The sequence below is a fragment of the Aythya fuligula genome, chromosome 3, assembly GCF_009819795.1.
Source record: "Aythya fuligula isolate bAytFul2 chromosome 3, bAytFul2.pri, whole genome shotgun sequence".
Taxonomy (NCBI): domain Eukaryota; kingdom Metazoa; phylum Chordata; class Aves; order Anseriformes; family Anatidae; genus Aythya; species Aythya fuligula.
In genome coordinates, this window is record NC_045561.1 from 43,121,600 (window position 1) to 43,265,778 (window position 144,179).

Consider the following 144,179-nt stretch of genomic DNA (forward strand, 5'->3'; position numbering starts at 1 on the left):
GTCCCAAGCATGCATTCTTGTTGCTGACTTCCAGAGAAAAGCACTGCAACTCTAGTAAAGTCATTTAAGGACATTTTAAACCTAAAAAGCCAGAGTCGTTGAACCATTTTGATTCATTTCAAGGATGCCAGCTGTTTTGTGCTATCAATGACTTTCAGCCTTTCAAAAAGACAATCTGCAAGTCTGGGATTGTATGGTCAGAAGCCCACCTCTTTCAGTGTTGTCTGGGTGGGGCTCTCTTCCACTCATAGGGAATGTTCTTTCTCCTCTCCTCCATCACACATATGCGAAGCCTGTGCATATTTATTACTTCAGTGCAGCCTCACTGTTCCTGCTACACCAAAGATTTTTTATTTAAAACATTACCACTTGGTTCTTTGGCAAATCTTCAGCTAGGTTGAAGTGGCACAGCTCCTTTATGATCAATGTGCTGGTTACATGGCAGTTTAGGATGGGCAGACACACAAAGTCAAAGTGAAAAATTCAAAGCATGTATTTTAATTGCAGCAGTAACACAAACTGTTTACAAAACAACTGCAGAGTGAGCACAAACAGTCAGTATCTTCCAGTTAAAGACATTTGGCATGATGTTTAATAAATGAAGCCTGTTAGGAGCCAGAAGGATTGGTCCAGTTGTGCATAATGTGCTCTTTATCAGAAAAAAAACAAAACAAAACAACAACAACAACAACAAAAAACAACAAACCACCTTCTGTATCTTTACTTGCAGTACTTTGACCACCCCCCCTCCCCACAAGAAAAAAAAAAAAAAAAAGAAAAAGGGGGTAAATAGTGCATTGGAATTTAGTTATCCAACAAAACAGGCACCATATGTGTCATTTCTCCCCATGTATTCATGTATGGGGCTGTGTCTGGACAGATGTGATTTCTCTACTAAAACCAGAAGCCTAAGACCACATGCCTAATTCTCTGGAAGATTCTTGTCTCCACATACCTCCATTAAAGAATCAATCTAGCTAGAGATGCAGCCAGGAACATACTCTGAACACCTCAAAAACCCACTATAGGTTATCTTTGTAACATTCTAGAAGAAATCAGGTGAAATTATAGTTTCTACATATAATGGCCTATAACTGCTATAAATGTATCCCAGGTGAAACCAAGATGTAGCCAACTGAGACTGCCCCTAGAAAGCACTTGGTTGTCACAGTTTGTTCCCTGACACATCAAATTAATTTAGTCAGCCAGATTTAGGGTAACACCATACTATTCATGGAACTCATACTAACATTATTGTTGTACTTTAGACTCCAGATGGCTTACATTTTTATTGTGTTTGCCAGAACTAATCCAATGCTTACAAACAATCAAATGTGGTTATATAAATGATCATATAAATGATTAATTGGGTTATTAATGTTTTTATATTAAAAGTGTAAGTAGTACAAAATGATGTTTGTCAGCTACATACTCAAACCGCAACAGCAGAATAGCCATACAAGTTCTGTAGAGCAATTACAACCCATGTATTCCCACAATCACAGGTCATGTCAGCTCACTGCTGCAGTGGACACTTAGCCAACACCCTCTAAATCTGTTTTTTGGAGTGGATCCCACAAGCAAACTCTTGGATGCAGCACTTGGGACAGCGAGCTAGTCTGCAAGACTGTGTGAATGTCTCAGAGCTTCTGCCCATTTGCCCTTACCATGCTAATTTTCTTCTCTGTGACTCAGTTAAGGTATTGGATCTTTTTGCTTTGAATTCTCTTAAATGAAACACTACAGCAGTGGATCCGTACAGCATGGACAACTTCATCTTCTTTAGCACAGACACAAATGTGATGCACAACCCAGCAAACATGGTACCTGACTGATTTCCTGCTGCTGGGGGATGACAGGTATTCTTGAAGGGTCTGACAGTGCAGGGAAGAGAATCACACGGGGAAAGCAGCCTGCACTGAAAAAGCACCTGCCCTTGGGGTGACTCAGAAAGGAAGCACTGCCCTCACTAGCCCCTGGGCCTGGCTTCCACAGTCCTAGCAATAGCAGCTATCACAGTTGCCAACACAGGAACTCAGTGAGGACTGAACACGTCTGAACTGAACTGGAAGAAGGAGAAACACCCAAACAGAAACACTGTTCCCGACATTACTGGCCAAGTACGGTCTGGGGACCCTGGGTAACCACTGATGTTTGTTTTTGGGAAGAGGCTGGGTTTACCTTCATACAGAGCTTTCAGTCAAGCCAACTTCCTGACTGTGAACAAGCAAGTCTGATGACGGTAGTTTTAAATTGCCTATAAAGCAGTTCACTGGAAATGTCCAGGAGCCCACAAACCAAAAAAAGGTTCGAGAATCCTGTTCTGCTTTATCTTGGTAGGTTTGCTGTTGACAAGCAGAGCAGGAATCTCTGCAGGAATCCCCAGGAGATCAGGCATCCAGAAGGGGATGTGCAGTGGCAAATGCCTGGGACTCACTGCAATGGATGATTTATTTTCTTTTCTTTTCCTTTTTTTTTTTTTTTTTTTTTTTTTAATACTTGAAGGTAACTAATGAATCTAAGCCATGGTGAGGGGGCAAAGCAGTGTTGTACTAGCCCAGCCAGACACTGACAGCAGTCTAACAGCCATGAGAAGTTTGAAGGCATTCTCATTTCACTATGAGGTAAATTCAACTGGGTGCCACTGTCATCCCTCACCACCTCAGACACCAGGGTAGGCCCTTGGCCAGTGCACCTGGCAGTAAGACTCATGAATCCTGCTTTAAGCTCCTTCCCATACCACTTGCAGATGCCCAAAACTAAACCAGCCTAAAAAAGAAAACTTTCTGTTGGCTCTCCATCTCAATCCAACTTGGGACATCAAAGGAATGCCAGTGCCAGCACAGGGCAGAGGACAGGTGGGACAGGTGGGTATTACCAGTTGACTTCAACTTCTGTGGAGACGTAGCCACAAACATGTCTGAGAAGTAAGTGACAGATGCTGGGCAGTGAGTTACGTCTTGAACTTAACCAAAGAAGCTGCAAAGTACTAGCACAGGCAGGGCCTACAGCAAACGTGCCCTACCTAGTCACCATCTCTGACAGGACAGCCAGAGCCAGTTACCAGAATGAAAACACAACGCTCAAAGGTGTTCACCTTTGGGACATGGAGATCAATGGTCGTAAAACACAGAAGGATCCTTGCTGAAAGCAGTCCCTGAAGCCCAAGAGAGATCACAGCAAATGGCGTAGCTGCTGTGCCCAGCGTCCCCAGCAATATGAGGGCTTCGGCGATGTGTTACAGCACCGCTAATAGAGGGACCCCAGCAAAATTTGCTCTGAGGAAGCATAAACAGAGCAGTTCTAACGAGGCTCCTGCAATGTTAGCAACATATTTGTGCAGGGACTGCCAGTGTTTTCCAAGCAATTGCAGGTGCCTGATCTTAATGCTAGCAAGCGCTCCTTTTTGTCTGTACTGTAGCCAGGACTTGTGAGCGTGAGAGAGATTGAATGCTTTGTAATGAAGGTATATTGTAACATTTCTCTCCAGGTGGCACTTTGTTAACAACAATTAGATCCTGATTGATCTTTGAAGGGCTAATTCTTATGTGGTTTGCAAGGGTCCTACAAGGAGCAAGTGTTGAGTGGGGGCACTTTAAAAGTATTAGTGAGAAAAAAAAAGAAGAATAGTGCCATAAGAAATTTGCAATACAATGCCCGAGCCTCCTTTGCACCCCATAGTAATTTGTTCTTATTCCTGTTATTATCCCCTCGGGCACTAATGGTCACTTTATTAATTAGTTGAAAATTGCATTCTAGGTCAAATGGCAGCTTTTTTCCCCTCCCATTGTTGCAAATTGCTAGTGGTATGGCCCAGTAAATGGCAGTGTTACTGCAAAATGGGAAAGATCCTTTGCTTTTCAAGATAAAGCCCACGGACCAGCTGCACTTTCCATGACATTTCTAAGCAGAGCATTTCCCCAGGCCTGCTTTTAAGCGGTTAGAAATTAAACAGAACTCACTGTCATTGTTAAGATTTCTAATCATAGGCTGCTACTGTATTTGCTCTCCCTCTCCTCACCCTCCCCCCCCCGTTTTAATTCTAGCTGAGCCTGTTTTCTAAGGTGCATCTCTGCAGCGCTTGGCCCCATTTTTCAGGAAAGCAGGCAGTGTGTTTAGGTGCCTTCGTTTATGGTGCTCTAATGGAAATGCTTTAGAGACATCTGCTTCAGCAGGAGAGGACAGATGCTCAGTGGTTTCTGAGAAATAAGGTCCTCTCTACGGCATCTGAAGTTAGAGACTAAAAAATTCAAAATCACTCTTGAAAACATTTGCTGGCTTCTGAATGCAGAAATAGACCAAACCATGGTTTCAGAAAACAAAATTGGAAATTACAGATTTTGTGCAAGCTTTTCAGAAAGAAAACTCCTACTGAGGACAATAGGTGTTTAGCCTTTAAACCAGAGGATCAGCCCACCAGAAGTGAACATCAAAGCAGTCTATTTTCCATTAACTACTTTCTGCAGCCTACTGTGCTGGATGCAATCTGTCATGCGAGTTTGTAGTCCAGCAGTCAAGAAACCTATCAGAAGTCAGGTCTGGGCTAATTTCCCAGCACTGTCACCCTAACACATCTAAGAGGATGTGGTGAATCTGAAGTCAGTTGTGCAAGACATCTACAATAAAATATAACCCTTAATTCCTATTTTTCAAGTAATTATGGCCTCATATCCTCTTAATCCTCTTTTGTAAAGTTACCTACAAATTGATTTATTACCTTTTCTGGTGGACCCAATATAAAACCTACAGAATTCATGAAAAAAAAAAAAAAAAAAAAAAGCAACCAAACAAACAAAAAGCATCCTCCCTCTGGCCTTTCAGTGATTTGATTGAAGTTATAAAGAAGACTGAGGAAACTCTTTATGGGAGGAAGATGCTACAAATTTTGTTATAGAAACTTCACACGTTACCCTCACATACCTAGAATTATAACCATTTGAAGATTGACATTATTCCTTTTTGAAGGATATACCATATCCAGCACATTGAAAGGCAAATGCATCTCAACACCCAGCATGATAGGGCTGGACACTCATCCTCTCAAAAACTAAATGGGGGCTGGCACCAGCTGTAGCCCCTAGTTAGCATTACACGGCACAGTTAACAACCCCTTGAATCACTGCACTCTGGGAGCACAAGCAACAGAAGAGGAACATTTTTTTTTTTTTTTTTTGGTCTTTCAGAGCTTAATTTCTAAAACAACAAGCTATCAGCCTTGCTGGTTTGGGCTCTCTCTACAGACAGATGGGAGTGTTCATCACAGAGAGGGAGGGAGGGAGGGAGAGGATGGAGGATTGATCAAGCAATAACATGTTAGAGGAAACAAATGCACAATCACAAATTTGGCATTTCTTTCCTACTCCCAACAAGCAAGTATTAGGACACACAAGCTGGCTCCAACTAGCACTTAACTTTTTCCTTTTTTTAAATGCTATTTATTAAACTTGCTTGAAGCAAGATTTTCTTACAGAACTATTTGCTGTCAGGAGTTAATACAGTAATCACTAATGCAAAGGAATAAAAGTCTGTTCTCAAAGTAAAAGGCAGGTTATTAACTACTTCCATTTGATTACTTCAGGAAATCATTCAAAATGTAACCTTTACGTAAAGCATAAATCAGTCACTGTCTAGACTTGCAGAGGTCATGTGAAGTTGCAACATGAATGCAGAGTTAATAAAAAAGAAAAAATTGTATTAAGTGTTTTGCAACCACAATGGAAGTACAGTATGCCCTAGGTTTGTTAACTGTTTTTAAAAAACAGAACTTTTGTTCTAGATGCACTGACCACCATCTTAATGCTCTGTACTGTTGGGTAGCACCTGTGTAACTGCTCTCTGTCTTTTCTTTGGAAATGCAGTACCACAAGTGGATTTTGTGGAACCTCCCCTATTTGCTGCTTCATGCAGTCTGTTCTCTGCACAAGGAAGGTAGAGGAGAAATTATAAAACACCTACAAAATAAAGGCTTTCTCAAAGACAAAAGTATTGTAATTTGCCCGAAGATGGTTAAGATTCTGAGTCAGCCTTATCACTGTATTCAGTAAGCAACACATTTAAAACTGGTGATCTTTCACATGCGTATTACACTAGCATGCCTCAAACCTGAATAAACTTTACACAAATTGAAAACCCTCCAGCAGAATGTAGATTAGAAGGACAAAGCATCTGATGGGTAATTACACCAGAGGGCAAAGATGATTATCAAAAAGCAGCATGTTACATGTTTGCATCCTTTTAGATGAGCTACATCTTCATTGCAACTGAAAATTAAGGAATTCTCAGAAAATAAATACAGAGCCTGCTGGACTTTGTTTGCTATTAGCAAACAAACCGTCCCTTGACTAGAGTAAAGATGTATCTGATAAAGGTAACTCCTGAATAGTTACCTTGAGATAAATTTTCCATATGCCAGAAATGTTTCTCACACAAGCTTCTTGTTCACAAGCTCCTCATCACAGTTCTAAAAATTATGATTGTTTTCACTGAACAATGACATTTTGAGCTTTCTATGGCATATTTAAAAATCACATCTGAGGTCAGAGCAGTTCTTATAGTACAGCTTTGGTCTTTAATAAAAGTCCAAAGGTCAACTGCATAGTTGGGTACTGAATGTTTAAGACTGAGTGCATCATACTCTGTTTAAAAGCCTCCAGTTATCAAGCATTGTCAGATGCATTATATCTAGGATTGGTTTACACATCTAGTATTTTGCGTGTGTTCCGTCATGAAGGATATTAATACACTTGAAATACCAATGTATTTCAGACTAAAGTTCATGCCTAGAGTAAGCATATTGCCTTTGAATACGTTGTCTTTTATCTTGTAACCAGTAGTAATAATAGGGCATTCAGTAAGTGATTTAATTACCAACCACAGCAGAATAAGAAGTACCAGCACAAAGATAAAAGCCTAAAAATATAAAAAGTTGTATGTTTCCATCTTACTCTCTTCTTTGTTTCCCTAGATGGTGTGTTTTTCAGGTTTGTGAATGTAGCAGATTAACAAATCAAATCCTTTACCTCTGTGGGACTAGTGAGAAGTACTTCAAAATGTAATCAGTGCAGAGAGTCTGTTGAGGATGCTTATTAACGAAACAATTTTGATATCAAATATGAACACCTAGTGCAGAATGCAACACCATGTGACTAGAATTCTGCAGTCAGCACAGTTCTTTGTCCCCAGTCTCCACTCCTAGTTGTAGTAAATTGAGACGTGGGAGACAGATCTTATTTCAAATGTATTAGAGAATTTTCAGTTGTGCACTACCATAACTCCTACTCATTGCAAGATCAGGGCCAGTACTTGGCTTCGATTCCTAACCTGAATCACCAGATTTTTTTTTTCCTCTCTTTCTCTCTCTCTCTATATATATATACACACACACACACAAAATATTTATTTTCACAGTTGGCACAAGTGAAAAACAACAAAAAAGAAAACCAACATCAAACCATTAGTCTTTTTGGGGCCTTTTTTTTTTTTTTTAACACTGTCCAGTTACTACAGTACCTACAGCCAAGCTTTCTGACCACTTGTTCTGTCTGGGTCTTGAATCCCACTGTCACGGAGCAGCACGTGTGGGCTGCTCCACAAGGGAAGGCAAAACAGCAGCTGCCAGTGCCAGTGCCGGCAGGGCAGTGGCATCACTGGTGAGGGTGCAGTCCCACAGTACCTGAACAAGAGCAGGGCAAGTCTGATGATGGTAACCACATTCGCACATGTAATCACATGTTCTTGTCCATAATTACTGTACAAGACCACGGTGATGAGGCACGTTGATGTCTTGGGGAAACCAGGAAGTAAAATGTCTGCCTGTTGGTCACTACAGTTGAGTCACAGCTGACTGGTGTTAATCAAATTACCCATGTTAATCAGTATTCCCTGAATCTTCTTTCAGAAGAGCAGCTAATAAACACACAATTCAAGTGAACATTTGATGAGGGTCAGCTACACTTCACATGGGCTGAAGAAGACAGTAAGCAATATAGCCAAACAAGAAATAAAAATTGCTTTCCTTGCATTTTCTTTCCTTCACAAAAAATAGATTTGTTCACTTCAAATCCATACCAGTTCCCCCCCCCCCCCCTTTTTTTAAAAAACAAAACAAAACAAAAAAACTAATTCAAAGTATCCCTGCAGTCCATGTATTAAGGAGACACTATTAGATTGGAAGCTTTAAGGATATTTCCTTGTATACGACAGCCTTCTACAGTCTATAAGCTTTACAGTACTCTAACCAATCTAAAGTTCAGTGAGGAAAATTAGCACCTCTGTGTTTCAGCTTCCTGCTTCTACTTTGATTCCTGATGGGAAAAAATCTTTTGGCTTGGAAAAAAATAATAATAATAGCTTCTACTTATGGTCTAACCTTAAGAGGAAAAAAAAACCAACCAACAAACTCACAGAGAAACTAACAGTTCTTCAGTGGCCAGGATAATTATTACCAGCAATTCACAATATACCACAACAAGCACAGCAAAACTCCTACTCTAGCTGTATTTAATTTTGTTTATTGAGGCCAACAGAAATCTTTCCCCATATCAGAACCTGAAGGAGGAATTACTAGCAAATTCTGGCACATGGTCACATTGTTTTTAAATACACCATTATAAAAATGAGATTCCTGAAAGTAAAGAACTTCTGTAAAATTCAGACCACATCATTCAAAAGGTTTTGTGGAAAGAAAAAAAAAAAAAAGGAAAAAAATGGGAAAAAAAGGCAGTACAATTACAGTCAGTTACAAATCAAGAGAAAAAGGAAGTGGGAATATCCCTATCACAACCAGATCCCTACAATGTATATCAGACACTGCATCGTGTAAAAATAGCGTCTGCTCACATTTTTCATTGAGTTAGAAATTCTGTGTTGCTGCCAATTTATTTGTTTAGATAGACTGTTGCTACATGCAGGGTATGAAAGAATATATTTACTGCGTTACAAACAGAGAAAGGAAATAATACAAGGAAATAATAGTATCAAGTTACATACATCTGACAATACTATTCACTTTAACACAACACGTATACTAAATTGGAACTAAATTCCACTGACAGTTGGCTCAAAGGAATTACCTGCACAAGGCCTAAGAAATACATCAACTGAGCAATAATGGATTAAAACCAGCAGAGTTTACATTAGTAATCACTATACCATAAGGATAAATCTAAGTTGTGAAATAGCTATAGTACTGCTTATGAAAATAGATTTCAAAATGAGAGCTAAGTTTTCTCTTTGGAACATAAAAATAGCATGTTTTCCACATGCTAAACACTTCTGAAGACATTTGAGCATAATTATGTACTATTCTAAAATCACACATTTCAGAAGTATTAAGAAAGTCTGTGTGATGTGTAAGACTAGTGAAAATTAACAGGAGATACCTGATTGCCCTACCTCTACTCTGTCTGTCCATTTACTTGTATCTCTCAGGACTATCTAGTATAGAGTGAAATCATGTCTCCACAAACATCTGTAAAAAAGGTATCAAAGTTGTCAACAGAGAAAAAATTACACATGTGCTTCAAGTAGCTGTCACTTATAAAAACATGAGTGCATTCAACTTGTCTGTTAGCTTTCTCTTAATTTAGAATTTCTGCCAAAATCACACTGGCCAGAGGCTCACACTTCCACTTTTATTTTGAGGCTATCTAAAGATAGGTTTAAGGACTAACATAAGCCTTAAATGTTTCAAAAATTACTCATTGCATACGGAGGAGAATTCTAGGTATTCTAAAAGAGGACTATGTATTTGACTCAGCTCTGAAAAGCCCCAAAAGAACAGGACAGCTGCAGCAGTTTTATACATATAAACTGATTTTAAAACTAATCTGGAGTGTTTCAGCAGTGCTTTTGCCCTTTTCTCTTTTTCTGAGACTGAGGACCTATGAAAGTAAGCCAGTATGACTTTTTTTTTCCCCCCCCAAGACCGGGCAATTTCATCCTCATATAGCATAAAGGTTTCACAGAAGAGGCATAACAGTTTTGCCAATAGAACTAGGTAAATTAATTAAATTTGTGCAGCCTTTTAACACCTAGGATTGGCTTCTGTTTTTAGGCATGATTTTTTTATTACAAATTTTTTAATCATCGTATAACTCTGTCAAAAACATTTTTATGAAGTGCTCCAAACAATACTGTATGAAGCCTAAAATACATAAGAATTGTTTTGCTACATTTTGTAATTTACTTCAGTAAGCAATAGTCTAGAAAAACAATGTATACAAAGTAAAACCTAACTGAAAATGATGCATGATAAAATTCTGATTAGAGCCTTCCCACCACCACTATTTAAAGTTTTTGGGATCTTCAGCATACAGCCTTTCATAAAAACGTATCTTGTTCTCTTATCCATTTTCATTCACTTCCAGTAATAAGTAGGGTCATCTGGGCGACCTAAAAGACAAACAGTTGTGAGGAGCCAAATAAGACACCAACAACAGCACTGAAAAAAGTCTAATAACAAAAAACAAACAAACAAACAAACAGTGAAAAGCTACAGTACTCAAACTGCTCATGAAAGACACAAATTAATGAAACGTGCCTGAAAGGCAAGAAATACTTTTCATTACATTTTTCAGTCTTGGTAACATTTTCAGTCTTGTTTTCAGAGTGTTTCCAAAAGTATATCTTCAGATTTATAGGTGTCTCTGAAAAACCTGTCCTAATTGTTAGACGTTTCTGAGCGTATGTTTTACTATCTGAGCAAGACTGTGGACCACATTTATTGTGGATCTTTATTTATATGACTGAAGATGCAGACAGGCATCTACCACAATTTTATAAAGTTTGGAGCCCCTTGTTCCTCTTTCAGAAAAAATAATTTCCTCTGGTTTTCTGTTTGTATTTCTTCTCTTAGTTGTGAATTTCCTTAGATAGTTCAATGGAATTTAGAGACAAAAACAGGCATTAGACAATTTCAATCCAGAAAGAAGGCACAGAATATTTCTTTTACAGTAACACAACAGTAATCTAGAAATTAGATTCATCTAGAAATCTAGTATCTGGATCTAGTAGATAGAAATAGATATCTACTATAGAAATCCAGTATCTGAAGACTGGCTGTCAACAAACCCACAGATTAACAAATCAGGAAAACAGATTATTTAGTCCATTTTACAAACATTTTGCTTAAAAGGCGTTTGTTCTAGTCTACCAATCATTTGGCTTGAGGAAATAAATTCAGGTAACTATTGTAAACTTCTCCGAAACCACCCAAAAAAGAAATAGTAGATAGAAATCTAGAAAGGCTAGAAATACTACACATTCTGCAGTATGTGAAGTATTGTTATTTTGATAAGATACACATTTCTGGTGTAATCTACCTTAAAAAGAAGTTAGGGTCTGATGCAGGGTAAGATTTTGTGGTCTTTATTATGTAGGTGATTAAAGTATCATAATGATGCATTCCAGGTTCAGTGATTTATATACTAACTATCCTGGTCAGCATTTGTGCTCTGAACCTTCTGTTATGCAAATCTTAATGCAAGCATTATTGCATCTGCTACTCTCTGTCAGTAAGGGTCATGAGATAGTTTTCAGATATAGATCTAATTTTCAAAATGTTTATAAAAATAATAAACATGGCAGTAAAACAGAAGTATGACACTGAAATATAGTTTTTATATCAGTAAAATCTAGAATGATGATCTTGAGAACTATTAACAAGATACTCAATGTTATTCAAAACAAAAAAAGAAAAATTAGCTGAGACATGATAAACATTAACATCATGGTTCTGAGTACCTACAAAGTTTTGTTCTCGTTCAACACCATTGACATTGGTGAAAGTCCTTCAAGTAAAATAATTTCCAGGTCTGGAATGTAAAGAAACTTAAGGAAGTGTTCTTACTGAGAAAAGCTTACATGTCAAAAACAAAAATCTGTCACAATTCCACATAAGGTATTTTAATGCAATTTCAAATGGTTTGGGTTGTAGTGGTATTAAATTGTGAAATATACTTATTTTCTGAATGCTATGTCAAAGAACAAGGCAATTAGAAAACCTGTAATTTTTGACTCAACTTATGCAAGGATCAGGTCAAAACGTCATATGCACTGGGTACACTAAAGAGTTTGCTGATTCTTACAGAGATTGAAAACTAGGGAAGTGGAAAACTTCTAAAAGCTGACTCTTATGAAAAGCTGCAAACTGTATCAGATTTAAAAACATGCTCTTAACATTTTGATGCCTTTTTTTTTCTGCTGCTCAATCTTTTTTGCGAGTGGGAACAGGACATCAGGCTTTCATTTTCCTTTCATCATATACTTCCTATACAAAAGAGAAGAGAGTTTTTTACATAACTTAACCTATCGAAAATGCTGAAGTACAAAACTGAAGATAGGGTGATTCCAAAGCACATAAACAGAGGAAATCCCATCAGTTCCATAAACATCCACTTGAGCCAGGCCAATTAAAAAATCACTACAAACCCAAGAAAAGAATGAAATTGTTGAAGATTACATAGATGGATACAATTTTCAATTAGGCTGTTGAGATGCAGATCAGTAACGAGCTAACTACAGTTTTAAGTGTCACCCACTTTCTATGTGACTTAAGTGTTGACATTTTTTTTTCCTGATACAATTTTTACACTTCATGATTTAAAATGGGATTTGTACATAACTGCCTATTTTTTTTTTCTTAATGACAGCGATTAAGCAAAGTACCTCTGATTGTTTTAACTGAATGGATATGCAAATGAAAGACATGAGAAGGATATTGTGAACTCATAAAAAAAAAAAACAACAAAACAGAACAGTTTCTTAAAAAACATAAGTAGTGTGTTTTTCATGCTGTAATGCATGAAGAGGGGTTTTTGTTGTACCAATTTATCAATATGATCTGACAATGCTGTTAAAAACTGTATGTGCTCTGTTCTATGTTCCTTTAGTATTATATTAACTTTATTTCAAATTAATTAATTTTATAATTAAGTTTGTTACTGAAATTGAATCAAAGTGAAGCCTACCTATTTTTTAACAAAGAATTATAAAGATAAGTCTTTGAATTAGAATTTCGGGAAAGTGAAAAGAAGACTAGTTCTCCTAAGTATTATTTATTGCAGAAGTAAAGCATGACAAGACTCAGATTCTTTCTCTCCTCAGCAATGATGTGGTTCATCCCGCACATTCAACTGAGACAGAACTGCTTAACTAAAGGAGCCAAAAGCAACAGCAGCTTTTGGCTCTAGCAGAAAAGCACTGCATTTTACAGGAAGGTCATTTTGTTTCATTGGCAGGTGATATTTACAATCAGTGATGTCATGTTTCAAACTTTTCAACAGGTTTCAGTAACAATGGTACAACCCTTAAAATTAAGATATAATCTACACAAGACACAAACCACAATTCAGCATAGACATTCCACATGATTCATGGTGTGCAAAGTCTTATAACATAGAAAAGTATAACAAAAGTGTGCAAAACTTGTAGTTTAAGTCTTAAAACTTATAGTCAGGAATATATAATGATGTGGTAAATATACTTCAGAACATCCAGTGTCAATAGCACAAAATAACGTAGGTACACTTAGATGCTACTCTGCTTCAGTTGGTACCTTTAACTTAAATTTTAGTGATTTTGGTCTCATTGTAAGCTTAGACTCAACATGACAAGGAATTAATTAACACCCTAAATAGCCTCAGCTTTGAGTCATTTCCTTTGCAGTCATATGGTTCAGTTACTCTCTAAAGTTTGTAAGAAGAAATTTTCATAGACATAATGATCCCAACAATAACTATCCCACCATCTCAGTTTGCTAGGTCATCACATTTATTCTTTACCGAGGAGGAAGGTGGAATCTTCGCCTCCGGTCTGGATGTCCCATTCTATGTTCTCTACCTGGAGGAAGCAGGAGAAGAATTAAATACTGTTAATTAACATTAAAACAGGAAAACAAGCACTTATTTGGACAGTCTGCAAGAACAAATATGTATTTATGTTTTGAAAAAAAAGCATGTTCCTCTCCAGTTGGTATGTAATCATGGACAGTATTTTGAGATGTTGAAGGCTAAAGCACATGATGGAATTGCTCTTCTTTTTACATGGTTCCATCAGACAGAGTTCTGGTGTTTACCTTACCACAGGCAGATCAGAAAAGCTATAGTCTTGCTAAGTCCCTTGTCTATTTCTAATGTATTAGAGTATTGTCAATTTTAACCATTCATACAGCTATTTCAAGTGGTCCTATAGACACTATCTTTACTATGTCTTTCTCCTGTCTTCAGCTCACTTTTGTGCTTTTCCAGACAGGTTTTCAAATACAAGTATGACAATCATTACTCAGATTACTGATATGTTTAAATAAAGTTATAGAAGTATATGACAATACACAGATAAGCTTAGACTTTCTTTTGTCTATCTTCTGTATATTGATTTATACCTAGGTAGTAATTTGTATTATAAGAGAAATAAATGTTTATCAGTTGGACTGCTGAAGAGAGCGACAGAGATACATGGCAATAGTGATTTCCATAGTTCTTAGTGCTCAGTTTATTTTCAGCTATTTACAGAATGAGGTGACAGTGGGATTCAAGACAATATGAGTGGTCTTAACTGCTAATTAATAAAGTTTTATCTAGCAACAGCTAGCACGTGATGGGCTGTTTTAGCCATGAACCTAGAATTTAGACAGTCATTCTTTGTTACAAACATCTCTGGTACCTCAGGGAATACTTTTAAATGCAAAGCACAGAGACTAGCAAGATCTGCAAAGCCAAAATTTTAGACATTTTACTGCTTAATAACAGAAGCCTAACCTTAGCTTTAAGTTAGATACCTAGAACCTGTTTAACAAGCATCATAATATTCAGGCACTCAACAGGATATACAAAACTCAGCACACTCATTGGGAAGTCTTCTAAATTAACAGACAAGAAACACTGTGGATAAAACTTCTACCTCTCTGAAAGGCTTTGGTGTCCTGCTCTGTTACTTGGATGCAATCTCTCAATTTGTGACACATGGCCAATAAATTTATTAAGAGAATGATTGTTTTAAAAAAAAGGGCAAAACAAACAAAAAATACAAGCTGAATTCCTTTCTCTCAAAAACAAAAAAGGTAGAGAATTAAATGCTAATTACAACAGATTAAAGGTTAGCATTCAGCACAAAATGAGATAGCTAAATGTGATTCTTTTTCTGCTTGAAGGTATTGAAATCATCATTTCAAAGAAATACTGCTGCTTCTTCGGTTTATACTTTCTGGTTGGAGGCATACTTTCCTCCACTGTTGAAGCTGAGCCATTGCCACAAAGTTCTTAAACGTTAACTGGTAAGAGTAAGCAAGGAATGCCTAATCACTGGGTACTTTTCTGACAGAAGGTATGGGTCCCATGGTTACTGTTCCATTAATTTTTAAGGCATTTTATCCAGTGATTTTTATATGCAACAGCAGCAACTATAGCAGTATAGCATGGGAAGATAAGGGATAGAATTGATAGGTATCAGTAATATTACTAGGAAGTTTTATCACAAGCTATCATGGAACACACTGTCTACTTTTTTGGTCCCTTTTCTTTTTTTCCCTCCTCTCTGTGGTAAGAGGTACACATACTAGAGACAACAGCTACATAATGAAGCAAACCAAATACCTGTTTTAATACTAGCAAACTTATGAAAAAGGGAATTCTCTCAAAATGTCAAAAATCTTGGCAAGTCAGTTTAAAAGGAGCTCTAAAAACACTGCAGGATTCTTTTGTAATGACAAATATATTTTTCTAATAGATCTATTTTATTTACAGCAGAGATATTTAACTGCATTTATGGCATCACGTTTTAAGAGTGTCCTGAGGGTAGTAAATAAGGCTTAATTTTGCCTGTGTAGAGTATGCAATATTTTAATAATGGAATTGAACCATGTTTATAACACAGTTCAGTGCAGTTACTGTGGAACATATTTCATGGAATTCATCTAGTGGTGAGATCTCTGGAGGTGATCAGAGTGCCTACAAAAGTGATTCCTGGATTTTTGAGATGGTCACAATAACAGTGATAAGTTCTGTTTTTTGCTTACAGTGAACATGAACACTGTATTTTAGTATTGACAACCTACATCAAACAATTTTATCTGTGAATCAAACGACAGTATCTCACTCTCAAGCATACAACAAAAGCAGCTGAAACACATTCAAGACTTTACTGTATTTATTGATTCAATTAGTGTGGAGTGTTAATAAATCTCCTTTGAAAACTTCATTTAGCAACACAGAAGAAATTTAGGCTCTGAAGACTTCACAAAACAATGTGTCTTTCTTAGACACTTCTCTTCCTTTGGGTTATTTTCTCTAATCTATGTGTATATGCTTTAATTTGTAATAATGAGGAAGTAAAACTGCATTAATATGAGCTCAGTGGTGTTATTCACAGTGATGCTTCATTGAAGCATCTGTTCTGTTCAAGAAGTGAGAACGGTGAATGACTCAAGATTAATTTTTGTCAAGACAAAACAGGACTTCATTTCTATTATCTAAGCAATAACCTTGAAGCTGAGACCCTGATATAGAAAATCACTTAAAATGTGTTTAAATTTATTCCCATGCTTAAGTGTTTTATTGAAGTACGAACTAAGATTTGCAACCAAAGACTTTAAACAGACATTTCAGTGCAGCTGTGCTGATTTGTTTTAGACCTGTTACAGCTTTAAACATCATTCAGCTGAGACCAAGCATGGAAAGTTGAAATACCGCAAAGATTTCTTCAGAACATTGTGAGTAAATAAAAACTTCAGAAAATAGTGCTACTCTCCACCTTATACAGTTAGTTTCTGCTGATGGTACTACACAACTCTAACTGATAAAAGGTTTGTAACTGAATGCTGCCAGCACAGGGTAACTACATGCATACAAACACAAACTGCATAAAGAGACAGCTGTTACATTGCTGATAGAGGTAATTCCAAATACAAACAAAGTTTTTACCTTGTGGTTGAGGACTTCTCCAGAGGAACCCCCTCATCTGATTATGATATGGAGGAACAAAAGAACTTCTGTGTGCTTGTTGGAACCTGGGATTAAATTCTCTTTGCTGTGCTCCTGAAAAACAGTATTTACTAGCCAACTTTGTATATAAGATTAAATGAAGAATAAAGGAGAGCATATTCTTTTTTGGGAAACAACATTTCTTAGATTTATGCCAAAATACTTATGCTCAATTATTATTTTTCCAAACTGCAGTCAGCCTAATAAGTATGGTTCTTGTCCTCATTTCCATCTATGCACATCATGATTACAAGCTGTTAACAAGTGTATTTAGAAACCAGATCAAAATTTTATGACACAGATTTTGAGACAGCAGTCATTAAAACGAAACAGAAATCTGTCCAAATTGGAATCACAAATCATAATTAAAATGGTTAAGTACTGCTCTCAAGCATTAGCAGAGACTAACAAGATTTGGTATCATAAATCACCAACAGATATGAATGTCCAGCACCAGTATGGTGTAGTATCAGATCAGAAATAGACAGAAGTGTTGTTGCAAGATGCAGAGTACTGAACTAGAAGAAAATCATTCTGTCTGTTGCAATTTGCTCAATTAATTTTGAAGGGGTAATTTTTATTCTCACTGACATCATACTTGATCAGGTATTTAGCAGGCAATAAACATAATTCCAGCATAAACACTCCATCACATGATGTTCAGCTAATTCAACCATAATGCAATCATCTGCTCATGGCTGAACCAGATCAAATTTGTAGTGTTAGGTGATTCTGTCATGCATAGATTGATTACTATTGAAAGCAGAACCACACCTCCACCAGTAGACACTGAAACTGTAGAGCAACAACATATACAAATAAGAAGGTCCACAGTTTATCTATCACTTATACAATTAAAAAACTATCAAAAAACCCCTTCCCTTCTCTAAAAAAGAAAACAAAAAAAAGTACTCAAGTTTATAAAGTGAAGTTGACATACAAAGGGATACTAGAGGTTCTTCGTGTTCTGTACAAATATTATCAAAAGCTGAGGACATACTTTTGCTTAATAGAAAAGACTAGCAGATTATGCCCACAGTCTTATCTGCATTTCAATAATATACACATTCTATTTAGTAACAACATTTTAAATAGTAATAATCGCATTTTAAGATCTAATAATTACAGAATGATTAATTCAGTGTGATCGAAGTCTCAAAAGCCTCAACAATCAAGTTGATCTGTGAATGATGCTGAAAACACTTTAGATGTTTTTCACTGAGAGTCAGGCAGATCAGTTGGGAAAACTAATGTCCTTAGTAAACCAAGCCATATGGCTGGAAATAAATAAGCAAGGTCTTAGGCAAAAACCCTTCTCCACGTTGCCCAAGAGCTTGCCTTTGTTTTGAACTGTATCAGTCAATCTTCAATGCCTCACTCAGACCTAAGACTATCATAGCTAAAATAGCTCCCCTGGGGGAAAGGAAGAAAAGACTGAGTCATTCAATTATTCCTATAAAAATAACTTTAGTCACTGAGTAAATAGCAGTGGTTTCTGTTACTGAATAATATTTTATTTACTGCATATATCTCACTAGCTATGTAGCTAGATGAAAATATTTTATCCAAACTTGGGTAATCAAATTCATATGAATTCCAAAAAGCAGGAGATATTTTCTTAAATCCCTTCTTCAGTTTCTTGGAGAAAGACCTTATGATTTATTTAGTTGGACATGCTTCCTAAGTAAACACTGCTGCAGTTAAAGAATGATTGAGCTTATCAATAGTATATTGAGAAAATTAACAATGCCAACCTGCAACAAATCCCCTCCCTCTTGGTCTGCTCTGTATTGTCCTTTTCTTCGCCATGCAAGCCTTGCAAATGAGTGACTTCAGGTTCTGGAAGGGTGTATACAAAGACTCCTGCAGACAACAGGGTTAACATTAATGACTGTTCTGCTTTTCTCTCATCAGGTACAGCACAAATCAATCACAGATCTAACAACCAGAATAATTTTCTAAGTGCACACTCATACATGCACAAGGTCATGTACCAGGTCTTCTAATTCACATTTTTCAGGAAAGAAAATTAAAACATTTCATATTGAAAAAGTGGACTCTTGGAGAGGTGAGTAGGGCTACAGAAAGAATGCTTTTTCCTCTCTTGGTGAAGTTTGTTTTCTCCTCTGCTCACATCTGTAGATTTCTTTCTTCCCTATTTTATTACCTTGCATCTGCAAATATACCTAACTAGACTTGGTTAGGTCTATCAACACAATACCTCAGGCAGAGATAATTAAAGGCTCCACATGAAGACTGATGAACTGGTGGAAAAAAATCACCAGTAAAGAAATCAAAGCATTTCATGCATTACAAACAAAACCTAACACAACAGTAACACATCAGCCCTAACTCCAGACAGTTGTTTCCACATAAAATATAATCTAGTCTAAAGAGATATGAAGGAATTAAATAAGTGTTTACCTTGTGAGATGAAAAGTTATGCTGTCCAAAGGACATGCTGAAACTATTTGAAGACCCAATACTAAGAGATGCAAGAGATCTTTAACTTTTACTGGTTTCAGGAAGCATTAAAGAAGTGTCTTAGAAGCGTTAAATCTTAGAATCTTTCATGTGCCCAATACAAATCAATAAGCAAAGAAAAGTTGTGCAGATTGAAAAGAATTACAAAAAGGCAGATTATTCAGTATCATAATTTATTTTCATAAAGCTGAGCTGATTTTTATGAGGATGATAATCCCTTTTTGCAACAAACATGGTGGCTGGGGAGCAGCAAGAATGGGAGAGGGATTACAGGATAAGGTAAAAAGCCAATAGGTGTCAAGACTGGAGCAACTAAAGAGGTTTCTTAAGCAGAGGTAAGAGTCTGAATCCCTGGACCCCCTTGTGAATTTTCCTAGCATATTTTTTGTGCTCTTTAGAGATGGAGCCTCAAACACAGCCCAGAGATGTTTTTTCCCCCCACACAGACTGAGTACAGTCTGCAAAGAACTCCCACTAATGGGAAAATCCTTTCACTGTATTCTTGGGAGAATAAATCCAGAATGTGTTTATGAAGGTTGGATGAAAGACATGATCAAAAAAGGACAAAATATATCACTTAAGATGACCCTGTTAGGTAATTTGTTTTTAATTAAAAAAAAAAAAAAAAAAAAAGAAAAGTGATCACAACCATACTCCATTAGTGAGAAGCACAATAAAAAGACTAATGAAGTGATAATATCATTGTCTCAATGCTTTATGAGGCTATTATATCCAATTTTCTGTGTGAATAAACAAACTAATATGATTACTGTTATGAAAAACAGAGAACTAGCATAATAAGAACTTGGTATATTTAAAAAAACAGGATGGCTATTCATTATTATCAGAAGCTTTCTATTTTTTTATTTTATTTTATTTTTAACAATTTCTAAGGCTAGATAGAATTACACAAAAAATGTCACAAATATATTAACTGCATTTAATTTTATTTTTTTTTTTGGTACAAGAATCTCTATTAAGCAAATGCTACAATGCTCAACATTGTTTGTACACATGTGAGTATTTCTGAAAACTACAGTAGAAATACAGTCTTGGTTAAAAGTTATTAATTATATTTAAACCATCATAATCAAAACAACACCAATTCTGAGATCTCCTGAACTCCCTGAAGTAATCTAACTGTCCAGATCTAATGTACATAGAGAAACCCTAGCAGTCAGTAAACAACCAGAGAACAACAAAAGAAGTAAGTTTTTCCTCTTACTTATCTTTCCAATAACAAAACACCCGCATTGAATAAGTTTTTTTTTTTTTTTTTTCCCCTTTTCCCCCCCCCTCCTCTGCATACAATGCTGTAGCTATCATCAGGTTAGATTTATGGTGCTCAAGGATAGATTGCTAACAAACAAGTGCTGAAAGATCTTGGCTTCCAGCAGTACATTTAGCTCTGCCAGGAACTACGGACCAATTTTATTTATTAAGTTTAATTTATAATAATAGGAACAACCAATCATATGCACTTGTTGCCTTGCCAGTGTCCCTAACTAAACTGGCATCTCTTGGCAATTCTCCCCAAACCAGATTCTTGCCTCTCAAACTGATAAGCTGCAAAGCTGTTTTATTAGTCTGGGAACACTCTCTGCCATATATGTACCATAAAACTGTACCTAAAAAATAAAAGTTATTTAAACTACTCTAAAATTTAATGGGGCTAGACTATTTTTTCTCCATCATGGAACAGTTTATCTAGGGTTTGTTTAAACTAGAGCATCACGCCTTTTAAAAACCTAACTTAGATATTCTAGTTGATTAAGTCAACCTCCAGCTCTGTTCTAGGGATCTAAGCATATTTCTTTATCTCCCTTCAAAAACATGCTAAAATATAACTTCAACATTAGGATTTTCAAATGTTAGATATGTTAGCTAGCACGCTTTAGCTAAGAATGTCTCAGCCAATATCAATTTTATTCAGATTTATGTATTTTAAAACTAAATAATCTGAATTCTTCTCAAATGGAAAGACGTAACAGTTTCATACAGGTTTATGTAGTTTTCCATTTATTCTTCAGACCCTCCACTGTTCTGCAAAAGTTCTACATGAAAAACTGGATGAACCACTGGAACAATCTAAAAACTAGTGAAATCAACGACTGATCAGTGGGAACCACAACGTTTGGATAGAGGCTACAGTCCTAATCATACAATTGACTCCGTATGGAAAGGATTATCATCCTCCTGCTGAAAAAGAAATATATTCCACCCACCCACGTGTTCCACTCATCACTCCAGTTCAGGATGTAATCTAATTAGATACAAAATTGGAAAAGCAAACTAATTATACCACAACTGATATTAAATGTACGAGGTTAATATTACTGAAAAACAAAATCTTTTCTCTGTAATAATTTTTTTTTGAGCCTCAAGTGAGGCTTAAAAGACAGTGTGTAAAGACAGGTAAAAACACTTTAAAGGTAAATCTTTCAGGAATTATTAAATGATATGGATTTTCCAGTTCTGCAATGAAAACAGAGATACAAATTTAAGGTCTTAAGAGCTATCTACACATGCTAATAAAGACCTTCCCAAGCTCCCCTCCACATACTCTGTACTAGTGGGACATGAGCCAGTTCTCATCTAAGGCTTCACTGGTACACTAATGCAGCACGGCACCTGGTCAGGTGGATCCCATGTCTGATCATGGCCACCTTAATGCATCACATATGGCCCGTACCCTGCAAGACTGCTGCTACCTGTCTGCTTTTACCAGTGTAGGCCTGTTTTAAATCCTACCAGTTTTAGGTAACATAGCATGCAAATGCAAATTGTCCAAAACCCCAGCTTCTGAAAAACGGAATTGAGTGTTAAGTACTTAAAGGCACAGGAAATTACTTGGTGGGATTCTATTAAAAATATCTAGATATATACATATGCCTTCCTCTGATCTCCAGTTCCTCATGGAGTTCATCAAATCTTCACCTCATATTTTAAGTTCCCTTAAGTACCTTTGAAGCTATTACTCTTAAATCATACCTACATGTAGTATGCTTCTTTAAAATACATTCATATGATTTTGCATAAACTCTTATAAATAAATAAAAAAAAAATCTCATTAGTATCTCGGTATTAGAAAACTGTTACAGTAATTTTCATTTTTTGAGATTGACAACTATTTTGATACTCCCTTGTATTGTTTTCTGAGATTTGGAAACAAAAATAAAGGCAAATTTATAGCTTCCAGCGTAGTACCAATATTTCTATCTTTTTATGTTGTTTGGTGAGAAGGATGAAACAGGAAAAATTAAGAGAGGAAAGATACAAAGGAAGGATACAAAGAAAGTAACAACATTAAGATTTATGTATATAAATATGGACAAATACCTTTTTTCAAAAAAAAAATACAGATCTATCTAAGAGAATGTAGTTACTCACATTGCCTTCCAAAAGCTCCTCTACAGAGCAACTTCGGTGTGACCGCTGGTATTTTTCTTGAAAAAGTTTTCCATCAAACACTTTCCAAGGCATCAAGTCATCCATTCTGAATGGAAAGCCACAGGCACTATTGGCCATAAGCAACGTTGTAAGGCCACGAATAAAGACAGCACCAAGATGTACAGCTCTGGAGTCCACTTCCATAAGCTGTTAGCATTAGAAGAAGAGCAAAGAAATAGACTTAAAAAAATCAGGGAATATAAGCAATTTTAACATGACATAACCATGCAAACAGGAGAGCAAATGATAAATAGCCCCCAAACTGTGACAACGATGGTTTCCTATTGCACAGTAGAATTCAAAGGATACTGTATCTAGTTTTATTAAATAAAGTGAAAGAAGTTTGAGATAACAAATACAGCATCATACTTTATTTATTTCTTTTTTAATTAAAGACAGATACATTGAAAATGAAAACCGAAAGACAAAAGAAATAACTATTCTCTATAGCATTTCTCAAACATTAGCAGTTTCCCAGAAGGAATTCTGTTAATGGAATGCAAAGGCATGTGCTGGGAGTATAAAAAAGTGATTTGAACAGTGATCTGTTGCCCTTCTCCAGCTTGATCAACTGGTATATGTCACAGCACTTAGAGATCATTTAAATTATAAAATTTGACAGGATGAAGTTTATTGTGCTCAGGCTTCAGAAATACTTTAAATGTTTTAAAATTTCCTCTGAGTGCAGACTGAAAGCCAAGTTATTTCTCCTCAACATGGATGTCTCTAGAAGAAATACAGGAATGGTATGACAGCATACAGAAAAACACAAAATGAGAAACTCAAAGAGACAATTAAAACTTTTGGCCAAAATAAACTTGATGGGTGAATTTGAAATCCTGTTGGGACAGAGTATAGCAAACTGTAAAAAGTCTTGAATCTAGTAAGTGGAAAACTGGGATTTTTATGTATTTTATAGGCTGTACAGGCTCCTCAGTGGGGAATGCCTTTTCTACAGTCTGTACCATAGCAGTCTGTCAGGACAGGAGGGATTCACAACAATGTGGCCATCGATACAGTAATCCACAGCAGCTGTTGTACCCCTAGAGCACAGTTTTCCTTCAGTGCAAGTTCTACCAGGAACAGAACAGCATCCATAACAGCCCAGAACAGAAAGCACAAAGAGGTGGCTCAAATTTGTCTCACCCGTGGTTCCTGAGGAGCTGTGAGAGGTTTGTCTGAAACGCATTGGGTTGGCTCACCATTACCAACCAAAATATCATCTTAAAACTGAAAAGGTTCCCAAGAGACTTACAGGTATGCACACACACTATCACTGCCCTACATACACATATAAACAAAAAGATCATAGCATACAACACAAAATATGGTACTAAAATAGATCAGAACCACATCCCTGGCACCCAAAGTCCACATAACAAAACCAGAAAACCTTTGCTAACAACACAAAGCCACAAAACATGTTATGAAAGAGCCAAACAGTAAATAGTTTGGAAGAATATAGCTAGAACCTGGTCAAAGACAGAAGCTTTCTATATTATTCAATAAGCTGAAGTCAGTTAAAACACAGACAAGGGGCAGTACAGTTCTGTTAAGCCACCTTGAAGAGAGATGCACCTTTATTAGCTGGTTTGTTTATATTTTTTTCCTACAGTGAAGAAGCAAAAGAGGACTCAGAGGTCCATACAGACAAAAGATACCAGGCAGGGTGTTCTGAGCCCTGCTTATCCAGAACCCTCTTGGAAGAACAGCTGCCTCCAGTGATTTCTGCAGAGACATCGAGCTGACCAGCAGGACACTGGTCCACGGTGACACCCAGTACCTGCAATTCACCCGAGAAAACTGCAGACAATCATGGACAATCAGACAAAGGCAGAAAACAGGAGCTAATTTGAGCAGTCATTTAGAAAATGAAAGGCCCATCCTTCACCTACTGTGATACTTCATACTTCAGTAAGGAAGACCTTCTTCTCCTCCCCCATTACTCACTTTAAAATAAAAGCATTTTCAGGATGGGAGGCTGAAACTCATTTTCAGGCTGTGAATTTCAGGAAGTTACTGCCTCCAGCTGTTAGTAATCATCTTCCCAGCTGAGACCAGTAACTACATGCACACTTAAAACTCTCTTGCTCTGGCAAGTAAAGCAGGTTTCTGCAAAGTACTTTGCAGAAATCTGCAATGCTGAAAGGTACTTAAAAAAAGGAATGTGGTTAAGTGAACCAGTATTATTTGTACTAAAGTAGACTGTAAAAGTGCACGCAGACAGTTATTAGGTTGCAGCTGAGAGATGCTTAAATCACACCGACTCAGTCATTTCTGATCACCTGGCCAAATCTCAAGACCTTCAGAAACAAGTTCATGTCAGTCCATGCTTTCAGATAGAAGCTGTTTGGTTTGTGACTGAAGTGAGACTTTATGAGTGCAAATCCAGTGAGGGAGAGCTGCTGGGAATCTTCACAACTCCCTTTTTTATAAACTAATCCAGGCAGGGAGTTCCTTCAGGATGTATGGACCCTGGTCTCCTTTGCAATGCAGCAATAAATTGAACTTCAAATAACTTCAATAAAATGCTTTGACAAATACTAAATAAGTACAAAATAAAGGTTAATTTTTTTTCTGTTTAAGCTATATGGAAAATGGATGTATCAGGCTAAAATTAGCAGCAGAGTCCAAGAACAACAGTTGCACGCTAATCAGCTGAATCAAATTTGGCCAAATTTGTGTTGGTATGACTCATACCACCAATATTCGCTTTAATATAGATACTATAGATATTTATTTTTTATTCCCTGGCACACAAATCTGTATCTTCTGTCATTGGATTATCATTAAGTACTGATAACATCAAAAAAAATAATTGCTGAAAACACACTTTCCAAGACTAGCAAAAGCAGGTATATAAGCTGCTGAAAAGAAAATAGTAAATGCAGCAAGAAATTTCTCGTCTTCTAATTTAACATCTGTGTACTGGATGCCTATTAATTCATACCTTTTAACATTTATTAATGAAGATCTGCTCTTACTGTCCATTTTAATCCCACTGGTACCGAGGATGTAAAACAGCTGTTAGGACAGATTACCAGTACTATACATAGATGCTGGATGCCATCTGGACCACAAATCTTTAAGATAAAGATTTCAAATCTTTATTTTATTGTGTTCTGGAAGCTGTAAGCATACACCCAACACAAGTATGTGATTAACCCAACTTTCTTCAGTTATGTTATTCAAATTAATGCAAAACAAATGCATAGATACTTGCAGAACAAGTGTCTAAACAGGAACCTGAAAAAAAAATTGCTTTTGATGGTGACGCACAAAATCATCAAATACAGAAAGGGACTTTGAAGTCCCAGTTTGATTGCCATCTCAAGCTGGAGATCAGTGTAGTACTGCCATTGCTACCAGTTGTTCCTTCTGCCTAAGTGAGTATGAAGCCTGAGCTACCAACACAACCCCAGCTGTACTCTCCAACTACAGCTGAGGCACACAGGTTAAAAAGATAAAAGAAAGTTGCTGGTGACAGCTTTTACAGGTAGTGTTTCACTGTCCAAGGACATCAATCCAGAACTCTTCTTAAACACTAATGTAATGGAAGGACAGGGACGAAGGGAAGGCTTGATTTTTTTTTCATAGAAATCAATATTGGCAAGACTGTGTCAAAAGCTATCAACAGTGATTTCTTTATTTTAATGAGACAGGAAATACATTCACTAAAGGGTAGTTTCTATTTTCTATGTCTGGCAACGAAAAACAAAGAAAATGAAAGCACAGCGAGTCTATAACAATGAGCTCGTGCACATGGCAAACCACAGACTTGCTTTGCCATGGGAATGCTCACAACTGCTTGGTGTCTGCAATGCAAAGACGTCACGATGAGGATAAGTGGAAAATTCCAAAAGAAAAGAAGCCTTGCCTTCCAGGGCATTACACCCTAGAGATTAGTTCTTATTGGAAACTGTGTCTGCTCTTTTTCCTATTTTTATAAACTCAGGACCCCAGTGAATCATGTGAGATACACCCCTGTGATCCTGCTGCTGCTGCTGCTTCTACCACCAGCTGATGACACTTGCACGAGGGAGCCCGGGGGTGCGTGAGAACTGCTCCTCCTGCACCAGCTGCCTCTGCTGTGCTCCTGCTGCTGCTCCTGCCACTCAGGGCTGGGGAGACAAAGATTGCTCTTCCAATTTGCACACGTGAAGACTGAGGAGACCACTCCAAGGTCACAGTCCTCTCATAACAGTGCATCAGAGGTTACTGATACCATGCTTTACAAGGCCTGAGACGAACCGGTAACCCAATTTGAAAAGAGACAGAGAAATGTGGTAACCACATCACTAATGTCAACATTTGTTACAACAATTTGAGAAACATCTTTGCTAGAAGAGCCATTGTCAGGGACTGATCTCACACCATGCTTTTTTCTGCTCTGCACAGTACTTCAGCTTATGGACCACAAGCTTGGGCTATCTCTGTGCTTGCGTGCATCCCCACTGACCACAGAGAGAGGCTCTGCATGCAGGAACCATTTGCTCACAGGAACAGTTTGCAAATCTAGACCAAAACACATTTTCAGGATGTAAAAATACCTTTGTGCTTTAAGGAAGAATTTTTAGCCCCCTGAGTCTTCTTTGTGGATTCACAAATTACTTCTTTGAGAGAGGTATGAACTTGTATGTGCTTCAAAAGCTGCACTTTTGTATGGTAGGAGTATGGCAAAAACAATCAACCAACCAACCTTGCAGTTCTTTCCTCTGGAATGGTAAAACTCTGAAGATTTTTGAGGGTTCACATTCTGTTAAAAGAATGAATAGGCTCTACCACACTTAAAAGGTAAGGGTAAGTCTCTGAATATGCCTAAGGTCAGAAGAAACAAATGAAGGCCAGAAGCATAACCAGTGGCAAAGCTATCTCATTATCTTCATTTCTAGAAAACAGGAACAATATAGAGATGGTAATAACTTCACATTTATTTACTTTACACTTCATCTGTACCTCAATGCTCCACATACTACATTTCATTTAAGAACTGGTTCCTTTAGTAAGATTTTTAATAACATTCTGGGGACATACATTCATTATATATATATATATAAAAAATATTGAATCTTGGGTTAAAGTTTTTCTTGCACATTTTTCCCTAATCTGTTGCCTTCTTTCTGTGGTTATTTGAATATAGAAGATACGAATATGATTAACATTTTAAAATGTAGATTTTAAAATATGATTTAAAATGGCATACTTCTTTTTCTTTTAGTTTTCCTCAAAAGAATATTTGTTTCTGTTATAAAAAGGAAAACATAGCACTCAAGGACAGGTTAGTACTCACTAATTTCTGCTTAAAATTAATCAATTGAAGAATTATAATTAAAAATCAATGTAACTTGATCCAAGCAATAAACCACTAGAATTCAAATGATGGTGATCAAAATATAAGTACTTTCCTAGTTTAACCACTTCTTTTTAAGCCCACTTGAACTCAGTCAGTATATTATCAGTATATTATTTCATTTATTATTGCTCTCAAACCCACCTGTGTCTTAAAAGATCAAATATTTAACCATAGGCAGTTTATGTTTGAGCAATAAAGGCAGCAGGTAGATCCTATCTCAGGAACCTGTCATTAAACCAGAAAGGCCTAGCTTTGCCTGGGAGAGGCAAGGCATGCTGTGGTACAAACATGAACTGATGAACTGTCAACTGATGACCACCTCACTGGAGCTGGATTTGTTACAATGGAAGAATCGCCGAGGAAATTTTTTCAGCCTAAAGACAAGGGTCCTTGCTTGAATTCCAGATTTTGCCTTCGGCCCTTGGCATAAATTCCCAGTGCAAGTTGTCCAAAGATAGTATAAATCCCATGCATGGGAACGATATGCTCTGCTCTTAAGCAAAAATAAGCTAAATTGGTGCAACAGTGGTGATTTTAAGGAGTGTTACCCTAGACAGAGAGGCTGGCAAAACTGTGTTTACTTTGCATCAGTCAGCTTTGTGCAATAGGTGGCTGGAAGTGTAGCACTTCACCTGCTTCCTTCACCTGTCAAACTGAGGGAAGAGGGAAGTGCCGGTATTTTGAAAACAAGATTAAGGTTTATTCTGATAAAAGATTATGGCTTAAGTTAAGCTCTTCCTGCTTAAACAAGGTGGGTGCAAAGGAAAAGGGAGGCTGGAAAGAGGAGCAGATCCTGTGAGGGCCTCTGCTGCAAGAGAAACTAGCAAAACCAGTTCTTAAACACTTCTAAGTCTTCACAGTAAATATTGAGCAGTAAACAACCCAATTATTTGGTGTTTATACCTTGAAGAAGGTTTATTTACCAAGTTTTATCAGTAGTTTGATGTAAAGTGATACACTGTTGTTTACAGGAGGCCAAAAACTTCAATGAAGTCAACCTAAACAAAGCTGCAAAATGGCCTTTACCTTTAAGCATCAGATGTAATAATACCAAAAATACTACTGCTAACCAGTCTACAACCAGATAAAAATCTCCCTTGGTTGCAGAAAGGCTGCTTTTTAATTACCTGTTTCATTTTCAAAAATACCTGTCTTTATCAGAGCTCTGAAGTCCTATCTGCAGCATGGCCTACTTTAACTCAGATTTCTATAATGAGGAATAGTACAGTAGCTAAGAAGCTGAGCCCTTTCAAGTTATTCATACAGATATGTCATGGACAGTGCAATAGTACTTGTAGAAAAAAATTAGAATAGCAACACTTTCCTTAATTTAATTACAACTATACAATTGCTAGACTCTGATCTAATGATTACACAGCTAATAGCAGTCTGTAATACGTGTGACATTCACAGAGCATTCAGATAAACTCTGAGTTACAGCCATCAGGCTAACCAACTGATTAACTGCGACCCTGCCAGCAGCCACATCCTTTCCACAGAAATGGATTCACTGGGATTTTAACTTTAAATATGCATTTGTGTTTTTAGTGACTTATCTTTGAACTTCTTCACCTTTCTCTCATACAGATAACATGGGATTTATTAAGTAGCAAAATGTATTTATTTGTTTGGGACTTTGAAAACTCCCATGTTCATTTATTTTTTTTCTTCTTCTTCATATGCTAGTTAAAAATTGTGGAATTGTGAGAAGGATCACTTGTTCCACATGCCTTACAACAAATGAAGTTTGCCCCCATGGGAGGCAAGCTGCTGACGGGATCCTGGTACACCTGCACCAGAAACCAATGGTCTCTCTGAACCTCAGAAAATCTGCAGTGATGTGCTTCTCTCAGAGACTCCTCCATCCCTATCATACACTCCTGAAAATAGCCAACATATTCAAAAGTTATTAGGAGACCATTACTAGAGACAACAAACTTAAAGAACTGTACAAAAGGACGCCTTCCTTTCTTAGTTCCAGCAACTTCCCAACGTAAGCCTCCAAAGCCCAAGTTTTCCACTTCCTTACTTTCTGACCCTCACTCTATATTTCTGTATTCTACTCTGTGCTGACTAGCTCCTTTAACAAAACCTTTTAAATTAGGGGCTTCATTTACCATCACCTGCCTCTTAACCATACTCGCAATCTAAAAACCTCATCCATTTCTTACCCCAGGCCCTTCCCCTTTGTTTAATCATAGGACTGGTCAATCAAAAAAAGTTTAGAAGTAAAAAATCTGCCACCAACACAGCTGCCCAGCAGAACATACTTGGCTACCTTTGCCACAGCTGCAGACTACATTGGCAAATGCTAACTGGTTTGGTATACAACTCTTCCATGTGCCACAGTCTGGTGTCCTCTCCTGTGGGCTTTTTTCTTAGTGTACTGTGAAACTATTGCTGTGGATTTAGACATCATTGCAACTACATGTACAAAGAAATTTTGATAGGTGGGAGTTTACTGTTAAAACTGCCTAAGGCTTATTAGCCAAGCTAGAACTTATTTTCTCCCTGGAGTCAAAGCAGATGTTCAAGACCTATTTGTCTCAATGTATGACCAATCCCCCTCTAATTTTTGAGTATATACTTTTTAGGAGCCTGATCTGTTTCTGATCAACAGAAAGACTGGTGAACTTCAGCACAATTTAGATCAGGCATTAATTACTTGGTATATCTGAGGCTTTGCACCTTCCAAGAAAGCTTATGACAGCTGTTACTAATGTCACATCTGGTATAAATGAAACTGCCAGTGAACCAAGATGGTTTGTACAGGGAATTCCAGGAGAACAAACACTGTTTGCCAGCACAATAAAGTGTTTTTCTATTTCCCCCTCTGCCCCCCCTCTAATTTCTTTGTATTGTAAAGCAGCTGTAGCACAGGATTAGTTGATACTAAAGTTCACCTTTGGAAGTGATAGGGTCCAAGGTAAACAGTTCTGGCTAACGGATTTTCCAGGTGTTGAGTCCATAGGTTGAGGAAGAAAAGAGCAGGTCTACTCTATTTCAGGACTACCTTCAGGTCCAAGACAAATCAAACCATGGATCAATACAACAGTATCTCAGATGACCTGTGAAAGGACCTGTATCCTATATGCAATAAGTAAGCAGAAAGCTATTGCTACATAGGAAAAGATCCTTAGGCATGCATTAACTGCCCTTGCTAAAACCAATACATATATTATTTCTTATTGTGCAGGGAACTGAATGTTGCTTGTTTTGAATGCATCAAATGAATATATAGTGGCATAATTGAATGTAATATACCTTTTTAGTTAATATGCATATGCTTTCTACTAGTGCTGGTGTTACTCTAGACATTCTGGTTAGATTTCTGATCAATTAAATAAATCTCCCCATAAATTGTATTTAGCTTGCTCATACCTACAAATTTTATTTGGAGGTAACAAAACCACGTTTATAGATCTGGCATTATTTTCTCTGGGTTTTGTTTTCTCACTTAAAATAACAGAATAAAGCTGTCTTAGCAAGTGGTGATATCATGAGGTGCTAAGATACAACACTGGTAAGGAATGTTATAATGTATACTTCAATCTTTCTCTTAAAATAGCTCCACTTTTTTATAAAACGTTCCTTCAACCACATCTCAACTATTGTTCAGTTAGTGTCAAGTGAAATTGTCATGAAAGAAATGTCAAATTAAGGTAAATGGGAGGAGAATATATGTGCAACATCACTCCAATATTACTGTTAAGAACATAGTAAAAAAAAAACAAAGCACCTTTGTAGAGCACTTCTGGTTTTTCAACTACTGTTATTGAAATTATTGGTTGCTTGAGTATTACAAGTAAAAACTAGAAAAGGAAAAAAAAAATAACAATTTGACCAAAGTCATACAGGAAGCAAGAGATAGGAATAAGACTGTGTCTTGACTTTTAACCCCTGGACAATGATGATGTCAATCAAGAATAGACTTGAAAAGAAAGAGAACAAATCGGTTCTTGGTTAGCCTTGCTGTTTCTGATCTCTTCAAGGTGAACATCTCTACCATAGCCATTTGAAAAATTCCAGTACATCCTATGAAGCCCTGTAACCGCATGCCGAAAGGCTTGTTTCATCTTCTCTCCCCATCCACCTACATGTGGCTCATTAGATCATTTCAGAAAATCGTTTTTTGCTTCTCCCAAGTTACACTTAGCCATCTGCTTCTCCAGGGCAAGGCCAGGCAGATGCGCAGCCTGCATTCCTGCCCAGGCGTGACAGGGACACGCAGGCAGGTGCAGGCAGCCCGAAGCAGATGACAGGCAGGTGCACGGGTGCCACCGCTTCCTGATGGCATGCTCCCTTCCCTCCCCAGCTTCAGCCCCTGCCCGTCACCTGCCCTACGGGGAGTCAGGTCAGCCCTTAGATGCAACGGAGAGCAACCCCACCTCTGCCATGCAAACACCAGCTCCAGCCCGCAGGTACCACTTCTTCCTTCTAACACAGCATGCAAGGAAGTTTAAACTATTTGTCTTATGAGTAGACCAAGACAAACCTAGCAGGAAAGAATCAGTTGATACCAGAAATTAATATTTCCTGCTCTGTAGTAACTTCTTTCTTTTTTTGAAAGCTGACAGTTTGCTTAATCAATATTTGTGAGATCTTATTATTCCCACAAGCAAAAATTACACTTCATCTTCTGCAGTATTACTGAGCATGGATTAAAAAGTAACAGTAATTTCAGTTGAAATGCCAGATTACCTTTTACCTTAAGGTAACCTTTATGCTATATAAAGCTTGAAAGCAGTTTACAGCCAAAACTCTGCTTCTATTTCCTTACTGTTGAAACCTTGCTAATAAGCTACATGACAGTTAAGGGGAAAAATAAAAAAAATAAATAAAAAAAAAAGGCATAGCAAGCCCATGCGATTATGGAAAAAAATGCAAGATCTCTTCCACAAAAAGAAATATAAATCCTCTGGTTTAAGGCACTTGCTCAACGATTTTCTCCATAAGAAAAGGGCATCCAACTAATTTTATTTATTTATTTATTTATTTTCAGAAGGTAGAAGAGCTGATCTGGTCATGCTGGGGTTTGTATCCGTGCCACTGACACATAACTGAATTCACACAGTTATGTGAATTTTGATACTCGAGATTATGTCAAACGTAAAAAATGTTCAAGGAAGCACACTCTACAAATACTAATGACCATATCCAACTTGCACTCTACAAATACTAATGACTATATCCAACTTGGTAAAGAAGAAAATGGTTGGGGAGCAGGAGAAAACAGCAATCTTGTCTGGAAGTTGAATATGGCAACCTAAAGTTTTTTTTTTGTATGTTTATGAATCAACACCAGCAAAGAAAGGTAGAGATAGCTGTCTGTACAACAGGACCAAGAGAACTTGGATTTCTTCAGAACTTCAAGGGATGATTCTGAAAATACCAACAGATCTACATATTGGACTTGCAAAAAATACTACAAACAGTGAGTAAATTGAGCTCCTGAGATATAATTCTGTTTGCACAGATGTTTAACCTGTGCAAGTTCACAATTCTCTTACTGAGTGTTAAGTATTAGAGCCATACCCACCACTTCACATTTACTAGAGAAAATAAAAAGGTCCTGCAGTGCAAAGGCAGCACGCTGAAGCAGGCATGCAGGCCCAAGAGACCAAATACAGTTAACAGGAAAAAAAATAGAGTATGCAAGCCTGAATACATTCAGACTTAATATATAGATTTAATATAAGCAGGATTCCCAGTGTGAAACTGGTTACTCTCTGAACTTGTTTAGTGGAATGTGAAAGGTTTTCAACAATTTCAGCACAATCAAATCAGGTACTCTCTTGCTGTCTTCATTTGATGCAACTTGCTTTTGATTAACCATGTACATGCTTAAAAACCAAACTAATTTAACTACTTGAAGACTTGAACTCCAGTTATTTGGACTGATTTACTTAAGATTTTGTTGAGGCAATGAGAAAAAGTTTTATTTCTGCAGTTGAACAGGGACTTAACCACTCTCAGCTTGAAATCACATCCTATACTACTGTGCTTCTGTTCCAGATTAGCCCAGAACACTGAGAAAACCTAAGGGCTGCAGAATATGAGAGAATGGGCTCTGAAGCAATGATAGTAAAACACCTCAGCCCACCCTTGCTCCCACCTGACCAGTTACAATCTCACCAATCATCTTAAAAACAGTATTGTCGGATGCAAGTTCTGTGGGAATATGAAGCCCTGATTCAGTAAAGAATTTGGGAATGCATTAAAATTCCTCTTTAGTTAATACCAAAAATATATCATGAAAGCAGATCCTAAGAGAGTTTTAGCTAGGAGACCTTTGCAATATTCTTACTCGTATTTTATGTTTTCCTTAATTCAATTAGACTGCAAGTAAATATTTATTATAGGAAACAGTCACACAGGTACAGTAAACATACACAGAAATGGATTTATTTCTCCTGGAGAAATTTTTATTTTATTTTTAAACAATTGTGTTTTGAAAAATGTAGATTGCTTACAAAAGCTGTTTGGAGTCTGTCTGAACAGTATCACATCTAATGGTGTTGACAAATGTAGCCTGGTTTGCCAAATAGGTCAAAGACAAATTCTGGAATATTCAGAGTCAGGGTATTATTTATGCTTTTCTGTTTGGATGGCAGAGGAGAACAAAAATACTGAGTTAAAAATACAGAATAGATTTAGCAATATTCTTCTGAAGTATGAGTTATCCTAACTAAGATACTTGCATGTTACTCTAAAACATACTAATTTATTTGCATGAATGTGGCTAAGTATCCCTAGGAAAACACTTGAGAAAAAAATTAACTTGTGTAATATTGATATCAAACCATTACCAAGGTAATTCTCCTTCTATTGCACCATACAACAGAAAATATTACAACCTTCTACACAACTGCAATTATTGCTAAAGCTATTTCTGCCTGTCAAACTAGTTTGCTGAGATTTTATTTTCCTCACATTATTCCAACATCTAATGAAGTAATGCTTGTTAGTGTGTTATTGGTTTTTTTTTTTTTTTTTTTTTTTGTGTGTAAGTCTATTTGCAATCAAATTGCATAGACTCTCTAGAACTTATCATTTAAGACTTAAAATGATTGTCCGCATTTCATATCAGTAATATTTTTCAATTAACTGAATGCACTTGAAAAATTGAAGATATACATTTCAGGCTTGACTTTTTTATATTTCATACACAGCAAAAGAGATTCTTTTATGAGCAACACAAAAAGATGTAACTAGTCCAAAGTAGATATTATGGCATAACTGGGTATGTTATGGCGAAGCTATAAAGAGCTTGCAAATGCCATAAATACTAGCAGTAAGTGACGCGTATATCCATTATGCATCTGCTACTAACTTTTTCTTCATGCATTATGACATACATTTCATTTTTAAAAGCATTTACAGAACCTAAGTTTCATCTACCAATTTCCAGGCATGGTCTTTAACCAAATTTTCCAAACTGATCTTTGGCTGTGACTTTCAGAAATATGTGATTCACAACTTTCCACCTCTAATACCAGTGTTTACATATTTGAAGAAATCCTAGAAGAAACGTATTACTTCTGTTTGTAACTCACTGTGGCCTCTCCCATTTGGACAGTGTTCTATATGCATTACAGGTGAAAGATGATCTATAATTGCACTTGTAAACAACCATGGGTAGCACAATGTAAGGAACAACACTGCAAGCACGACTGCTGGTGCCTCTTTCTCTCTACAATGGCTGCAGAGTTAGACTGATGGCTCTCTGGGCTTTCTGCCAAAACAGCACACCAGATTAAAATAGAAAGAAGGGAAATAGGCAACCTGGGGTCCAAAACTTAATTCTGACCTTATGTATAAGCTCTATGGGAGGCTTGGGCAAAGCAGAATGTTAATATACCATAAAAGGGGTGTACAAGGAAACTAGATAAAAAATAAAAAGAGAAAAAGAATTTACAAAAGCCCTTGTCTGTCACGTGCACATTTCAGTATTTTGAAACCATTGATCTTGAAAAATAACCAAATCTTCTCATACAAATATTAAGCAGTTACTTTCTGCAACTGGCATCGTGTATTTCAGTTATATGTCCACAGGCCACTTTCTTTCAGCATGAGATAAACTATATTTTTATGGCTTTAACCCATTTTATTCAAACCACAGACATTTGTTAATGAATTTGTGGGCTTATGGATCTCATTAACTATGAAATATGGATCGTATATCAGAAAGCAGATTTGGAATTGAAGGCTGAAAAGATCACCACATGAGAACAGGCTCTATTTACATTTTCTCTCATGTTAACAGTAGAAGTTGTTTTCTTCTACTCAAACATATTTGCTAATGGACTCTTGTGCAGAAACAGAGCAAAACTACTTAGACCAAATCAGTGTTCTTCACAGAATTGTTTATACGGAGTAAATATTAATACAGAATTATTACTTAAAATGTAGAAACAAGTCCAAGATTGCAAATAAGCAAACATTTTCATAAATATCTGTAGATGCTGACTAAGTTTAATGTTAACTTATTTGAAACTTTATTAAGTTATTCCTAGATATCTTGTTTAACTTTTCAGAGGAGAAGAAAAAGTATGACAAGTACTCTGTTCTTCTGTTTTTCTACTATGAGGCTCGTGTATTTATTAACTGTGTACTAGTGTACTTGTTATAGTGTAATTATTATATTTGGGTCCTCTACTGATTTTAAACATAGAAATTTAAACTATTAAACATCTATCGATAATATGTTTCATACTTATTAAAATAAAGTTATCATCATAATTCAGTTTTGCAGATCTACAAAATAAACATAGAAATGTGTAAAAACATTTTAACTATTCTGAAGTGAATTCTGAAAAAGACTTGCTTAAATTGCAATTCTCAGAATGCTTGCTTTATTGATCTGTATTTATCATCAAAATATTTGTATAAAATATTCTATTAGATTTGTCTCCTGCCCTTCCAAGAGAAACTTCAGAGGATATAACGGAGTTCATCTACACACCACTTTTCAGAAACACAGAAATGAGAAACAGACCATTTTTTACATTTCCAGTCAAGTGAGATTCACCTCATATAGATATTAAAGTCAATCCTACCACAAAATTACAGGTGGTTTAGATATGAAAGAGAGAAGCTTTTTTTACGGCAATACACTCAACATGACATTCTCTCATGATATAACTTGAAAATTCAGGAGATACGCATCAAACTGCCAAAGAGCAACTATTTTCCACTTGGAGATCCAAGTCATCAAAACACAGGAAGGTAGATTAATTCAACTGTAACAAGGGAAAGTTTTCAAACTGTTATTCACCTATTCACATCCTCAGAATAGACACAGGCCAAAATCTTTCCTCATTATTCTCTTTATAGGGATTTATTCTGGCTTGAACATTTACCAAAGGCACCACTATGAATTTCAACAGAAAGCACTAGGAAGTGCTTTATGAATGACAAGAAATAGCCTGATACAAATATTTCAGCTGCATTGCGTGAATCTTTTGTTGTTTTTTAGCACAGCAGAATACATTAGTGCATGAAGTGCTGATATAAACAGCAGAGTGATTTAACTTTTGAAAGTTAAACCTGCCAATATCAACCATAACTCAATCCCAACATTATACTGTCTGCTTTGGTAGAGTGCATGATACAGCATAACACCAACTTCATGTTTCATGTACTTTTATGCCAGCAGTGGATGAACAGACAATACTTGATCTTCCACAAGCTTTGTAAGTTACAAAATTTTGTGAACAAGGTTCAATTAGCAGAATGACTGCTGATAAGTACATGGTTGGATGCAATACTAAGCATCTCAAACTCAGATTTATAATTCCATAGAACTACAACATGAATGAATGAACAAAGACTTCCAAATCAAAGTGAATAAACTTCCAAGCACTTTACATAATTTAGATTTACATAAATTTATGTAATAGCACCTGTAGGCGCATCTATAACCAATTGTTTCAATACTTCCTAATTACGCTTGGCTGCCTTTATGCTTTTACTGAATGACTGCCATGTCAGACTTGATAAAATAATGATATGCTCAACATTAAGTGCAACATTATGTGTAATAACGTCTTCAAGACAGAAATAAATCCTACATTTTTGCTGTTTCTGTATTGCCTTCATTTCATTGCTTCCTTTTTGTTACACAGATCTAACACTGATTGTCTAGAGAACAAATGTGTGATAAATTTGGAGGGAAAAAAAAGTATGTCAGACTGAGTCAAATAATGAAACTGGAATCACTTAATTTTTTGGGTTTATTTTTGGTCCCCATGCACTAGAAACCAAGAGACAGTAACAGGAGTGTTTGGTTACCTTAGCATTAACGAAAAGGACTTTTAAAACTCTAACATGGCCTGTTCAAAGAAACAGAGAATTCCCTGGAAATATAAACAAGATTTTCAGAGAGAAGATAGACCTTCCAACCATTTTTAACTCTTCCTTTTTTTTTTTTTTTTTAAGTAAGCCCACAACTCAAATATCCATTGACACATGCAGTCTGTTTTGTACACTGCTAATAATTCACATGCAATCTGAAGTTATGACTTTGAAAATCCTCTTGCATAATCAGGTATACAAGAAAAACTAGTTAGATGACTCCATTTCAATAACTATCTAAGAACCTGCTTTTCCACATGTGAATTTATGAAAATAGGAAAGGGAGAAAACAAATTTGCAAAGTGTATAATTTTTTTAAAAGAACTCTTGAATAATTGACAGTCATGAAATTTAGATCTTAACTGAGATTTCCTACCTGCATCCCTCAAGTCTCATGACTACACAGCTCATGGAAGAGAACACGCTGATCCTCTACAATCACTGTACAGAAAAACACTGGTACAAAGTAGATTTCCTTAACCACTGTCAGTATCTTCAAACTTATTTTCAAAACTTACTACAGCTTGGTCCCAGATCTAAAAGCAGATTCTAGAAGCCCTTGTAAATATTAGGTAATCTTCTCTTTCTGCCTTTATCAATACAGCACTATTACTAACGTATCACAAGAAGATCTTTACTTAATTGACCGCTCATATACATGTATAAAGTCTCTACCTCTCTAGCTGATTTCATAAGCATCCATGATTACATAATTCATATGGTTTCTGCGGTCTTAACTTTTAATTCCCTGCTACACATTAATAAAAAAGAAGTAATAAATAAATACATTATCCTACTGTAAGACTGCACTGGAAAAGTTTGATCCACAAATCAGAAGATCCAAGTGATTAGACTAGACCACACCAACATGGGAAACAAACAAACAAACAAACAAACAAGCAAAACACAGAATAGCTCTCTCTGCAATCCAATATTCTACAGAGTGATTCAATAGGTCTTCACTATAGTGGGCCACATTAGGTAAGAAGGCATTTTTTCTAGCTGGATTTATGTTCAGCCACACAAAGTAGTGCCAAGCTTTATTAAATGTAGTGATTTTCAAACAACAGATGTCCTGAAACTCTGTCCTCCTCAGGAAAAAGGAATGAAGCAATGTATCAATATGGGATTGACCATTAAAAAATTTCCATCAGCTAGAAATCCAGAAACCAAGTCAGGAAGAAAACTGAGACTAATTCACTCACCCTAGGATCCCAACCACTAGAGAATGTCCCTTCTATCGTTTTTTCTACATGATTAACAAATATAAATATTCAAATTAGCTGTACGACATTAAAAGCCTACTATTTTCTGCAATGCTCAATTCCCATATTAAAAAAAAAATAAAATAAAGCAGAATTCTCCCCCAATATTTATTCCTGAGTTACAATGAACATTTCATGTTACTCAATTATTCCAATCAATACCTGCAAACGTTCCAGCTGAGATGCTGACTTTCCTCTGAGGCAGAGAACGAGTGCCACAAATGCATTTAAGTCTTCCAGAGATAGGCTATGGACCTAAAACAGAGATGAAAGTAACATGTTATTTGAAGGCTCTGAAGAGAAACTGCTAAAATTGGCCCCTCTTTTTCTCAAACATGTCAAACATTTCTCAAGCACATCAAGACATTGATTTAAATCAATGACCTCATGGAGTTATGACAATCCTGAATGTACTGTCTAGGAAAAGACATTCACATAGAACAAAAAACTTTCACAATTTGAATGAAATGCATAGCTAACCATACCCATGTATAGCGTATCTACATGATTTCCACACATCAAACAAAATGCACACCCTTTACATGTTCCCTTCTCCTATTCCCCTGAAGTTCCTTAATAACAGGAATTTTCTTCATAGCCATAATGCTGAGCATAGTAAAAAACAATCAAACAAAAACAAATAAACAAAACAATAATAGCAACAAAAATTACTCTATAACCAAGTCTCAAAATAAAAACCACCTCAATAAGCCACAGATCTGATGACCATTAGGATTTATTTTAAATGCTTACATAGTTACCTGTTGAAAACTTAAAAAAAAAAAATCTAAACTATTTTAATTACCTTTTTAAGTTAAATTTCAAGTTTTTAAAACATACCTGGATTCTTTCACTAGGTTACATAGTGATGTGAGAAAAACTCAAAACTCTAAGAAAAATGCATCTAAAATGCTTAAGTGAGAAAACATGAAGGAAAATTCTAAATTATTGTAACAGTTCACTCAAATTCTACCAGAAAAGGGAGAATATGGTACATTTACTGATGTGAAGAAGTATTCTGGGATTTTGTAGATGCACATGGTTAACCTCAGAGGAAAGACAGTGCCTCTAGAGCAGCTGGCTGTCTAATTCTGATCATCTGCTTCCTCTGTAAGAACGGTAAATTATACTTGTGCAACAAGACAAAATACAAGTGTTGAGACTACAAAGAGGACTAAGTGAGATCCACAAGGCATTGAAGTTCAGTATCAACTGGAACTTGAGGGAAGGTATCTCTTGCAAAAGTGACGAAGTGTGTAATGTGTAATTACAGTACAGCTAAAAGGCTGCCTACAACTCTGCTTTGTCTGTCTTTTAACAGCTTGATTTTCAGGGAATGTTGTGCATATCCTACTTCAATCTCTTATGAGCTTCTATTAAGGCTATCATTAATTATGAAGTAAGGAAAAAAAAAAAGAATGAAGGAGAGAAAATACAAATATTGATGTAAATGAACAGGAAAAAAACAAACAACAAACAAACACAAAACAATACTAAGAAGCCATCTATGATTACTTCATTCATTTATTTGCTTAAGAGTAGTCTTCAAGATATAAATTACTCAGCCACTATTGAGAGTTGTTGTATTTTGCTTTTCTCATCAGGCCTTGTTGCTTATCCCATAGTAAAATACTTTCCTCTCTATGAAGTTATTAAAACTTGCATAGTGTAAGGGATGTCTTAGAAATTTTAAGTTTCCAATTGCTCCTTGGTATTCATTAACTCCACCTGGCTGCTGAGATCTGATAATGGCCCTACTTCACCCTGTATTTCAAGTCAGTTGTCATCTTTGTGTAGATGGCAACACATCTGCAAATTTTATCCATTGCAGCAACAGAAAAAGTGATTTATATTTACAGAGCAATTCTCAATACTTGCACAATTTTGTCTTAAGAAAAGTAAGTCAAAGTCTTTTTGCAAATACAACAGGAAAAAAAATGTCCCCAGGAGAGTAGGCCAATAAAAATGTTTACCAATGTCAAAGCATTTCTTTAGAGAAATACTTCATTCAGTATCCCAACTCAGTCAGTTATCATGCTTGCATTGTCAGATTTCTTCAAAAAATGTAGGAGCTTAAAATGTTGTTTCTGTCTCCCCTTTCTTTGGTGGCTCTACAGTTTTATCTCTGAAGTGATTCACTCCTTTCACCATTTTTAAAGACATTTAAATGTCTTTTTTATTGTCATTTTTTCACTATTTTTCTTTTCAATTAGAGTATATTTGAAAAGTACCCTCATTGAAAAAATTACACTTTAAATCATGCTTTATATGCTGTTATGGCATACACTTTGAGGAAGCCTGGTTGGTCAGTATGCTGGTTCCTCCAAAAAAAAAAAAAAAAAAAGTTTCAGGTTGGTTTAAATGATATCTAACAAAATCGTTGAGAAGTTTCTCCCTTGAGACAAAAAGTTGGGAAATTTCTCCCTCATATGACTTAACAGAAATGATGGTAGCGTACCTCAAATGGAAGCCTAATATTAACTTAAATCCCTTGGATTTAACAATCTCCTTTAACTCTTTAATAAAAATTCAAGAATGAAGTGTAAAGACAAGAATTAGGCCACAGCTAGACAAGCATTGTTTTCTCAGCTACAAAAACAAATGGAGGCAGCATTGTCAGCTCAAAGCATGGCTTCTGACACTTATTCTTGCTCATCCTTTCAAAAACACACCATGAAAACAAATGGACAACATCAGAGAACAACAACAACAACAACAAAAAAAAAGAGTTAAAAACAACTAAGCAATGAAAAACATTTTGATCCAAATCAATTTGCTAGTCTGGTTCACAGGGTAGATTGTATTTATGCTTCTCTGAGGGCAGAAGAGAATCAGGAAAATGGAACAGGTGTTGAGAAACTGGTACTGCCATGAAAAACCTTCCATCAAGCTAAGCCCTTTTAACATGATCTCTCAGCTAGTCTTCTTGCTGAAATTACAAGCTGCAAAGCTGCTTTTCCTCTTTGTTTTCAATGTTAGCCACTGGATAATAAATTCTGAAGATCATATTCCTAAACAGGTTTTTTTTTTTTTTTTTTTTCCATTTTATTAATATGCTGTGATTAATCCATACATCTGTAGGATGTTGAGTAACATGATGTTACTCAACTTCTTAATGCCACTAAAGAAACCTTTCTCAAATAATTTGGTAATCATGCTACAAAGGGGTACATAGAGTAGCATGATAAATGAATGCAACAGTGAAAACATATCCAAATACAAAAAAAACACGTAAAGTATGTTTTTAAAGCTAAGTATACAATTCTTATCTTGTTGAATTGAAACTGTAAGGCATGAAATGTTGTTTCTTGACTTTGATCTTCAAAAAACTTTCCATTAATATTTTGCTACGCAAAGATTAAAGAAAAAAGGAGCTATATGGATCATTTGTATAATTCCCATACATACTGCCTCAATGCGTCATCTAAGTTTAAGCAAACATATACGAAGGAAAAAGAACAGAAAAGCCATGGAGATCCTGTTTTCATGCATCATACAACACTATAATTGTCATTGAGGCAAGTGAAGTATGAAAAAGCAAAACAAGAGACGAAACACAGTTCAGTGTAAGTAAAAGTGCAACAAAGCTTATCAGATTAGATAAAGACATTCTAATTTTCTCATCCTCAGAGAGGAAAATCTACTTGTGAGATCACCATTTGAAGGGTGGCAAGTACAGGCAACATATTAAATACCTAGGAGAAATATAAATAATAAAGTGTTATTGCATTTAATCTTGCATTCCTTTTCATTACAATTAAGGTAGTCTGCAGGCTGCCAAGCATTTGGAATTATAGCAAAACTACTACCTAATGACCCCCTATTACTCAGACTTTAATGAGAAGAACCATGTCCTCAATTCTGGCTTGAAATGGAATAGATTGACAAAGTAGTGTGAAAAAATAGTGAGAGCTGACTAAATATTTATACTGCCTGTTTGCCCAGCCTGCATAGTCACCTGAGAGGATGTTTCCTTTTGATGACACTAAGGAAACACTAAGAAAAGCTCTAATTTGCAAACGGGTCCCCAAAAGGGTGGGAAATCCCTCAGTTTACACTCTGTCTGTTAAACTGCCCAAGGGGTTTTGTCATGGGCATGTGAGAGTTATTATGAACTACTAAAAAAAAAAGTGTTTCTTAAACAGGATGATGCATGTTAAATGAAGTAATTAAAATACTGTAATGCAGTACTATTATATTTGACCAACTATGCCTACAGTAAAGATTATGAGAAAAATTGACTGTAGGCCAACAAAAAAGAGTTTACCAGTCAATCACACCTATAAGGGATGACAGCTGAAGAAAGAGTAACTGTCCCAGTTACCTGCAGCATTAGATAGGCCAGCAAGCAGCAGAATCCTGCAACAGGTGCTTCTAGAGCTTGGAGCTCTTCCATCAAATCCTGAAGATGAAAGCATGCCAGAAATGTACTGTACCGTTGCTTTTCCACTTCAGGTCCCTTGGCAAACCACAGTGTTTTCAAATTAGGTGTTCCACCTACAAAAGAAATCCATTATTTTATCTTGGCAGCATCAAGATAAAACATGCCTTCCTAAGTAAAATTTGAAAGGAAACAACTGATCTGCTCTTGGCACTTGCAAGGACCACAGAGCGACAGTAAAATGAATTTGACACAACTTGGCATTTGAAAGAAACACAAAATATTAAGGCCTCTAATTTAAACAAATTGTATCAAATACAGCAACATGTAAGCAGAGTGGGCTGAATTCAACTGTTACAACAACACATACAACCTCCAGACAACAGACATTTAGCGTTTGCAAGAACAATGTTTCCCTGGAAGGGTGTGCTTTTCCTTGGTGACCCAGAGCTTTAAATGAGGTAAGTTTCACAATGAAAAAATGATTCATAGGATACAACCACATCTTTCTTCTCTCTCCTAGCAACAGTGCATCAGATCCCCTCAGGGTGCTAGAATTGCTTTTCTCACAGCCACCTGCTTTAGGGAACAAACTGGCCACCTACACCATTTGCTGGCATGCACTCTCCACATAACGCTGGTGGCATGATTCTTCTGCACTAGGTTCACTAGAAAGTTTGGGGAAGAAAAAAAAATCAAGGCTATCTGGCACCTTATGCTCTCTAGTCTACTGTATGAAACATGACAACAAACACATGCAAAAGAGCAGTCATCGTTTATGTATATGTTTTCAGGCTTTTCTATAGTACCATTCACTACAGTGTCTAAATGCTTAATATTTATTCCATGTTGCCATCTCCCAACTTGTGACGTGTGAACTAATGTAAAATTTGCTCCCCATTTAAATTACATTTAGTCCATTATCAAAATAAACACCAATGCATGTGAAATAACAGACCAGCTAACTGGTTATGCCTAAGAATCCCAATTAAAGACAGAGCCCTACCATAAAACACTGTTGCTGCTTCTGTAGTTAAATAAAAAGGTGTGAATTTTAAATGTGGACCAATTAAGCTGCATTTGGTAACACCTTTTTTTTTTTTTTTTTTTTTTTGGGGGGGGGACATGCAGCAGCTGTAGTCCAGTTAGGAACACTTGGTGATAATAAATGGTTAAAGTGACAAGGTGCTGAATCTTACATAGATGCTGTTTATTTAGCCAAGAAAACTCATTAACCAAATGGCATTAATTCTTCAGAGAGGGTGAAACTAGAAAGTTCTCGGTATTTTCTTTCTTCATCTCCCTGGTGTACGTTTGTCGTACTATTTTTAAGACCAACTTTCTGTTCAAAAGTTTTAACTTATGTAAAGAGCTATCATTGCACAATCCATAAGTTTCTAACTTTACTTGTAAACATATGTATTACATAAAAAATACCAACAGCTTGATTTGGGTTAGAAATGCGGTTTGCAGTATCACAAACACTGTCAGCGACAGGACCAGTTTAGACAGCACCATCAGAGACTCAGACTGCTGTTTTTGATAGTGATAATTGTTGCATTGAGAAAGAAAAGATAAAATAATAATAATAACAATAACAACAACAACAACAATAATAATCATAATAAAGAACAGCACAGTGGCTTCAAGAAGAAGTAGATGTGCAATGATAACATGCATAAAACTAAAACAAAGCCAACTTTCCCAATCAAGGCTAACCAACTGTAAGGAGCGAGATAATTTTTAGGTAGGTAAACTCAAAGAGTTTCGATGGCTTCTGCTTTCCCAAAGGTTCACATTCAGCCACATATGGAGAAAGACTCTAAGAATCAGTTAAAGTAAAGTACTCTTTCCATCTGTACTTTTAAAAAATGAATTGCATCCAAGGGTATACCTAATAATAGAAATTTTTCTTCCTTCAGAGTAAAACCATGAACTACATCAATAATCAAGGCTACATATCTATATTGAGAGAGCTCAACAAAAAATTCAAGACATCTTTTCCATAAACAGTTCGTTATACTTTCAGAAGTGACATCAACTTGCGCCTGGGAAAAAGAGGTACTGATGAATTATGAGTTATTTACTCTGGGGAAGAAAACTTGACACTACCTCCTTTTGGAACATACCTGCCAAAAACATTATTTTTATGAAGGGGTCTCAATGCATTCAAGAAATAATTAAATCCATGTCATAACCAAGAGAGAGAGAGAGACATTTATTAACCGTCAGATGAAAGATCAGTAAAAATGAACAAATATTTTGAAGTTTAATGACTTTCCCATGACCAAATGTACAGCCAACAACAGACCTAAATTCATACACAGCAGACCCCCCAAAACAGTCTTCTGCTCTAGTTACAACCTCACTACATACTTTACAGCAATTAGAAAACATTTCTGAAAGAGATAAATTTACTTGTAAAGGAATGAGAAATATTTTGCTTACTGAACACATCTAAATATTTACTAAATTAACTTAAAAAATGACAATAACAACAAACCTGAAAATCAAAAGGGAGTGAAGCAGAACAAACCATGCTTAAAAGTATAACAGATACATCTTTACAGTAAAGATTAGTCAGGAGAAAATTATCTATCCTATTTGGGTCATAGGAACCATAAGGTGCTATGTGCACGTGAAAGTTGTGGAAGGCATTAACAATATGGTATCATTGAACTTTGGGCTTATACAGAGGTGACTCCTCACATTCATACCAACTTATGTCATCATTCTGTATATGGATATAAATGTATATTATTTACTGTTCAAGTCTGTTTGAAGTAATAACTATTGAAATTATTGAAACATTCAGAATATTAAAACATTCAGAAGACGGTAATTGGAACTTGAGCATACTCACGACACACTCCTTTAAGATGTAATGATTAGAAGACTGAAAGTATATCCAGACTCCTGAAGTATAAAGTAGTCTACATGCACAACCAGCTAAAATATCCTATGTTTTCAAAAATAAAATGGAATGCAGAATTCATACTTTCCCAGTAAAGATTTTTAAATCTCCTGTTCCATAACAAACTGAACACACATCGAATAGATCAGCTACATTCACAAGATATGGATGTTAAACAGTAATGTCTTAGATCTCTGACCTTCTAATAAAATTCATTTCTCAGAGACAAATTTTGTTTTTGTTTTATCAATTTAAGTAGTGTTTTGTCAATGTGTGGGAAACATCACAACCACATTTACTCAAATGAAAGGAAACATTCCAGAAGGGAGATAGACAGAGGATATGAACAAGCGCAGATGATAATTCAGAGGATTATCTCTCTAGAGAAATACATACACATAATAAACACTGTACTTTAAACATATTTTAAACTGCCAGCTTACAGCCTTTAGGATTCAATGTTTCATTAAAAAACCTTACATTCTTACATGTGATACATTACCTGCAAGCTTTTTAGATGTTCAGTTAACAGTTCTGCTGTTTTATAAACAAAAAAAACATATTTATCGTGGGAATTTCTTTAAGACCAATATGAAATTTATACTTAGTGATATACATTACAGTTCAAAATTAATATCGAATAATACTTGTTCAGACTTTTTAATCTAAATCAAACACAACAGAGTCAAGATTTCACATATATTCTCAGCATATTACTAAACAATGAACTACTGAAGTACTTGTGATGATGAGGCTATTGTTTTTTCTCAAAAAGATGAAACAAGGAACTTTCCCACTTTGACTGCACCTGTAATTTTTCGAATAGTTTCTATTAAGGTTTCTTTCCTTTTTTTTTTTTTTTTTTTTTTTGAGTAACCTGATCTTGATTGACAGCTTTGAACTCCAACTTCTTTTAACTTCTTTAAGTGCACTCTAAATACAATCCCTGTCTGAAAAATGTGATGCGCTGTTGAGAACCTTATTTGGTGAATTAGAAAGTCATGCTGTGGAAAATAAAAGATGCATGAGCGAATGTAAGGCATACAAATATGGACTGCAAAAATTTTAGAAAAATATTTGTTCGCTGAAGGAATGACAACAGAGCACTAAAAATAAACACCAGAAGTCCTCCTCCCCTTTTTTAATAGTTTGCTAGAACAGTCTTTCATTGCTGATTTAGTAAAGATTATGTCTCCGAAGATGCTGTTTTTACAAACTCCTGATATGCAGTTGTTGCACACAAACATAGTAATTTGAAATCCTATTTACTGTCAACATGAAAGTGGATTCTGCGTGTAGTATGTTGCAGGGCAGTCGAAACAGAGCACTTTCCTCTCCAGGAAAGGAGGAAGGCACTATACTATCTGGGAAAGAAAATTTCACAACAATGAATACAGTATATCTGCCATGCAAACAGAAATGTAACGACATAGGTATCATTTATACTTTGTTGAGTTTTTGTTTGTTTTTAAAAATGCATGCTCCCACACCATTACATGCTGAAATAAAACAGTTCTACAGGACAGACAAATCAACTTTTACTGTGCATATTCATATCCATTTGGAAAATTTCACAGCAATTTCATGCTATCATCAAGTCAATTAGATAATCACTCTTCTAATAGCATATCAGTGCTACTGGACAGTGAAACTACTGTATATCAAATGAAGGTTTGTTTGTACTTTGTCTATATAACTCAATTCTTTCCAAACATTTTTTTTCAAAAGGATTTTGATAAGGCTGCTATCTAAGATCAGCTGGTTTTCCTTCATCCTTGAATTTGAAGACTCGTATTAAATATTACAACTTTTAATCATGAAGATAAACATACCATCTTAGGATACTTTGAGACAGTTTATTGTAACTGCAGAAAATTAAAAACCGGTAGTTTCTAAAGCTCCCCCCCCCAAAAGAAAAAAAAAAAAAAGAGAATGCTCCAGCTTGATGTTTATGTTCACTACAAAGAAGTGAAGGCATTTTCCTCAACAAGGTATCAGTGATATATCAGTGGAACTAATATATTTCATATAAAAACTAAAAATCTCCCAGCTTCTGATCCACATGCTAGTGGTTGAATAGAGAGAGACAGCTGTGAGAATAAAGGTAGAGGGGTTACAAGTACAACAGCATTATCAAATTAACAATTAGAACAATTTTCCTTCTAAAATAACAAAAATAATACACTACTGTTTATTTCCTATGCTGAACTTGTACAGCATCATACCATTTAGTGATAACAAGGTAAGTGACATACACCAAGCCCAATCTTTTAACTGCTGTGTACTTCCTCATAAATACATTCCTAATAATACTGATTTCACAGAGTGTTCAAGAATCTGTACATAATCAAAGGAAAAAAAAGGAAAAAAAATATGAACACACAAAACACTTGATGTTTAAGACAGTAAAAGACACTACACAGAAACAGTTGATAACAAATAACTACTTTTTTTTTTTTTTTTTTTTTTAAATTTGAAACTGGATTCTCTCTTCTGGGTTGTCTCAAGTGATCTAAAATGACCCTTTTTTATATTCTCCACCAACCTCATTAACACATTCTCTCAAACAGCTCAATAGGAGTATTTTCATAGGGCCCAACACACCACTTATACTGGCCTCAGAGCAGCATTTAGAACCTTTAAGGAATTGTTTGCATTTTAGAATGGATGTTTGAATTAGCACCGGGTTTAACAAGACACAGTAATAAAATGTAGCTCAAAGCGGAATCCTAGTATAATTACATAGGGCAATTAAAAGCAATTACAGGCATGCAGCATTTCTAATTTAGCTCCTTGTTCTCCACAATCATTTTGGATACCATATCAAATGTCTGATGATATATTTTCCAACCTGATTTTAGTGATGTCATTATTTGAGATTTAAACACATTTTTATTCTACCTGGAAGAGGAGGCTGGACAGGTTGTATCACCTCTGGCTGCTGCAGAGGATTTCCAAAATAGACAAACCACTCTTTCACAGAAGGACAGGCTCCACCTAAACAAAGACAGAACTGGGTGAGTAAGTTGAGTACAAGCATTGACGCTTGCATAAAAGTTGGAAGCAGTGGTGGTCAGGGTTCTAAGTAATAGGAAGTACTTCATAACAACTTGTTTGCTCAACTTCTTTGAAATAAAAGCACAAAAGATTAGTTTTAGGATCTTTATGACAAATCATCAGCAAAAGTGAAGAGAGTTTGAATTATGTACCATAAACATGAGTTTAGAGTTGGGAATTGCAGCCAAAAATATAAGTACAAAAGTATGTGGACAGCATTCGAAAGCATCTTTCAGCCAATTTTAGGCCCTCCCATTCCAAGGCAGTTCAGGCAGGGTTGAGGCATCTGGTGTAGTTTAGGGACCTGCATGAACTACCTCAGCCTCCTGGGGCCACAAACGCAGACAGTCCTTAATATGGTCCTCCTGCCAGCTTGCCCTGACAATTCCTGTATCAGGGCTTACAACAAAATCGTTACAGGAGGCCTTGATGGCTATCTATTGAAAGCTGACAGCAATGGAGTCACCCCAGTCAGATGCAGAGCTTTTAGAGACAATTGTTCCAGATCTTTTATCCGGTATAAAGGGATTGTTTATGCCTAATAGCTCAAGTGGCTTCCTAGCCCTCCAAACCCCAACTGCACCCCCTGCTCCATGTACAGATTAAGGCGTCTCTTAACTTAAAAGTTTCACTACTTGAGCCACACACTACCCACCCCATACTGGCTTTAAAGCTGAGCTCACATTAAAATCCAAGGGAAGCTGGTACCTTACTTCTCTGCATCACTCAGAACATGTCTGCCGTAGGAGTGCTGGGGTGAGGAGGACAGAACAGTCACCTACCAGTTTTGATTTCTGTTGTACAAAGCCGACCTAACCAAGGTCAGTTACCACATTCACAGAATTGCATCTCTAAATCCATTCATCTCTCACTCACTGTTTTTGAGTCACAGGGGTTTCAGTGGTACTAACAACAAATGCCTGCCTTTTGTCATTAATTCCCATCACTGTGCATTTTAATGCACATAGATTTCTAATGCTGCAATCTGAGCCCCCAAAAAATCTTTACCTTGCATAAAACATCAAAGACACACAAACAACAACCAACTCTCCAACACTCTCCTCCTCTTGTCTCCGCCATCTCAAGAACTTTGGTCATTAATTTGGTCATTAGTTTCCTGTCCTTGTCCATAGTTCAGTGCAGAAAATGGCTGCTGGCTTGAATGAGCAATAGCATGCCATGGTGCAGGGGAAGAAACACCTCAGATGGGCTGCTAGTTCAGCGATAAGAGAAGAGGAAAAGAACACGACAAAATCTGTTTTACTGTCCTGCTTCTTCTACCTTCTTTAAGCATGGACCCGCAGCACAAACTCCCAAATACAGGCGAGGGACTGAAGAGCCAGTAACTGGACTGCAAGGAATAGCACTACACCTGTGCTTGCCATGCTTTGTTCTTTGAAAGCTGTTGATGTGAAGAATAAAATGAAAAATGCCTAGGCTGGGGAAAAACAAACAAAAAACCACATTCAACTGCACATTCCAGTAGCTGAAGAGTCTCAATTCTTCATTATAAATCATTGCCAATGATAATGTTTTTCCATTAAGAAAACCTTCTAATTTAATAACCCAAAGTCACTTTCAGAAAGCATTTTCATGTTTTAGCACTGTTTGAAGCCATTACGTAAATGACTGCTTTATTCAATCCATTCAACCTCCTAAATTTTAGCCTGGCTTCTTAAGGAAGCAAGGCTTATATAATTAGGATGTCTGTCTTTTAACTAATTGTTGGACCCACTGCTCTTTTTCAACTAAATCTGAAAGAGCACAAAAGATTTCAGCTGTATGAAACAGCAAAACATTGCACGAAACTGGTGACTCAGCTGACAGATCCTATTAGGGCACCAACTGAAAGAAAGGCAGGAAAGTCAAGTTACCTGCTCTATCTGAATGCACTGGATGGCCAAGCAATAAACCAATAGCTATGGAAGACACAGAGTTGAGTAAAAAATAAAAAATAAAAAAAATACATGGGATTTGGGTAGAGCAACAAACAAGAGGGGACATACTTGAGAACACAATATATTGCAGAAGGTCCTGCAAATTCACAGCACATTAACCTAGCAAGAGCTGAATTGAAAGGTGATTACTAAAAGCCAAGTCCCCTGGCAGGGAATTATCTCTGGGGAAAAAAGGTAGCCTAATTTTTGAAACATTTTTTCCCCCCAATACACGTAAAGAATATCAACAGTGAAATTCAAAAACACCAGTTCCTTTGCTAAAATAGACCCTGTACAACCTGTGAGAGCATTGCCTAGCAGCTGAAGGAAAATTTCAGCTACGTGCAAAACACTGAACTAAGAGACTGCTGGAAACGGTGTGCTCCTCTGCACCTGCACCAACGCCAACCCTACTGAGTGGTTGGTCACTGGTGATAACTGGCAAAAATTCTACTAATGGCCTGTTTTTGACAGTGTCGAAAGCATGGTCAGCCTGGGCTGCTAATCTTAGAACTGGGAGTGATGCCAGGACTTCCAGGAGCTGGCCACGTGTTTGGGCCACATTACATAACCTTGCAACTGGTGCAGGTATTTCCATGGCCTGAGTTAGTGCCAAAACCTGTCGGCTTTGTTCTGAACTCTTTGTGTACAAAAGAAAGAGCTTGGCTGGCATCTCAGCCTGCACTATTTACTGTTATTTTTCCCTCCTCCTCAATTTTTTTCTAACAGTACAGTTGTTCTAGGAACAATGCTAAAAGTTGACAACTTATGTATCACTATAAAGCAATATTCCAACTAGTACTGCTCAGAAGAACCTCTGGTAATAAGAATTGTATTTTTTAAAAACACAAGCAACAAGTGCTGTATGATCAAGATCATCTGCCTCCCCCCCCCCCCCTTTTTTTTTTGGTGGGGTGAAAATAAGTCTCTGATTCTAGTAATACTTTGGTAAGTAAAGGTATGCACGTGCTTACCATACACCAAATTACAGCCAAAGAGACAGCTTTATGACCATTGATTTGCTCACTCCCACTCCCTGCTGTTCCCTCAGGTTGTTTCACCACAACTGTTTGTGACTACAAAGAGTCAGATGGGGAAACAGAACCAGGTTAGTTACCTGACTGCAAGAAAGTCAGGGAAAAGAGAAAGGGGCTATTTTCAATTTCTCAATATAGGTCACCGTGAAGCTGCTCAAACAGCTGCACCAGCACAACTGAGAGGTTGCACAGGGACTGAAAGGAATGGCTGTGCAAGAAAATTGTACCGGCAGTGGCAGCAAAATAAATGCTGGTGAAGTGGCTTGGTCTATGCAGGTGATTTCAAAGGATATGATGACATCCAGCTCCTATTGATTCTTAAGTATCTTTGGCATCTGAAAATCTTAACCTAAATAAACAAAGCCCAAGAGGTTCTTGTTTCAGGGTTGATGGAGCTGTTTATGTTATTTTTAACATGTTCTTAACTAAAACTGCAATCACTGCTTTTACAAAATGTTGGCTGTTTTGTTATCCTTATTTAACAGTAAATGAGAAGATTTGCAAACTGCAAAGAGGTTAGTATCCAAACCAGGAATCTTATAATTGAGGGATCTTAAGGAATAAAAGCGGGTATACATACGTCTCCACTGCAAACTGGAACATTGTGTAGTTAGCCAACTTGATTTTACAAGAGCTACACTGGCAATTGTTTCTCCAAGGCAGCAGGCTCCAGACTAATTTAATTGGTTGCCTCCTTCCAGTAAGCTCTTCTTTTTAATGCTAATCCAAAGTAATTCTACATTATATGACAATCTACATACAGTGTTGTTTACATCTCTCCTTACTACCCCTCACTGAACTACAAAAAAGTCAGACTTTATCCGAATGAAACTGGTAAAGGATTCTACTTACTTTGAAGAGAACACTATTGCCTTGTAGCTCTACAAGGAAATTCATTAAAAAATAATGCTGACATTCACTTACAAATTTCCATGCAGAATCTTGTTAATGGTCTACACTCTTGACCTGAAAGCAACTATACACTGGAGTAAATACCAACCAACCAACCCATGAACGACTAGGAAGTGACACAGTTAAAGCAGATAGAGGTAGATACAAGCAATAAAAATGCAGATTTATTACAGTAGCCACGCAGACAAGCTCTACCTACCTTTTTGGAAAGGTTAAGGATTGGGGGTGTTCAACAAGATTTACTTTAAAAAACTGTTTCTGGATTTGAACCATGAACTGAGAGCAAGTAAAACATGTTATCCATGGTTTTATTATAAAATGACTTTCTTAAAAGAAGATCTCTTTCAAGTCCAAATTTCATTTTTATTACAATTCTAAATTATTGTTTCTGTATTTCAATTCTAATCTTCTTCATCTGACCACTACAAACACTAACACAATCGCAAATCTGCCTACTACCCTGCCATCCATTAACAATTGTTAATTAGAAGTTTTGGTACTGGGTGTTTCTGAAAACATCAGTGAATATCCTGCTGTGTAGAGGAACAAACAAAACCCAATGAAGTTATAATTGTCTACAAAATTTAGAGGCAATAGGCTGAAAAATGAAAGATGACAGATGTGCATGACTACTGCTGAGCTTTTTGTAATTCTCTCTAAAGGACTATGTAAACTCTGATTCATTTTTTCCTCCTTTTTTTTCCTATTATGGTATGACTTCAATCTCTAGTTGGTGAAGGAAGTCAGGTACTTCATTTATATGGCCTTTCTAAGCACATAGTTTGAATACTAAGTTGATGGTGGGGCACTTTCATCAATACAAATGTAAAGTGATTGACAAAGAGAAAACAGCATATTAAAGAGAATAAAGGTGCGTTTTTTCAAGTTACTGCCTAAAAGCCACTGGGAGCATGAAATAAAAGCCACCATAGCTAAAAATAACATTTAAGTAAACTCTTAAGAGTGCAAAATTTGTACAAGGATGCACATAAATTTGGTGTCTTAAAGTAGAATAGAAGCACAGACACATACCTACTGCAGTATCTGTTTATACAACTGGATAAAGAAATTTTACCTTCTTCCACCTTGATGAAAGAATTAATAATCACTGCCATGACTGCTTGTGTATTACTGCAATAACTGTATTTGCCTATCAGATGTTCTTAAAATCATAGACTTAAAATCAACAGAGGGTAAAATGGTAACTGTTTTGTAGAAGTGTATTATAGCTGACATTAATTCATCGGGAGATACTTAGTAAAACAAAACAAGGCTTTATATCCTCTCAAACTCTTAAAATATTCTAAATGTCTTAGTTTTGCTCAATCTTTTGATGATTAACAGCTTTCAAAACTACAATTTAATTGTCAAGTTTTCTTTAGATTCCTTACAAAATACATTTCAGTTGCCCACAGTTTTTATCCTAAATGCCATGTAGAAGTAGCCACTGAAACAACAAATTCAAGATTTCCTATTTCAGAATTTAAAGTACACTTGAATAATGGTGTAAGTAGCCTCACCCTTACCTTTTCCAGATTCCAACAAGACAGAATAAACATGCTGACGAACAGGGCGAAAGATGAGTGCTTGTCCAGGAATCTCTGTATCACGATCATCTTCCAAAGAGTTGCTGCACTCAATCACTCCATTACACAGGATATTGAAGACTACATAATTTTCAGATTGGATGTGCTGTTCCTTAGCTAACTGTTCAAAGAAAGAAGAAAGTGTTATCTCCAAAATTAAGAATGATGAAAAAGTAACAAAACCTATCAATTGTTAGAGGAATCGGTACAAGTGGACAGAGTGGTCAGGAAAGGAACAAGCACTTTTTCAAAAAAAAACAAAACAGGAGTATACTATGTTTTCAGACACCTATCTTTTTATAGACAGGAATTCCCAGGAAACTTCCCATCATTGCCCTTCTCTTAATTGCTCCTTGAATTCTTAAATCTTGAAGGTTTTTTTTTCACAACACCTTTTTAGAGAGTAATCATTTTTAGAATGAGTTCCGAATTCAGACATGAAAAAATGAGCTGTCCTCCATTAGCCACTCTTCTTAAAGAGTTCTTCCCTTTCTAAAAAGTGTATATACACATCAAAAAAAACACAAAAAGTACAACACTTGAGTGAAGGCATGACAAAACCCAAACCTTTCATTTTATTGTAAGACAAGCTATACAAGACATCCCCTTTTCTTTCCTGAGAGTAGCTGAATTTGTGTAGTTTACATAGTGATGAAATTAGAATACTGAAACTTCATCACACTTTTACTTTGTGATAGTTTTTTTCCCCCAAGGAAAGAAATACAGTCTACTCCAGTGAGGAAACAAGGTCTCCAGCCTTGCTGAAAAGCAGAATCGCAGCATCAGGCTGCAGGTTGGCCACCACCAGATTCAGGAACATCAAATGCCTACAGGCAGCCTGGGTACCTACGGGGACAGCTGGTCTGGACCATCTTACAAACAAAGCTGCTCTCAGGCACCACACACTAACTAACCGGGACTGGCCAAGTCCAGAGCCAGCCATAATTTCTACTTAAAAACTTAAAACCCAAACTACAGGGGTGTAATTTTCCTGGACCCATGCTTTATGGCACATAGGCAGAGAAGTTTCTCTGCTTAGCATTCCCTGCATGTGTCACGCTATCCATATTATTTGGGTTGTGCCATCTACACAGCTACCCCAGTCCTTTTTGCAGGGAATTACCAGACCACTGGCCAAAGAAACTCATCATCTCTGCAGGATCTTGGTACCTACAAGCCTAGGGACTCAGGAGTTCAAAGCTGCAATCAAACACTGGCCATTACTGATCAAAACTAATTCTACAGAAAGATCATACTTTCCAAATAACTGCTCACATGAGCATACAGTGAATGATAGGCTTCTGTATAGATTGCCAATCAACGGAGCATTTTCTTATAGCAATAAATTACTGGTTGCCTGGGAAGAAATACTTCATGTACTGAAAGAATCTCCCAAATCCACTTTTGTATAAAACAAAACCAAAGGGTTTTCTGAGCATGATTTGAATGAAGCATCACAGAACTATTTCAGACAAGCTTTCACAAATATGAGATCATTTGAAAATGCTAGTTTCTTGTCATTTGCAAATAGCATACACATCCTAATGTACTGGAAAAAAAAAGCAAAAAAAAAACACGATGATTTTAATAGTAAAGTTGTTTTCAATGCTGTATCTTGAAAAATATTTCTAATTTACACATGCAGACAGCTATAAAGGTATGTTCTTTCCTGAAGGAATCGGGAACATGAGGTTACGTCCCTGAGGTTGGAACTGAGCTGTGTATGCCACTTATGTGCATTCTAGATAATGTGCAAGGCAAGTAGAATTACATTGTGGATTTCAAAATATGAAACAAAGCACACACATACCATATATAAATATTTAAACACCCATAACAGAAAAGCAGAAGACAACGTCTTCAACTTTGACTGTAATTTCCTTGGCTCAGGTATGAGCTTAACGTGGGATTTATGCAATGAGAGTGAGGCTTTCTTGAATGGAGCTTCTAAACGTTATTATTTCTGTACAGCAGTAGCTCAGCATGATGCTGGAGAACTGCAACACTATAAATGAAAGATTAAACCAAGAAATAATGACCACTTGTCATAAAGACCACATGGTACATTCTCTTAAAGAGTAAGGATATTAATACTATTGTCCTGGCTGTAATCCAACCTAGATAATTACATTCTGCCTAATTTTTCCTTGCACTTCAAGCATAAACAGTATTTTTCAACACTTCATTAGGATGTAGTGTTGTTGTTTTTCTAATGATGTCCTTTATTTAACTCATACAGTCAAAAATTACATGTATTGTATCTACATGTGGTTAACATCAAACCCAAAGACGTCTGCAGTTTAGCTGAAATGAGCATTGCATAGGTTTTAATTTAATTTTAATTTTAAATGTTTCAGAGTCTTTTTGAAAAGGAAAATGTAAATTATATAATCAGAGCAATATAATGAGGAAACAAAAATAGTCTTAAAGCAAAGATGCAGGATAAGTAAGAGACAGACAAAATAGGGAGTAGTAGATGACTAATACAGGGTACAAAAGCCACTACCTCCTGTAGCCTTTTTTTTTTTTTTTTTTTCCAATTAAAGCTCAATATATTCTCTGAATTGCCATGAATTTACAGATTTCAGCTCTAGGCTTACTGCTGTTGTATGAACTCCAATGCAAGGCAGCTCAGTTGGTATAAAGGTCAGTCCATGTCTTGGCAGCAGAGTTTTCTATTAGCCAGGCAGGCTACCTGAGCTAACACATCCAATCTGCTAGAGCGAGCCAGTTTGACTGTGCAGCTTCTCACCCCATTGGCAGTGAATCTCTGCCCCCGTGGGAAGCCACATGTGAAACCTTAGTGCAGCCCTGCCCTTTAAGGATTAACAGGCCACTGCACTGTTCATTCAAGGACAGTGCGTCTGAATGGTAAGTCCTAAAAGCTTGAAATATATATTTATTGGAAGCTTTCCCGTCTCCTCCACAACAGCAATTTTAACTCCTGTGTTCTTAGCACAGCTCCCCTTTGGTACCTTGACTACACGTGCCAGCACAGCCCAGCAGACCACTAACCAGCTGCATCCGACTTGTGGGCTCTCAAAGCAAAAAGCAAGTTATTCCATGGTGCAATACAAGGAAAGCAATCTCTGTGCCCAGCTACCAGCCCAGACACGTGCTGCTCCCTGTTATTTGACCTGACACTTCAGGAAGAAGTTAACTAAAATGTGCTGTATCTGCCCTTAGCATGATGCATATAATACCCCCAATCACAACTGCTCTTAGCAAGCAAAAGATTTTGTTCAAGCAAATTTAAATAAATAGGTGCAGTGTACTCATTACCAACTTTCACTACGTAGTCATGACAATAAAGAGACCACTGAGCTTTAGAAGACAAGGTACCTGAAAGATTTCCTTATCTTGACACATGGCTGTTTCTTCTACACCTGAGAACGTTTTGAGATGTTCTGCAGTGGGAGGAATCCATGGAGACTGCTGCCCAGGCAAAAGATAGGACTCCATTCCTCTGAGAAGTAATGTCTTGTCTGATCCCAAAGGCAACATCTCTTCCAAGTGTTTCAGGCTGCTGTACGAGCACGGAACTCTCGAGATGTAGTTTGCTACAGCCAGAAGTACATTTGTTCTTCTGTTGTAGCTCTTGTTCCTGGGCGGACAGGTGGCTAAACATTTACTCCAAAAGCCTTCCAACAAGCTTTCTGGAACAACATCATTGCCAAGCAAGCAAGCAAAGAGAGGGAGGTGTGTCAAACTAAGACCCAATGCACGGCAAAGAGCTTCTCTGCAGTACATAACAGTGACAAGCTTGTCCAAGCAGAGCTTCTCAATGGAAAAATAGGGAGATGTATTATAGATGAGGTAGTCACTGTCTTGCCCAAGAATTCCTATGCAGTTATGCTGCAAACCGTACGCAGCCACCTCAAAGTCTGCCTCCTTCAACGTGCACACTGTTTTTTGACCGAGTGACTTCAGGGCGTACCGTGTAAAAGTAGGCAACGCTGAGGGAAGAACGAACATTCCTCTCCCTGGTTGCTTCCTGTGAGTCTTGACAAACTGAAACAGCGCAGCTATTTCCTTGTAATTCTGCCACCTCCGTTTGATCCACTCATCTCTCTTCTTCTCTTCTACCACTCCATCGAAGTAAAACACCAGCGTGATACCGGCTGCTGTAAAAGCTTTAATGAAAGCCTCTAAATTGGCCAGGTACTCCCGCCACTGGCCACCGCACACCCAGGATTCCGGCGTGTACCAGTGCCTAACGCAACTCATGGCATCTACTACGATAACAGGTGGGATATCTGGGTGATCGATGCGATGCTTTTCCGCCACCTCTTTCAGATCTACCGTTCTGCAGGCGTCAGGGCAAACTCTTGTCACAAACCCCTGCAAGCCTTTAATGCCCATGGTTGACCTCTGAAACTCACAGCAGCCTGAAAGAAGAAACATAAAAACAGAATTCCAAAATGCAGTACTAAGAAATATAATAAATTGCTAGTTTGTTAAACAGAAAAATAAACAAAAGAACATTTAGAAACTGAACTGGTATTTCTCTGCTTTTGCTAATTGCTTTTATTTTATTATTAATCTTGGCCTTTACGCTGTCTGACCCAGTTTTCATCCCATCATCAAACTGGACATAAAGCCCATTTGCTTTGCTTTCCATCTCTGTTTTTTGTATCAGTGAAAACTGTAATAATCAAAACATTTTCATCTGTGTGACTTGAAACATTTCCGACGAAGTATTAAAAAGTATACATTGCTAGAAAAACAAATACAGGTGTAATTAAAAGCTTTATATCATCTCAGCTGACAATGTGCAACACAGGAATTAATGGCTTGCTTTTCACACTAAAGGTGTATGAACATCTTGTATTTAGATGAAAAAAATACTGTTCTGAGTAACTTTGGAAACTGGTCTTGTACCTTGAGTGTTCAAATCGCTCAGCTGCCGTCACAGTTTACAGGCAGCACTCCATCAGTGTGGTACCACTCACATGCAAGACCGACTTCCCCAACATTATTGGCACTGTCAGTTTGCTCTGAATCAGAAACGGAATCCACTTTACCATGCTGGCATTTGAAGACATAGTTACGTTTCAAGACATGTTTAAAGGATTACAGGCTTACCTATACTTGATAAATCTACAAATTTGACTATCATTAATAGTGAAGTTACTTTATTAGGTGGGATTTCTAACATGCACAGCAATTTTGAACAAATCTATTTTAAAAGATATACACGCCAACCTTAGCTAGAAAATAAAAAATTAAAAATCAAATGTCTATTTTTTGTTTACGAACACCAAAAAATTGAAGCATAGCCTCCAAATTCTGTGGCAGAACTTTATTTGGCATCCTGAATGAACCAATATATGTGTTCCACAAAAAGAGAGTCATGGGATAAAATTAAAACCATAGATGACCTCTGTTTTTGTTTCTAGAAATCTCAATGCAAATTAGTTTGGCAAAGCTTTGACATTAGATGTGCTCTTTCCTCTATGACAACACCAATTTCCATTACCACACCACCATTTCAAAGGACCTTCCAATGAAAACTGGAAGTGACAACGCTGACTTTCTCATCACTTTGTTTTGATCTTTATTCTCAGAAAATCTGTTTTGCTTTTATTTTTACTTTATTTGAAAGTCAAATCCTTTCTCAGTTACACAGTGAAGACACTCATGTTTTAATTAATCAGGTACATTTTTTTGTTGTTGTTTCTCACACTGCTGGTTTCTGACATTTCAGTTACAGACTGTCCCAGGGGTGTTACAATAAACATGCTTCTGATATATACAAAAAAAAAGTTGAATTCAAACAAATACTGCGAATTGACAACTTTTAAAGGTATTTCAGTTCTTCTTCCTTGGAGTTTTAAATATTTAATACCCTTCAGATACAGTTTCTGAATACCATCCTCTTTAATACAATATGAAATACACGAATGTAAGGCACAGGTACGCAAGGTAGGGCATTGTGTTCTCAAAAACATTACTTCCAGTGATACCTGGGTGCCTTTAACACTCCAGCCATTTGCTTTTCCAGGACAGCTCCACCTCTGATTGCAAACAGTTTGAGCGCTGGCAGGTTACCTATCACTTTCCATGGAGATCTAGCAGTGAGTGTGAAGATCTTCACCTTTCAGGCTCTAACGTGTGCTCTCAGACTAAATGATAGGAGTTCACTACACAGATGCAGTGTGTCATTGCAGGTCTTACTGCTGCAGAAACGTGCTGTGCCCAAGCGTTACTTATAATTCAGTACAGATTCTGGCCTTAGTGGCTGCACACCTAGAGCAAAAAGTGAGGTAGAACAACTTACTAGCTGTACCATGTTATATTAAGTTCAAAGTGTCTTTTCCCTTCACCTTCAGACTCTTATATCTGAAGCATTCCTCTTGCATAACAGTTTATGCAAGTCTGTGACACTGACATTATCAGAAAAATCTCCACGACCAGTACCAGCTTGGCCTAATCAACAGAAAGTTAACAGCCAAGCACGTAGGCAAGACTTGTCGGTGGTGTTACCATTTTAACATTATCACAAACATCTGCAGAAAACATAATATTAATAACAAGATTGTACATTCTTTCACCCATCCTGTTTTTCTTTTTTTTTATCCAGGAGCCTCAATGTAATGGGAAACCCTCTTCGTATATATTCTGATACTGTGGTGGGTTTCACCACGGTATCAGAAAACATAACAAGATCTACTGCCTTGAGAAGAAGGTCAATAATGGTAGAAAAAGGACTGAAGTGCTGGATGTTGGAACATTGTTTCATAAGAGAGGCAAACCTGTGAGCTTTGTGCAACAGATGAACTGTTTAAAGCCGGATACTTATTTTTTTGTGAAACTGAGACCTCAGGTTTACACGGGATCTCAGCTGCAAGGCTAAAAAACGTTCTTTATTCTCAGAAAATACAATCTGCAGGAAAAAGAAAAAAAATAAAATAAAAAGGAAAGAAAATCCTCCACCACCCCAGCAATCAGGGGTGTCTTCCTTCCTTCCGATGTTTACACAAGCACCAGGATCCAGGGGACACCCCAGGAACTTTCGGCAGGCCGCACACCGCTGACTTTATGTCGCCAGCACCCCCCACACACCACCACAGGGATTTTATCGTCCCCCCAGCCATTTTATCGTCCCCCCGCGAGGCGCAGCGCTGCTGCCGGCACCCCCAGCCGCCCTCGCAGAACACCCTGGGGCCGAGGAGGGACAAGGGGCAAGGTCCCCCCGCTCCCTTCCCGGCCTCAAGGGGCCGAGCCCCCCCCGCGGCCATGCTGCGAGCGGGGCTCCCCTCACACCCCCCCGCCCACCCGCCTCGGCCGTTAAACGGCACCCCCGGCACTGACCCGAGCCTGCGCTTCCGCTTCCCCGCGGGCGGGGCTGCGCATGCGCGCAGCGGACGGGCCGGGCCGGGCCGGGCCGCGCTGAGGGGCCGTGGGCAGCGGCATGGCGGCCGGTGGGGGTGGTGTGGGGGAACGGGGCCGCCCGCGGCTCGGTGCCCCCCGGCATCGTGCGGGCACCGTGGGGCTGAGGGGCTCGGTGTGGCCCGGAACGAACCCGGGCAAAACGAGGGAGGGGGATGTGGAAGAGGCACGCGCAGTGAAGCAGTGTAAAAAATAATAATTAAAAAAAAAAAGTCAGCAAAACACCCACTGAGGCGGTTTGAAAAATAAAAAATGCCAACAAAACACCCCCTGAAGCAGTTTAAAAAAAAAAACAAAACAAAAAAAAACCAAAAACCACGAACAAAAGTACAACAAAAAGCACAGAACCCCAAGCCACGCATCCAAGGTTTATGTCACCTTTTGGCTGCGCAACCTATTGACTGACACATTGGGGGAAAAACAGTGGGATTTGGTCAACAAAGCAGCCCCTGGGACCTCGAGGACAAAATCTGGGGTGGTCGAGGGCAAAATTGGGGGGCCAGATTGGGTCTCCTGGGCTTTGTGGTGAGCAGGGAGCCCTGCGGCAGGCCCACCTCCGCCCTGCAGGCAACAGGTGGGGGCCTGGATAACTCCACATGTTTTCAGGGGGGAAGGAGGGGGCCGGGGAGCCGATGGAGGGCTGAGATCAGATGTTGCTGCCGGTGAAAAATTAAACAGAGCGGTGCTCTGGGGAGCACAGATTAATATATTTGGTGACTCCGCGCGCACAAAGCCTCGCCATTGTGGCCGTGTCTGAATGCCTGTGAATAGGACGGAGCATATGTGGCCTGTCACCGCAGGTGCCCACATCTGTTCGTCTCCGGGCAGATGCTCTCAGAAAAGGGGAGAGCATTTCCAAAAGCACGGGCCCGCCCCATCCATACCCATCCTCTGCCTCGTAATCACCTTCTGCGGAGCAGTTTCTGCCCCCCTCCCCGCGCATACGAAGCCGCAGAGAGATGCGGAAAGAAATGGAAATAACGCAAATTGGAAGTGGCTCGGAAAGCCCTGAAAACATACGACCAGACCGCTGCCACCCCCCAAAGTTTATTAGCAGCAGGTTTTGCGCTGCAGCCAGCACACAATACACAAGATGTGCGCACCGTGCAAGGGGGGTTGCGGGCCACAGGGGAGCAGAAAACCCCTTCATGCATGAAACACGGTACAGTACAGCGGCACGCTGTGCTGACTGTCACAGGCAAGGAGCTCCTTGGAGTAGCAGTTTGCAGATACTCTTTGGAGTTCTGGCTTAAGACGATGATAAATAAAGCCAGGGGAAAAAGAAGAGGGGGGTTCCCCATGAGAAATGGTGAACGCGGTGAATATTGCTACTGAGGTTGGTAGCAGAGGGGAATATTTCCAGCCATCCCATGAAATCTCATTGCCAGAGTGCAATACATTTTTCTAAGAAGTGCTATAACCTTTTTTTTTTTTTTTTTTTTTTTTTTTTTTTTTTCCCTGTGTGCATGATTTGAGCCAGCTCATGGCCTGTCCCCCCTGCTCCAGGACACTGACACTGACGCATGCCAGGCCACGGCTCCGCAGGGGCCTACGCTGGCCTTGCCTGATGGGGCAGGTGGTGTGCTTGGGATCGCAGGGTGTTTTGGGTTGGTTGGTGGTCAGCACAGGAACTGTGGTTTCTAGGATGCTTAAGGTCGCAAGCCTGGGGTTAAAAGGGGCAAACTTCTGTAGCTGTAGGGCTGAGCTGCACCCAAACAGGGCACGGAAGGTGCGGTAACTTAAGTACCACACCTCTTCTGCTGCTGAGGTAAAGAAACAGGGTGGAAGGTTTGGGCAGTTTCAACAGATTGGAGGTCAAGGGAGTGAGCGGGCCTTCATCCAGCCTAGGGACAGCCAGGGGAAGGCGCCTTCCCTGGTTGGGTGAGCCCAAGGGCCTGGAGGATGGCAGGGGGCAAGGAGTGGGGGAGCCTCTCCCACGGCCAGCCCGCAGCAGGGATGTGCAGCCCACCGCAACCATTCCCCTTTTGGGAGCGTGCTCACACACACACGAGTGGCCAATTTTATCCCTCACAGTTTCCCACAAGCAAAATCGCGTCGGAAACGAGCCAGGGAGAAAACCCAAACAAACAAGTAGCGCAGGGGAGCGGGGGCGGCGGGGGGGGGGGGGGGCTCGCTTTCTCCTCGTGTGCCATCAGAAAAACACATATAGGGGCCACTTTGGGATTTGCCCGGGGAAGGGTTGGAGAGCAGCTGGCTGCGGTAATCTCATCGGGAGACAAAGGAATGCCCCGCCGGTCCTAGGATCACAGGTAAACACACAGCCATTGTCATGAAAATGAGGGGCTAGGATAGGGCTGGAGCAGATGATTTGCGATTTGAAAAAAGGGGGCTGGGGGGGGGGGGGGGGGGGGGGGGAAGGGAGGGAAGGCCCGGAGCTGCTTATCTATCATCTGGCCTCTCTGTGTGCCAGCTGAGCCACGCGACTGCCCTTTCTTATTCTAATCAGCACATGCCTTTGCAACTTTGGGCTAACCTACATGCGCAACTTGGTAATCCCCCTCCCCGCACACGGCAAGCGCGGCCCGGCGCCCCCGGGGGACCGCGGGCGGGGGTCGGGGACCGGGGGCGGGGGGCTCGGCGCCCCCGGAGAGGGGGTGAGGGGGGGTAGGGGGGACACGGGCAGCACGGCGGGCACCGCGCCGAGCCCCGGCCGCCGGGGACGCGGCTCCCGGTTCCCCCGCCGGCCCCGGGGACACCTGACGGGGGGCTGCGGCGGAGGGGCTCCCGCATGCCTCCGGAGGGGCTAGGGGGCTAATTAAAATATTATGCACACTCGGCTACACATAGCTCCACACGGAACGGCGGCGCACCGTTCGCCATATGCCCGCAGCCCCCCGGCCCGGGCGAGGGAGGCTCGCAGGGCGGTGAATTCAGCGCCTCGCCCTCATTAGCAGCCCCCCCCCCCCCCCCCCCCCCCCCCCCCCTTTTGGAAGTGACTTTTCCCATAATCTGGCTTGTTTGGAAATAGCGGCCGATGGGATGCTCTCGGCTTGCAAAGCCTCGCCGGGGAGCGGGGGCATCGAGCGGGACCCCCGGGGTGGGAGCCGCTCCCCGAGGGCAGAGCCGGGCCAAACCGAGCTGGGCCAAACCGAGCCGGGCCAAACCGAGCCGGGCCGGGCCAAACCGAGCCGGGCCGGTGGAGGCGGGCAGCATCGCGGGGGGAGCGCGGTGCGGAGACACGCGGTTGGGAGCGAAAAAGCGCCATTTGGTTAGGAGCAGATGGCTGGCTAGGGGGCTGATCGCGTCTAAAGGCGTGTCATCCCCCTTCAGCGAGAATCCCTAAGGGCTCCCCTTGTCTTCAAAATCAATGAAAATTAAAGTGCAGAGAATGGATGAATAGTTAGACCTCGAGTCCCTCCTTTGTTCGCCTCAGCTACTGGTGGGCAGGAGTTAAACTACAACAGCCTCCTATAGAAACACTTAAGTTAAACAGTCTCCCCGTTAGCCCAGCATCTGAAAGAGAGAGGGAGAGGGGGGAAAAAAGCAGAAAAAGGAGCTTTCTGCTTGATTTCCCCAATACAGAATCGCGTGGCATAAATTAAGCCGGAGAAGAATGAGCGCCGTGGGCAGGATCCTGCCGGCTCTCACGGCGCCTTTCAGTCACGCTCAGCAGCGGTAATCGAGAAATCTGTGCCACGTCAATTTAACAAATACCCGGTACCGAAGGGGGGTTGTTAAGGATTTGGGGGCAAGGTTTTTTTTTTTTTTTTTCGTTTTTTTTTTTTTTTTTTTTTTTTTCGCTAGGTTAAAGCCCTCGCGCGTGTAACTTTTTATTTCCACTTTTTTAAGCAAGGGGATGCTACTGGACCAACTTTCTACCTCTCGTTGATTAAAAGATCCCTGGTGATACACCACGTCTCACCGACGTGTCACCTCCAAATTTCAAGAGATATTCCCCCACCCCCCAATCCACTTGCTTAGTGGGGCGATCTTTTTTTTTTTTTTTTTTTCCTCCCTCTCCACTCTCTCCCTTTCCTGGGGATAACCCTGCAGCCAAGTTCGCGAAGCAGCGGCGAAGCCACTCGAAAAGATGTTGTCGCTAGGTGGCAAAAGTAATTTACGGTTCGTGCCGCCGGGGCTGCCGGGTGCGCGGCGCCCGCCCGCTGCCCCCTGCCCGCTTCGGGGGTCGCTTTCCCCGTTTCGCCCCCCGTCCCCGGGCGAGAGCATCCTCGCTTCTGCCTGCCCAGAGCCTCGGCACGGCGCTGCCCGGCCGCGGGTACGGGGGAAAAGCAAACATTCCTGCACATTTCAGCTTTCTCTGGAGGGTCGGGGGCAGGGAGGGGGGCGAAGAGCCTTCTCCTCCTCTACCTGTGTACAGAGCGCTCCGTGGGCCCCGACTGGGTTTAAGGGAGGTAGAGGGGCTGGCTGCTTGATAAAGTACCTGCCTAGGTTTGGGGTGGGTGCCGCAAACACCCCGCAGATGAATGTGGGCAGCCGCAGTCCTGGAGCAGTCGAGAAGAGCTGGGCTGAATGAACTCATTAGTGATTTTCTTTTAATTGGTATTACCCAGTGCTTTTACTTTAAGAACTCTTTAAGATTTTTTTTTTTTTCCTAGCGCATTGTAAGATAATTTGTGATCAAGACATCTGCTTCAATGAAAGTCACATTTTGCCATGCAAATGCACGTTTCAACCCAATAAAGTCGCCATAATAAGGCTTTTAGCACGGCATACCTACAGTGAGGTTATTGTAGCCAAATCCTCTCCTTTCGCACACAAGCTTAATCTGTGCTGAAATGATCTGTTACAATTAAAATGACATTTACAGAGACAGTTACACCTTGCATCCTAATGAATCCGCCTGCGCCTACCGAAGGTGTTTAACAGAGGGCCCCAACAAAGTGGAAAACCCCGCTTCGAGTGACATGCCAGAGTCGCCCTCAAACTTTTATCCCCCGCTCCCATCCGTCATTAAGAAGCTGCTCAAAGGGTAATCATCCCTGCTCCTCTTTCACCGCCCCAGTAAACTCCTTTTCGATGTTTTTAAGGTCAAAACAAAAGTTCTAGTGTCTGATGGATATGTAAAAAAATAATAAGGTGACGGTTGGTGTGTAAAGTCTTTTTTTTTTTTTTTTTTTTTTTTTTTTTTTTTTTTTTTTTTTTTACGGAGGGGGGAAGTGCTGGAAGGGATTTCTTTAAAAAATGTGCGGACATTGTTGTAGAGGCAGTAGCGTGCGCCGAGGGGAGCTCTTTCTCTCCCTCGCATTGTGCAGGGAGCAGGTGCTGTCTACATTACCATACAGCTGAGAGCACAAAGAGCTAACTGATTCAGCCCTCACACAATAACAAACGGCCTTAATGACAGCCACGCGAACGACACACACCAAACTCACTTTTTACTAAGCTGAAGCAGGAAAAAAAAAAAAAAAAAAAAGAGAGAGAGAGAGAGAGAGGGAGAGAGGTTGCTGGTGATGATGATAATAATCATACAGGGGTGTAGGACCCGGCAGGAGCGGGGAGCTCTTTCCGCCAGCGGTGGTCGTGGGGACGGGACCCGCAGCGCCCCGCTCCCGGGACCCCCCCGGGGGCGGCGGGCAGCCGGTTCCCCCGAGAACCCTCGGCTCCCCCGAGCCCCCCGGCTCCTCCGAGCCCCCCGGACCCCTGAAGCCCCCCGGACCCTCCGAGCCCCCCGTGCCCGTGCGGGCGGGACGGGAGCTGCGAGCGGAGCCCGGGGCAGGGCGAGCCGGGGCTGGGTTCGCTCGCATCCCCCCCCCCTCCGCTCCCAATTATCCCGCTTATACCGGGGGCAATGCGGTGTGAGTTTAAAGGGATCGGATTTCCCTCGCTGCCGCCCGCCTCCCCCGTTCCCTTTAAAGCCCCTCGGAAGGGGGCACGGTCTCCGGGCGACTTTCGGGGGGCACGGCGGCGCTGCCCGCGGCCCCGGGGGCTCGTTCTCCCGGTGCGGAGGGGGTGCTGCCCTCTGCCCGGAGCAGGAGGGGGATTCTCGCGGTTACCAAATTTGCAGGAATGTAAATGAGCACGTTTTGTGAGCGCGGAGGGGAGAGGGGGAGGAGGGTTGCACATTTTACAGCTCACTGACCATTTGGCGATCCATTGAGAGGAGGGTTTGGAAAAGTGGCTCCTTTGTGACAGCTCTAGCCAGATTGGGGGGCTGCTCATTTGCATCTCATTAGGCATGCAGGCGGCCGGCGGGATATAAGGGAGGCAGGCGCCCAAGGAGAGGCAGATCCTTAGCGCTTCACCCTCGGAGAGAGCCGCCGAGCCGCGGCGCAGAGCAGGCACCCCCTGCCCCCCCGCAGGAGCACCCCCGGACACTGCTGCTGCTGCCGCCGCCGCCGTCGAGACACGAGCTTGTTGTAGTTGGCCGGGATTCCTCTAAAACACAAAAGGAAGCCCACGACGACGAACGAGAGCTTCGCTTCTTTCGCAAAAAAAAAAAAAAAAAAAAAAAGAATAATAATAATAATAAAAAAAAAAAAAGAAAGGGGGGGGGATCAAGGCTCCGACGTGACCCGCAAGCCGCCGCTCGCCGCCTCCCAGCCCCGACGTGCGCAGGGCGAGCGCAGCCGCGCAGAGCCAGAGCCGCTCCCGCACCGCGCCGCACCGGGAACTACCGCGCTGCCGCCTCGGCAGGGATTTCCACAGCGCCGACTCTTTTTTATTTTTATTTTTTTTGTCTGTTTTTTGTTTTTAAATCTTCCTCGGCAAGCCTTTTCTCTGCCTCAGTTGGGAATTAAGTTGCTTTTCATTTTTTTTTTTTTTATTTTTTTTTTTCCTGGCGAAAAGGAGGAGCACCGTGGATTGGGAAAGAAAGAGAGTTTAGCAGATCAATCGTAAACTTTTTTTTTCCTTCTTATTTTTTTTCTATTTTTGCCATCCGAAAGAGCTGTCAGTCGGCGACAGGCTACACCCAGAGGTGTCAGCAGAGGGAGAAAAAAAAAAAAAAGTCAGAGCCGCTCCTGAAAGAAGGAGACCGTGACAGTAACTCTTCCAGCTCCGCTGGGGCGAGCGGCTTTGGCCGCTTCGTGCTTATTATTATTTTTTTGATTTCCCCCGAGAGACACTTTCCCCTTTCCCCCCCCCGCAGACAAGACAAGGGGGAGGAACGCGAGGGCACCAGAGCTGCCCCTCCACCATGGGAGGCCGGTTCCTGCTGGCGCTCGCCCTCCTCTCGGTGCTGCCCTGCCGCCGCCAGGTACGTGAGGGGGGACGAGGGGACGGGGGGACGGGGGGACGGGGACCCGGACGCCCCCTCGGGGGGTTCCCACGGCGGCTGGGGGGGGAGGAGGCAGCGGGCAGGGGGCAGCCGTCGGGGCACGGGGCCGCTCCGGGGACTGACGGCCCCTGTCCCCGTCCCCGTCCCCGTCCCCGCCAGGTGTCCGGCTCCGGGGTGTTCGAGCTGAAGCTGCAGGAGTTCGTCAACAAGAAGGGGCTCCTCAGCAACCGCAACTGCTGCCGGGGGGGTGGCCCCGGCGGCGCCGGGCTGCAGCAGTGCGACTGCAAGACCTTCTTCCGCGTCTGCCTCAAGCACTACCAGGCCAGCGTGTCCCCCGAGCCGCCCTGCACCTACGGCAGCGCCATCACCCCCGTGCTCGGCGCCAACTCCTTCAGCGTCCCCGACGGGGCGGGCGGCGCCGACCCCGCCTTCAGCAACCCCATCCGCTTCCCCTTCGGCTTCACCTGGCCCGTAAGTGAGGGGAGGCGAAGGGGGGGTGGCAGGGAGGGCGACCCCGGGGTGGGGGCTGGCGGTGCTGCCCACCCACGGCACCGGCTGTGCTCACGCCGTCGCGGCGGGTTGTCTCTGCCCCTTGTCTCTGCAGGGCACCTTCTCGCTCATCATCGAGGCTCTCCACACGGACTCGCCCGACGACCTCACCACAGGTACCTTGTCCCCCACGGACCCCTCCCCAGGGCCACCCTCTCTCCAGGGAGGCACGCAGCCCCCCTCGCCCCATCTCCGCAGTCCCCATCCCACCAGACACCCCCCTGTGAGCATCCCCCTGCCCGCTCTGGGCACCCTGATCACGCTTCTCGTCTCCCCGCAGAAAACCCCGAGCGCCTCATCAGCCGCCTGGCCACCCAGAGGCACTTGGCGGTGGGCGAGGAGTGGTCCCAGGACCTGCACAGCAGTGGCCGCACCGACCTCAAGTACTCGTATCGCTTCGTCTGCGACGAGCACTACTACGGGGAAGGCTGCTCCGTCTTCTGCCGCCCCCGGGACGATGCCTTCGGTCACTTCACTTGCGGAGAGCGTGGCGAGAAAGTCTGCAACCCGGGCTGGAAGGGCCAGTACTGCACTGAGCGTGAGTGTCCACCTTCGTGTCTCCCCGTGAGCTCTCTGGGAGGTGTTTCCCTGACATCAGGCCCCGTGGGAGAGGGGGAACCGGGCTGGAGCGCATGGAGGGCCGGTGCTGCGTGCAGGCTTTACTGGTGTGGGGGACAGGGGGCCCTCAGGCTTACCACAGAAAGTTAGCTCAGGCAGCTCCACCTTGAGCTCATAAAATGTCAGTGCCAACATCACACTCTTGCTCATTCACTGTAGTTGTCAAATCTGGAGGCAAAATGCTCAGCAGTTGCTTGAGGATGTGTTTAAATGCATCAGGAGTCCCTTTTACACCTAGCCACCCCTTCAACCTCGGTACACTGATACCATCATTATGGGGTACGGGGCTCCAGGAAAGGAAGCTAGGCCTCGGCAACATCCGTGTGGCAGGCCTAATGGTAGGCTTGTTGCTGTCTGCTGTCTTGCCACCTTGCATTGAAAAAAGTAGTGGGAGGGCCGAGATATGCCCTGTGGCCTGTAGGATTTCTCATTTGGGGTACTCACACACTGCCACTGACAGAGACTTTTCACCTGGAGCCACAGGTCAGCTTCCTCCCCATGGCTCTCCTGTGACATTGCCGGGTTCATTGCTACTGACAGAACAGGACAAGGGACACGAGTTTTAAAGTGAGCCTGATCCTGAAACTGTTCAGGAATGTGGTGTACTGATACAGCAGGAAAAGCTGGGCTAGTAAGTAGATGACAGAGAGGACAGATAGCCAGAAATGTCAGGTACCACCGGTTTTTATGAGGTTACCCCCCTTCGTAGACACATAGCAGCATACAGGCAAACATACAGACACAGAGCTCCTGCTGCAGTGTGTGATGGCATTCTCTGTGTGCATACATATGTCTGAAGTACACTGGCAGATGATGCACTGAGTGCTCCCCTGCAGCCATCAGAGGGCCAGGTGGGCTGAGAGAAAGCAGCTATAGTCTGTAAAGCAGCCTCTCTGTTTTCTGTACTTTTTTTTTTTTTTAAAGCCCACCTACACTGTGGTCTCAGCTGAGCTGCTATCGAATGATCTCAGATTGGTTATTCACACCGTCAGTGGCTGCTGAGATGCTTTTAGCAGTTCATGGCACGATGTTGCACAACAAACAGCAGGCAAAGGGGCTTGCATTTCCTTTGATAGCATTTTAAATAGGATCTACAACCTTTCCCATGATCAAAAGTGCCTATCCCGGTTATGTCAAGGGGTGGGGAAAAAGGAAGCATTTTGATAATGAGCTCTTTCGGGGCTGTCAGCACTTTCGGATGCCTGTGCACTGCCGCTCTTCCCCCAGCAAAGCAGAACGCTGTCCATCTTTCTCGACTCGTTGTGCTGTGCGTGCTGCTCTGCTTTCCGTCTCAGAAAACACAGCACAGCAGCAGCGCAAACCCGCTAGGCGCTGGAGCTGTGTTTATGTGTGCATGCGAAAAGAATGTTTTCCTGTTAGCAAGCCGAGCTCCCAGTGGCAGATTGCTTCCCGTCTACTTGCCCTCGGCTCCATTCTTTCCAACTTTGAGGCGATCCGATTATCAGCACTGATTCTTTCTCCCCTCCACCCCCCTTCCCCTCGCATGCCATTGTCTCCGGCTGGCTTTGTTGAATTAAAACTTTGCAGTGCCTGCTTAATGAGTTCCATAACCAGGCGAAGTAATGAGCAGAAGTCCCTTTTCCCCTCCCCTCATCCTCCCTCCCGCTGGCCCGCTTACCTCTTTACCATGCCCGGACCCACCCGCCCCTGCTCCAAGCGGGGCGGGGAGGGGGGGGAGGAGGGAGGAAGAACTTTAGACTTATTTATTTGAATAAGAAAAAAAGTTTTTGCAGCGAAATCACGCGCGTGCCATAGATTAGCTGTGGGCAGGGATAGGCTGCCCGGCCGCCGGCACCGGCCCCATTGGCTCCGGGGCCGGGGGTATTGTTGCAGTGGGGCAGCTGCTGGGAGAGAATAGACAATAGAGCAGCTGTCTTGCACTGGCACCCTGCACACCAGCTGTCCACTCTTATCTGCACACACACTTTCGGGGGATATTAAGAGGTGGAGCTGTGTGCATAGAATTGGAAAAAAGGACTTCTGACCCTCGCTGGGAAGGGAAGGGGGGCGAGGGGCTGCGGGGAAGGCAGCAATTGTGAGCCCTCTTTTGTCTGTGTGCAACTGTATTAAGAAGAATGCTCATCCCTGGCGATAAGTAAAGTGCCCAGCTACCAGGCGAGATCAATACTCCTGCAGGCTCCAGAGATTAACTCAGCTGCTATTAACTGCCCGGACCTAGCAAAAGGGGCTGGCTCCCCACCCACAAGGTGCTCTCAGGAGGGGACTTTGAAAAGGGAGGCGTTCGGCCCTGGAGCTTATGCCTCTTCCTTCTTGGTCTGTTTACAGCGATTTGTTTGCCTGGATGTGACGAGCAGCATGGCTTTTGCGACAAACCTGGGGAATGCAAGTAAGTTTTCCACTACCCCCCCCCCCCCCTTTGTCTTTAACTTCAATGCTCTGGTGCTAAACAAGCCACCGGTCCTTCGAGGGGCAGTTTAAATGCCTTTCTTCATATTAGATGGTAATTCGAGAAATCCAGGTGATGCCAGATCAAAGTATTAATCCACAAGTCAAACATCAGTGCCATTTATATTAACCTAACAAGTTTACAGTGCTGTGTGTAAGGTTTAGCTGTTTGTTATTAGAGTAAACAAATTAACTACCTGCAACTGGGGCTCTGTCTAAGGAAGTGGAAGAAATAGCTGGGACTGATGAAAGCTGATGCTATGGTTGGACTCGGTGACTTTCTCAGATGAAGGATCACTGAAGGCTTTTAGGAAACTTGATCCTTGGCATCAGTGTGTTTGCAGAGTTTGAGATAGGGTTTCCAAATGTGAGAAGTCTAAATCTGATGAGACTTTGTTGTCAACTTTTTTTTTTTTTTTTTTTTTCAGATGCAGAGTGGGTTGGCAGGGGCGATATTGTGATGAGTGCATCCGATACCCAGGCTGCCTTCATGGTACCTGTCAGCAGCCGTGGCAGTGCAACTGCCAGGAAGGCTGGGGTGGCCTTTTCTGCAACCAGGGTAAGTTCTCAGTCCTTGCCTGAGGACCTGTCTTAAAATGCAGAAAGCAGGCTGCTATTTCCAGCTCATCTGTGCTAGCCTAACCTTGCAAAGGAGCAAGTATCTTGACAGATTTCTCTCTCATTTTTTTTTTTTTTTTTCCCAATGTTTTACAGACCTGAACTACTGCACCCACCACAAGCCGTGCAAGAATGGTGCCACGTGCACGAACACTGGTCAGGGGAGCTACACTTGTTCTTGCCGGCCTGGGTACACAGGCTCCAACTGTGAGATTGAAATCAATGAATGTGATGCCAACCCTTGCAAGAACGGTGGAAGCTGCACTGTAAGTCTCAGTCACTTGTGCTGTATGAAACCCCAAGGGGCGAGTTAATGGCAGTTCTGATTTTCAGAATCCATTTCTGGATCTCAGAGCAAGTTCAGGTAAATATTTTGAATGTTTCTTGTGTCTTTTCCCCAGGATCTCGAGAACAGCTATTCTTGTACCTGCCCACCGGGCTTCTATGGTAAAAACTGCGAGCTGAGTGCCATGACCTGTGCTGATGGACCGTGCTTCAACGGTGGGCGATGCACCGACAACCCCGACGGGGGATACAGCTGCCGCTGCCCGCTGGGTTATTCTGGGTTCAACTGTGAAAAGAAAATTGATTACTGCAGTTCCAGCCCTTGTGCTAATGGTAAGGCCAAATATAATACAGTGACCTTCTGAAAAGAGATCATCCAGTTGCTTTGGCTACTGGTCTGGAGTGAATAATAAGGCCCAGTGATAAACCACGGGCTATGTCATATCAATGGTTGACTTGGTGGAGGAAGTGTGCTTAAAAGTAATGGTGTGGCATGGGTCACTGCTACAGATAATGTTTTCTTAAGGGGTCACTGTGGCGGGGTAACTTTGCCCGAAGCTTCATGCATTAAACTGTGGAGGATTATACTTCTAAATGATGGATAGCACTCTCTGGCATCTATGGATATGAAATGCCATACTAATACTAAGTATTATTATTACTTATAATCCAACAATAGTAATCTTCTTCCTTTGACTAATGTAGTAAAGATTTTCTTAAATGCGGTCCTTCTTATTCAGTGCCACTTTACCTCTGTAATGTGAGATTGTGGTGTGAACCTGATCTGGACTAGCTTCATTGTCCCAGCTAAGTGAAATGTCAAAAAGGGAATAGAATGGTGAATAAAAAATAGATCCGATTAAGAAATACCTTCCTTTAAAAAAAAACACATACTTTTATGGTGGCTCATACTTGGCAAAGATTGGGCTAACCTCTCAAAAGGGAAGTTTTCCTCAGCTGTGGTTTGTCACGATGACCCTGAGAGCAGCACTCAGGGCACACTTCAGGGAGGGTGTGACTACAGCCCTCTCAGCCTTCGTGCCCTTAATGCCTTGCAGGAGCCCAGTGCGTTGATCTGGGGAACTCGTACATATGCCAGTGCCAGGCTGGCTTCACTGGGAGACACTGTGATGACAACGTGGACGACTGCGCCTCCTTCCCCTGCGTCAATGGAGGGACCTGCCAGGACGGGGTGAATGACTATTCCTGCACCTGCCCCCCCGGATACAATGGGAAGAACTGCAGCACCCCAGTGAGCAGATGCGAGCACAACCCCTGCCACAACGGGGCCACCTGCCACGAGAGAAGCAACCGCTACGTGTGTGAGTGTGCTCGGGGCTACGGTGGGCTCAACTGCCAGTTCTTGCTCCCCGAGCCACCTCAGGGACCGGTGATCGTTGACTTCACTGAGAAGTACACGGAGGGCCAGAACGGCCAGTTCCCCTGGATCGCGGTGTGTGCCGGGATTATTCTGGTCCTCATGCTGCTGCTGGGGTGCTCCGCCGTGGTCGTCTGCGTCAGGCTTAAGGTGCAGAAGAGGCACCACCAGCCAGACGCCTGCAGGAGCGAAACAGAGACCATGAACAACCTGGCAAACTGCCAGCGTGAGAAGGACATTTCCATAAGTGTCATTGGTGCCACTCAGATTAAAAACACAAATAAGAAAGTAGACTTTCACAGTGATAACTCTGATAAAAATGGCTACAAAGTTAGATACCCATCCGTGGATTACAATTTGGTGCATGAACTCAAGAATGAGGACTCTGTTAAAGAGGAGCATGGCAAATGCGAAGCCAAGTGTGAAACGTATGATTCAGAGGCAGAGGAGAAAAGTGCAGTACAGCTAAAAAGGTATCGTTCATACTCGAGTGCTGGGGGTGGCTTTATTCTGAAGGGTGTGCGTGTCTTAGAGGTAGCGTTAAGCAACAGCCATCTCACCTATGTTGTCTGTCTTTGTCTTCAGTAGTGACACTTCTGAAAGAAAACGGCCAGATTCAGTATATTCCACTTCAAAGGACACAAAGTACCAGTCGGTGTACGTCATATCAGAAGAGAAAGATGAGTGCATCATAGCAACTGAGGTTAGTATCCCACCTGGCAGTTGGACAAGAGTTGGTGTGCGATCTCCTTCCAATTCATGTTGGGGCAGCCAAACTGTTCTCTGTGCGGCCACTGTGATTTGAACCTGTTGAAATCTGGCTGCCTTGAGTTTATAGTACTGCAGATGTTGCAAAAACTTGCACTGGATTAAGATAAGCCCCAGCGGGTGTTAGAGGACGGTGACTTTTTCAGGCAAGGGGACAGCTACAGTGTGGTTGTGGTCTACTGACTCACCCCTTCGTATCCTTCATGCAGAGCCTGTTCTTGCTTGGAATGAAGGTGAAGTCCTGAACCTCTTCAGCCTTACTGTCCTCTTCTTACTGTTTATTAACCTCTTCTGGTCTCTGTGTTTTCTCCCAACAGGTGTAAAACAGACATGATATGGCAAAGATGTTGTTCAGAACAATTTCAAAGGAGACGTGCCCCAATGAATGCTGCTGAAAGAGGAATGGGAGATAGATTCCTTCACTGACTGCTGCTGAGAAACTAAATTCAGGCTTGAGCTGGTTCTCTACTGAAGTTAGCAAAGTGACTGCAAAATAAAGAAACAAGATGGACACCAGGCAAGGGTCTGTGTTCAAGGATTACTGTTGCACTGCCTTTTATGAATTTTATCATTGCACTATGGTCAGTTGCTTTTCTATATATATTTAAATGAATGGACTTAATTACTACATAAGAAGCATGCACTGCCTGAAGTGTATATTTTGGATTCTTATGAGCCAGTCTTTTCTTGAATTAGAGACACAAACACTGCCTTTATTGTCTTTTTTGATACTAAAATGTGTTTTTACTAGGTGAGAAAAAGTGTGTTATTTTTTTGAATCTGTAAAAATATTTTCATGATAATTGTAAAGCTTGAGTATTTTGTGATGTCCATTTTTTTATAATTTAAATTTTTTGGTAAATATGTACAAAGGCACTTCGGGTCTATGTGACTATATTTTTTTGTATATAAATGTATTTATGGAATATTGTGCAAATGTTATTTGAGTTTTTTTTTACTGTTTTGTTAATGAAGAAATTCATTTTTAAAATATTTTTCCAAAATAAATATTATTAATGATAACTGAAGTCCTATGTTTATTTCATAACTGATGATGAACTGGACTGAACCTTGCGACAGATACCTGACAGGTTTCTGAGGACTCACGGGGAGACAGGGCAGGATCGATACCTATCACAAAGCCTGGGGAACAACTTGCTCTTTGTAAACCCCTCTTTCCCCTCCTGACTTAATGAATTGTTGACCCCATTGTCATGCTCACCCTTATCCCAAAGGCAAATGTCTGTCAAAACCTTGGGTAATGTTTGCTCAGTCCTGTTGGGTTGTGTATATATAAACACATATGGCCCCACTTCCCAAGGAAGAGCCATGCAGATGCGCTCTTCTGCAGCACAGGCATGGGGCTTGTCCTGACTCTGTTCTTCATTTCGTGCAACCTCAAACACTTGTCTGGAGTCCAGGGGAGTTTGGGACACCCAGGGCATGCCCATTGAGGCCCCTGGTGCCCACCCATGGGATTTGAGCTCCCCCAGTCACACCAACCTAGGGCTGGCCCTTCCCTCCCCAGGAAAAGGGGACACTGAGTTGACTGATGGCCACAACTCTCCTGACTGTGATACCTGCCTAAAATACCAGTTGTGTCTTTAATTTCAACCCTGCCCTTGGTGCCTGCTGCCATCATACTGGGGCAGTGTGTGACCCCATCCCCTGGCTTGGCCTCAAATTCCTAGGCTGTTTAGTTTGCCCTAACTAACTCTCCTTTGGGTCATGCTTGTTAGTTAGCAGATACCCTTTGGAAACATGCAGTATGCTTCCACCTCAGGAAAAAGAAGGACAATCTAGGAAATACTAATCTAGGAAATAATTTATTTTTTGACCCATTAAAGCCAACCTCACCCCAATTGTTGTAGGCCACCTCTCACAGCTTCTGGGAGCTGATGAAAATTACTTGCTTCCATTCACTTCAGTGGAGGTGGATGTGGCTGCTATCCTAAATGAAAAGGATGGGGTAGCACATGTAATTTATCAAGCAATAATGGCAACTGCTGATCTATATCTAAACTATATACCCTCTCACCTTATTTTATTGTACAGGAATGTGAGAACAACTAGAACTGTACTTCTGTGTGGGGTCAGCAGATAACACACTCACAGCAGGGGCTTCTCCATCTGTAGGGTCTTCTCACTAAGCCAATCCTTAGACAAGATCTACCAACTCACTGCCCACAAAGTGACCCAAGAGGGTATATATATGCTCTTCATTTATCCCAAAGGGTCTTTTTAGGGAAGGTTTTCATAAGGAGAGTGACGTGAGGTACTGAAAAGCAGCCTGTGAGTGATGGTCTGGACAGCATTTTCAAGCTGGACGGTCACATAACATCCTGCCGATAATCAGCCAATAAATCAGACAGTGACCCAGGCATGACAGTGTGCATGGCAGCAGGGTGCTCGGAGCAATGTAATCTCCCAGGCTGGACAAGCATGTGTGCTCAGGCAGGTTTTATTGCTGTCTCTGCTGCTGACTTGCTTTCCAAACCTGAGCAAATCACTTAATTTCTGTTTCCTCTTCTTCCTAAGCTTTTTTAGGGCCGACTTGCCTTGTGATCTGCTGCACTTTGCACAGTCAGTGCCAGGGTCTCAGCTGGGACCTCTTAATGCTGCTTCTGTATAAACAGCAGTAACAAGTGGAAGCCATTGATGGCTGAGCGCCTCTGTGATAACATTAGATCTTCAGGGCTATAGCAAGTACCACTTCGATGTACTGCCAGGTAAAGGTCCAGAGAAGCATGCAGCTCCTTGCTCTGCTGAAGAGGCACAGCATCAGCTTTTAAGCAACTTTGCTTGAAGATAAAACATCTTCAGAAAGCTCAGTTTGTCTCAGTGTGAGAACTGCTAGATGTGCTGAGTTTGGGGAATGAGGGAAAAAGTGCTGTGGGCAAAGAGAAGAGCAGGGTCTTGCCCTTCTGAAGCCCCTTCTGAAATGACAGCTTCGCAGATGAGCTGAATGGCTTTTCCAGCTTCTATTCTGAGCAGAGTTGGGGCTCTTGCCACAGGCAGGATTTATTTCTTGCAGTTACCAAGTCCCCCACACCTGCACGCATATACAGGGGCTCCTGGTGATCAGATTGAGGTGTGCAGTGGGGAGCGATGGATCCTTGCTCCACATCATTAGCACCTGACTCTTTTTGGGGAGAAAAGGACGATTTGAGCAGTGCAAGGAGGTCATGCAGGTGGCTGTGCACTCCTGTCCACCCAGCCCCGTGTACAGGCAGAAGGCCGGTCGGCTGCCAAAAAGCAGCAGGACCCCCCCTGTCAGCAGGGTGTCCAAAAGTCCTCCCCGGTCTAAAAAGAGAGAAGAGCTGGCATGGGGAGGCCATTTATCCAGAACAGCTGAGAATTCAGGGCCTGATCCAATGCCCATTAAAATTAATGGAAAGGCTCCAACGAGCTGTGGGGGCACGTGGCAGTGTGTCCCCCCCCTGCGCAGCACATCCCCGGGGCAGCGGCACGCACCCACACAGTGAGAAAGCCCGAGGCTGCTCTAGCCACCTATGTCCCTCCCTGGGGGCTCATCCCCTGGGACAAGGGTGTCCCTTCTTGCTGGAGAGGGCACCCCCAGGCCCTGTCCCTACCTGAAAGCAAGCATGTGGGTGGCATCCCACAAAGTTTTTAGTGTGGGGACTTTCTGGATGAGACACGTACAGCTTTCAACATATAGGAAGTGTTGGGCTCAGGCAGCATGTCTTAGTTTTAACTGCAAGACCTGGGTTTATAAATTGCCTTAAATCGATATTTGTACTTTGTGCAGAAGGGCATGGGCGTCAGGAAACTTGGGTACTATTCCTGGCTCCACCACAGGCTCCATGTGTGACCTTGGGAGAGGAAGGATGGTCTGGTGGTCAAGGCGCTGCAGAGGGACCCAGGAGGGCCCCCTTCTATTTCCAGTGCTCCCTCCAGACTTCCTGTGCAACCTTGGACCTGGGTCACTTAATCTTTCCAGGGCCTTAGGAAAATGGGGGCCTCCTGGTTGTGCTGGGAGTGAGGAGGTCACTGGTACTTGTGAGAGGATATTGTGGTGGTGGGGAACGTTAAAATACCCTCCAAGGCGAGTGAAGCTATTTCCTATCCCCACATGTCTGGTTGCTTGTCTGTGAGATGATGAGCTATTTTTGTAAAGCACTTCGAGATGCTTGCATGGAATAAAGACCCCTATCACAATTGAAACATCCATCATTTGAGGGAGGATGCGTAAGCTCTGTGCTGGCAGCAAGCAGACATGCTGGCGAGGGCTGGATGCTGCTGCGTGTAGGGCATGTGCTGTGTGCCCCTGGCCCAGGACAGATGCCGCACAGGGAAGCGTTCATTTGGGCAGTAGAGCAGAGCCCAAAGGGCCATCAGCCTCTGCTCGTGTGGTACGGGGATCCTCTCAGCTCCCTCCCCTCCTGCAGAGCCATTCATTTCACCTGGCTGTTAAGACTTGCTACCTACCTCTGTTACCTACCGTGCAAGTCAGAGAACAAAGAGCTGGGCTGGAAGAGACATAATGTACTCTATGGAACAGATTTTCAGGAAAAAAAAACCACAAGGCTTTGACCTCCCATACTGACTGTTCACACCCACACTGGGGATGATTCCCGCTCTGTGTCTGCGGACAGCCTGAGATGCTGCTCACTATAGGGACAAAAGCATGTCAGGAAAGCCTGTAGCTGTGCACCAGCACAAATAATTGAGCTCCTGGGAGCAGGAGCCATTTAATTTCCTAGCAGGGATGCACCTAGAGCATCTCACTTAGCACTGTGCTGAAGCTTGCTCTGCGTCGTGGAGGAGGAATGTCGTGTGTCAGCTGTGGGGTAGCTGCATGGGCAGTGCAGACTCATGCCAGCTGCTCAGGGCTGCTATATAAACATGGCATTGTTTACACAAAAGCTTGCTCAACACGTGGGCTATATAAGACCATGATGATCTTTTTCCTGGTGCAAAACTACAGCAACAGAACCGCCAGTGTGGATGCAACTATGTTGAAATAAAGGTCACGTACAGCGCAAAGAAATTCCCTTCCCTTGTTTATTTATCTAAACTGCGCTGGCAAAAGCAACTTTATGCCACTGTGTTCTCCAAAGCACGGTTGTGCTGCTATGGAGATGCAGGTATAAATCAGAAGATGCACAGCTGCTTGGGCAAGGCTTGAGCACGGACGTTGTGTGGGCTCATACAATTTGGTGCATGCATCTCCACGGGGAGGTTCTCCAGCGTGCTGAAGGCTTAGAAGGAGAAAGGATTGGGAGGGGGTGTCCTCTGTTCTCTTTTGTAACATGAAACTTGAACTTTGTGAGGACAGCATTTTCCATGGGAAAGGACAGGGCAGGAGAAATTCTGACCAGCTCTCAGTGTCAGGAGGAGATGCACTGCGAAGTCACTTCTGCAGCCAGCCCCCAGCACCACCAGGCTCTCAGCACTGCAGAGGGCTGGTAAGCATTTAGAACCAGAATTTTTACCTGCCAGAAAATTACCGTTTTGCACAAGATTTCCAAGTTATTACTTTTAAAAAGGTTGTTTTCAGTGGAGAAGCTGTTTTGCAGTTATGGTAAACTGAAATACACTCTTGAAATGCTCCTATGGGTTTCACTTTCTCCCTAAAGCAAGATAACAAAATGACAAGTAAGTAAGTGTTTCCCGGCAGACAGCAAGTTAGCTGAAAACTTCCTTTCTTCCTCTTCTTTTTTTTTTTTTTTTGGTCCTCTTCAATTTCAAAAATAGAATCAATCTGGAAACTCAGTCCTATTAACAAGATGTGTATTATTTTACTTTTGATTTTGCTTTAGAACATGAAACTTTTTAAAGCTAAGTTCTCCCCCTCACCACATCTCCTGGCCCTAATAAGTAGCACGTTAGTGGCCTGAGGAAGGCGGCGTTAAACACAAGCCAATTTCATGGTTTGGCCACATGTCATAAAATACTTTTAAGGGTAACCTGTGCAAGGGAAAACTGGAATCCTCAGGAACAGCCGATTACATAAGGCACAAAGCATTATGAGAAATAAGCTCCTAGGGTAAAAGGCTAGTGCTTTACCAGTAATAACCTCTCTGGTGTGTTTTCAAGAAGCATAGAGTCAAAATACCTCAACTGCATTAAAAAAAAAAAAAAAAGTATAGCAGAGAATGAGGCCTTCAGTACATGGCCCTGAGTTCTACATCCAGGACAATTTGGCTGTTGCTTGTGTGTTTTCCTTTTCAAGACACTAAGAGGTTTTCCTTTATGGGGTTTTCCTTTATGAGGTTTTCCATATATGCAAACATGGGTGTTTACAAAGGCCACCTGTCTGAAAAATGTAAGCCCCTTGCTTTGCTCTGGCTTTACCTTGTTTTGAATCAAAGGGACCGTGGAATGCTCCACTGCCTGCAGTGGTGATGGTTTGGCACAGCTGCTGCTGCTGTGGTTGTGGGCGTTTTTGGAAAAGTTGGATGCCCAGCACACTCACTCAAAGCAAGCTGGACTGTTCAGAACAAAAAAATATAATGTATCGTGCTTGTTGTAGCTTATATCTGAATTTTCTTTTTTAATTTCTATATCAGCTTAAAGAAAGGAGCCACGAAAAATGTACGATGTTGTGTAAGTTCTTCTCATTTGCTTCAGGAAGTGTTATCTGGAATGGCAGTTGTGAGCACACAAACTCAGCAGACTTATCTGCGTTATCTAATTACCAGACTATAAAGTTCTGCTGACATTTCCTTTTGATAAATACAATACACTTCTTTCTTTATCTATCTGTATTAAACAATGTTCTCCTAAATCCAACCCCATGCATGCCTTTAACTAGAACTATGTTACAAAACACAAGACCAACATAAATGTTGCCCCAACTTCAACAGCCATAAATGAAAACAGTGGCTTTCAGATGAAAAATATTACCTAATGGTGGTAGGAAACCATTGCAAATCTCAATGTTTAAACTATGAACGAGCATGAAACAGATCTCACTGATGTTTATTAAGCAAAAACAGAAAGCTGGAAAAAGAAAAAGGTAACAGAGCACAAATATTACAGGTATGCTTGCATTCCCACACTGCTCCGGATGTGTTTAACTATGTGCAGAAATATGTAAGTGTCTACCATAGGATTTTTGAACTGCAATTGCTAGAGCTGGCTGGGCTTTCAGAGCTCACTTCTGTATGTGCACAAAGAGAGTTTTGCATGGTTGTTGACAGTGGAGTTTCCCTGCCTCCCCCCCCCCCTTTTTTTTTTTTTTTTTTTCCTGTTCTAGAGGAGATTTTGGAGTCTCCTGTGCTGGGAAGGGAGGGAGCAGGAGGCAGCTGTGGGGGCAGGCCCTTTGAATTTCCTTTTGCCTCAGTGATAATTAGGCATAGGGAAGTTTTGGTGTTTGGGAATATTTTGACACCCGTATACTTGTAAGAAGGTGGCCCTAAATGTCACAGACAGCATCCATCAAACAGTCAGGGTGGAGCTAGGAGGTGAAGGTAGCACTTGCATCACCAGTGAGGTGGCAAACCCTTCTGAGCTGTCCTCTCCATATCCAAATGCCTGTATGGCCTGGGTGGTCACTCATTATCTACACTTGTCCTGGGCAGCTTGCTCTGTGTGTCCCTGCTTGAGCAGAGGTTGGACTAGATGGCCTCCAGAGCCCTGCCAACAACATTCTGTGGTTTAGCATGTGGCTGTGTCCCTATCACCAACCAACTGGGGCACATCAAAGAACTGAGGCTGCACAAGCTTTCAGCAACAGATACAGGATGGATGCCCAGTGCTTTTTAAACCTATGTTTACCAAAAAGAAAAAAAAGAAAAAAAAAAAAAAAGAGCCTGTAAGTGACAAAGCTGCATAAGCTGCATTACCACACTGGGGTAATTTGCAAATGCACCTTGTAGATCAAAAGTAGCCACCAAGTACTGAGGACGTTCCAAGGAACACAGTGCATTTGGTAGGAGAGATACCCATTTTTTGTCAGAAATGCTAAAGGAAGTGTTAATAACTGGAATAAATAACAGGTGCTGGGAACAGCTGTTACTGATTAATGACTTGTCTTTTTTTTTTTTTTTTTAAGTAGGTTTTCTGTTGGGGGGAATCAAAGGTTTTCAGAAACATTCCATTGTCAGACATTTGAGGAATTTTTTTTCCTTTTTCTAATAAAGGACTCTCCCGTTATTTCTAAGGCAAAACAGATTTAAGAATAAAGCTAAATTAATATTTGAGTTTCAGGCCATCAATAGTTGAGGAAAATCCAAGCTATAATGGTTTTCAAGTGCACAAATAGGCTTTCTTTCTCGCCTTTCTTTCTGTGTTGTGTTTTCTCTCACTCTTTTTTCTTTTTCTTTTTTCCCCCTCTCTTTCTCTCTTTACCTCTCCATCTCCCTCTTGTCATTTACGTGAGGTACCTGAATATGGTGCTTCCAAGGCCACGTATATTTGGCCCTGAAGTGGTCTTTTTAAAGTATATGAGGAATGATGAGATTGAATCTTACAAGAAAGGCTGGCACTGCTGCCATTTTTCAATGATGAAGTAATTTAAAAGTCATTGAGGACAGCTCAGTGAAAACATCTGCTCTGTGCCTTGAGGCCATCAAGAGAAGCAAACAAAATAGTGCGATGGAAAACAATATGGAAAATACACTAATAATTATCATTAATTTTTATATAACAATCTAATTCTCGAATTGATCTAAATCTACTTCAGAAACAGAGGCAAGTAGTATAATCTATTTTTTGAGCAAAAAAAAATGGAGGCACAGAAGCAGTCTTGCCCACCTTGAAGTCAATGGCAATGCTGGTATTGACTTGGAGCTAGGATTTCTTACAGAAATGTGTGCTTACTGTAGGTCACACAAGACTGCCTTTCCAGTAGTCTATAGCCCCACCTTTCTACATCATAAAATGGTCAGAAAGCCACAGTCAGTTCCCAGATCTGTGTTTCAAATCAGGTAGGATCAAAAATGAATAGGCTGAGGAGATTGACAGTGGAGGTGATGAGGCATGTGGAAAAGTTCCTATATCATAAGACAATGCTAGGGTTTATTTATTAAAGGGAACACAATAATATATAGAACAGTGAATAGAGTTCTACTTGCTTGCTGGAAAAGGCCAAAATAAGAGTACTTGAAACTACAACATAGTTCACCCGTGGTATTCAGTGCCTCTGAACTCTGATGTCATTTCAAAAGTTTAGCAGGCTTTCAAAAAGGACTGTTGCTCATACCAATAGTGGAGATCTCTACAGCTACGTTACAGAGGATAAATGAAAGCATACAAACCCTAATTTGCTGAAGCATAACATAACCATTAGCTATGCAGGACATGTTATGTGTTACATATTCTCAAAAGGCTAGTTGGTGTCCTCACTATTCATTAAAAATCTTTGCTTCTTTCCACTAAAGTAACTATTTGAGATCATCCCCAAAGACAAGATGCAGCATTAACTAAAACAGTGGTTCATTCTGGTTTAGAGACAGAGCTTAAGTTGAGATTTGTTTTCTCATTGTCTGGGAGTTTTCAGAAACTCATAGCTATCCTCATCTGATTTTGGCTTTTCCTTCATCTGAAGATAATGTTAACAGTAACAGTATCATGATATGATTTTCATGCAGCAAGCTCCTTAATAATCATTGATTGGTTGTATACTTAAAACATGCTGTTGAGATGGAGTCATAACTGGGGAAGAACACAGCTTTAATGTCTACACCCTCAGTTATCTATGATAGTTTTGAAGAGAAAAGCAGATACAACTGTACATATGAGGGAAAGAGAGATTATAGTTAGGCAGAAGGTAATGGTCCTCACTGACGTGGCTGACAAGGGCCATTGCTCGTGACCTATGAGGTGAAATGAGAGCTTGTTCTGTGCCATGCACAGCTGTACCTACCACGTGTGGTTCCAGGTGGAACAGTGCCACTGCATCACCACCACCACCTCCCCAGCCCTGTGGCACCAGGGCTGTGCATGGAGCAGTCACACTGCAAGCCTAGAGCTGTCTTGTGCCCTCGATATGCAGGCGAGATGTAGAGATAGTAGTAAAAGGTAGAAAAGACAAATGGCTCTCATCCAAAGCAATTCTAGAGCATCCATGCAGAGCAGTCTCTATTTAACATCCACCCACTATATTTCTCATCTGTAACCACATCTAAGATTTTTTTTTTTTTCAGCTGACATGACTGAAATGAAAAGTGTTGCTACATTTAGATTTGCTGACTGTTATGAACAAGTCACTTCTTGGTGGTTCCAAGAAAACGTCCTTGAATAAAACAGTTTCTGGGGACACAAGACTGTTTAATCCCAACCCTAATGGATCTGTTTGGTTTTATATACTAGTTGTGACCATCCCCAACTAGTTTAAAAGATCTTCAGGAAGTGTTCCCTCTGCCCAAAGAAATCCATTCCACAGTTTTCAGCATCCCTTTCTGACAACCAGGATTTCAAATCCCTTTATCTGGAGACAAACAGAAAGAGTGTGCTTGTGGTGAATAATTTGAGCTGATATTCTTGCCAGCTGTTAAGGGACACATGCAAAAAAAAAAAAAAAAGTCAGTGACATCTGGTCAACACTGATATTTCCTAACAGAAGTATTTGTTTCAGGCTGGGGAAGGGCTGGGGGGGGGTAAAGAGAAATACCATCTTCACGCGCCCCTTTACCCCCTTTTGAAAAGTGAAAGCGATAACATTGACCACAGCAACTGGAACAAAAATTGCAACTTACATCATGGGGAAACAGTGACATTACATTAGCCCATATTATACAATGGTTGAGTAGTTGCTTTCACACACTAAGCTTTCAACTTTAACTTTTTTTCCCCCTTAAGCTACACAATGGATTTTTTTGCTGAGTTGGAAAATATCAGGAGACAGGCAGAAAGCCTTCCTTTTGTTCCTTCATCCTGCCGAGCACCTCATCATAAAGATTTTTTCCCTTCTGCTCTGTTTTGCTTTCCCAACTTCCTTTCCCCTTTTCACCCTCCCCCACTTTTTTTTTTTTTTTTTGTCAAATAAATGTGACTAATTAACAGCAGGACTTCTTTCCACCAAATTGTAAAATCACCTCTTGTAGCTTCATAAAGGTGATAACATAGCACTGCATCCCCATTTGTTCTTAGGAAGTAGGTATTTTAACTACCTTCTAAGTGCTTTGCTTCCAGTGATGGTTTTCTTGGGTCTCAGGCTGGAAGATAAATTGACTTTAGTTCAAGAGCAACTTCAGTTCTCTCTCCTTCTCTTTTGGGTCTTTTCACGGAAGTACACCCAGCTCAAGTCAATAGATAATAGAAATCCCAGAATGGAAACACATAAAAAAAGTTGTTTCCTGGGGTCAACAAAGGACAGGAAAAGAGCCAACAATTACTTAAATAAACAGTATTCAGAGAAACAACAACAAAAAAAAAAATATATAAAAATACATGCCTGTACAAACTGAGTTACATATGAGGGAAGCAATGGTTTAAAGCAACCCAGTGTTCATTCTGCTGAAGTTCAATAGTGTTAGGAAAAGGAAATCAAAACCAAATGCAATTCTAAGGGTACCTATCCTCAGAAGAACATTTTTCCCCCCCCCTTCTTCTTACCTCATAATAATACTCTGCTTTTATATAAACCTTTTCATTGCAAGAGCAGTAATGACTGCAGGGTGGACATTTCCTGGGGATTAGTGACTAGCTGGAGGCTAACAATGTTCTGCTGAACCTCCAACCAACAGATCCTCTGGACTTGTCAGTGACTCTTCAAAAATAATCTCCAAACCTCAGCCACTACTGCTTACTAAGATTAGGAATAGAGGAGTGGTAGAATAATTATGATTTTGTACTGAATTTTTGCCTCAGAAAAATCTTGGCAGGAAAGAAAGTAGAGGGATGAATAGCGTCTTTAAGATGAATGCAAAAGATGCAACAGTTAGAGAGGGGAATTCAGTATTTGTTTACTAATGACTACTGCTTACTGTCAAAATGGTGAAAAGTCATCCTAGCAGTCGCTGTAGAGGTTTATGGCTTCTCAGAGGAATCACAGGGTAAGTGCAAGGGAGAACAGGTGAGGGAAATTGCCCTGCCAGGAGAAAATGCTTAGCCTCAATATCCAGAGTACCTACCTGCTGATATCAGAGATTACCTACATACAGGCCTGAGCATTCAAAGCGTGGGCTGCCCTCTGCTCCCCAGCAGTGACTCAGCTGGGAGAAGAAGCTGTCCTATGAGAACTTGTCTGCATGGTAACATTTGGTGTTCTTTAGCAGGAATTGGGGTGAAGGCAGGAGGTAGGAACTGTGACTCTGGGGAATCTGTGAGATTGGTGGGTCCAGTCCTTGCTGAGCTCCTGTCTAAAGAAGGACATGCAAGGCCGTGATGTTTGTTTTCTTTATTCCTTTGGACTGTACCTCCTATACTTCCCTCTGTGCTTTGGTGTTAGAGACCAGCCCCCTGCCCACAAGGTGGGTGAGGTGCTCTGAGACAACCCAACTGATATCATAGACCTAGAGTCTCCATTAAAGGAAGGAGCCCTAACTCTCTTGAATAGCTATTTCCAGAAACACAAAACCTATCAGAATACATGTCAGGATCAGCTGAGCCACTCAATTCTATCTAATCTGCTTCTTCCTAACTGTAATCTTTTTTTTTTTTTTTTTTTAGGAAATGTGAGTTCAAATGGGTAAGACGCTTAAGGACAAGTGAAAAGAAGTACACTTGTATTTCCAGTTTGCTACGGTGCCACTTTGTTGTACATTGTGAAGCTCTGTGGATGAAATTTGTATCTTGCAAATCAGTAAAAAGCTTTAAGTCCTTAGCATTGGAATCCTCGAAATAAGACTTCACTGGCACACTGGTTTATTTTGTCTGTATATGCAGAGGCTGTCTTTGACGTATTAGAAAATCCCAGTGCACTCTGAATCAACATCAAAAGGCCCAAGAAAAGGTCTCGTTGACTCTAGTCTGTGGAATGACTACTTTTGTTTTAAATTAAAAACAAAACAAAACACACCTAGAAATAAAAGAATGAAGCAGTGGAACTGATTAGAATACTTCAACTAGGTAGAAAGGATATATGTATACATTCACATGTACATGTACATACACATATACATACATATATATATGCATGCAGATATGCCCACATGCACCACACACATTATCATATTTGATCTCTCCCCTAACATAATTTTTTAATTAATAAAATTGACTTGCCCTCTTCCAATATTTTTAAGAACTCTTATCTCTAACAAAGTAATTCCCAAAGAAGCTAGCAGCAGCAAGTATTTTCCCCAGGGCCACCTTCCTAGCATTCATTTTCCAAGAAGTGTTCTTTCACAACCAGGAGAAGGGGCTGGGATTTCTTGGTCATGGTTCTCACACTGCCCAGAAAAGAGAATGAGATTTGCGGTTAACTTCTTTGCTCCAATGTTGTCATATCCAAAAAGAGAATTGTTGGATTTAAATTTCTTGTGTTGTTGTGGATGCAATCCTGAACATCAGCACTTCAGTTATTGCCTCCAAAACAAAGTAGGAAATAGCAATGGTATCACTAGTATCAGGAACCACGTGGCAACCTCACAGAGACCCTAAACGGCCCTTCAGAGAGCACCCATTACTCCAAATACAGTATAATCAGCACTTAAGGTGCAATGGCTTGGGAAGAAAAGCATTGCATAATTAGGTGAGCATAAGTGGTGAGGTTCAGCAGTGAGTGGCAGTGAAAGCCTTTTGGACTGCGAGTTCTTTGAAAGTACTATTTATTTACATTGTTGATCTTGTGTGGTTGAATTTCAGTGTTATTGTCACAGAAGAAGTACTGGATTATAGAGTGTCACAGGTTGGCTGAACAAGAGAGGAGAGTTAGCAGGTGATCTGAAGGACAAGAAAGGCTTCTGCGGTAGAGTAATGAAAATTAATTTAGTCACATTGGGAAGGTTGCTCAGAACTAAACTTCTTTTTATGAGGATCAGCCTAAAAGGTGTGCCAACAACTAGCCAAATATTAATCTTATTTAAATGACTCATTCAACAATAGCACCTAGAGTCACCAGTGAAGGATCAGGTTCACATTATACTGGTATTAACGCACAATAAAGGCATAGGGTGGGATTGAAATGACCTCTTCCAGCACCTATTACAAGAGCCAAACGAGACTGAGGAACAAATCTACGAATTCAGAAACCCAGCTCCCCATTGCTGAGGAAGTACCTAGCACTACCTGGCTTTTGAACTCTGGTTCATGAAATACCCTGGGCACTTCAGATTCCTTCATTGCCACAGGAGCTGTGGGCAGGCAGTTGCCTCGAAGCCAAGCTCACACTTTTACCCTCCACCTGAGAACCAGAAGGGGCTGATCTCTGTGTGCCTGGACCTTGCTCAATGTGCCCCAAGAGTATAGAGGTCCTTACAAAGGACGCTAGCTGTCATGGAGCATGTGGCTGTTTACCTCAGTCAGCACACAAATGTGGGCAAAAAGGGTGAGCAGAGAGGGAAGAATCCAGAAACAGGAATCAAGTCAAATGACTTCTGTGAAGTTCAGATCGCAGGTTCTGAAGAACAAATACGTGCTGAAAATAGCCTGCTGGGGACAGTTTGGCAGTAGTCTGTGACTATACCATTGCCATGAAAGCTCAGAAATGAAAGAGTTTTGCATAATGAGTGCATTAGGCCTGTGTGGCTGCTGACCTTTCAGAACCTCACAAGCAAGGGAGGATTAGAGGCTATTTTGGGTCACAGAGGGTCTTCAACTGCAAGGTATTTCCCATTTTTCTGTTCCTCTTTTTTTTTTTTTTTTTTTTTTTTCCCTTGATGCTTTGTGATCCTCAGCTGCTGTGCAGAGTGCCTGACACGACAGTGAGGTCAGCTTCAGCAGGTAAGATCAAAGTCAGGAGGCAAACGCAGCCTCACACTGTGCTCTCTGTCCAGCCTGTTGTTGTTAATGGAGGCACAATCCAGTGACTGGTGCAATTCTTGGCATATAACACATATCTTGTGGTACTAAAACCCTCCAGACCAATTGTTGCAGAAACACAGTGATGATCTCTGCTCCTGGCCATGGCCTGTCATCTTTTTGGTGATTTCAAGGAATAAAAAGGAAAAATGTGCATGTGTGGAGCATGCTGTGTTGTACTGTAGGTGGACGGGGTCAGGCTGCGTGTGCACAGCCCGAGTGGCGGTGTGTAGTGCACGCCTGGAGCAATGTGCACTTACAATTAGTTGAATTTCACTGTGTTGGAGATGGAAGCTGACAGGCCACCACACAAAACCTCCCCTCAGCCAGACTCATGCTGAGATCCAGAGCGGAAAGGGATTTTAAGTGAAAGGCTTTGAAGGTTTTAAATATGGAGGCAGTGAATTCATGCACTGTTTACCTTTGTGGGCCCAGCTTTGACTCTTTCATTTTGTTTTAATGAACTAGGTGGTCTCATGTAATTCCTAATTATTGCAGAACACCAGTCCTCTAAACCCTGTAGCTTACAAGGTACGAATATTCACTGTGACTCACATAAATTCTGTAGAGGTCACGATATTGTGGTATTTAGATAGAAACAGCTTGAAACAGGTATATTGTGACACAACTGACTATCACAGGGGCTCACCAACTTCTGCAAAATCATGTGCTGGTGGCTCCACTGTGGTACTGAATTAAATGGACCAGAGGTCTGAGCCATTGTGAAAATTTCTCTGTTTCTGACTGAAAGGGGGTTCTTCTGTTTTCAGGCTATTCTTTACAGTCTTGATATAATCTCTGAAAAGAGTAATTTTTTTTTCAGATGAAGGCCTGAGTGCAATTCACCTCTGGATGAGGTTTCTACCTGCCCCTGAACACTTTGTTCTGATTTGTATTCTAGGAGATGAGGATATATAACATACACATACATTTTAGTTTGCCAACTGATGCTATATGAATCACTTTCTTCTTAATATAATTCCTTACCCTCCTGTGAATCACAGACTTTTTATTCCACAACATACTGTGGAAAAGGGCTCATCCCACAAGCTCTCCATCACTCCTTGCCCATGGCAGGACAGTCAGCCCAGCTCTTTATCCACAGCAGAAAAATTCATCTTGTACCTACCTTACTGGCAAAGCTCTGAGCAAAGTGAGCTTAACTTGGATTAAACACAGAAAGGATACGAGGGAGTATGAGACTCCAGCCAAAGCCCAGATAGTTTAGTAACACCCATCTCTCACTTGTTTTAAGTGCTTGTTCTTCACCCTCCTGCCTGATGACTGACTCAGGCCAAGGTGGGACCAGTACCTGTTAGAACATTGCCTGTTCCCACTCCCTTCCCAAAGATTTCAGCTAGTGGGAAGGCAACTGCACTCTTTTAGATTTTGGAGATACCATGAGTATTTGCACTCTCTTCTGACATGGAGCTACAAGGGAATTCAGTGTGCACAGACAGCTTTCCTAGCAGCCAATGTTCACTAGTATCCAGACTGAAGCTCTTAAAAGTTCCAATTCACTTTCTTTTAGTAGAAGGTACATGTGCTGATGAGGATCACTGCCACCCTTCCACAGGTTGTCTCTGGCTGTGGTCTGTCTGACAACTGACAGGGAATGACAGGAGCTCAGAAGTGCACTGCATGAGAGAGCATCTATTTTTATTGCCCCCACTTTGAAAACTGAGGTGTTTCTTTTCATAGCACTCTCTCTGTGAAGTAACAGGGATTCTTGATATAGGTGCTGGAAAGGACATTTGCATATATGTGAAAGAGGAGCATGTATGGCAAAGACTTAGTTGCACAAGACGTGACTTGCAAAACCAGCTTCCTCCTAATCTTTTTAGGCATCTTTTCTTCCTTGTCCCTACCCCACTCACCTATGTCCCATAGCTGGAATATCACACCATCTGCTTGTGAAGTACAAAGTTTGGAGCAGCTAACTCAGATGTCAGAAAACACACTTACAGCATGGATCCCTCCACCTTGAGGATGCTTGATGGGACCTCATTCTTTTATACTCTGTGCATCTTTGAAAGTGGAAATGGATACTCAGAGGTGGATTTCCCATTTTGCAAGGCTTCATTTCACAGCTTTGCCATCAGTTCTGACTCTTGCTGGAGATGATTTCCCTCTTGTCTGTAGCAGCAGGCACAGATTTACCTTGCAGAAAATATCTGCACAATTTGGGTAGGCTTTAGAGGACCTGTTGGTTCTCCCAGTTAGCTAGAATGTCCTGGCACAGATGGACTGTTCTCTTTGATCTCCCATGGCAAAGTCATCTTTCCCAGGGGATATCTGAGGAATCAGGGTGACCATAGCTTAAAGTGTAATTGAAAGCCCCCATCATAATATCCTTCTCATAATATGTTATCTCTTCACAATAGGGGAGGTATCAGCTGCTCAGAGTAACACTGATAAAATACATGATGAAAACTGTCCTCTCGAGGGCATTAGTTTTATTAACCTCTTGAAGTTCATCTTCTATTTTCTCCTTTATTATTCTAACATCCTTGATTCAGCTCACTTTCTCAGGTTCCCCCTCACATGAGCTTGCTCCATTAAAACTGAAATTCTCTGAAAATGTTATTAAAATCCTTTTGATATACCTGTGTGTGAGTGAACCACGATGTGTAGAAATTAAGTTTAGGTCTCCTTGCTCCTTTTTTGCTTGTGGAATTATACCTACAGACCCTCTCCACCAGGGACTGGTCCCTTTGGAGTCCCAGGCTTGCACAGAAACCCTCCCATGGGGCTTCCAACAAGCAGCTGTATCATCATCTCAGTTCTTGTGAGAAGTCTTTACCACTTCAGAGGACTCTCCCTTGCCCCTAAATCTTTTGTTGGTTTGAAGAGCAGATGTGGTGCAGGCAACATTCACCTGGAGGAGGAAGCAGCTGTATAAGAGGAGGAGGTGGTCCAGACCTACTCTTTTTAACATTCTTCAGCCTTTTAGCTGAGCTGGCCTCAAAAAAGTACTAATTACTGCCACTTGTAGCAATGGCCATGATGACGGGGAGAGCTGTCAGCTGGGAAGTGCACTGACACAACCAGTTCATTTCACATAGGTCAGCAAACAGCCATCAGATTAAAATGATTTTTGTTCACTATCGACCTGGGCTCGATTGGAACCAGTGACCCAGAGATGAAAGGCTCAGAAAGAAGGGTTTCTATTTTGTGTATGGTCACACATCACTTCTGTCTCCACCTCACTCATTTTCTTGTCCCAAACTCTTTCTTTTCAGTCTCTTTTTTTTTTTTTTTCCTCCACCCCAAAAATTATAAATCCATCCTCCACTCTTTTAATTGCAATGCACCATATGGGGATCTGTTGAGGTTTTGTTAAGGCTTCAGTAATATATTAGTCATTCTTTCCTTTGTGTTACAAAAGATCTATCCTTCAAGAGGCAAGTATTGATTTCAGCATTTCTGCAGCTTGTTTGGGGGGCAGTTTGTGAACTAAAGCAGAGCCTGGTTTGAAATCAACAATAATAGCATAATATCATTAACAATACCAGGAATGATACTACAGAGAATTCTTCATGCAAACAAATACAAGGAAAAGTTAAAGGAATGGGAAAGCAGATACACTTGTAGCCAAAATCTACTTCTAGGGGTAAAGTTATGTTCTCTTGGGTGTGAAACTTCTCTATTTTTAAAACATGGGTAACCCTTTAATTATATCTTGCCACCTTCTTCTCTCTCCTTTTCTTTTTCTTTTTTTTTCTTTTCTCTTGACTACTGTTATGACATATAAACAAAGCTTTTTAAAATCTTTTCTTTTTTTTTTATTTTTTTATTTTTTTAGGGGAAAAGGTAATGTTTTGGGAAATGAATATGCTTAAAAAAGTATTTTAGTGATAACATATTGTTCTCAACTACCTCTATTTATTTGAGAGAGCTTTCCTCTTACTTATGCTTACGTTTAAGTCCTACTCTAACAACAGGAGCTTGAACATTCTCCTGAGTTAGGATCTTTGTTGCTTATGAATTTCATGAGATGGTCACATACCTTGGCTTCTTTTTATCACAAGGATATTTTTATTTCTTTCTATGCCAGAGACAAAACAAAAATGAAATAGATGGGACTCAAAAGAAAAAAAACAAAACAGAGCTTATAAAAAGTAGACCAATAAACGTGGGACTCTGTAATGGCTCTCCTTCCTATGATCATGACATTAGCACACATTTTTTAAGGTTGGCAAAGAATATCTACATTAAAGTGCTACATTCTCTGTTCTCCTAAATGAATAGTGCAAATATGGTAGCTCACTACTTAAATCAATGTAATTTTCAGGCATTCAGAACAAGGCATTTTCCTAGGGACTGTACTCCTCTGTAAAATTCATTATCTGTGATAAACTATTCATTATAATTAAACCTGTAATCCATCCTCTAAAACACTGGTTATTATCATCCTTGCTACAGTTGAGCGGTATCATCATCATCCTCACTACCATCATTACCATATGAATCGCTGGTAATAACTGATTTTGTTGGGATAATTGCTTCTTTGTCATGTCTGCTGTTGCGTTTCCAGTACATGGGTGATGGCTGAAGATGAGGAATGGGCAGCAGGAGGAGTCAATCCTACAAACGTCCATGGAAACACTATATCTTAATTCCTTCAGATAGCCTTCAGATTTTTCTGAAGTTTGTATCAGTGACCAGATGGAACTGGCTTCAGGTACTTCACTTTCATGACTATCAGAAAGGTTTCCTAGCATCTGGATGAGCTCCTGACAGGTTTTTCACAGCAGATAAGAAAAGCTGACTATTCTCTTCTGTCTAGCAGCCTTTCATGTATTTGAAGATGCTCATCCTGCTGTCCCTCAGACTTTTCTTAATGTGACCACCCCAATCTATTCAGTCCTCTCTCTTCCTCTTTGGGTTCCCCCAATCTGCACAAACCTTGCTTCAGCGGTGATACTAAGATTTGCACAGCGTACCAGTGATGAGTTGAATTCAGGATGACTTCATGTGTCTTGCAGGCAAGACTCGAATTGATATGCTCCACCAGGGTATTTGGACTTTTCTTGACTGCATGGCATCGTTCTTGTTCAGCTCTAGGCTGCACCTTTATTTGAGAAGGGCTGCTATCCAACCAGTCTCATGCTGTATTTGCACAGTCCATTACTGCTGCAGTTCCAAGGGAGGGGAATTGCAAATCCTTATACATAGTGCCTTGAACATTTCTCTTAGGAATTTCATCCTGATTTATCCATCCTTTTGTTCAGTTTTTCAAATCAGTTCAAAAGCTACTCTGTCCCTTAACAAAATTGTCTGTCTTCAATATAAATTCAGTGATCTGTTTCTGAAAACTTGACAGAGCTAATGCTTGATCCATTTCAGATTATCAGTGAAAACTATCAGAAAGAGGGTGGATGAGACCTGCTTTCACAATGAATATGTCCACTCATGTAATACTGGGTGATATTCCATAGTAACACCTAACCACTTCCTTTCCCAAGCCCTTGGTGAGCCCCTTGTTTCCCAGCACTAAAATGAGCAAGATACCATGGCAGGGAAATTTTTATGAGCTTTCCCCAAAACAGTGAGACTCCTGGTTGTACAGGTTGCCCTCCTCTGTGTGCATTTAAAGAGAAATATTTTCTTTCTCTAACCAGTCAATGCTAAACTGATATGAAGCATGGAGATTTTTTCAGTGTCTAAGGTCTGAAATTTTTGACATTTTTTGGTTCAAGAGTACCTGTGCCCCGTTCAAATATTCTGACTGCTTCATCATCTCTTTTTCACTCATATACTGACATTACCTGCTGTAAAGACAATATATCTTTACATTTATAACATATACAATATATTTAATATTAGATTTATTTATGAAACAGATAACATACATTCTTATGTTTATACAAGCCATATTAAGATAGCAGTGACATCATTCATTAGAAGAACACAGTAACTGTAGTCTGATATATTTCTGGCATGGGGCTGGCACATGTGGCTTTACCAGTTGTTTTTCTTATGAAGAACACCATTTTGTCCTTGAAAAACTGCTATTCTAAGTTATGCTGCCTCTTTCCCTGGAGAATTTGCTTCCAGCATTATTAGATTTTGACCTCTGCTTTTCTATACCTAGAAGAAACTCTAGAAACAGGATTGTATTCTGATGAATTATACAGTATTATTTTTTATTCAGCCAATGGACTTTGTTTTTTATGCATCTCTCATGTACACAGACAGACTATACAGAGTAGGTTCCTGTATGGCACAATGGCTGTGTGGCACTTTACAGATACCTCACTCTTCTTGTTCATGGGGTAGCTGCACCCATGACAGCTCCAAACTGGAAGCTGTGGTTAAAGGGAGGCTGAGCCTGTGCTAAGAAGTCCTGCTGAGAGATGCAGGAGAAACTACCATGGATCCATACAACACTAATACTGCAGCATGGCTTCTAGAACAGTTTCCTTGGTTTTGACTAGGATGGAAAGAGTTTGTGCTTGCCTGGAGTGTGGGCAGAGCGAGCTTGTGTCAGCCTACAAAGTTTTTTGCAGCCAAACCCTAAGACAGTGATGCAGAGTCTAGGTATTTCTTTAATTTGTTCTGATTCATTTCAAAAACTCTGGCCCCTGGAGCTTTTCTGAAATACTGGCTAACCAGTTGTTTTCCAGCCTGTGTTTGAGCACGGTACACCAGCAGCAGTCCACTGAGCTGGTTTATGAAACAATCTTCCCTTCAGAGTATTTTGGCTTAAAGACGAATGTTTAGGGTACCTGGTGACTGACAGAAATGTAGATGGCTGTTAAAAGTCTTTGATCCAGAAAGTCTGGTAACTCCCACGCTGAGAAAATCTCCAGACTCTGGATCACTCGTTTCTTCTCCAACCAGTAGCTGGTTTGCAAGACCACAAAATCTGGTACTGTTCAACAGAGTGCTGATGGCTAAATAGAATGGGTCTACAAATAGGACTTGGTAGTGCTACAGAAATATGAACAACAGGAGATGCAGCACACATCATGACTAATGATAGAGTAGTTACAGCTTAAGAAAGTGTTTATTGCTGGATGTTGTGCAATTCTTTAAAGATGTTACACATATCAACAAAGTCTCTTTATTACTTTGTTTAGTTCTTTTGCTGGCTTATTTTTAGGCACAACTTCTGTCTACAAGATATTTCTGGGTAAACCAGGGATTGTATGGTATGTGGACCAAAACAAATTGTGTGAATGCTGGTAAATGAAAATTGCAGAGTTTTGTTCAGCTTTCTTGACTATCTGCTGTGAAAGGAAGCTCACTGTCTCTGGCTGCAGTGTTGGGAATAAAAAAATGTGCACTAATAATAATAATAGTAATAATATAGTAGCAATAATACAATTTTTGCTCTTTCCTCATTGATTTGCAAGAATAGTTGGCTCTAGTGCTTTGTATAATACTATGTTGTGATGCAGTTATTGGCTATGGGAGGCATTACTTCTGGACAATGTGGTGACTTTTCTTAAAATCTAATAGTTTCCTCTTTCAGGGCAGTAGTTTTATTTAAAAGTTGGCATCCAGTGCGTGTACAGCATCTTGGCTCTTATGTTGTCTGATCTTTTTTTTGGGCATTATTTCTGTGAAGCTCAGACTCAGGGATTTGGCACCAGAGCCCAACATGTTTCTCCTCTCACTTATCTCCCACTGCTCCCACCAGTTAGACTGGAACAAGAAATAATGACATATATTCTAAGCAGGGGACAAAAGTGTCCTATAGTAGGACTGACAGGCCTTGTGCTCTGTCAGTCTTCTCATTGAGGGAAATATTTGACTTGCAACTGGGTATTGAAATGCTGTTTAGAAAAAAACATGTCTTTAAAATATATGGGTGAAAATGAGAAATATGTATGTATGTATGTATATACGTACAATATTTACTTATTTATTTGAGTTCTTACTTGAGAATAGAGGAGAATAATGCTATCGGAAACAACGTTTCTTCAGTGAGGAGTAAGAACTTCTACCTACTAGGTGACACAATATGCCTGGATTTCTCTTTCTGGTTAAGAAACTGTTAGCACCATGTGGACTCTCACGCTCGTTTCACAAAGAACTATTCAAGGAAGCAGATTTACTTGAGGGCGAGAAGGAGTGCCAGTAGCCTAAACCAGCTGTATGCCCTGTATCCCTCACATATTTTTTCATTCAGGAAGTTTCCAGTGTCCATCAGTCCAAGCAGGGCAGTGCCTCTGGCCAGCTTCCCAGCCATTGTTCAGGTGTGGTATGACTGCAGCTTACCAAGACAGTCCTGCTGGTGACCATAACCTACTATGTGCCACATGCACCTGTATAGCATGTACCTATGTACCATGGGAGTTCCTGAACAGGTTTTGATGGGTTTTGATGCCTTTTCTGCATTCTTCTGCCTCGTGAAGTGGTCATGAGAACATGGTGGTGCAGCCTGCAGCTTTGTACAGCATCTGAACTTATTGATGTATCTCCTTTTTGTCTGGGAAAGAGGGCTTTTTGTCTGAGAAAGAGGACAACTCTACACAGAATGCCAAAGAGTTTATTTGTGATTTCTTAGATTTCTGTTAGGGAGTCTATCACAGTGTTGATATGCTAAAAATACATTTTTATATTTTCTTTGGATAGAAGTGCTATTTTGCTATAACTGTACACTTATGTTAAGAAGAAACAGAAGCATTGGCAAAATATTAAGAAGCATTGGCAAAATATCTAAAAGCAGCAGTCAGAAATAAGAAATCATAAAGAAAAAGATAAAATAGAGAACAAAGAATATAATAAGTCATAAAGTGCAGAAAATTGGTAGGGGAAGTCTAAAGTTGGGAAAATCTGAAGTTGCTGAAGACAATAAAAAGGAATTCTTCAACTACAGTAAGAACAAAAGAAATCCTAATGGTGGGATATAAACATTAACAGCTTGAGATTACAAAGTAGAATTCCCATAATATGGGAAAATAGGTTCTCCATAGCTATTTCTGTTCATTTCTTGATGTATTTTTATTTTATGATGTCCATGGAAGCTCCTTTCATATACTGGGTTACTGTAAGGAAAGCAAGGTGAAGACTTCTAATGATAATGATTTATAAACCATCAGGGCTCAGCAACCTATATCTAGGAGTTCAGAAATCATTGGATGAAGAAATCTTCAGCCTGTTGATGCTCATTTTCAATTAATTGCAGAGTATTGATGTCATGTAGGATTACCCAAGTAACGATGCACAATTAACCTACTATTTCTGTGTGTGTGCGGCAATAATACTTAGACTGGTATAGATTTTAATTAATAAAGGATTAAGAGATGGAAATGTCTTTGGATTCGCAATACCAAAGAAAGTGGATATTGTTAACTACTTGTCAACTACTTCAGTGAAATTCCAAGTTTGACTTTTCAATGTAACTGCAGAGATACAATACATTTCACAGAGCCTTCATGCTATGGAAGATGTTCCATGGAACAAATGTAAAGTTTAGGCTAATGTTCTTTAAAATATCACTAGACCATATGATAAACAGAGTAATAGATACTGGCCTGTGTTGAAGAAAAGTTGTTCCTGGGTAATTCAAGATTATGTTTGACAGCAGCCACATGCAAGCCTCATCCTGCTCATCTTGGAGTCAAAGAAAAAAAAGTGTCCTGCTAAATACACATATTCATACAAAGGTTAGTAGAATGGCTAAAGGCAGAGCAATCATATGGAACAATATGATCATGGGTCAGGCAAATTGAAAGTTGTTGCCCTCCTAGGAGCAAAGAAAGTGGGCCACTGCTTGAGAAAGTGAGGCCACCTCCTGAACTATAGAAAATCTGGGGAAGATTGGAACTCACAGAAGATAAGCAGCCTGAGCTTGGCTATGGCAAAGAGTTCAAAGCAGACCTTGGGTGCCTGTGCAGGATTAGCAAGTAAGAATAGGCAACACTAGCGGAACACCAGAGAAAGGTCAAGAAAGTGGCTTCCAGTGAACACCCTAAGGGGTTCAACCTGTTTAAATTATTGAAAAGAAAAAAAAAAATATCAACAACAAAATACAAAGAGACAAAGATGGCAAAGAAATCTACATACTTTCACAGGATGAAAATACCAGGTTCACAAAGGCTCTTTTACTCCACGAGAGCAAAGTTGAGCAAACCCAAACATTGAACCCACACAAATAAGAAACCAGGCACATGTTTTTGAAGAATGAAGGTCAACAACATACTGGCACAAACTGCTATCATGAAGTGATAGTTTTCCATTTTTTTGATTCCATCTCATTAGGATATGATAGGTGATCTGTTTTGATCAAGTACAGGTGATTAGGCTCAGTATCGGAATAACTGGGTGAAATATGACGGCATATGGCATGCAGAAAGTCAGAGCAGATGATGTAACAATCCCTGCGGTCTTTGACTCTGTGAAATTATGAAATCTGTCTGATCAAATTCAGTGCTAGCAAAGCACTGACCTCCAAATCCAGGCTTAGCCCAGGAGAGTCTTTAATGTCTTTGGACCCAGGCAGATAAACCAGCTGTTAGTGCAGGCTTCGCAAGTGGATCCTGGAAATTCATTGAACTCAGACAACTTGGGCAAGTTTATCATATCAACCAACTGGTGGGAGGCTGAAGAAGTGCTGGTAGGCAGCAGCAGATGGCTGCTGCTCAGCAGTGGCTGCATACAGAGGCAACAGCAGGGCCAGATCTAGCAACTGGGAAAATCCCTGGCAGCAGTCTCACTGATTTGAGTTGGCTTAGGGTGAGGCAGAACCAGGGTCCTGATGTTTCCGCTTACTTACAGAGGGACAATTCAAATCCAGAGGAAGTGGTACAAGGTTTATACTAGTTAATATAAATACGATATACCTGTTGAAAGCTCCTCTATGAGATGTCACACATACCAGGCTTTCAAATATTTAGCATGTTATAAACTCACAGATTTAAATGTCAGCTTTGCAGCTATCTATGAAACAGCTGCCAGTCTTTGACTACTAAAATAGTGGGGTCTGGTTTTGAGTCGAGTTGCTCTTGCCAGAACCTCCCAGGGACTCTCTCTCCTCCTCCATTTTTCATGCCACCAAAGTATTAAAACTAACCAAAGCTGTCTCCTTTATCAGGCTGTTTGTGTCTACACAGAAAAAAAGTGAATGAGTTGAAGGTAGGGCATCAGCCACTGTGTTGGATTTCCTGTCTTTTGTTGTCCGCCTGTGTTACAACACCCGGACATGATTTTCAGGCAGGAGTGGAGACTGGTATAGGTTTGTATTTATTAATGATTTTTAGTGTATGTGAGGGCTAGTCACTTTTGTGGACATTTGTTGTTGTTGTTGTTGTTGTTGTTGTTGTCCTTGCTGCCGCAAATACTTGCTCCTGGAGAAAAAAAAAGAATTAAACCAGGGGAGAAAAATAGATCTGCCTCTATCAATTGGCCTGTTCAGCAAAGAAGGAATAGATTTTACTCTAATCTGTACAATTAGCATAACAAGAGAAATGCTGGAGCAGTTGTTAATAACAGCAAAGAGGTTGTTTAAGTCAAGCATGTGTTTCAGCTCCACGGGCTGATTAATCTTGTCACCATTTTTTTTTTTTTGTTCAGAAAACTTTTCACTGGAGGCAGAGGGGAAGAGAGGGGGAGGGAAAAATAGCCAAAAAAAAAAAAAAAAAAAAAAATCAGGCAGAATAGCCACGTCCCCGCCTTCAAACCTGTCTCTGTGTCTACCCTTACTTCTGCCTGGATTAGTCAACATAAAGCTGTTTTCGACAGCCAGGGCCCTCAATGGCGAGTTAAATTTAGACAGATTGTGAGGAGTGGAGAACATGGGCCTGAGAAAAGGGACCCGGCTCCCGCCCTGACCCCTCTTTGTTCCCCCGCCGTGGTCACCTGCCACCCTGCACAAAGGCCTGTGCCGCTGCCGCCGCCCTGACCCGGCCCGGCCCCATTGGCTGCCGCCATGGCTGTTGCTGGGGAAGGCCAGGGGAGGCCGGGGAGGGCCATGGAGGCTAAGGGAGGCCACAAAAGGCTAGGGGAGGCTGCGGAGGCCAGGGGAGGCCAGGGAATGACAGGAGGGCTGGAGGAGTGCATCCCAGCAATCCTGGGGCCCTGCCCACCCAACCGTGTGGCACTGGTGATGGGATGGTAGGGCCAGCAAGAAGGAGGGCCGCCACATGTTGGCACCTCGCAGGCAATGGGGAAGATGGCGCTTAGGGCTGTGAGGCATGCAGAAGGATCTGCATTGGCACGCTGCTGCCAACACTGGGTGGCCATTCTCCCCTGGCGTGCCATCTCCCCCTCCAGTAACCCCTGACCTATCTACATAAATACTTCTCCTGCCTCTGATTCATATTATTTTAATCTGTTTTGCATGGTTGGAGCGGTGGCTGCTTTGCTAAATTAAAAACAAACAAACAGTGGGTGAGTGAAAGCAGCCTCTGGCACACGCGTGTTATCAAAACCTACCTGCACACAGCAGACTGTTTTTTTCTAGTTTGCAAAAGGATTTGCTGACAATAAAATTGGAGAGAGGAAAAGAGACAACAGATCTTAGGCTAAATACCATGCTTACCCAAATATCTGTAATAAAGGAATTTTGTCCATACATGTTTCTCCCACTGAAACAAACAGAGTAAAAAAAAAAATTTGCCTCTGTGCAACATTTTCTGGTTCAGGAAAACATTTATACACATGCTTTTCTGTAGACTTGCCAGTACTCCTTTTCATTCAGTGAAGGTACTGGCATGCGTGAAGTTAATTCTGTTTTATAACACTCATGAAGCCCATGCCGATGTCATTGTGCACCTCTTGCAGAGCATAGTATTCAGCCAGACTGTATCAGAGAGAGGAGATAGTCAAAACAAGGAGAAATGAAGTCCTTATTATTGGCCTGAAATTGAAAAAAAAATATAAGGCTTATAGAAGCAATTGTATACCATAGGAGTGTAAATTGTTTTATATTGAAAGCAGTGCATTTGTACCTCCTTAACACCACAGTTGGGGGTTGGTTTCCTCTTCTACTGTATTTTAATGAAATTCTCATCAAGTGGATAGTGCCCTTCATAGTAGGTTTTACTTTGTTTTAGTGTGTTGCAGGACATAACAAACAGACAGCTCTTCCTGGAAAGCAAACTGTCTATAAAGGATTCTGTGTCCTGATGGAAATAGCACAGGTTGCAGTGGTGCCCCAGGGAACTACCACCTCAGGCATGGTAGGTAAGCAGTTGAGCTTACGCAGCCAACTGGAGAGGAATCTGTAGCTTGAAACCTGTAGTTTAGAGCATTTGTATATTGTGGCCTCAGTCTGATTCTTTTACAAGACATGTTATCTGGCTGCTTTGATAATTTGATAATTTTATTATTTTCCACCAATGGATATTAAGTGTTTCATAAAGCTGGGTCACACATTGTACCTGTGGATTCCTTCACATGCATATGCTATCTTCCTTTTTTTTTTTTTTTTTAGTTGTGACTTTCTCCATGCAAATCTGTGTATGCAGATTTTGTAGCTGTCCTGTAGACCAGCTGCTTGAAGGTCTAGCTGTAGGCACAGTCTTTGCTTCCTGAAGTTCATCCTCCCTTGGCGATAGAAAAACTTCAACTGAGTCAACCAGCCATGGTTTACCTTCTATCTGCTGACTCTGGAAAGAGAATTTCAGGATGCAGAGAGAAACTCAATCTTTGATTCAGAAAAGTGTCTTTAATGGTCCTACTGAACAGCAGCTCATCAGATTTATCTGACATAATACCTGGCTTATCCTGTCAAATGCCTTATTCTCCCTAGCTGTGTGCGGAGAGAATAGAATGTAAACCTGTTCCAGATCACACTTCCTCATTTAAATTGATGACAACACTGAAAATTGACTTTAAATAGCAAGTAAAGATGTGAAAGCATGATAAACTGGTGCCAAATAGGGAGGTATGTCTGTACAGTACTTGTTCATTTTGATCACTCCATACTGGTACTGCAGTCAGCATTATTAGAGCAGCCACTGTGCAGGAGAGAGTTATGTCCCTGCCTTCATTGACTTACTGTCCTCTTGGTCCTGCTCTGCTCTGTGGCAGGTCAGATGATCTGGTCCCTCATCTTTGCTTATTTAATGGGGATGTTGTGCCATATTGCAAAGTTGCCCCTAGTTCCCTTTGTGAGGAAGCGGAAAGGGTAAAAACACAGTTGAAAGGATACAAGGCCATGGCAAAATAGGAATCACAGTGATAGAGAGATAGATAGATAGATAGATAGAAAGAAAGAAAGAAAGAAAGAAAGAAAGAAAGAAAGAAAGAAAGAAAGAAAGAAAGAAAGAAAGAAAGAGAGAAAATAATGCAATTTTCCCCTTCCTTGGAAGCCCTTCTCCCTGGAAAATATAATATAGATGATACAAAATACAACACAAATGAGGCTAACAGGGGAATAGTAGACAAATGTTGTCTTTTAAATGGTATGCCAATAGTTACTCTGTCATTACGTGCTGTATTGCACTTTCTGACAGTACATCATTGAAAATCAGAAGTGGATGGAAGGAGAGGTGAGGATTTTTGAGGAACTTCATTTGAAAAGCTATCTTCACAAGTTCAGTGTTTCTTTTTTTCTGTTTCTTCAGAGTTTCAGTCTGGTCTAAGACAGATCCTTTTCAAGGTATTTCAAAAATCAGCTAATTGTTGTTGCTTCTAGTGTCATCTATCTTGCTTATGTTAAATCTTACATAAGAAGGAGTTATGGTTCAATACATAATAAATAGTCCTAAAATAATGAAACGTTTAAAAAAAAAAGAGAGAGATAAAAGAAGTATAAATGCATTTGGGTGATAAAACACCACATACATCCTACATATTTTAGGGAAATATATTTGAAATTCTGTTATAGGTACAGAAATTATCATAAATACAGCTGTAAGTGATGACTATATTATTTGAAAGGCTATACTGCTACAAATGATCTGGGGGAAAAGGGAGGGGCACGTACGTGTAAGAGATGTGGTGTCTTATTTTAATCGTACCAATTCTCTATGAGAACATTTCTGTGAACAGAAATGGCTTAAACGATCCAACTGCTAGGGACCTGGTCATCTTTTGAGCAGTTTTTGGTCAGAAGGTACGTCAGGGCAATAACTTTGCAGAATTGTAAACATGGTTTTACTAGTAACATCTGTTGCGCTTTCTCTCTCTGTGCCCCATAGTGGGCTATTCTGAGCTGACACCAAGGATATTGTCGTGAGTTAAAAGTAGCTCTCTGGAGACTGGACTGCTCTGTGCTTCCAAGTCTCTTACTCTAAAAGTTCCCAGGAGAAGCGCTTGACACACTAGCTGTTTGACAGAAGGACAAGGCAAGATGACAGCTTGGGACGCCTATGTCCATCAGAAGTCTCAGCCTGTATCCCCCTAGCAGAGGGTATTTAAAGATCAGACACATAAATAATAGCATTCACACACATTTGGTTACAATGCTTAATAGCCGTATCAGGAATCAGGAGAAAAAACAATGCATCCTTTATAGCATTTTAAAGGAATTAAAACTGCTAGTTAGGACATTTTTTGCTTTTGCCTTTTTGTTTGTTTGTAAACCTCCAATTTACTTAGCGCTAAACTGTCATTATTCTAAAAGCAATAAAAGCAACAACAACAACAACAACAACAACAAAAGTGTTTCACTTTCCCATCCATTGTAAGCCCTAAAGGTTTTCCTTCCAAAAATGGTCCAGGCTGCTTCTTTTTATTGTAATGGTTTGATGCATAGGAAAAGGGTTAACTGCATAACTCAATCACACAATATCTTAGATTACAGATAGCTTGCAAGAAAAGGTTTTGCAGCGTGGTAATAACTACCACTGCATCGTGGGAACAGGCTGTGGCAGACAATGATGGAATTGACAATGGTGCATACAAAGGCCACCTTTGGGAGAAACCATATCTCACAGCATGCTGGGAAAAGTGAGAAATAGTAGCAGATGCTGTCAGGACTATAAGCAACAGATGCCTCCTGGCCAGCGTTCAGCCAGTACTACCAAATCACACCATTCATAAGCAGGGAACATTTTTTTTTCTCCTTCTCTTTGTAGGAGGGAGGTAGCAAATACAAATATTGCGGAGGAATTAAAAACAGCAGATGGTGGCAGCAGGATTTGATGAGATCAGGGTCAGGTATGGGTATACATTTGGTAGTGGCATTAATCATCCTTTCCCTTTGGGAACTGAAAGTTCAGGCCACTAACACAGCATTAAATTGACCACCTTCAGGTTATGTTTTACTTACTCAGTCACCCTCAATACCCCCTTGTCATCCTCCCCCCACTTCAACAGCATGGCCACATAGCTCTCTCGCGTGAGGCTCTGGTAGATTTAAGAGAGTTTAAACGAACATATGTTCAATATTTGGTTAATTCAATTTGTGCTTAAATCATTAATAAGCCAGCCAATCCTGAACAGGAAACGTTAAAAGCCTCCTATTAAACTGACTGCATTATCTCTCTGGCTCTTGTGCCAAGCTGGTTGTTTTCACCTACAAATGCTCTCTGTTTATTATCGGCTTGAATGTATTTGGTCACCTTTCATCTCCCATCTATTACTTAAGACCTTTAGCTTATAGTTCCAATCGGGAGAGCTCCAAAGCAAATGAGGAGGTACATAACACATCTCCCCTGGAAAAAAAAAACAAACACAAAGTTGGAAAGTGTAAATGGACTTTATCGCGTGTGTTGCTCAGTGCATTGGGTTCAATACAGTCAGATCATTACAGGAATGTGAATGAACAGTTCATTTCAGAAAGTGACACGGATTCCTTTTCAGAAGCTTGTTTCAGACTTTAGTTTTATTTCAAGAGTGGTTTGAACTCATTACAGGTCTCTGCAAGGACTTGTCAAATCTCTGCGATCGTCTTTCAAAACCAAAACATATTTTCTTCTAGTCATTGCTCTATTACGAGATTGTTTAGTAAACAGGATGGTGATGAAGGTGTAATCATTCTTCTCCTAGGGCTGTGGTTTTCTTTGGCAATTAGGAGAACACAGTCCAGTAATTAGGTGATCTGCATTCTAGCATTGTCTCTGATGCTGATTTCCTCACCTTAGGAAGGTGATATTTTTTTCATTCCTCAGTTTTCTCTGTTGTTGAAATAGAGATTTTCATTGTATCTGCATCAAAGGAGTAGTGTGGATGCTTAAACAAATTATTCTCCACTTGCATAGTGAGCTTGTGGAGTCTTTGAAAAACATGCCCAGTAGGCGTGTTGTGCCAGATGCCAAAGCTTGATGGTTTGGTGGTTGTAATATGAAACTGACGCTTAAAATGTCAGTTCTGAAACTCAGGGTGCAGGAGAGGTGAGATATGACTTCCCTTAACTGAATTTTTTAATTGATGCTCAGGACCTGAGCATCTCAGGAGCGTTCTAGGAAGACCAGCATTGCCCCTGCATTCTGACTTTCCAGGCCAGTAGATCTTTTTGGCCACCCAAAATATTGATTTTCTAGAGACATGACAGAGAACCTGACAATGAGTTGTGGGTCAAATCAGGTCCTGCAATCCAACCATTAGATTCTAAGTGACGTGATGTTGTAGATATTTGCACTGTGCATGATGAACTTTTACATCCTCCTAAGAGGTTTTCCTTTTAACTCTTACTCTAAAGTTCATCCTAATTATCAGTGAGTGAGGATTTGGAGCATATTGTATCCATATGTTGGGGATAAACTGGAGATTAGAGAAGCACAAGCTAATTTATTAATCTGTCTGTTGCATAAATAGGCCAGGATGAGCAAGAATGAAGAAGATATTTTGTGGGTGGCAGAGGAAGAAAATATTTCCAGTCTCCTTTGCATAAGTTTTCCTTCTCTTAGATTGCTATCTTCAGCATCATCAGATTCATTTGCCTCAGGGTCTATGGCTTGATCTTTCTCCTACTAAAGCCAGTTGACTCATCACTACTGAAATGGTAAGAAGACTGGGCTTTCATTATTCAGGACACTCTTCTACTGTAATTATTTAACAGAAGTGGAATTTATGTGTCCAACAGGAGACTACATTGGCAATACATATTAATTCTTTTTTATGTTTGCATACAGGATACATGAAAAAAAACCTTTGCTCAATTAAAAGTTTAAGATGAATGAAAGGGCTTGATTCTTCAAGCTAAGTTATTTCACAGAATTTTGAGCCATATGGGACAGCTAGATCCCTTAGTTTGGCCTCATCGTTATCATTTTTTTTTTTTTTTTTTTTTCATTTTCCATGTTACCTCTCTTAACTCTATTTGCATATATGCTTGCCTAAAGCATAGCTTGTGCTTGGCTAATGCATGTGTGTTTAGCTGACAAAACTCACAGCTTTGCAATACTCATAAATAAGATAAAGAAAAAGCAATAGACATCTGTATGGATAAGAATATTATCTACATTAATGCTATCTGCTCTCAAATTATGAATGATAAGGGTCTTCTGGGACATTAAGATTCAAGGTTTCTACAGTTAGAAAACTGAGAGCTTTATAAGGGATTTTATTATTCTTTTGAAGGCTCTGGCATTGGCCAGTGTATTTAGGATACTGGCAAAGTTTTGATGGATAAATATTTATTCTGTTACTGCTGTGATATCCTGCTCAACTGAGAAGGTATGGCAGACCTCTATTGGATCTTGTTGGGTGAAATATTTGTATCAAAATCTGGGCAAGCACTCAATTTACAGCTACCAGCAGCTAAATGCCCACAGATTAGCATAATCAAAGAGAAAGCTTTTATTGGATGGATATGGTTCTTCTAACTGAAAGAAATCAAGCAACCATATTGGCTCTGACTTCTTTGAAGTCTTGAAGTGCACATGATTTTGATGTGCAAAGTGCCAGATTGAAGGTGAATTTTTTGTGGAGTCCAAGCCAGACCTTTATCTCCCAGATGTCTGGATAACAAACTAAATCGACCCCTGAACCAGACACTACAGAGCCCTGTAAACATGAATTTTAATGCTGCTATTTTGGAGTCCATGTTTAGTTATGGAGCCAGCTATTTAGTAATGGGAAAAAAAAATCTGTGAAACTGGACAATCCTGACCCTTGAACTGAAATCTTGCAAGCAGGTTATAGATTTGTTCTCCTGAAATACATTTTCTAGCAATAAAATGAAACACTTCAATATGTTGACTAAATGATCCTATTACATGTTACCCTTTGATATGCTAAGAAAGATGGTATGCATTAATTACATGCTACTTGACCCTTAAAAAAACTCATTCCAAGGACTGGCAGCAAAGAAACTTCCCAGCAGAGAAGGCAGAGCCGTGTCCAGAGCAGTGCAGGGAAGCTGAGTGTCAGCATGCATGTGGGCGAGGCAAGGCATGGGCACGCTCCAGACGGGTGTGGGAAGGCATCTTCGGCGTCTATGGAGCAACTTGCACTGCAGTGCTCTGTGATGCTGCCAGGGTATGATCCTGCCTGGTCCTGCAGACCTGCACATGTTGAGATATGGGCATAAAGAGTCAGCTCCTCAAAGATCTGGCCTGACATTAAGAATACTGACTGCCCTTTTAACTTACGTGGGGGCTACCCCAAGCCTTCAGCACCTCTGCAGATCAGGCCATTGACTGAAATTCTACCAGCTGGATGGAGCTCCAGCCTTCCACACCTGCCTCTGAGGATCAGCAAGACCCATTCTTTTCATTTCCAAATTGTAAAGAAGACAACTTGTTTGGGAACATATTTTTTATTACTAGCCCTTTGTACATGGTCAATGCAGTTGTCTTTCATTGCTCTTTCAACAAAGTTTGAGAGCTGTGATCACTGATGAAAGCAAAAAATAAAAAATAGATCTTTCAGACCTTAATCAGGCTCATGTATTTGTTTTCCTGCTAGACTTGGGATAAATCTTTTCACCCAATAGGAAGTTTTTTGTTTTAACTTTCTGTCTCAAGGAGCTAATAGTCGAACTTCTTCCATTGCCTGCAGGTTCAGCTGTCATTAGTCCTTTCTTCTGAAATGACTAATTTCCATCACTCCATGTCATCCCTGAATGGGAAAGTAATCAGCACCATTTAGAGGGAAAAACCACTTGAACTGCAGGATCCTTTTTTCTCTGTCGACTGATTGTGATTTCATATCTTTTATGTAAAGCAGACTTTCAGAGCTGTTACCTATTTAAGGAATTTTTCAATTAACATTTTTTTTCTTCAAGAGTGACCAGGGCCTTTCGATTCCACCACAAAGGCTTGGCTTACTTTTCATATAACACTGTGCTCAGCTCAGTTCCTTCATCCTGAAGGTCTTTTATTTGGCCGTGATAATTTAGTTTAAACCCTCACCAATCAATAGCTGATCAATGCACAGCAGGAGAGGATTTCTATTGAAAACCCATTACACTTCAAGGGACTAAAAATTTCTCATTTGAACAAAAAGTGCTTCAACCTTATTCAAAATCCGTCTAATTGGCTCTTGGTTAAAAACAAAAATAAGCCTAAAAGGGAAGAAAGTTCTGTATGAACATTAAGGAGAGGCTGAGGGTAAGGGCTGGTCCTGAAAGGTAATGAGAACCTTTAGCTTTTGAAGAACTCCGTCTTTCAGGACTTGAGAAGGTTGGCCTCTAATGTTAAAGTGCATTTTATGAAGAAGGTCATAGTTATTTGTAAATGTTTACATTAGCATTGGTTTTTCTTAAGCGTAAAATATATTATTTCCAAACAATACCTCATTCAAAATACGTAGTTTTTCTGCCTTCATGAAATGGGATAAAATCAAATCCCTAACAATGTGAATATTTATTTATCATTTAGCAATCTATTGGTTGTTGGTTCTCCTAACCAAGAATATAATCACAGGGTGTAAATACTGTAAACCTGTCCTCAGCACTAACTATAATATTCCTGCAGAACGATCCTCAGCTTTCGTATATGCTGTGAACCTGATCTGGTACTACTGACATCATGGGGAGCTTTGCCATTGATTTTTGTCTTATTGCTTCTCTGTTCAGCCAAGACAGCAGGACTGCACTGATATGGTCTCACTGCCACTTGTAGGGCTGTTTGCCAAACCACTCTCTGCACTCTCCTGTTTTTGGAGGTGCTGGCTGGATTCTGGTCTGACATCCCATGGTTTTGTCTTCATCTCTCTTCTGCTTCTCCCTTCTGCTGTTTCTCCCCACTGTCTCAAGCAGATGAAGTGAGAGAGAGCTGTATTCTCCTCAGCTGCAAGTGCATGCACTCCTGGCAAGCCAAGTAGCTGTGTCTGTGACCCAGCTGCATGACTGCAGCCATACAGCAGCAGTGGCTACGTGGTTGCCTCAGAAGGAGCAGAAGCACCACGTGCACATCTGTACAGGTGGAGCCCCAAGGAAGCCTTCTGCTTGGGGAAGAAGTGAAAGTCACGAGCTTCTCAGGAGGGAGGAATTGTACTTTTCTGTGTGTTCTGCAAGGGGAAAGGAACACCTTAACTACCCAACCTCACCCCACCAAGCAGCAGATGCTCAGGTTCTGGGTTTCCTCTGTCCAACCAAATTAACCCAGAGCCCCCTGAGGGCTCTGGTATCTTCTTTAGCCACTCCTGGTGTAGATCTCCTGTGTCAGCGACCACACCAGTGACCAGAGCTGTCCTCCCAGCTCCCCTCCTGCCCAGCACCACCCCATCCTGCCATTGTTTGGCCTTTGCCCTGCTGCCTTGCAGGAAATCCATCCCTTTGCTAGACAGGGTCCCTGTGCCGTTTAATTCCTCCTTAATCCCCGTGGGTGGGGATGGCACTCTGTTAGCCACACAGGCCTTTGTCCTAGCCATGTGCACTGAGTCATCTTATTTTTTGTCCCATCCCACTTAGACATCAATGAATGAAAGAGCTTCCTGGGTGCCTATGGTTTAACATAGTGAGAGAATGCAAACAGTGGCATTGACACCTGATTAATAACTCACATTTGTCCCTTGCAACACTGTTTCCTCATCAGTGGTTGTTTCAAACAGCAGAGGAAGAAAGCACGGCCATGTTGGAGCTGTTGGGTTCTTACATGAAGGTGAAGTTGAAAAGGTTATCCTCGGAGAGGTGTTTCTTATTCTTATGCTACCTATTTTTATTTTCAAATCTTTTTAAAAATGGTGAACACCCCAAGTCCTTGTCAGAACAGTATGATTTTGCACATTTTTTTTTTCTATTTTTTTTTTTAATTGGAACAATATATATATATATTTAAAATTAAACACAGTAGATTTTCTTAGTGATAAATAACTAAATATGTTGTTATCAAAAATATTTAAAAACAGAAATTAAAAAAAAACTTCAACCAAAAACTTTGTTAAAACTTTTGTAAATAAAAAGAATATCTAAAAAATACCCTAGGTAATCATGCAAAAATGTATTCACTGAAAATTCTGTAAAACAAAATTAGTTTTTGTTTGCACACCTTTTTAGTGAAATATTTTCCCTGAATCTTGGTCAGTTCTGCTGGAGAAGGGAAGGCAGACTGAATCTTAGAAACTAGGAATGGGAAGGAGCTTCTACCTCAGTTTGTTCTTCCTTTTGTGGAAGATCAAGGATTTTTCATCTTCCTACCACATCTTCCGACAGAATGCTTTGTTCTTCACCAGGACTTTTTCACATAATTAATTATTAATTTAATTTAAAAATTATTTAATTTAATTAAAAAAAATCTTATGATTGTTATCAATTTCACTCTGGCTAATCAAATACAAAATAAAGGAAGCAGAGCACTCTGAAGCATTAGAAATACTCCAGGAAGCTGAAAATAGGTTGATTTTAATTTGGTTAATTCCAATTAGCTTTTCTCTCTATGAGATTTTTCACTTTGTTTGCGCATTGCAGACTGTGAAGCCAAGATCCCCCCTGCAGCAGCTCACCTAATGTTTTACTGGGGGACTACCCCTGCTAGAAGACTCTATTATAAATTAATGTTTGGAACAGAGTGAATGCAATGGCTCGTACATTTTCTATTTGTAGAGGGTATTTTTTTTTCCTCACTGAAATCTGTGTAGGTGGCTGGAAACCCTTTTTAGGAGAACGAGCATGCAAGTGACTGTTAGAAATGAAGTGTGGTGCAGTGTGGTTTTGATGGAGAAACCCCAGCTCCTCAGCACGGCACAGTGCACTGCTGCTCCCCACAGACCTGGGCAGGTTTCTTGCCCTCCTGCTCCCTTCTCCTGCGTTGTTTGGGATTCGTCATGGTTGTCTTTCTCCAAAGCTGCCTCCCTGGGGATGGGGGGCTCTTGGCTGCCTTTGAGGGGTGACCCTCAAATGCTGGAGAGAGCCATCGTTGCTGTGAGAGAGCAGTCATGGCCATATCATGCCTAGGCATCTCTACAAACCTTTCCAGGAATGGCTAGTTGAATGTGAACAAAAAAAGTCAGAAACTCCGGAAAGCCAGAAGAACATCCTCTTACTCATTATGGACATGCTCCTTTGCCACTTCTCTAAGGGGAAGTTAGACAAGCTCTGGCCGTGCCTCAGAGCGGTGGCTGTGGTGAGGAGTTACTTGTAGGGAGGGCTTACAGGAACCAAGCCTCACTTCTGGTCCCAGTCGTACTGGTTTCACTCCAGGGCAATGCTACAGCAGGGCTTATCTGGGTTTAATTAACAATGGACAGCAAATATTTCTGCTGCTCTAAATTTGAGTGGAACATGGATCTACTCTCCCACTCCACCCCAAAATGTTGACAAGATTTTTTTTTTTTTTTTTTTTTTTTTCCTGCTGGTGTGCAGCTCAAACCAGCTCCCCTGGTTTGGCCTGAGAGATGGACTTTGGCTGCTTGGTGTAGCATTAGTAGCTGAGTTTCCATCTCAGAAGCATTTTCTTGAAAAGCAGCCCTTAACCATTATCAGGCAAACATTAGGCAAAACGAGGAAGCACGGAAATCTCAGAAGGAATCCTGTTTTCAGACTTCCATATGTGCCTGCAGAGCATCTCAGAGGATATAGATCCAAATAATGGCTCTATAATAATAACAACAACAGGAATAAAAATAACATATAATGTCTACTTTTCAGTAATGTACACAGGAAATCACACTATAAAGCTAGCACTTGAGCAACTTTTGCAGGAAGTGAGACTTTGCAGGCTGTCATTTTGGTACTCTCTCTCTTCCATGCCACTTCCTCAGTCCTTAGCCAAAATTTATTTTGTAGGTAAATGTTTTGCTTTCTTCTACAGAAGAATGGGGTGCTGTCATTTCTGCCTTTCAGTTTTCAGCTTCAGCAGCAGCGTTGCAAAGCCACGGACATTTCTAGGAATGTATTCTTCCATATTGATGTAAAATGGTGACTGTCAGCTTTGTGCTTAGTTTTCTATACACGGGAAGGATTCCCAGGGGATTAGCCTAAAGATCTCCAATGACCTTTGAGAAGTAGATAAACAAGCATAAGGAAGAGCATTTATTTTGACAAGGCAAAGTTTTGGCACCTCTCCTCACACTCCCTAACCCCTTACACCAAGGGCTGACTTGAGCAGGCTCCTGGGACAAGGTGCTATTCACAGGGGTGAACTGAAAGCTTTCTTACTTTAGCCCCGAGGAGTTAAAATCCAAAAAGGTGCATTGTGCTAGCGGTCCTTTCATAACCCCTGCCTCTTCAATGATAGCCATTTCTCCTTATTGAACCCTTTCTACTCCTTTTCTTCTCTGTTCCTCTCTCCTTCTTTTAAGGCTCCTTTGAGCGAGCGCTGTGCCTCTTATTTTTCTTTTCCTTTGCCTGCTTCCTCCCTCTTATTTATTTAAACCATTCCCTTGTTCTTCTGCTCTCGTTTTCTTACTGCCTCTAACCCCCCTCCCCAGTGTTATTCTCTGTTGTTTTTTTCTGTGTGGGTGTGAGCACGTTCTCCTGCCTTATCAGCTCTCTGGCCCTTTCTCCGCAACATCTGAGTGGATGCTGGAATGATATTTAGCCAGAATCTCCCTAGGGGTCTCAGTCCCAGGCTCCAGAGCTTCTGAAATGAGATGGAAAAAGAGAGACACCCTGGCAGCAGCTTGTCCCTAATGGCCAGATGGCCAGCACTCGCATTAATACAATATCAGGCATTGCTGTAGTTCTGCCTTGGAAACTGCTTGCCTGTGCTGGCATCTTCTCACACTCCTCTGACAGCCATGCCAGTCCCAGCACCCTCTTGGGAAAAGAAATGGAAATGACCACATAAATACTTTGAATTCAAGTCACTGTGCAACGAGAATTGTCTAATATTTTCATGCGTGAATGTTTACGTTATCCCCTCCCCCTGCAGGCTCCCCCTCCATCCCCCTCCACTTCCATTATACATTGTCCTTTCCTGTATGTTTTGCTGATATTGAATTCAGCTCCCTCGCAGCCTGGGACTGATGTTTTTGAATTTACCCTGGCTTTCATGTGTACATCCTTTCACACTGTGCTTTGTCGGGTGGGAGACCAGAAAGCAATTGCACATGTCAGGACTGGAAGGAGCCAACTATCTACAAAGGAACAATCGGTTGTTAATGTTTGGCTATGGTTAGATGGAGGAACAAGCAGGCAGTTGCTTTTCGTGTGTGTGTGACCTTGTAATACCGTGGGGCTTTGCTTTGTGTCATGCCATTCCCAGAAAAATACGGATGTGAAACAGAGCGTTTTGTGGCCGATGGCAGGATCAGAGGAGGCAGAGGTGGAAAAAAGCTGTTGAGCGCATCTTGCACTCACCACCGCTCTTCCTTCTCTCCCCAGGAGCACATTACTCAGCCCACCTCAGCTGCCAGAGCAGCCCCCTGGGCCTTGCTCATGCGAGTGGCTGACCCAAAATTGTGCTGAGCTGAGGGCTGTGGGGTCCTTCCTTCTGGCCCCGTGTGGGGAATAATGCCACTCCACTCCAGCTGTGGTGAGCTCAGGCCTGGCCTGCTGTAGATGAGGGTGGGTTTGGTGTCACTTCGCTGTCCGAGCCGTGGTTGCTCGCCCAGCTGTGCCTGCTGAGGTGCCTACTTGTCTGTGTAGGGCAGGAGCCAGCCCTTGTGCCAGATGGGTTTCCTAAACCACAGGGCAGAGAGGTGAAATGCGAGGCACATTTTTATTCTCCATGGAGTCCCTTGCTCTTGTTGCAGGGGGCTGCCTAGGTGGACATCCCCTTGCTGGTGTGAACAGGGGCACCACCCAGTGCTGTGCCTGCAGCTTTGTTTGCTTTTTAACCTCTGCTCATCCCCGGCTCGTCTGTCTCCCTTACAGCTCTCTAATCTTTCCTGGTTTTCTTTTACTTGGGGTAGAAAGGGCAGGGAGACTTAATCCTATACCGCTTCCTTTTTATTCGGTGCTTGTTCAAGATCTGACCCTGTTCCCATTGAAGTAAATTCCAAAACCCCCCTCAAGTTCAATGAAAACAAGACTAGGCCCTTAAAACACTATTATTATTAATTATGCTACGATGATGGTAATTACTACTGCTATGACTACTATGCCTAGTACAAGTACTACTAATATTGCTAGTATCACTATTATCAACTAGTATCAACCAATACTATGATTTATTACCAATTTTTTCTTGCTTTGGAGCACCTTGTAAAGGCTGAGAGCAATACGTGCAGTTTAAAGGATTTCCAATTTCTGGCTGTAAAGACAGAAAGTGTTTCAGTGGGAACCTTTAGCCAGGAAATTACCTCTTCTGCTAAAACAGGCAACAGCATTTAGTTGAGTTTACATCTAGGAAGTGAACAATGTCTGGAGTGAAAAAAGACGGAGGCTGAAACAAATGGAGCTTGGCAGACCTGGCACAGCTTTGTGGAGACGTTCACGAGCTGTTTGGGCGGCTCAGATGTCGCGGGTTGAACCAGACAGGGCCACCTTTACACCCGGGGAGACACAGTGAGGGGGGAGAGCAGGTGGCCTGGCCCTTTATGCGCAGAGGGTTGGTAAATATTTGTCAGCAAACAGGGTTGGCATTAGTGCATGAGTCTGCGCGGGGCTTCATTAAACACAGTTTCTGCTTCAGGTCGTTAATTCATTTTAATTGTGCGCCCACACTGGGGTTGGGAGGGATGCACGAGGGGGATGCCGGGAGGTGAGGGGATGCGGGGATGCCCCCTGCGCCCAGCCCACGTGCCCCTCGCCTCCCTCGTCCTCCCACCCGAGTGGTGGCGAATTTTGTGCAGGACGTTTCCTCTGGGATTAAATAATGCCTGGCTGGGGTTAATGGCACTTGGCTGCGCTTCATGTCAGCAGCTCCACCTAGCTGGTCATTAATCCGTGGCCTCAGGGGAAGCCCTGTACTTCAATTATCGTTGGATTAATGAGATTAGATCTCGCCTGTGCCACTCAACAGTTAATTTCCTCATTTGAATGTCGAAAATCGTGTGAGTGGTAGGGAATAAAAAAATTATGCTATCCTATAAAAAATTTCTCCTCTCCTTTTCATAAGCAGCGCTGTGGGCCCTCATTTGGTCGAGGCAGCACTCCTGAGGAGACAGCAGGCACTAAGGGCACCAGTAAGTGCAGAAAGGTTAAGGCCTGCGTTAGAAGCCGAAATGAGCCTGGCCGTGGTTGTTAGAGCTAGAGCAAGAGGCCGACAGTGACTTCCACTTAACCACCAATCAATATTAATGGCCATGGGGGGAGCAGCAGCACAGCCTGGGCAGCGTGTGAAGCAGTTCTCATGTGCATTAGGACATAAGTACATGGTATGGGATCCTCCTGTGCTGGTCTAATCTGGTTACATTATCCAAGACAGCTAAATATATAGGTAATAAAAGCATATGCCAATATTATCGTTAACTTGGACAGCTAATATACAACTTAATTTCCCTCTATAGTGGGAGATAACCTTGAAGCAAGTGGTATCATTTCTGTCTGTGGATTGCTGAGCCTGGATACCTTCTGTTCCTGGCTTTTCTCCAGGTATAAGGTACACTTAGTCTTAGTCTCTAATGTTAACATATGTGCGCCTTTGCAAATACATGTGTGTATCCTGAAACTACTTGGATTGCTTTTCTCTCCATGCTGGCCTCTGCCTTCATATTTCACGTCTGACAACTAAAAGTGGTCTGGCTGCCCACTTTTCCCACTTGTGTGTGACCTCATGCTGAGGAGGGTGCTGCTTGTCCCCTTCCACACCTTGTCCCTCCTGTCCTCTGTCCTTTGCTGTCAGTGGGCAGGGGCAGGAGATGCTCCATGGACTCTGGAGTGCTACACAGTGCTGCAAACTTGCCCTAAGCTTTGCCAAGATATATGAGGGAAGCTCACTGATTTCCTTAAACTTCTGAAACACAATATGTGCCTGATTATTTTTTTTTTTCAAAAGCCTAACTAAAGACAGATATATCCCCATTACAAATCAAAACTAGCAGCTTCTGTCCAAAGACTGGATCATATTAAGTATGAATCCACAGAGGAACAGGAGCGAGAAATTGAGACTCCTTCACTGTGTATGCGTTGAAAGGCAAAGACTGCAGGGTAGGGTTCCCTTTGGTGTTGTGCCTCCTCTTAGCCCTTGAAGCCTTCATCCCTAGTGGGGTGGTGACCACCCATGGGTGGAGGTGGATGAAGGGCACTGCCTCTTCTCGGCTGTTCCCCTTCCCCAAGGCACGGCCCAGACTGGTGGGGTCATGTGGTTGAGTCCCATGGGACCAGCCATCAGAATGGGGGTTAGGGCAGCATAGCCCTGTTTATACCATCCTCAGCAGGGTGCTCAGAGATTTAAGAAACACTTGCATTTCCCCAGTTTTCCACTATCTTTTCTAAAAGGCTGCTGATGAACAAGCTGCTTTTGACACCAGTGGGGAAAAATGGTGTAGAGTTCACAGGGCCAGAGTAGTGAGGCTCTGTGCTCCCTCCTTTATGCATGAGATGCTGAGATCCCAGGGCAGTGGAAAACTTGCTGGGGCTCTGCTCACAGAGGGAGGAATAAATGGACAGGAGGATGGGCTACTGACCCTTTTATTAATATGAAAGACATCAGTTAGAAAATAGCAGCAGGTAACCTGCAGGCATTACGGGGTCTCAGTTGTGGTGTTATCCATTATCCATACCTCTGATGATACCACTACTGGGGACTTGTATTCATTAGAGGAAGGTTTATTAAACACCTCAAAATAGTTACAGAGTGACTAATTTAGGCAATGCCAGTCATTGTCTGAATTACACCAAAAGCACACAGGTCTGTATCCCACATATATACATACGTAAAATGATTCTGTCTCCTGTAACCAGATGTCCCCATTATCCATGTAAAGGATAGAGGGCATCGTGAATTTTTCATGCAGAGTGATTTCCATTTAAGTGCTGATCTGGATAACATTGATCTGTAGTCCCCTGGTTGTGCTAGTATTCTTTCATAGACATGAACAGTTTTGATTCTTCCAAGGGGAAATATCATTTTTTTTTTTGCCTCCACGTTGGCGTAATGAATGGGACACATACACAAAAAAAGAAAGGTTGAATAGAGTAGGAAGCCTGAGTGTGACCTAACAAATAGAAGAGTTTTATAGAGAGCTTTTTAAAAAATGCAAAACATTGACCAGAAGTATCCTTTAGAAAAATGATACATTTGATTATTATAGTCGTAACAATGAGCTTTAGTTACAGGAGTGGTAAATTGAGTATCTCACTGGGGACAAGGCTGCAGATTAGACTTCAACTTGGAAATGATATACATTCACGTAAGCTGAATTTGATCCTGGCCTGACTTTGTAATGTGGTCATGGTGGTGGTGGGGGTAGGGAGAGCAAGAAGAAAAAGGGAGAGAGAAAGAGAGATTATAGGGTGTGCGGACCATATAATGCCTGTGTCTGAACCTGATCCACCTGAGGAACCAGCAGGATGATGCGGTGGGGCCCACCTTGTCCCATTTGACCTAAGATTCAAATAAAGGAACTGTTTGCAGCAAAAATTGTTCTCTAGTAGAGATCTGTTTTGTTATAATCCTCAAAGTCAGGTGAAGATGGACAAGCATCCACTGATATGTACTTCACCTGTGCATCCAAACTTGTATGGAAAGGTGACAAGACTCTGTGATGGAGAAGTGAGGAAAGCATTCTTCATCCCACATCAGTGTGCTGGCAGGTTGCAAATGGTGGGGCAGATCAGCTGAGGAACAACTGGGCTTTCAGCCTGCCCCAGCCCCCGATCTGCCCTGCAGATGGTGAGCTGCTCACTGCATTGAGCACCTGGGTGCTCAGCAGTGGAGGGTGAGCTCTCACCAGTGTCGTATGGCTAAAAACACGCCTCTGTAGGAGATGGTGCAATCTACACTTGCCCACTTATATTATCAGCTCTTTACCGTCTTGCTTGAAGATGGGCTTAGGAGAGCAAAAACAAGTAGTCAGCTTTCCCAGGCCATTCTTTCTGGGTAGAGATGACAAATACTCATCTTGCCTTATGACTGTGCCCCATATCCTGTGAGGCGAGGTGCTGCTGAGCAAGGGGGAACGGCATCGGTGAGAAGCTCCCCGCATTACCATCAGCCTCTCTCGGTTGTTAGTCACCATTCCCAGCACTGGCTGCCCCGTGTCCAAGCCGAGCACCTTCCCCAGCAACCAGTGCACGGCTCTGCCTGCCCTCCTGCCACAGCACAGCCAGGGTGGAGGGCTCTGTGGTGGGACTGAAGCCTGTAGCATCCTGCCGTAGAGAGAAGAGGGTGCAGCACATTTACTCTCTCGCTCTTTTGTACAAACGTCCCCTCAAATCAGCGGATTTGCTCACTTCCACAAATTTTTCACTTTTTCTTCCTGTGCTGAAAGCATTGCTCGACAGACCTTTTGGTGCCAGGTAGAGAGGGGGCCAGGCAGTAAGATGCCTCTGCCTCCTCCCCCACCCTCCTTTCTTTTTTTGGAAGCCACCAAATTTTGCGCAATCTGTTCAACCCATCTCCAGAGGTAAGAGACAGAAACAGTTGCCAGTTATCCGGGGCTCAGTGATCAGTGGTATCAATGCAGTCCCTTCATTTGCCTCCTGGCTCTGGCTTCCTGATCGGTATGGCCGTTAGCAGAGACAATGCCAGCAGAGCAGATGCAGAACTACAAACCACTGAAGGATGAAAGGGAGAGAGAAAAGTCTGTTTATTGCAGCCAGCTCTTAAGGGGGGGGGAAAAAATGACCCGAACTCCATCCAATTAAATTTTCTAATTAAACTGAGGACACACACATACTTCGCCTCTCTCGTTCCCTTTCTGTGTGCACCCCCATGCTTTCACAGCGCGGGTCCTGCTGCGGAGCTCATCCTAACAGTTCCTAGCAGAGCACACTGGAACAAAACAAGAGGAGTCTGGTCAGGCTGCAGAAATATTAGCAAGAGTTTTTTTTTTTTTAATGGGGAAACTTCGCCATCTCAGCAGTACCATTCAAGGGAAAAGCAACTGATGGGAAAATATAGAACAAGCAGGAAGGAAAAGAAGAAGCAGAAAGTGAAATGGGTCAAGCCCCCCTCCCTCCCCTTTTACTTACATAAAATTAAAAGAACCCTCTGGAAGATTTAAACATTCTCTGTGCTGTTGCTTCTGAAGTAGGTATAAGTATGTGTGTGTCTGGAGAAATCCTGATGTGAGTAGCTGGAAGTCCTTGGCCACACAGGTGGCCCTCCACGCTCCCCACTTTGGTCCTGCCATCGGTTGGGGATGGCCGGGGTGATGCACTCTTGGAGCCAGGCTTTGATCTGGGGTAACTTTCTTTAAATAGGGCTTGGAGAAGCCCAGGTCTTGGCAGAGCATTGGTGACCACTCTGTATGTCTCTTTTGAAACTGAAAAATGGTTGGGTGTGCCTCTTAACAAAGGGCAAAAGCACAAGATCTGAGAATTTAGAAAAATGAGAGCTATAGTGATACATTGGACAGTAAATGAATCCAAGCGAAGCATGAGACCCTCTGGTAGTTCAGTTGTGCTTTGAAACTGGCAAAAATTACCTTGAATTAGGACTTTAAAAAAATCATAGCCAAAACACAGTCTATGATCTCAGGCCTCGTTTGACAGCCTAATAAACAAGCATCTGTCAATATGAACATCCCATGAGTTACCACCATAAACATACAGCGTGCTGTTCAGAACGGCAATTTGGATTTTACCGGGTAACACAGAGACACCAAGAATAAATGAAAATCCAAATTAAAGTATTTCTAGCCCGCTGAGAATAGCAGAGACTGCGGCAAGGGTACTGAAACCAGCTCACAATAACACCTGAAGCTACAACTGAGGTAATCCCCTGGTCACCCCCAGCTCTTTCCTGTGGGATGTCCCAGGAGCTTGGAGAAGTCCTGTCCCTATGGGCGAGCTGGGGGACACTGAGGGTGGTGTCTGCAGGATGGGGCCGAAGCCTGGCAGGATGTCTGCACCACAGTTGGTGATGCCACTGTGATGGAAAGGATGACCTAATGTTTACAGAAGATTTGGGCTGGGATGAAGGTTAACTGGCATGAGTTCACACGAGTTGGAACAGGGAGCGATAGGTTACAGACAACATTCAGAGAGGTTAAATAGAGTTGTGTCAGTCCCACCAATTATGGTGTACAGGGAATTATTGCTAATGAATCACGCTCAGAAGATACCACTGGATGACAGGCTGCCTCTGTTACAGGGTAGCACCTATGGTGAAGAGCCATCTTGGGGTTGGTAATGGTGCTTGGGTGTTCATCCAGGGTGACGGATGAACCTTCAGGTGAGATAAAAGTTGGGCTGGGGATAATGCATCATGATCTCAGAAGGCAAGGTTAGTCCATGGTGGCCAGCCTTGACTCTTGCTTTTTTTCTCTGCCTCGGTCATTCCTTCTCACAGGCACTGTGGATGGGGCAGGGATCCAATACCCGCACAGTCCAGAACCACACAGAGCCTGGTCTGAGCACACTTTTCTTGGTAGCTGACCCAAGCGAGTGACTGTGGTGTTGCCATCTTTTGGTTCTGTTCCAGCAAACAGAGAGCTTGAGGTCAACAGTTCTCAGTTTGGTAATTTCTAAATTGAAATAGAGAAAAAGCTCCAGCTTGCAGGTTGTGGTCAGCTCTATGTACAGGATTGACACAACAAAAAGTAAAACTGAGCAATCATCATCGGCAAGCCTTCATTACTGTGACTTCACACGGGTGACCAGGAGTGAAACTGATACCTACTCAGCCTGTGGTACACAAGTGTTTTCCACAAACACTGCCTGCTCGGTCTTTTCAGCTGCCATTCATATAATCTTTTACCTGATCATCTGTTCATGGGAAGCTGCAAATGATGTCTCTTGACCCTGCTTACAGCATTTTTCAGCCACTGGATATGAATATTTTTCAAGGGCTAAAGGTACTTCACAGCTCTCTGCTGGGAGAATTATGCTTCCACTCAGGAAGTAGCCTTGCAAAGGCTGCTGAGATCCTACCAAGACAAACTTTTTTGTAAGTCACCACATACTCTTGCAGCCCAAGATAAGAATTCTCCTGCAGTGCCCAGTTATGACAATCTGTGAGAAATGGTCTCAAATGAGAAAAGCAGCTGTTGCTGGCTGGTACCCGTGCAAAGAGTCAGATCAGAGGAGAAACTAACAGTTGACCCAGTTTTTAAACCAGAATCAATCTTGGGTGCCAAATCACTGTGTCTGAACATCCAAATGAGTGCACCGGTCCTTTAGTATCTATTGTATTTTAGTATCTGATCTAAAAGAAGCTTGAGGGAGGTGCTGCAGGCCACAGTGCTGAGCTTCACTCTCTGCATCTGAAAACTGGGCATTTCATCCCAGAAGTGCAGAAAGGGTCTCTGGTTGTTGCCTGCTCCAGTCTCAGAGCATCACTTGTGGCAAAAGTTTCCCTTGGGCAAAGCCTGAAGAAGAGAGCTGGGGCTCTCATTTTGCAGGGGATACAAAGTCTGTAAACTGTGCACAGGGCTAGGGGAAAGGGATGCAGGAGGAACCAGACAGTATGGGTAGTTGGGTAGTATGACCTCCTGCCCAGGGAGAGAACAGAAGCATCAGTGGTTAATGACAAAGACATTGAACAGCTGGCTGGTCTAGAAGGGGTTTTAACAGTTCATGGGACACGATCAAGCCACCTCAGGCACCCCTTTAGTTCTGGAGTTTGAGTTGCTTATACTCCCAACTCAGCTGACTTTCCATACCCTACTTTGGTTAGTGGGGAAATAAGTGTCTAATTTCCTCTGTCCTGTGGACATGGCACAACTGCAACTTCAGGAGGGCTGCAGGAGAGCAGCAGCTCCTGGGGCATCCCTGGGCTTCCTGAGGACTTGGTCTGCTGCCAGGAAATGCCAGGCCAAGGTGGGCATCTTATCCTGGGTGTGCATCAGACTCAAGCAAATAGTAAGGGGCTGTGCCACTGACTATTTTGTCAAACTGTGAGTTTTTCTTGACTAGATCTTAACTTTTTATTTTCTTTGTGTTAAGGCAGTATTTGTTACATTTGTACAGATCAAAAGTAGTAACTCACTCATGTACTTTCTGTGAAAAATCAGTACCAAACATTTTCAAAGGAAGAAAAATACTTCCCCATGTACCTTATTATATTTCAGACAATCTGAAAAGAAATTTTGCTTCCATAGATCTTTTACATCAGATTTCTCTGTGGAAAGTGGAATGTGCTGACGTAGACCTCACTTGTAGACCTTGGGAGAGGTCCAAGTGCCATATACTAGAAATCATTTCTTTTTGAGGTTTCCAGTCCAAAATGCAAAACAAAGCTGACGGCCCAGCCACAAACCACCCAGCAAACACACTGACATCTCCTGCTGCCAAGTCCCATGCAAGACCCAAATGCACAGGTAGCTCTGCAGGTGGCAGCATCCCTGTAGGAGGTGTGGGGGAGACACCTCTGGCTGGCAATGTGGCCCAGACTGGAGCACTAGCACTGATCCAGCACTGGTCAGCACTGGGGAGGGCCATGACTACTTTCCTCTGGAAATGCAGAGGTTCTTTCCAACCACTGATGCCAAGCTAATTGGCACCAGGTGTGAGGAAGGGTGAGATATGTGGTGGGGATGATGGAAGGGGTCAGAGTGGTCTCCTTGTGGTCCCACATTTCTAGGGCTGGCTCAGCAGGCTGTCAAGTGCTGTGACTTCCCCTATGTCACAAACAGAATGAAAATACAAGGTGGTGATCCTTCTGCCAGGTAGGAACTTTAAGGGATGGGATACAAACCCACATAAATGCAGACAGACTGCAGCTATCTTCATTTCCTCAAACACCTTCAAATTCAGTCAAGGATTCAAGTATTGAAAATCTGCCTTCTAGGCTCTAGCTTTGTTGGGTGCAAAACTGAGGGAGGATGTTGGTCTATTTACATCTTTTTTGTTGTTGTTGTTGCAACTTTTAAAACCCTTGAGGCCCATTAGATGTGATCTTCAAAGGTTCTGAAAGGAAATGAGATGTTGAGTTTCCACCTTAAGCTCCTTTGAAAGCTCCCACCTGGATTCATTTAAATGTTGCAAAAACACGTAAAACAATTCATTATAAAGGTGTCTTTTAGCTGCCAGGGTGGTGGTGGTGGTGAGAGGGGGGGTGGGTCAGTCTGAAATGTAGGAGAGAGAAGAACAACCAAAAGGAAGTAAACTTCTTGGAACATTTCAGATGGACTGTGCCTTGAGGAAATAAATGAAACATTTTCAGATGATACCTTTCCCATGTCTTTGACTGAGGGTTCCCAGCAAAACCTCTTCCCTTGTGGCTTAGAGTGAATCTAAAGCAAAGCTGGTCAAAAGGTAATGCCATGTAGCTCTTTGGATTGATTTTTTTTTCTGATAAATGTGCTCCTGGTAGGAAGCTGAAGGGAGCCCTTTCAGAGTGGAGTGCAGGTAGTACAATACAGACGAGGCAGTTCCGGAAGAGGAAGACTGAAGACCTTGTAGGCTTCTTGGGCTTGAAGTCAAGCAATGGGAGATTCTGGTAGTGCAGGTTCTTGGAAAATCTCCATCTGTAAAATGTGCATTTTTTTTTCTTTTTTTTTTTTTTTTTCTTTTCTTTTCTTTCTTTTCTTTCTTTTTCATTTATGTGGATGAGGAGAATTTCACTCCAGACACTGCTTCCCACCACACATTTATGCGATGGCTGGCATTGTGGGGTTTAGCTCCTGGGTAAAGACTCTTGGCAGTGGAAATGTGCAATAAAATAGTGACCAGCACTGTAAGCGGTGGAACCACACAGACCTGGATCCCTGCGGTGGTGTCTGGAGGCTGAGTCCCTGTTCGTATTCTTCAGTGTCTAATAAGGGCTAAGACACTCCACAAGGCAGGCTCTTTCTCTAGCAGGTCTTCCACAAAGCTTGTGAGAAGGTAATGTATAAAACACTCTTATCCCTCTGCTATTGAAATTGGCCTATGGATTCAAAAGTTGTTAAACAGAAAGTTGAACAGAAACAAGCAAAAGCAGAACTTTTGGTACCTTCAGGCTATCAGGTAACTTCAGATATCAGATGTGTGATGCAGGATAATATTTGTTTTTCCTGTAGCTGTTAATACCATACATTCACTTTGCAATGCTGTTCTTGTGACTATATCTTTTCTGCATGACCCATCAGCTGCAGACATGGTATCCACAAAGGTATTTGAAGAAGCAGAGCACGGAGACAAGAAAGGTGAAAAATCTTTTCACAGAGAGAGTTTCTCTCACATGCATGCCTGTGTCCCACACCACAGTGGAGATTTCAAGTAAATAGGAGCTATTCATTTGCTAACCAGAGTTTGATCCGTCTCTGGATCCCAATTGGCAACTCAGCCTCACCAAGTCCCTGAAACACTGTTGGCATTGTTTACTCTATGTGGTACCAGGGAAAAGCTGGTGTTACTGTTATTTAGCACCAGTGCTCTCCAGGCTGCCAAAATCCTTGTGCCAAAAAGGAAAGGTCATTTGAACCCCAGTGTCTGACAAAGCAAGCCCAAACTGTCTACTGTGGGAACACACTTTTTCTTGGCTGATCCCATTCTGCAGCCAGAATGGGTAACGGCAAGCTCTTCCCCCCCTGCTGTGTTTAGAGGTGAGTCCTAAAATCCCAATGAATCATTTTGTTTGTCCTGTGACGCCTTTTATTTTTGAACAGACACTCTGCCTTTTGTTAATGACAAAGAAATGGCTCCTTCCATCTCCAGTGAAGGAGTTCCTTTTGCAGGCAGCGCGTGCGTGCGGTGGCTGGTGGGGCGGCGGCAGGCTGGGCACTGGAGCCGCGCTGGCCTGGCTTGGCGAGCAGAAGGTGCTGGTTTCAAACTGCTCTCTTTTTCTCCAGAAGCCTAAATCAGTTTTATGCATTACCGATGAGATGTTTATGTGCCACACAGTAGGAGTCACAGCCCACAGAAGTCTGCTCTGAACTAGCTGTGTGCCTCTCCTTCTAATTCTCTGAGCAGCAAGGCTGGGTTAAAGTGATTGATCACAGGGAATAAAGGTTAGACTTCTAAATCCATATTTTTTAGTGCCGAGCGCCTACAGCTCCCACTACTTAGAGATGACACAGCGACTCTGAGAAAAGAAAGCTTGTCTTAGGCAGCCACAGGATCACTTTGCTGTGGGCAGGAAGCTGTGGAGCTCACATTTTCCACCTTCCACATATAAAATAATGTGTGACCATGCACCCGATGGCAATCATACTTCAGGGGAGTAATCTGAGGCAATTCCTAAAGCTAGGAATTATTTCTTGGTGAGCAGCAAAGATCTTGTTGGGGGTGAATGCTGTGAACTAACAAGTATATGTGGCTGGGAAAAAACCCTGCCTCACCTGGCAAGTCTTAAAGCATCATGGTGCTCCTTTGGTGTGGACAGTGTGCAAGTAGGGCTTCAGAGACAACACTCCCTGTGCATCTGAATGGTCTCTGAACTAGTGTCAGCTTGTCTTTTTCATTCGGTATCTAAATGGTGAAAGAGCCAATAACAACAATAAGAGGGCAAAGGTATTGGCCTGGTGTTTTAAACACAAGTTTGTTTTATCTCTATACTTTGGGTCTGCAGATATAAATCTAGGCAAAACCAATACTGCCTCCCACCATTCTGAAACTGATAAACTGAGCTGATTGCTATGCAGAAGTAGCTGATGCATGTAGTGTATGGTGCTTCTTATAAAAACAGGGGTTTACTTGGAAGGACACTGTACAAATTTCTTTTCCTGCTAATCAGGCGAGCTGCTGCATGCAATTTGACTTCAGCTCCTCAGCCTTCTTGATATGCAATGTACAATATTGTGCATGAATTTTAAAGCCTTCTGGGGTATCTGTGCTGTGTAAATGTAAATATGATCAATACTGTGCAAAGCAAAGGAACAGCACTGCAATTCTCTGTGACATGAACATCCCCTGCTCTTTTTTTTTTTTTTTTTTTTTGTACATCTTGTTCTTTATTCACAGATGCAAAAATAATCCCTCCTTCCTATCTTTGGTGGTGCTGGCAGGCTCTCTTCCAATGCCGTGTACGCTCATTTACATTTCTAGAAAAGTCTTTCCATGATAAAGAAAGTTCATAAGAAATAGTTGTGTGACCGTCAGGAGCATATCTCCTCATGGTAGTGCAGGCAGTGTTATCGGCCAATGACCAAAGTGTTGGGATAAGCCCAAGTGGCTTATTTGCAATGACATACAGCTGAGTATGGGCACGTTTTTGGTGACCTCAGAGGGGTCATGTAGGTTCCCCCCTTGCCTATAGATGAAGGGCAATAAATATTCCCTTGCTTTGATATAGAACAAAACAGTAAATCATTCTGGTCAAAGTAGCAACAGATCCACACTGTGATGGATACTCACATGGAACGTATTCTGAAAGAATAGCTGAGCATAACTAAAAGGAAGCTCCCATTATGAAATATATGAAACAGCTTGGCTTCCTAGTTGTATTTCTTTCACAGATGACTTCAGTGAACAGAGATTTTGAAAAAGAGAACAAGGCTGAAGAAAACCTCGCCCTGTGTGCCTGGCTGTTCTCCGTAAATATTTTTGAAAAACAAAGATGCTTTCAGTGCATGGGGACAGAGAATAAAAGAACAAACAAGATGGTGCCCTGCATTTCAAAAGTGTCTCTTTGCAAATACTTCTGATCTACTGATGGCTAATATTCTCCAGCTCTGCCCTCCCTTCCAGGAGGAATGCAATAACACTAGTTAGGAAACGTACCTGCAGCTTACAAGCAAATGAGCATACCCAAGGCTATCAGCATAAAGACCTTTGTGAGTGAAGACTAGGTTGCAACCGTCAGTGGCTGCTCATACATGTACATAATTGCCAGGCCCTGGTGCCACACTTTCCATGCCTGTTGGGGAGTGTGTCATGTTCGAACTTGGCGTAGCTCCCAGAGCATCCCAGTTTTTGGTTTTGCTTTGCATGAACCTGGAGGAGATATTCCAGTGGGATGGGTGGCTTAGCAGATAATAAACTGGCCTTTAAGAGCTGGGAACATGGTGTGGGCTCAGCCTGAGGCCTCAAACAAAATGATGCCAAAAGTCTACACAACTCTCAGTATTCTTTGGACAAGATTTGTAAGCTGTGAATTTGTGTCTGATTTGCCTCTCCACAGGGTGACTATACTTTAGATGACAAAGCTAGCAAGGACATGGCATTGTATCAACCCTTGCTGCCTCCAGTGAGCATGACAGTCCTATGTCAGCTACAGCAGGAATAAGACTGTAGCCCACGATTTCACCAGGAGACAACATGCACTGTGAATGCCAGGACAGTCTGAACAGTGTCCTTGGAAGATTAGAGCTCAAGGCTGTAGTCTAGCATCACTGGGGTATGTATTGTTAGAGGTATATCATCAGATGGATGATGAGACTGCTGGATCCCCATGCACACAGGACTGCTTCAGGACCACACTCCATTGCTGTGAATGGCAATGCTTCACCGTCTCAGAAAAGCTTTTTTAAACTTGTTGGCCCATTAGCCAACATTACGGTTCCTAACACAAACACACCATGTAAAGCCCCAGAGGATGAGTCCAGGTTAATGGAAGAGCTGACCCTGCTTGCCCTGTGCTCCACCTCTGGGCTGACGGGATGCACTTTACCTTTGGTGTGGAGATCACAGCTCAGTGGGCATGGTGCTGAGCTGGAGACAGCTCACACTGAGTGTTGTTCCTGTGAGCTCACCTACAAGACCTTCCTTCCTTTCTGGCAAAAACTGAGCTCTGTGTGTACTGAAAAAAATAGGCAAGACCCAACCCAGTTGATTATGTTTCATCGTCGGCGTGCATTGTTGTTACCCAGCTACATTCCATCAAAGGTCTGGCAAAAGAAAAAAAGTCAATCAAATGAAAGCTGTGGCATACATGAACCCCAAACCTCCTAGGTTCACTAGTTCATGAGAACATGAAAGTATCTCATAATGCAGATGGACATGTCCCTTCTCCTCCATGTCCTATGCCTCTGGGGAAGAAGAGAGGACAGGATGCCTCTCATAGGGGTGTCGGACTGAGGAGGTGATGGGCCCTGCCTCTGCTCAGGGACACCCTTTATACATTCCCAGCTCTCCTTTGGTCCTTTCCTGGAGGCTTTTCAGGACAGGTTAGTCTGTTTAAACCATCTTACAGCAACCTTTACAGAAACTCTCCCCTCTTCCTGGATGTCACTCTGTTCTTACGTGTCCATCCACTTACTTGTGACATAAAACATATGGGATTTGTACATGTACAGATCATCACAATCTGTCTCCATCTCTCAGTCCTCTAGATGTGACCAAATCTCACTTAGGTCATTCAGAGAAGCATGTCCACACTGAATATTTGTTAATCCTCCAAATAAACAGCATAGTGTTTCCATGCTTCTCTGTCTGTATCTCCCTGGTCCTAATCAAAGTGAAAATCCTGTTAGGCAGGGACAATTCTTATCATCTTTGTACAACAGATAGCTCACTGGCTTTGTGGTTTGCAATTAGACACATCACCAGCAACACTAATTTTTTCATAAAGATGAATAATAGGATTTTCTATTATGCCATTCTCTTTCCTATAAATTGCTAACATGTTGTGTCTAATAGATGCACAATTTCTGGCTCAGGTCCATTTGATTTAGGCTTTCAGGAGAAGGATCCATTTAAACAAAAATGTGCCTATTAAGTATGAGTGCCTCATCTTGCCCAGCAAATGAAAATTGAGTGGCACCGTCAAGCATTGACAAGTATGGTCCTGCAGACACTAATGATCCCATGTACTGCTCATTTCCCTTCTGTGGCTGGGACTGGTATCACTGTGAAGTGCTGACACAGAGCACCCAACCGACCATGGCTTTGCTGAGTCAGGAGGAGAGACAGAAGAGAGCCCATGAGGCAGGTGACTCTGTAATTTGTTAGGTTGGTTAGGCTGCTGGGTTCATGTAATGTCTAGGTTGGCACTTCCACCTTACAGTCTCCGTTTCTGTGTCAGTTCATTTGGACTCTGATAGCTATCTTTTGTGTGCAAGCTCTGGGATCTTCACCTTTTTCATCTAAGCTTGGCTTCCTCTTTTATTGTTTGGGTTTGTTAACTGGCTGCTGTCATCCTTCTCAAGTCCCCCAAACCATTTTTCATTCCTTTTGGTATTTTTTTTTCCACAGGAAAGTCAGGAAGAAAGGCGTTTTCGGCAAGGCCTCCCTCCTTGCTGGGTTTTGTGCACTGACTTTAATCATTGCTTTGCCTGGAAAAGGGAAAGAACTTTTCTTAGAATGTCCTACAGCGGCGTGCAAGGACTTCCCCCCTTCTCCCTTCCTACTCATTAAAGCTCAATTGTTGACTGTTCTGGGGTCCCTGTGGGTAAAGCTTGTTTGTAATGTCAATTACCTTGAGTTTATGAGTTAAGAGCTGGAACTGGAAAAAGGAATCCTTCATTTAGCTGTCACTGGCATACACTGCAGTTCACTCAGCCAAGAGGAAATGGGGATTAAGGGCCCAATCCTGCTCCCTCTGGACGTGGTAGCATGGCTCCCGGTGAGAACAATGGGAGCAGAACCCGGCCTCAGAGGAGAGGGTGGCCCTAGCGAGGGTGCTCCCCTGCTCCCCAAGTGAGTGATGGTAATTACTGCCGGAGCGTCTGTTTGGTGCACTTCCTTCAATTGTTCCCCAGACCTTATTTTTTTTTGGTGCTCAGAAAGGGTCATTTGTTTCACTGGATAGCAAAGCTTGTCTGGAATGACTTAATGTGTTCCTGAAGCACTTGAAAAGATGGGTGATCACAGTGGGGAGAGGCAGTGAGAGTGGCTGGACACAGGCTCTTTGCATGTTTTGGCCTGTCCTGGTTGGAATGATAAGGACGGTTTACAATGTTGGTGGCACAGGGCCACATTTTTCATGAGGTATAAAGCAGCTGTGACTCCACTGTCAGCCAGAGACCTATACTGGGATATCCTGAGACAGTGTTCAGGAGCTCTTGTAAAGGAATCAAGGTGGCTCACCTAGCCTCTAACCAGGCTTTCTGAAGGGAATTTGCTTCAATAAAATATCTCTTGTTGTATGACACCTTGGACAACTGGATCCAGCAGAGCTTGGGATGCCGTGGGAGGATGTCTTGGGCTCTCTGCCAAGCAAATACCTGACTCATGGTACAACTTGTAGGCTGGGCTGGATCTCTGTTGCTCTGAGGACATTTATTTGGTGTAATGTGGCCCTGCTAGGGGAGTGACAGGCTGCCAGAACATAATAGAGAGGTTCTGTCAGCAACCCAAAACTAATGAAGGCCCAACTTTGGCATTTTTCACCCCAAGTGCATTCCCTGTCACTGGAATGAACAGTTCTAATGAGAGGAGAAAAACAAAACAAAACAAAACCAACCCTTTCTATCACACCACAGTATGCCAATATGATCAAGTAGATTTCCAGCTTTGTGTGCAAAGCCTGGCTTGCAAAAACTTCTCTGCTGGTAACAGAGTTGGGAGTTCATGTTTGTTCTCCCACCATGTGAATCTTTTCGGAAATGTCTTCAAGAACACCTGAGATTTAAATGCTGCGAAAACCAGCAGCTCCACACTATGTCACATGTTCAAATAACAGCAGCCGAAAAGTGCAGAACCTTTTTCTCAACCCAGGGGACCCTCACATAATGACCCTCTTTTGCATTTCTTTTTGCTGACTATCTGAAGGCCTTAAGTTGCTGAGCAAGCATGAAACAACCCCCTGAACACCTCCAGTGAAGAATACTAGTTATTGCTTTTCTCTTTAGAGAAGAGGTGTCACAGAAAGTCACAGAAAGAAAATGAAATGTCCACAGTTGTGCTTTGGAGCTCTGATTTCAGTAGATTCTGATGGGAGATGAAACCTAAAGGGACTTCCATGTCTGAGTCTCATGGAAATTGTTGCTTTGGAAAAGTGGAATGATAACATTCCAGCTTAAATAGCCTCTCCCAGCTCCCTTGCCCTCAAACAGTAGCATCTTTCTCTTAAAATCCTCATGGCAGAAAGATGTGCTTTTCTGACCTTTGCATTGCCGTGAATATTCCTCATTTGTAGGAAGTCACTGATGATGCATAACCCATATAACAACCTTAACCTTAATCAAAACTGAACATTTTAAGGATCTTTTTGAGAAACTCGGAAACGTCATGACATCAGCTGCTTTTTGTAATCAGACACGAGTGCCTCTTGAGGACTCAGTTCCTGTGGATTCCCAAAATTCAGTAGCTTCAGGTTTATGATTTCATTGAAAGGGTCATCTATTACATCAACAAAGACCCTGTAAGACGGCCTTGCTTTAAGGCAGGGAATACCTCACTGTGGTTGCACAGCTCTTAGGTTTCTCTAGTTCCAGGCAAGAAAACTTCCAACAAAAGGGTTCATGCTGAAAATGTATTTTGGAGGCATCTCCTTAATAACTAAATCCCAAGATTTGATTCCCACTCTGAACTTCTCTACCTTAAAGAAGTTTCCTGAACCTTCTGAATTTAATAAAGAAAACGTTAAAAGCTTCAGCTATTTTTCACCCACCACTCTTCATCTTTGCCTGCCTGTGGCAGTCTCCAAAAGCCAGTGCTATAGCACTGGAGCGAGTAGCAGTGGCCCAGCAGATTACCATGTGTCAGCTGATCTGTGGTAACCTCAGTAGCTGTTTGCTGTGAATGCTCTTGCTCTGCCCTAGATGTGAGGTAATGCTGTTTAGCTGAAAACTTGATGAAAGACGCTTAAACTGAAACAGATTAAAAATGCAGACATAGACAGTTACCGAGGTTTGGCTGACAAATAGTAACTCCTTAAGCCCCATAAGGAGACTGTATGCCTGAAACCACGGGTTATTGCTCGCAAGACTTGTCCTGCTCATCGCAAAAGCATACAGGTTGTGGAGCCCAGACAGAACTTTTTAAAAGACTATAACCCCAGTTATACCAGTGTGCTGTGTGTTTCCTCCTGTGATCTCCAGCAGATGGTGAAAGAATTAATTGATCTGATCTTACCAAACGTGTTGACTACAGGGTGAGGTGTGTTTGTGTAAACATATGCTGATTGTGCACATTCTCATTTCCAGTGAGACCAGCTAGCAATTTAGCTATGTAACTTTTCCACTAACACTATATTGAAAGTGACACGGGCAGGACAGAAAGCCTGTACTGTTCACTGAGGAAGAGAAGAAAAAAAAAAAGCGACAAAGCTAGGCTGTAGTTTTTATGTACACCGGTTGCTCCCGGGTGAAACAATGACAGATATTTTTATCCAAGCAGGTCATATTTTGATGAGGTGCCATGGGGTCTAGAGTTCAGAGGACAAGAGCAGGAGTCACAAAGGCTCTTGCTGTGCTGTAGTCCCTCCTGAGCTATGGACCTTGGGTGTGACACTTGATCAGGCTGCTCAACCTTAGGCAAGAGGCAGCAAAACCTTCCCCTGCATGTCCTCATATCTTTTAAGCTTTTGAAGTGATGCTTCCCTTTCCCTAACAAAAGTATCTGTTGATAGGTTATTACATAATGAACAGTTAATACCCGATTCGCGGTGCATTACTAATGAATAATCAGCATTATTATAAGTGCTGTGAATTGTAAAGAGTTGCCAGGGAAAAAAAAAAAAAAAAAGATTAATAATGATGGGATGATGGGTTAGTTAATGTGTTAAATGGAAGTGGATTTTGGGTGCTCTGTTGCCAGATTCTGCAATTTTGCCTTGGGACTTGCTCTCTCGATGCTTAGTGTTTCCCCACAGTGATATATATAGACAGGAAAATGCTTAATCATGGCTTGTCAAGGTCTGTAAGATAAGATTTTTCTGAAGTATTACTGATCTTTTTTTTTTTTTTTTTTTTTTTAAGATGTCAGTGCTTTCAAACTAGGAAAAGCAAGAAAGCAAGTGTGGTTAGAGGCTGTTAGCTCAGACCAGAGGGAGGAAGCAATGTGGTGCCCACACAGAGGCACCCAGTGCAGTTCTTCACATGCCTCTAGCATTTAGCTCCCACTCCTGAGGGGTGCAGATCTCCCCTAGATGTCCTGGACACCTGAAGACATCTAAAATGGCACTGGACACCTATGGGTTGGATCTAGTGGCTGCATTTTAAGAGGTCTGGAAAAATCACAGTACTGGTAAAATATGACACAAGTGTGTTTAACCCATTTGTTAGGCTGGTTAGCTATTGTGATGGTTCACTAGCTGCAGGCAATGCTCTAGTTGCCAGCGAACTGGACGATTGCCCAAACTGCCTGTAATGGCTGATGCTCCTTTGGAAGAGGAGAGAACTAAATTCCAGATAGCAATAGGACCCTCCTCAGAGGGTACCCTTGAAATCAAGGGGACCCTCCTTCCTGCCTGGTGAGACAGGAATAATTTGTGGCAGTAGGCCATGCTGCTCATTGGCATGGGGTTGCTGGTCTAAAGGCTTGCCATGGATAAACGTACTATATTTAAAGTGATCTGCCCTTTTGTATACCAATCCATTGGTGATAGTTAGAATTTGGTAGCCTAAGATAACTGCTCATTGCTGTGGCAAGCAAGATGAGATTTCATCTCTTTGTAGCATTTCCATATTTTACCTCCTTGCCCTTACTTACACAGCTTCTGGACACTTTTTTTTTTTTTTTTCAGCAAGACTTTTGGTTAAACCAATCAACTTTCCTGTAGCTCTATTTGCCTCTTTTCTGAAACCTCTTAAGTGTTATCTTATAACCTTAGATAATGATCTTCTCACTCTTCCCTTTTCCTTCCCCTCAAGATTTTTGTATTTCTTATAATATCTAATCTTAAGTTTAGTAAAGATGTTCTTAGAATAAAAATAAAAAAGTCTGTCAGGATGGACTGACCTGAACTGACTCACAAACTCTAGGAATTGGTGCATGATTCAAAAAGTGAGTCAAAATGCACTTTTTTTTGTTGTTGTTGTTTAAAAAAAAAATCTGAAGAGTGTGCTGAGAGACTTGAATAGTATTTTCAGGCTGATAAAATTTTAGCTGAGTGGCTATCATCCTCCACTGAGTGACAGTGGAGGATGTTACACGTGTGCTGTGTTTGCAAGAGAGCAGTATGCCTCTCTGTCATCTCTCTCCTGAAACATTCTCCTGCATGGAAGGGTGACATGTGTGTTTGTGGAATGTGTGCAAGTGACTTCTTGTGGTTGCGAGGTCTCAGCATCATCTTCTGAGTCAGGAGAGCCCCTGGACAGAGGAAAACTTAGCACAAAGCTGTTCAGGGATTTTAAGTGCTGGCTTTTGTGACTTTTGGTGCTTAGAGTAGTTATGTGCAGTTGTGAAAGGAGAGGGAAGTGGAGAGCTGGAACAGAGAAACTTTCACCATCTCTTTGGCAGTAGCAAGCAAATCTATCAGACAGTGACTGCAATGTCAAGGTGGTGCACAAGCCTTGTTGTATCAGGGGTCAGATCCTTCAGCCTAACCTGTCCTTCAGGGAGAGATAGGGCTGCTGGATCAGCCCTGCTCCCCAACAGAGCCCAGCTGTGTTTTGCAGTGGTTCTGGTTTTCATTGCCACTGTGAGCTCTCACCTCTTCTCCTCTCCATACTTCTGTTGTACTTGCTCACGTTTATCTCCTGGGGATCAAGATGTACTTGAACTTTAGAAATGAAAACGGAAATTTGAACAGGAAACATGGCAGATTGACATGTTCCTCATTATCACTGCTACATTTGTTGGACATATGTTTTAAAAATCAAAACACTGCATTATTCAAAGCCCTGGGGGTGGGGGCCAGGAGGGAGACCCGTCCATGCCCCACCCAGGGCTTTTATTCTTGAGGCTGATTCATCTGTAACGCCAACCCTAGCCAACACTGAAAGTACTTAGTTTCTCTTCAGAGATTTCCTGACTGAAATCCCAGTTCTTACTCAAACATGGTGTGAGCTTACTGTACAGGGAAAACACCATGGACTAGATTATGCCCTCTAGGAAAAAAAACAAAATCCCCAAATACAGGCTTGCTATATCTATCAGCTTTGGAAGAAGGGCACTGTATTCTGGAGCAATCTGATAGCCCGAAGTATAAGATGGACCATTGCTAGGTTTACAGGTGTCAGGAAATCGAGACCAAACTGCTCTGCCCAAGAACACTGCATCCCTACTGAGTTTGTGCAACAAGTGTGCATTGCCCAACATGCATCGTGTTTCCTAGGCAGTAGGTCTGACTGGTATGTGCCCCTAGAAGCTCTCACCTGTCTTATGTAGGAATGAAGAGACATGGACTTTTCTGGTCTCAGTGAATGGTGGAAGAGATTCTGTTATCATCTTGCAGCCATGTTCTTGACTACCTGTTAGCTGCAGAGATTTGTAATCAGTTTTTAAGGTGCTTTGCCTGCCACAAGTCAGGCAGTCAATGAAGAGGCCCATGTGAATGTGACTCCAAAGGACTACAACAAAGATGTATCCACTCCAGCATGGCCAAAGCTGTTGAAGAAGGTACATTCAGAGCTGAAGCACTAAAATCTTCTTGATGGCCCCAGGTTTGAGGAGTAAGTCTGTATTTAAAGCTGCTTTTAGGAGCCACAGTATGTTTATTTTGTACTTCCTGGATAGAAGTACATGGAAAAGGATTTAACTTTAAGCATATCACATTTTTGAAGAGTGGTCTTCTTTTCAAGAGTTGAAAAACAAGCAGCTGTTGGACACACATCACTCCCTGATTGATGTAAGTCAAGATGGTCTTTAAAGCAGGGTGGGACTCTTGTGATCATGTGGGCATTGACCTTCAGAGAAAGTAGCAAGGCCTCTGGAAATGGTCACCCAAACCCACTTCTGCGGGTAGTTTTTAGGAGAAAAGTATTTGGTTACCAGAAGCTGTGAGAGAAGAGTTCATACATTTCTGATCCTTCATCTGTCCTGCTGGTAGAAGTTTGAGCTATACTTAAATAAATTAATCTTGTGCAGAGTCTCTGTGAGATAATACTTTCCAGTGAAAGGAGCTCCAAAACATGTAAAGGCAGATCACAAAATAAACACAGGATGTAGGTAGTTTTTCTACTTTTGTTAAACTTCTGTGGCCTGCCCCCTGTAAATCTGGCACCTTCAAATGTAATTACATCATAGCTAGGTCATTAAGGGCTGTATTGTGACAGGCTTTACAGGAGAACACGGTGTTGGCTGAGAAGGCTTAAATAATCCCTGTTTTCACATCTGTTGTTCAGCAGGAGGGAGCAGGTTGTCTTCCAATTGTAGTACGAGGCAAGGAACTGTGGAAGATGGCAAAATCAGAACTTTTTTTTTCTTTCTTTTTTTTTTTTTTTTTTGCATCAGCTGCAGAGGACTCCACTAAAGAAGATGTTTGAAAGCTGCATTTCAGCATGTTGCCTCCAGGGCTGGTGGTGCTTTTCCCATCACCATGTTACTGTTCACATGCAGACCTGACTGCCTGGTAGACCTGCTGGGGTCCTCGGACCAACTGTCTCTGCTGAGAGTGGGCAGCACTGGAAAATACAATTTTTACTCACTCTTGGCCGTGAACATCACCAAAAGATTTGCCTCTAAATTAGGCCTTAGTAATAGCTGGCATGAATATGGACTTGACTCTCATTGCTGAATTCCATGACTGAGCTGTGGAGAAGAGAGGCACACATTTTCCAGATGCTAATCAGTCTGGACTCTTATGTGAAAGCTGCCTGGAGAAGTTTGCTGGTATGATCAAACAGCTTCTGCTTTGGTCCCAGGTGTAGCTCTTAACCTTAATTTCATTAACCTTGTATCAATACAATGTGTATTTACAGTGTAATTTGCGGAAAGAAACCTTTGTTCCAGAGTAAAAATACTCAGAGGAGGATTATTCTGTTACAACTACAAGAATCAGAATCACAGAATCAGAGGATGGCTTGGTTTGGAAGGGACCTTAAAGATGATTCAGTTCCAACCCCCCTGCCATGAGCAGGGATGCCACCCACTAGATCACGTTGCTCAGGGCCTCATCTAACTTGGGCTTGAACACCTCTAGGGATGGGGCATCCACAACCTCTCCGGGCAACCTGTTTCAGTGCCTCAGCACCCTCTGATTGAAGAATTTCCTCCTAATATCTAACCTAAATCTCCTCTCTTTTATTTTAAAATCATTTCTCCTTGTCCTGTCAATATATGATTGAGTAAATAGTTGCTCTCCATTTTTTTTAAGTCCTCTTCAAGTACTGAAAGGTTGCAATGGTCACCAAAGGTCACCTCAGAGCTTTCTCTTCTGTAGGCTGAACAGCCCCAGCTCTTTCAGCCTTTCTTCATAGGAGAGGAGCTCCAGCCCCTTGATCATATTGCCATAATTATGCAATCATCTGCTCTGCTCTGCTTTAAAAAAAAAAAAAAATCTCTAACATTTTCTTTATTGGGGACAGCCAATACTGACTTCAGGTGTGGTTTTCCTTCAGTCAGTCTATCTGCTGGGAGGACTGTAGAAACTCAGAAATTTCAGAAATCAATTTCTCAGGTTTTCTGTTTCCTACTTTATCTTTCTGGACTCCTTTTTATGCAGTTCATTTTTATAGGCAGTTTCAGGAAGGTTTCCAAAGGTAACAACTGGAGTCACCTAAAATAAGGGCTATATTGCAATTTCCAAATATTTCCATAAATAGATGCAGGGAGACGAGAAAAGGGAGATGCCCAGAGCGGCTGTCTCTGCGCTGGCTTTTTCTCAGCTCAGCATTATTGAGCACATCGTCACCAACAGTACTCAGTAATTTTTTTTTTTTTTTTTTAAATTTTAAGTGAGGTATGCTGAATAAAAGTTGAAGGTATTGCCTTGAAGAGCAAAGTATTTATTTCTTCTCACCATACGTTCCAGTAAAATGATGATATGCAAATTCCTCTTTGGAATTTTCTACATATCCTCCAAAGGCTGACATCCTAGCCAGCTCTTCCTGGACGAGTTGTCAGCTCAGAAAGAAAACTGAGCCTATAATGTGTCAGTCTGATCCCCACTGAGAGGGCAGGCTCCAAAGGGAGAGCAAAGATTTAAAAAGGAAAGGGTATTAATATGCCAGCAGGTCATATGATATGTAGCATAATTTCTGGGGTCTAGGGTTGATTTCCTTGGCTATGCATGTGAGACTGACACGTCCACTTGGTGACATGAAGTGCAAGGTTTTGGTTATAATAAATGATCTTGCCTTTCATTCCTGTGCCCGTGTTTGACTTTTGTACTTGCTTTGCTGTGCTTTATTTTACAGCAATGAAAGCAGCAAATCCCATGTGTAGAGTCTGATCACAACCAGCAGACTGCTGTGAAAGAAACGGGTCAAATGCTGGTCTCACGTGCAGCAAGCTAAGCCAGAGTGCCTGCCTGCCAGCTCCGAGCTAGCAGCTCAGACTGGTAGCCTGCCTGAGTTTTGTTATGCTCTCTGTGGCTTGTGGTTTTTACTTCTCTGGGTAGGCAGCGTGTTTTGTGAAAAGGGACACCTGGACAAAGGAGTGGGGCTTGATCTCTCTTAAATTAAAATTGCTACGTTATGAGATGGGAGAGCTGATTCTAAGTAGTGCCCTGGGACTTGAAGCTGTGCTGGCTACTCCAACAGGCTTCGTGTCCACTTGTTTTTGTGTTACCTGTTTGTCAGGATGATTTGTGGAAGAGCAACATTGCTGCCGTGAGCAGGAGCAAGAAAAGTGTGGTATCATCCAGCATCGCAAGGAAAGGGGAGTATTTTTGCACAAGACTAAAATGTGTGCAATTCTTTAACATTTCCATAACACATCCTGGCACTGTAGCATAAATTCCAGGCCATTTTGGCCTCATCAGAACTGAGGGGATGACCTGATGCCGTGTCACATGCACCAAGTAACACAATTCAGGCATGAATTAGCACTCTGTGAGCCATCAGTCAGTGGTGTTATGTACATGACAGCATGTCCAGCTGAGCTGTGTGTGTGTTTGTGTGATATTAAAGAAAGATTGTGCCATCTTCCCATCTGCTGTGCCACTGAAGGCTGCCATTTCACTCTCTGTACAGGGTACTGCTAAGAAAGACATTTGATACGGCCAGTATGTCAGTTTTTAATCTGTCCTGATGTCTGGTTTTCAAACACTATTAGCACCCTGAAAAGACAGAGGAACTAGTATTTTAAAAACACATACTACTTCATGTGTTTCAACTGGTATGCCTACTAAACATACTTGTTTGCTTAGGTTAGGCAGGGCCCTGGGCCCAGGAGAATAAAAGATGTTACCACTCTAGTTCATGCCCATGACCTGGGAGGTGCACCCCGCTGTACACTCTCCAGAGCTAGCACAAAGAAAAAACTTGGATTTTTCCTTTCTACTCTAATTATTACTTTTCTTCTCTTGAGGTAAGATTCAGCTTGTACATCACCAAAGTGATTTGTCTGCCAACCTCGAGTAGCCTCAAAACCGTGGAATGTTGTAAAAATGCAAACATGTAAAATGAGAAGACAACTAATGCCAGCCTTTTGGTGGAGGCTAGATTTAGGCTTAAGACAGCTGGTGCCAGAGCATTTGCCTGTTAATGTTCCTAGGCTCTGGAATGCCTTGCAAGAGGATATCAGAGCAGCAGAATCAATTAGTGGTCTTAGAAGTAACATTAAGACTTCTTGGTGACATGATCAGTTTTTACTTGGAAGAGCAAATTGTATGGGCTGAACTGCAGACCAAGAGAGGTGTTATGTCATTGTTACAGGGAAGAGAATAAACCACATTTTAAAAAGGAAATAGAAATACAATTCTTCAGATGACGATTTGCATTTGTGCTGTGGTTTACCACCTGGCAGCAGGGAAGAGGAGAGTAGGCAGTTTCACTGCAACATGCACAGATTCATGCCTGCCTTACTCACATGAGTTATGGAGAGGAGTTTGCTGTCAGCTGGCCTTTGACGCAGACTTCGTGATGGTGCAAGGAAGTCAGGCAGCGTAACGATTCCCATCATACCTCTGGTGGGGTGAAGCATCCTTTTATCCGAACCGATAAAATATATAGGGATATGTGCCTGATTGCTTTTTCTCAGTAGCACTTTCCAGGCAGGGATGAGCAGAGCCCCTCTCCCTCGCTGCTGAGCTGTATCAGCGGCTGCCACGGGCAGTGTGGTCCTGTTGTGCTGTGTCAGAGCAGCAGTAAGCATCTGCTTTCCTTCAAGCCCAGAGGGATTTCTACTGAAATCCCTGTAAGATTCAAAGGAATCTACTGCTGTTCCCTTCCCTAGAAGTCATTGCCTCACTTCAGAGAGAGAAGACCTGACATCTCCCTTGTGTGTCTCCATCCTGATCCTGTTGAAAAGAAACGGGGAGGGGATGAGAGCCACAGCCTCTCTTTGCCCCAGTTCGCAG

At 41.5% G+C, this 144,179-nt stretch overlaps 2 protein-coding genes across 3 annotated transcripts; one reads left to right on the forward strand and one right to left on the reverse strand.

Annotated features, from left to right (window-relative positions):
• Positions 1–8,858: 8,858 nt before the first annotated feature.
• Positions 8,859–63,045, reverse strand: FAM120B (family with sequence similarity 120B). Of its 2 annotated transcripts, XM_032185385.1 has the most exons (12): positions 63,023–63,045; positions 61,675–61,957; positions 59,051–60,096; positions 55,649–55,829; positions 50,081–50,176; positions 44,209–44,381; positions 40,047–40,139; positions 22,851–23,057; positions 18,731–18,839; positions 16,917–17,030; positions 13,782–13,839; positions 8,859–10,392 (listed from the first exon to the last, which is right to left on the reverse strand). In XM_032185385.1, exons 3-12 carry the CDS (start codon positions 60,068–60,070, stop codon positions 10,380–10,382), a joined length of 2,064 nt encoding a protein of 687 aa, XP_032041276.1. In that variant the 5' UTR covers positions 60,071–60,096; positions 61,675–61,957; positions 63,023–63,045; the 3' UTR covers positions 8,859–10,379. The 2 variants fall into 2 exon arrangements, with proteins under 2 accessions (XP_032041276.1, XP_032041275.1); XM_032185384.1 differs by lacking the exon at positions 61,675–61,957 and having other exon boundaries at positions 63,023–63,040.
• A 7,172-nt stretch (positions 63,046–70,217) lies between these two features.
• Positions 70,218–77,647, forward strand: DLL1 (delta like canonical Notch ligand 1). Its single transcript, XM_032185169.1, has 11 exons — positions 70,218–70,277; positions 70,458–70,769; positions 70,903–70,963; positions 71,128–71,385; positions 73,773–73,833; positions 74,321–74,451; positions 74,607–74,776; positions 74,912–75,128; positions 75,854–76,646; positions 76,759–76,876; positions 77,259–77,647. The coding sequence occupies exons 1-11, from the start codon at positions 70,218–70,220 to the stop codon at positions 77,262–77,264; spliced, it is 2,187 nt and encodes a 728-aa protein (XP_032041060.1). The 3' UTR covers positions 77,265–77,647.
• Positions 77,648–144,179: the final 66,532 nt, after the last annotated feature.

What these genes read in the sequence shown, in the direction of transcription:
- FAM120B (XM_032185385.1), bottom strand. Translation starts at nt 60,070, where the DNA reads ATGGGCATTAAAGGCTTGCAGGGGTTTGTGACAAGAGTTTGCCCTGAC. An exon ending in AAGATAAGGAAATCTTTCAG is followed by an intron (nt 55,830 to 59,050) that starts GTACCTTGTCTT and finishes TTCTTTGAACAG; the next exon opens with TTAGCTAAGGAACAGCACAT. An exon ending in GAGAAGTCCTCAACCACAAG is followed by an intron (nt 13,840 to 16,916) that starts GTAAAAACTTTG and finishes TGCTTCCTCCAG; the next exon opens with GTAGAGAACATAGAATGGGA.
- DLL1 (XM_032185169.1), top strand. Translation starts at nt 70,218, where the DNA reads ATGGGAGGCCGGTTCCTGCTGGCGCTCGCCCTCCTCTCGGTGCTGCCC. An exon ending in CCTTCGGCTTCACCTGGCCC is followed by an intron (nt 70,770 to 70,902) that starts GTAAGTGAGGGG and finishes TTGTCTCTGCAG; the next exon opens with GGCACCTTCTCGCTCATCAT. An exon ending in GCCCGACGACCTCACCACAG is followed by an intron (nt 70,964 to 71,127) that starts GTACCTTGTCCC and finishes GTCTCCCCGCAG; the next exon opens with AAAACCCCGAGCGCCTCATC.